General features: G+C 36.5%; 1 protein-coding gene across 1 annotated transcript; it reads left to right on the top strand.

Annotated features, from left to right (window-relative positions):
• Window positions 1-43,938: 43,938 nt before the first annotated feature.
• LOC119798793 (BMP/retinoic acid-inducible neural-specific protein 3-like) lies at window positions 43,939-123,475 on the top strand. The gene is made up of 9 exons (XM_038308407.1): window positions 43,939-44,681; window positions 70,704-71,069; window positions 88,477-88,667; window positions 92,176-92,366; window positions 99,794-99,899; window positions 100,139-100,375; window positions 102,324-102,546; window positions 118,503-118,845; window positions 122,205-123,475. The coding sequence occupies exons 2-9, from the start codon at window positions 70,849-70,851 to the stop codon at window positions 122,973-122,975; spliced, it is 2,283 nt and encodes a 760-aa protein (XP_038164335.1). The 5' UTR covers window positions 43,939-44,681; window positions 70,704-70,848; the 3' UTR covers window positions 122,976-123,475.
• The last annotated feature ends 20,704 nt before the right edge of the window (window positions 123,476-144,179 follow it).

Raw genomic sequence — 144,179 nt, 5'->3', positions numbered from 1 at the left:
GCAGATTATTAATGTGAGCTATTAACCTAGTTTACAAGTTCAGTCGATAGCCAGAGAACGAGTTAGGATCCAGCCAGTGGGCTGCCAACAAGATGTGATGGAGAACATGCAAGAGTCCGAATCCAGTTCAGGCAAACAGATCAGAACAGGGACAGGCAGGCTCAGAGGTCCAGACGGGAAAAGGCTGGTTCAGTGGTTGAGAGGCAGAACAGATCATGATCAGAAAAACAGAAACACCAATCTGGCTAGAGAGAACAATAATAATCTGGTCCTGATGACTGGATGCAAGCAGCTTAAATAGAGGCAGGAGCAGGTGGATTAGATGAGAGGTAATGAGAAACAAGGCAAAATTTGACAGGTGAATGTAATGAGGAAAAAGCCAGTCATCAGTGCCAAGAACATGACACTGTCGCCCCTATTTGCACTATACAATTGCATTCACAAGAAACTGTTCCCAGGCCAGCTACGGTAAGAGACATACAGTGTCTTTGCATTCGCCGGTTGGGTCATCTAAAGGACCCAGCCTACCTAGCTTGGGTTCTTTGAAGGCCATAAAAATAAGGAGGCTGGAATAGTTCGGCTATAGATTCAGACAGGCCCAGCTTTCTCTGCCTGTCACCGCCCCTCACTCAGGGAAAGCTCTCTCATCTAGCAACCATGACAGTTGATGCAAAAAGCAGGCGAAGAATGGATACCAAACTACTTACTACTCTTTTGTGTGCTAATTTTATTTGCGAGGAGCTTCAGCATCAGTACCATCATCGCAGATATCAGATTTGTAGTTCACACACTGCACTGATATTGGATTCTGTACTTATATGTCAGCCAAACCCATTTGCAAAGGGACAGATAAAACCTTTCAATAAAACTAATATTACCCGCCACAAATCTGACTCACTAACTTTTAAAGTAACAATTTTTATAAATTTAAGACAGAACTATTTATATAGTTGTATATATTAAACTGTACTTACAATATTTGCCACTGTTCGTTGACACTTCCTTTTTTTCTCTGAGCACAGAGCAACCGGCTTGCTTGGACTCGCAATAAATCACAGAATATCATTTGCCACAAAGGATGCACCGGACCTGTACTTCGAACTGGACAAAAGAGGACTGCATTTGCTGGCTGAATAAGGTGTCCTTGAATCCAAATGGGCCATGGAGACAAAATCAGCCGACACTTGGATGACCTGGATGACTGGGAATCTTCACCAGCATTCAAACACATTGTACGTCTCACTGGTGTGTCCTGGTCCATCCCCTGGGCCTCCTGGTGAGCTGCGCCTGGAAGAATGAAGAAATAGAAAAAATTAGAGGGGCGTTTTTCGTGAGCGCTTTTCTAGAACACAGTAAAAGTAGGTCTAAAGTAGGATTTCAATAAGACAGTGCAATTGCAACAACAGTGTAAACAAATGAGCTTTGAGTTTGAATTTCAATTGGGGCAATCCTTAAATAGACCTTAAATTAAGCCAAGAAGTACCAGCTGCAAAATGTGCAAGTGTTTGCTCTCAAGGGAAGTCAGCATTTAGGTGATAATATCTATTAGGTTTATAAAAATATCTGTTCTATTCATATAGATATTATATTCTATCTATTCATATATATGAATGTGGCACTGTGAGTTGTGGTGCTAGTATGTCTGGTGATTTAAAAACTAAAAAGCTCAAACCCTAGAGAGGTTTATGTTTCTCTGATTTCAGCAATTCGATATTAAGGTTCCTGTAAATTAAATATATCTCTTGGTTTACATTTGCAAGTGTTTCTTAGAACCCTATAGATGTAATTTGAAGACAAGTTTAGATTACATTTGATTAGATTGGATTATATTTAGATTAGATTAGAATAGATTAGATTAGACAAGGGCTGAGTCCACTACAGAGTCATAGAAATTGTTTTCAAGCCTGCTCACTCCAAAAAACCTCAGCCTCCTCTGTCCCTTCTTGTACAGGGCATCAGTATACTGAATCAACTCCAGTTTATTGTTGACTTGAACAACCAGGTATTTGAAACTCTCCACAGAGTTTTTTTTCCTGCCCCTGGATGTTAACAAGAGAGAGAGGTGGAGGTCTTCTCCTGAAGTCGATCTCTATCTCCTTGGTCCTACTGGTGTTTAAACATAGGTGGTTGTTCTCACACCAGTCCACAAAGTCGATGATTACCAACCAGTACTCCAGCTCGTTCCCCTCAGACACACAGCCTACAACGGCTGAGTTGTCACAGAACTTCTGAAGGTGGCAGCTGTCCGTGTTATAGGTGAAATGCGAGGTGTCGAGAGTGAAGAGAAATGGAGACAGAACAGTTCCCTGGGGAGCCCAGGTGCTGCACAAAAAAAAAAAACTATTACAATAATAGCTTAAAGGTTTTTATAAAAAGATAGAAATTTATCATTTTCTGTGAAAAGAGAATGTTATACCTGTACCTTTTTCTCCTCAGCAAATAAAAACTCCACTGTCCCCTGTGCAGTTTAAATTCTAAAATTGAGAGTTGGAATTGCCTGCTATGGTAGATAAAGGATGGAAACTGGGCTACTGACAGTGAAATTATGTCTCATATTTGATAAACAAACATTGTACAACCAGCAGGAAGAAAAAGATTTCCTTGGCTTCACATGCTGACACAACAGGATGTGAAAGCTCTTAGAAAAACAATGAGAGTCCTTTTTCCCCAGGCCTGAGCATGCTGAGATATTAATAAGTGTCCTTCATCATTTCCCAGTGTGGGCTCTTGTGAACCCGTGTACTATGCTCTAACTATAGCTTGAAAAAGAAGAAATCGTTGAAAAAAATATGTTTTCAAAGAAAAGTGAAGTCAAGGCTTCAAACTCATGACATCTTAATAGATTCTTTTTGCAAAATAATTCCTGATACAAAAACATAATCATTCCAAATGTATAAAAGCACTCCACTGAAATCATGTGTTTTTTATTTATCATCAGATTATTCTGCTTTCATTATAGAACAAGAATATTAAAAGAATAGCTCATCCAATAATCAGTATCCAGGAACACATTACCAAACCTGTTCCCTGATGCCTGTTTTACTGTAACTTGAGCTTCTTAGTAAAACAAGGAATCTAATTGACAAACATAAAAGCAGTTAAAAGGAAAAGAGGAGAGTAATTAAAAATTATTAATGCTTAATTTACTGTAATGCATTTAGCTAGTTTGATTATGGATTCATTAATAACTGTAACAAGATGTTGTACTGAATTAATTATTTCTTTAATCAAGGGTAAAAATATCAGGTAAATGTTGGTCAAAGGATTATAACTAAGAATTTGCTAAATTCCCACGTTATTCCCAGTTATTAATGGTTTACCTTTATGGCTTAACGTTCGGACCCCCTGTTAATATCCATGTTGTCTTCACCATTAGTTAATGTCAATAATTTTGTTTATAATTCAAGCTGAGTTATTGGTTATTAACCACAAAGAAAATATTGGTTCCTGCCTGTTCCAGCAGTTAACTCAAAAGAAGTGATTCAACTCTTAGACACAATTGGTCACCTTCATAAAATAATCACAGAGATTATTTATTAGACCTTATAATCCCTGTCAGAGTAGTATTACGTTTAATAAGCTATGCAAACACTGCAAGCTACTGGACTAAGCACAGAATACATAAAAGAATCAGTACACATATAAGGGTTCAAATGAGTCCTTGAGGTAGATTCTTTGAAGAGGTTCCGTTCATTAGTTAAGCTGTTGTGATGCACTGTGGAAATGATCACCAGATTAGCAGAATAGACAATATATAGCAAACAGGTGTAACAGTAATCTTTGATAACATTCGAATCAATTCAATTCCATTCAGTTTATTTATATAGCACAAATTCACAACACATGTCACCTAAAGGTGTTAGGAATCCAGTTTGCGTGTTGTTTTTTTGTGTGTGTTTTTCTCTCTCCACCACCAGGTGGTGCCCTGTTCCTCGTTGGGCCTCCTTGCACAGCTGCGGCTCGTTGGTTCATTAGTGGAGGAGTATTTGAGCAGTGGGCTGTCACTACCTCGACGCCAGAGTGTTTGCCAGGTTTGGGTACTCTAGCCAAGCTGAGATTAGCAGAGTCTAACCAGAGCTTTGTTTCTCTGAGTCTTATCTTGTTTTTTTCTTTGCTCTTTGCCGGAAGCCTTTCCTGTGTAACTGGATAACCTGGACCTTCTCCCCTGGAAGCATAACTGAGTACACACTGACTAGGAGTTAACCTCCACATGATCCGTTCAAGTCCTCATCGAAAAAACCAAGTGACAGTCCACTCCTTTACTCCTCTGGGTCCAAAGTATGTCTACCTGTCCGCTCTCCAACGAGTTCCCTCTCCTCTTGATTAATTCCCCACAAACTGGATTCAAGGATTAACAAGAGCCCCCTCAAACGTGAGTTTCTTTTCAGCTATATTCAACCCTCAGTCAATTTTCCTATGGTCCCTGAACTGATCACTGTGAACTCTCCTTTAGACTTTCCGGTTCTGGTTCACCAGTCCACTGAGTTCCAACTCATACTTCTGTGTTTCATCAACATTCAATAAACCTGTTAAACTTTTTCCCTTGGTCTCTGAGTGGTTCTCTGTATGTGGGTCAGATCGCTTAAACCCTGGGGTCCCCAACCTTTTTTGCACCACGGACCACTATATGTCAGACAATATTTTCACAGACCGGTCGGGTGGAATGGGGGGTCGGTATATACGATCAAGTAAAATGATACGACTGGCATAAAATCAAATACAAACAGCATAAAAATAAAACGACAAGCCGGTCCCATCTAGGCGTAATTTTTGTGCGGCCCGGTACCAAATGACCCACGAACCGGTACTGGTCCGCGACCCGGTGGTTGGGGACCGCTGGCTTAAACCCATTATGACAAAAGGCACTTTACAGTAAATCACATCATACAGTCAAATTGGTTCAAAATTTTCTATCTAAATAAATATCTAAATCAATGAATTCTCACTTAATCAATAATGAACAATTACTAGTAAGCATAATGCATTTGATGTGACAGCATTTAAATATGTATGGTAAACGATTGGTGTGAGGATGTGCGACTTCTGTTGTCAAGGTAACCATCAACCTAGCAGCTCTGGCTTCTGTTGTCAAGATTAATATTTACTTAGCAGTTAACACAGTTCATCCACAGTTAACAACAGCTAACCAACAGTTCACAAACAGACTACTGTAAGCCAGGCTAATTCTTGTACATTAACAGTTAGGATGGTAACTACAGGACCGGAATAATAAAAATGTCAAACCCTGCCAAAACCGGTTCATAAAAATCTTTTGAGTCATAAACTGAACTGCTCTCCATAAGATGGCCAACCAACAGTTCGAGTGAAGGCTGGACTGGAAAATGCCATGGGATATACACACAGGGACAGACAAGATGGAATAAGAGAGAAACACACTCACAACAACACAGCTTTGCAGAGTACAGCACAGATGATATTGTAGAATCTTAAACTTTAGGATCACTTATTAAGCTTGAACGAGGATGTCTTCATGATGCACTCAGCTCAGCAGGGTTCTGCCACTCACAGGAGGAGACAGCAGTCACAGCAGCTTGGTGGGTTAAGGGGATCAAAGCTTGCTGAATAGTGCAGGGGGCAGCTCAAATGTAAAGTGTCTGGCCAAGGCTGACCCAGGTGCTATTTCAATCAAATGACGGGTGGAGATTTAAAAACTCTTAATCAACTGTACAAAAGTGTAGTACCTGCAATGTGATGCTGAGTCTTCAGCTCAAAATTTCTTCAAAGACGGTTGCAGTCCTTTAAGTCAACAAAACGGACCACATGTACTGTCCAGCTGTCCAGTGTCTCTCCTTGGCAGGTCTCTAGATGGAGATCAAGTAGAAGAGGAAGAAAACTGGGCTTATGGTTCTAAAGGTCCCACTACTTTGAAGGTGTGATGTCTGAGTGACTGGCTAGGTCAAAATATAACTGTAACCTGATCGCTAACAGAGAAGTTGTAATATGATCCGTAACACTGTAAAGGGTTCAGATAATGCATAGTTTATATAGTAAGAGGGACAGACTCGAACATACACAATCAATAAAACATTTTAGTAAATTGTGTATTTACTCATGTTAGGAGAGCAGAGAGCAAATTAAGTAAGACTGTTGTCTTCTTTGAACCTGTAAAGCGAAAACCACAGATCAAGGTCCACCACAGGCTTTTTTATGCTGGGAGAACTTCTGGGTCAATTTATGTCCTGACATCTGTTACATCTGCTCAGCTGAAAAGATGCCAGAAGATGTTTTGACATTCTTGAAAAACAAAAATTCCACCCTATCAATATAAAAAAGTGGAAAAAAAAATTAGAAACACCATATTGTGTAGAAAAAAATTACTTAATAAAATTTTGTTGTAATTAGCAGTAGCTATTCTTCTCTAAAGGATCTCTACAAGAATTTCAATAAATTATCAGTTAGAACATGATAGAATCAGTCAATGTACATTACAGACTCGTTGGTTAAAGCAAAAGAAGGTTTGAAAACCATCTACCAGTAATCTGGCATTCTCTCCTGGTATGTCAAGCATCATCAGGTAGTCAATGGAACAGAGCACCTTAGTACTAAAGGGATATCTTGAGAAAATAAACCTATTTTAGAGATTTAAATAGCATTCTATTATAAAAAACATTATAAAAATACTTTTATTTCACAGAAAAGACAATGAATCAAATATTAATATAGTTTTAATCCATCTCTAAATTTCATTTCTTGCAAATCTTTGCCTTCAAAATCTCAATATTTCAGACAATATTGTAAATCTATGCCTTTAATCATGTGAAGCACTAATAGTGCACTGCACTTTTTATTCTATTTATTGCTATTTTGATTGTTTATTTTTCTACATGCATAAGTAAATTTATGCTAAGACATATCTTAATATAGGAACAGTAATATCAATTAACGTGGAGTGATTATTTTATAATTCCTTAAACTACTGGTGAATTTGCAGGGCTCATATAGAAAAATACAATACTAAATTTTTAAACCAAAAGGAAGTGCCCTTTTGAGGTAAAATCAGATTTACAGTATGTGTCTTCTTGAGACCATGTTGGTTTATTTGTTTTATTAAATGCAGAACTTCAGTTAGTATCAGTTGTTCAAAAAGGCATTATTGACACAAAAATTGTGAAAATTATATTTCACAAGTATATTTCATATTTATAAAATATATTTATAAAAATTATGATTTATATTTTTTTTTTGATGTGCAAGATTTAATCTTTTATGACGAATAAAGTTTTATTTCATTTTTAGTTGGATTGGTGATGTATTTCCACCCTAGGGAACAAAAATGTATGCCCATTGATTCTTCTTAAATTTGTACATACACAGAAGCTCCTCTGCAATACAGAGGCATGGGAAAGCTCTGGGCGCACCAAAGCTATGCCCTAAGGTGACAGAAACTACAACAGTTGCTGTGCAAGTGAATGACAGGCAGGAGTCGCTGGAGGGAAGGAAACTTACCAAGAGAAGTTGAAGGTGAAACCATTTGGACCTGATCAGCCGAAACTCAAAATGAATCAGCATAAAAGAGACAGATTTAGACAGTACACTCTATTTTTTTCTAGGACCTGGTTTAGCTACAAGGCTATGCTAACTGCATGGAATGAGGCTAATACTTTATTCTGCTGCCTCAACTGTCCGCATTCTTTTTCAAGCGTCAGGATCTGCCCCAGCATGGATAAAGGTAATTGGCCTGTAAATATACAGCTCTTTTTCAAGTCAGGAGATTTGACCAAAGTGCTTCACACTACATTCAGTCATTCACCCATTCACACACAAACTCACACACTGATGGTGGCAAATTACAATGTAGCCACAGCTGCCCTGGGGCTCATAGACAGAAGGGAGGCCGCCGTACACTGGAACCAATGAGCCCTTTGACCACCGTCAGTAGGCAATGTGGGTGAGGGCTCAGGTAGGACTGATTTCAAGCACCTTTAAGAAAAGGCAGAGAAGAATGAACAATCTGGGATCCACATGGAAAATAATATAATATAGTGTAACCCAAGGACGCAGGATGTAAAATACAAGCAGGGAAAGCTTTACATGGAGCGCCATAACCAAGTGGCTGGAAGAGTGTACAGGAGCATCTGTGCAGAGTATGGGCTGGAAACTCCAAGGTCAAAGTGGGGAAACACACCCAAAGATAGTAAAGAATGACAAAGCCAAGATCCTGTGGAACTTCCAGATACAGAGAGATAGAGTGGTAATAGCAAACCAACCGGACATTGGGGTGGTGGATAAAAAGCAAAGGAAAGCTGTTGTGGTTGACATAGCAATACCAACTGACTGCAACATCAGGAAAAGGGAACATGAGAAACTAGAGAGATTCCAGTGGCTCAGAAAAGAGCTGGACAAAACCTGGAAGTTCAAGGCATCAGTGGTACCCGTGGTCATTGGGACACTCAGGACAGTGACCCCCAAAATTGAGGAGTGGATACAGCAGATCTATGGAAATACATCAGACCCCTTGGTCCAGAAAAGTGCAGTTTTACAAACAGCACGGGGGTAATCATACAACTACAGCATGTGAGTAATCATACACCTACCGCCAATTAGCTGTGCTGCATTTCTGTCTTTTTAATGCTGACTGCATTAGCACTAACAGTTTTCGGTTTGTGAGTTTTTGCCCAACCTTACCTGTCTTTCTACGTCTTCACTAACAGACTTCATTATTAGCTCCAGAATGGAGTCATCTGTGACAGTATGGTCTGAGATGTAAGGTTTGAGATCTCTTCTGACATAAGTATACTTTTCATTTTGGTAAAATGAATGTAGGAACACCCCCTGCACAAGCTTCTTGTCATAATCCTTAGCTACTGATGGCGTACTTAAGTTCATTAAAGAGCAAGCAGGCGAGACACCCCTTGGTCTTCAAGGATCTTTAGTTGTGGACTTCTGAGATAGTCAACCACAAACTCAAAGAGTTCCACCTCAATCGATTCAACACCTGGTATTTCTTCTGCAGGTTCATCTTCCACGGACTCCACAAGTTTGTAGAGCAGGTTTCTTTCGCAGGCGCTGGTGGGCTGGTGAACCTGTTGCTGGATCTCGCATCGCAGGTCGCATAGAGCAGCCATCTCTGGTTGTCTGAAGATGCTTAGGTCATTTGCTCAAGAAGAGGTGATCAGAATCCCTTGGTTCTTGGATGATTAATGCTGAACTACTCATACAGAGACTAACCTATGCACAAAGTCAATACAATATGTAACATGAGCACATTCTAAATAATAAAAAATAAGCACTTTTCTCAACAATTTAAGAGGGTATTCGGAATACAAAGCCAATCAATCTTTAAACTGTATTGACCCTCAAAACCTAAGGGAAATTAGCCATAATAAATGCATTTAAAGCATACCTGTTCAACAGTACCAAATGTGTACCAAACTGCCGCTTAGCTTTGGTCGTTGCATCTTGATCAATGGGAAATGATCTGTTCCAATTACTGATAAAAAAGAGAGTAGATGGAGTATTGTTTTTTCTGATTGAACACACTGATACACTTATCAAAACTGCTTCACAGAATGGCATTTGATAGCTGATACATTTTTACTCAAAAGGTAGATAAAGATACTTCTGCAAAATCATTTACCTATAAGGATATAAAGAAAAAAAGATGGAGTTAACTCCTACAAGCAAACGGTTGAAGTAGTATTGATTACCCAGTTTCATTCAAGCTAGATAGATAAAACTGATTAAGGCACCGGAACTGAAGTTAATTCTCACGGATTGGCATTCTATAACAGGAGAGTGACATAATCAATGAAAATGATGTCACCACCCCGTGCAAGAAAAATCTAGGACTTCTTATAGTCAGAGCTTTTTGGTTATTGTGTTACCATAGATCTTTTTTATACAGTAGATGTCTTTCTGTTCTGTGAAATGGGCAGTGACATATTTGATTGATTACAATATTGCAGACCTTTCTGTGCCTAAATGAATAAATGTCAGACTTTAAATGGAGTAGCAGGGTGAATCTTTATATAAACAAAAGATTAAAGCAGAGAGCACATTTAACACAATTCAATTATGCTTATAGTCTTAAAGATTAATTAATAAAGCTGACATGACAGTATCCTGAGATACACCGTGAAGTCAGATCTTACGATGTGCCCCATTATAAAAAACTCACGGAATCTTCCCATGTGAAACTGAAAAATCTTTTATTTGTAACACATAACAGTTAGAATTCATGTAGATGCACTTACTAAATAAATAAATTTCCATTAAGTCAAAAAGTAATTTTGTCCAGTGCTCTATAAATATCAGAGCTTAAAAAAAACATACTTAATTTGAAGAGAGCGTTACAAAAAGTATGTTCTGAAACTTTTTCTTTTATATAAATTTCTTTATTACTCTCAACAGCACTTAAGAACCGGTAATTTTTCATAACCATTGCATAATTTTATTGAAAATATAATGGATGGCTGGCTTTTTAACCTAATATGTGAACACCGGTATGTTTCAATAATCATTTAACATGCTCTGGTTCATTTCTCCTGAGGAATTGGTCAGTCGAATCACTACAAATCAGCCAAGTGTTTACAAGTAGAAAGGGAATGCATTGGCTAAAAGGAGGACATGACAGAAAATTGTTTTCTCTGAAAAATAGACAAAGAACCAAGTAATGGGCAAATGAAAGAATTGGAAAAGACTAAAAAGGTCCTTGGCTTCCTGAACTCTAAAGTTAGAAGACATTTTTTGAAACTTGAGCTACTATCATCTTGATGGCCTTAAGATAGTAAAGTCTGGAGAAAAATCCAAAAAAAAGCTACATCTTCCATTATGAGAGTAAAACCCAAAAATATTAACAGAAAAAATATAGAATATATATGTCTATAAATTTTCATACATCTACATGCACAAATGCATAATTGAAGATGATATTTTTATGTTTTTTTCCCCTTGTTACTCCACCATGGCAGCAAGCGCAGACCCAGCCTCAGTACATTAGGGATAATGATGCAGGCCTTAATTAGCGACAGCTGAGACAGGGGTGAATAGAGCTGGTTGCAGGGCAAAAATCAGTTGGTGACTTGGGACTTAAAAAAAATGTGGTGCATTTAAATTGAAAGGCTTTTCACAGGTCATTTTACAATTACAAGTTGTTTAACGGTTTGTCTACAATATCCTTGATAACCGAGTGGACTCAGATATTTTGGCATAATACATTTATCCTAAATGGCATTTATATCAATTATTTGTTAATGAGAAATACATCTTTAAACCAGTGAATTACAAAGCCAAATGATAAAGATAAATGTGTGCTATTGGTAGTTTATTATATATTTGATTGGTTAAGGAATACCTTATCTTCACTGGAATTGTTGTTTTCTGCCTGATCTTGGTGCTGATGATTGCTCATTTCATTCTCCTGCCTAGGCCTGCCCAGTTTCTCATTATCGCTCATCATTTTCCAGCTTCTATTTAAACTGCTTGGTCCCAGTCATCAGTGCCAGAATATTCTTAAGTCTTTGGTTAGAGTTTTCTAGCGTAACGTATTGTGTTCTGATTGCCTGATCCTAACCGTTTTGCTTTTGGATCTCTGAGCCTGCCTGTCCCTGCTCTGCTCTGTTTGCATTACCTGTCTTCGGACACTTGTCAGATTCTCCTTGTGGACTGAACTTGGATTTGCCTTCTGACTTCCACCTGGATTATCCTAGCTCCCTTCATCTGCTTGGATCTGACCTCCTGCCAGTTCTGCAGCCTTCAAGGTTTCAGCATCTGGAACTCTCTGGCAGCTTATGTTGCGTCTTGTTAGCCGACCAGCAGGAATAAACTTGTTCTCTGAACACAGAATGAATTGTAAAAGCAGGTTAGTGACTCACGCATTCATAAACATCCTCCGTCAGATTATCTTGCCCACTAACCTGTGTTTCTCACCTGTAGAGGTTCCTGCCTTAGACACCCTAGCCAATGCTACTGTAGATCAATATAATCCGGTTTTAAATAATCACACTGTCTGTCTTGCCTTGAATACTGGGTCCTCTGTTCTAAGCCGTGACATTTTATGCTTTCCAATTGTATTTATGTTTTCACTTTATATGTGAAAAAGACTTTACAACTCTATCTAATCTCATTTTTAACCGTTTACAGGCTGCAAGTGATAGTTTTTTGCTTTGTTAGGTTTTTAAATATTTCACTCTATTCTTACAAAAAATATCGTATATTGTGGAACAATAAATTGTTCTGTCGAAATAAATCCTTCCTATAAAGTATTTTCCTCCAAATATAAGCAAAGACTTTAAGGAAAACAGTTCACAAGTAGAGTCAATAACAACTTTTGCCCCCTGGTATTTGTATTTCTCCCAGTACATCAGCATGTTAAAATGCTGTTTGTTTGCATTTTGCTTCTGCTTAAAAAGTAGAATATCAGAATGCAATCTATGGGTTTCATAATATCAACTGCTTGCCATAAATGCTAAAAACCAGTTGCAAATTTATTTCTATAGATCACTAAGAGAAGTATGAAAGTCATTTACATGAAATGCCTAAAGTATAAGGTAAAAAAAATAATAATGAAAGGTGCTCATCTCACATTGATTTTGAAGGAGGTAAGATTTAAAGACACAGAATTGCAGTTTCAAAGTTAATTAAAAGTTGTTGGCAATTAAGTTGGAAGCAACCAACCAGTCACTAAAAAAGAGAAAAGATGTTAACTGATTTGATGCAACAAAATTAATCTGGCAATGAGAGGCAACCTGGTTTAGTAGCTTATAAATATTTTACACCTTTTCCTTGTTTTGTTTTTTTAAGGAGGAAGCTTGTAGTTAGCAGTCAACAATGGAAAGTGGATGGGCAGATAAGTGAATGGTACATTTTTGAATCGAAGACTAAACTTTTTATTGTTTTTTTTTTTTTGCAGGAGTGGAGAATGGAATAACAGCATGACTCACATGGAGATAGTTTCCATGGAACAGCAGGACTAACATCATATTTCTAGATCTACACAACTCTGTTGATTAGTCCTGTTACCAAAAAAAAAGTATACAGTGCCATCCTGGTGTGCAGGTCATATAACAGATTTTTGTATTATCACAAAAGAGGCTTAGAACAGAGCCATCTTCTCTATTGAATGCCCATTTTGTTTAATACTTTGCATAGTCGTTGCCTGTTGCCGATTAGTACAAAACAAAAATGTATCAATCTCCCCAATGAAAAATTTTTAAACCCTGCAATATAGTTCTTTGAAAATCTCCTTTCTGCTAGCTTCTGTAGATTGAACATGTCATCAGTACTGAAAGTAAATCAGTGCGAGACACCTCCTATATAGGATGACCTCTTAAACCCACTTCAATCCAAAGGAGCTAGCAATCTGTTATCTTCCTCTTTTTCTAGGTTCATTAATAAGGAGTTTATATAATCATGCATTTGAAAACAAAGAAATGTTTCATATATATTCATATATATAGAAGGTACCAAGGACAAGAAATGAAGAGCTCTGTATTATATTTACACTCAAATTAAAATGTAGATCCTTGCCCTTCCTATCTTAGTGTCTTTCCTTTGGCTTCCTGCTGCTTCTAAGCTGCTCATTAGTTCACATGAGCAACTCTGTGCAGAGGAGTGAGAGAATTACACAAACATACACCAACCTGTGCAGACCTCTGCAAATATGATACAAGTTTAAATGCTTTAGAATATCAAACCTTTTTAGTATCAGACAACAATAGCCTGTATAATCACAATGTGTATTGTTTTAATAATGATCTCATTTAAGTAGGTGGTTTACTGCCCATATCCTAAATTAACCCTGCCCTACATTCTCTTTGTGTCTGTTCAGCACACCTGTTTCAAATGTGCATGAACTCCTCAGCAACTTTCAAGTAAGGTGGAAACCTATTAATAACTAATTTATATAAGACAGATGTATGACAGCAGGGAGACATCTAAAACATACAAGACATGGGCTCCTTCTGAATAGTGCAAATTGGTAAAGACACTTAAGACAAAGGAACTGCATCAGCAGTCATCATGGTAAGTGCTATTTACAACAGTGGTCTTTGATTCTCCAGACCCACTTTCGTGCATGTTTTACATATACTCCAACACACCTAGATCAAATGATGGGCTGCAGTGGCTTGTTAATCACAAATCAGGTGTGTGGTGGCAGGGACTTCCCTAAAACATACAAGACATTGGGTCATGAGGGCTGAGTTTGAAAGCCACTAATTTAGAAAATGCAGGGGTTGTGTTTGTTCATTCAGCTATTGGCACAGCATGAATAGTACATATTATTGTTGCTCATATTGTAATTTTTTCTGCCTATCAGTTTTGGCACCCACCCTGTGGACATTGGTCCCTGTTTGTCCACCATAATTAAAAATGTCTGGCTCCACTACTATTAAGAGTTAATTGTGAGTCACATCTTTTGGACAGAAAAGTTTCATTTCTTGAAATACAGCCAAGCTGGTTACAGCCAGAACTTCAAAGTCAATAAGTCAAACCAAAAGAACCTTTCTGAATAATTTTGCCCAGGGGGTCCTTATTTCCAGCCCTTAGGTTCCTGTGTCTTTCCCGTTTTAGATAAAACGGGCAGGACATAGGACCTCTACTCAATGCAACTGAAACAGATGGCTAAATCACCTCCTCTGTCTGCAGCAAAGTTCTCCAGAGTTCTAATATGTCTTAAACAGCAAGTCATTATTCGCTGAACCAAAGAACTTTAAGAACAGATGACCAACTGCCATTTACATTTGCTGGTCAAAATATTGCCAAATAAATAATTTAATTACGTGTTGAGGATCAAATGTCTACCAAGTAAGTGATCCAAACCCCCTGATGTCATATGTTTCTTTGAATCCACGGTGTAACCACCTTACCGGCCTATTAGCCCTGTTGCCTCTGGGATTATTAGGCAGGACACACCGGCCACCATTTCTCCAGAGAAGTCTGAGTTTAGCTAGTGCAAACAGACAACTTACTGCCTATTATTCAGAGAGAACTGAACATAGTCCTTCATACTAATCCAGCTTAACCTGATGAGAAAAAAGCATCAGTTTCTTTTTTTTTTACCATTGCTTGCTCAGCTATATTTCCTGTGATCAGTGGTTAAAAAGTAGTTTTAATATGTTTTTTAATGAGAAAGTCCACCTAGAAACATAATCTGTGAGGTTAGTTCATCAAGATTATGATCCTGCCTTGAAATATTATTTGGCTCTTACATCGGCGGTGCTCTGTTACTGGGAATCCCATACAAAAGCAGTCTTTGGTCCAGTCGCCTCTTTGCGGTTTACTGCTACTGTTCACGCCAGCTGGAAGGTGTTTTTTATGTACATAATCCAAACAGCAGGTTTTGACATTTTAAGTTAAATTAGGGGATAATTTAGGGGAGCAATCATAGCGACGTGCATCAGCAGCGCTGTGTCTGTCTCCCTGCCATCTCCCAGATGAGCTTCTCCGATGGGTCGATGTGGCGTGTCGAGCAGTGAAAGTTCATTTTTTTCCCATCTCAAGCAGCTGCTGCTTCTTAAGCCCGTCACATGCATCAGATTCTCAGAAGCTTGTGAGGCACTGCTTGGGCAGCTCAAAAGCAGCTTGCGGTCTGAACGTAGCACAAGGGGACATCCTCTAGGAGCTGCTGTAAGAGCTAACACGATTTAAGACCTTACTCTGTTGTTTTACATCAGACTAATTCAAGTCACTCTAAGAGCTGTCTGTTGGACCAATTGGACTGGGTTTCTGAGCCAAGCCAGACTAAACATTGTTCCATTGGAGTCAAAGCAAAGTGCAAGGCCTTTTTCCAATGCTAGGTTCAAGCTTCCTCATCTTCGGTCATATGTATATGTAGGGCCACCTTCTGTGGACAAAATTTATTGTCCTTTTCCCAAGTTGACCTCCACCCCAAAGCCTGGCCTCACCGGTGGTATTTGAGCTAACTCAGTTTGCTCTAGTGCTGCCACCTCAAATGGCTCATCTCAATGTGGAGGAGCAGCGGCTCTACTCTGAGTTCTCTCCGGATGACTGAGCTCCTCACCCTTTATCTAAGGGAGAGCCCAGACACACTATGGAAGAAACTAATTTCAGCCGCCTGTATCCGGGATCTCGTTCTTTTGGTCATGACCCAAAGCTCATGACTGCTCCATCTCCATGAACAAGACCCCAAGATACTTCAACTCCTCTACTAGGGGCAGTACATCCTCCCAAACCCGGAGAAGGCACTCTACCCTTTTGCGGCTCAAGACGATGGTCTCAGATTTGGAGGCAAATTGCACTATTTTACTGATAATTGTTTTCAACCATTTTAATTCCTTTTTATTTGCGTATGCACTTTAGTTTTATTTATATTAGCTATATGTGTAACATATATTTTTCCCTTGAATTTAAACCATTACTTCCATTTTTAATTGAAATTTAAATAGTAAATATAGAGCCCGGTGTTAGAGTTTTCTAGCTGTTTGTGTGTTACCTGATCCAGACTAGTTTCTGTCCCTGGATTTCTGCGCTTTGGTTGCCTCTGTTCTGCTCTGTTGCCTGATCTGTTTTTGGACTGTTACCTGGATTCTGCCTGCTAACGACCTCAGATCTGACTTCTGACCACGGCTTGGATATCCCTTCAGCACCTCTTCGGACTTCTGATCTTATGGCCTGGAAACCTTTATTGACTCTGCTTTCGGATTATTCCTCGGGAATCTTCTGGTTCTCTGTGTGCTCTGGCTTCTGCTCATGGCTTCTCTGCTTCTCTCCTGGAACTCTGGAAGTGGCTTCCGCTGGAAGCTATGGAGAAACAATCCCTCCAGACATCACTCCGTCTTCTGGGCTCAGACTGAGCGTTACCAGGTCAGTGAATCACACTCTTATTAGCATTTCCCATCTGCTTGAATTCTGAGTCCTATATTCTGAGCTTCTGACAGTTAATGGTGCATATTTGTCTAAAACAAGCTTGTTTTCATTAAGTGAAATTATTCATATTGGATGGAGTAACCAGATATTTTACTCAAGTATGGGTAGAGATACTTTATTATATTTTTTTCAAGTATAAGTAGAAAGCCTCCAGAACACTCTAGTAAATGTGACTAGGTTCTACCCACCTCTGCATGTACCCTTAGTTGTGTAACAGTTTTAACCTTCTAACAAAGAGACATAATAAAGAAATAAGAGGGTTTTTCCTGTTTTTATGTAACAGATTTAGTATAAGTTTTTTTCCCCCACAAATGCCATTTCTTTCTTTTTTTCAGGGCCAACATTTTGAATAATGTAAAACCAGCTGCAATAGCACGGGATATATATGTATATATATATATATATATATATATATATATATATATATATATATATATATATATACATACATACATTTGACACATCAATATGTCTGCCCTACAAAGTTTAAAAAAATGACCTGAGTCTGGGTGAGGGTAAACAACATACCCTCTTTAATGAGTGTTGAGAATTACTGAAAGTCATAAGTCTGTTACAAAGCTCTCTACATTTAGAGAGCCTAAGCTTTCATACGAACTTCTTAATCTGCTGCCATAGGGATAATATTCCCCTATTGAATGAAAAATGACCACTTTTAATTTTAAGGGGAAATACAACTAAAACCCCCCTTGTAGCATGAAAACTAAAGATATTGCCACCTCTTATCCATTTTTCCATTTATTTTTTTTTGGGGGGGGGTGGGTTGAAAAGGCAAAACAAATCTATTGGGGTTTCCTGTATTTACTTTATTGCTGTTCAAAAAATGCACAAGTTAGATTTACCTCTTCCAATACAATTTACTAAAAAGCAGGATTGCTACAATCTGTCACATGCCTTAATTAGTTTGTGCGAACAACTTTTCACACTGAACCATACACCAACTGACATTTATCCACCCAGGTGATTTTAGAGCTGATTTTTTATAAATGGTGAGCACTTATTTCAGCAAAAATTATTCTTTGAGTATGATCATATTCCACAATTTTCTGTACAGAGTGGTTCTTTCTCTGTAAACATTTTAGTTAAAAATATGCCTGAATAAGGTTTAACAATTTATAACTATATTTGGTAGATATTTAATTTAAAAGCAAAAGCAAAAGCTTTTTTTGATGTTCAGCATTTATTATAGATGTTTGTTAGACTTCTATTGGTAGATGTTTTAGTCAAGACTGACAAATGTGTTCAAGGAAAAAAAGCAGACAGTGTAGTCAAACACTGAGCTCATGCATTGCTGATGACATAATTATCTTTAGCTACTTGATACAAATTCCACTTTTTGAAATCTCCCTCTGTGACACTCTTAGCGCAGCAATCTCTCTGAACTCCAAGCAGCTCTATCACTTGACAGACATATTAAGTAGTTCTGCTTGAAAGTTGCTTTTTCAACAAAACTTAATAAAAACACTAGCATTATATTAAGATACATAACAGCCTCACCTGGTGAGGTGTTCCAGGCACATCACACCGGAAGGAGGCTCAGGGGACCCAGGACACGCTGGAGGGACTATGTTTCTCGGCTGGCCTGGGAGCGCCTTAGGATTCCCCCGGAGGAGCTAGCCCAAGTGGCTGGGGAGAGGGACATCTGGGCCTCCCTACTAAAGATGCTACCCCCACGACCCGACCCTGGATAAGCGAAGGAAGGAAGGAAGGAAGGAAGGAAGGAAGGAAGGAAGGAAGGAAGGAAGGAAGGAAGGAAGGAAGGAAGGAAGGAAGGAAGGAAGGAAGGAAACGGCATTACATTCTTTGTTTTAACCTTCAAAAAAAGGAACCTACATTTTCCACTTACTATCATTGCTGTGATGTCATGTTTGAATTCATGAAAGTATGAGTTTAGTTCTATACTTAATACATATGTTTTGACATTTGCTTTCTGGCAGTTGGGAAAAGTATACATACTAGTTACTTGTGGATCTTTTGTACACGTAAGTATACTCATTAATATTTAGATGAGCTGTGCGCTGATTAGTTGGTTTACGACAAGCGGAGCTGCTGGGCAAAGACACATCATAGCAACAAGCACTCACTCACGGAAACATTGAAATTGTTGATATTTTAGGGTGACCAGTCGTCCTCTTTTTCCCTGACATTTCCTACTTTTCATCCCAAAAAAAAAATGTCTGAGGGGCATTTCAAAATGGTGCGGGAATTTGGGTGGCTACAGTGCAGCACCTAGTTGAAACACAGCGGGCACTTGAACCGAGCCGTCAGCTCCGGAGCTCATGACTCTCTGCTGAGGTCCAGTCAGCTGCCCAGACTTCACCATCTAGCTCACAGTCTAGCTTTGAATGTCCTGTTGTCACCAATATGTACAGTAGTGGTTGAAGTTCTTTTGTCAATCCACCCGGATTGACGGCAAGCACAGAATTAGTGGACTTCACTTGTTTATTGACACCATCTGTGAGTTGTGGATCATTAGGGACGAAGCTGTGTGAAAAATACCATCCTGTCTCCTGACCTAACTTTCTCTCAACCACTCACTCATATTCTCTTTATCCATCACTCCCATCTAGGTAGCTTTGATGATGATGCCGGCAGGAAAGTTTTCTTTTGTCAAGATCTTCCTCTTTAAAAGAACTATGGGTGGATGTTTCTGGAGAATTAACCTGGCAGGCGAGAACTACGGTAAAGGATGACATCTCATTCCCTGTGATGCGAACATTCACTGTTTGTTCTCCCGTTTTATCCACAGTGTGGTTCACAGGAATATCAAAGGTGAGTGGAACCCCATTCATGTTGATGATGTACTCTGGCCAGATTTTTTTTTTTCATTTATCTTGTTTTTTCAGTATTTACAGAGAGAGACCAGCTTTTCTTGGTAGTATTTTGTCAATTGCTGCAAAACATCTGATGGAGAATCTGAAGTTCATCTGATGGAGAGATTCATAAACTGAAAACACCAAGAAGGACTGCCTCTAAAGTCATTGATGTTGAGTTCATCTTATAGCACTGTTGACTCATTCAAATAGGGACTGTTGAGACACTTGTACCTGCTGGTTTTTATTCAATAACCCACTGTTTCAGTTTGTTCTCTAATGGTATCCATCTTGCGTTGTTCCCTCTGAAACTCTGTTTAGTCTTCTTTACTTAATGTTTAATTCTTGAGCTGTTGCTCTATTCCCATGTTTTACTACATGACTGATAGCATTGTGATAAAACTTTGCATCATAGGTGTGTCTCATGAAAAGAGCTATATTGGGACTTAACACACACAAATGGAAAAGAAAATTCCCAGTATGTACCAGGCGCTACTTCTTCTGAGGGGGGAGATATGGAGGTGGTGGCTGCTCCCAGTGGTTGCGAAACCCGTTGAAGTTTAATCTTAATCCATACATATAAGGCGTACAGTTTTTTGCAAAATTGTAGGCTTTTAGGTGCAAACTATAGTGCGGAAAATACAGTACTAACAAGTACTAACAACATTTCTTTCAAATTCGTAGGGAAACGGATCTGCCCACCTTTAGACGAGTGAATAAAGTGAATGTGATTAGTCGTTTATCAAAGGAGTGGGATAGTTGTGGCGGAAAGTTCGCAAGCAGGTTTGTTTGTGGCCGGTTTCTCGCAAGCATCTTGCTAACTAGTTAGCAACTTAGTGCTAGCAGGTTCCCAATGGGAAATTACATTTTGACCAAGTAGCACTTAGCAACGACACTGTCAAGGAACGCTATGGACAGCGGAAACATGAAGAGGTGGACAGTTTTGTGTCTGAGGTCGTCGATGAGTCTCCTCTGTCACACATTTTTTTATTTAGAGTAGGAAAGCGGCAACAAAGTTGTTGTAGAAGAGAACGCCGTGCGGCAAAAGCTTCATTTGGTGTAAAAGGTTCTCAGCCGTACATGTTTGAGCTCTTGTCTCGCAAAGCTGCCAGTTCTGTTATTTCAACTGTTGTGTATATTAGTTGCAACATATGAATCAAGATGCTATAATCGAAAAATTTGATTGACAGGGGACCGTTGATATATGACTGGCCGAATTTAGGTGTGCAAGCTGACGTAACTAATTGGCCTGCATACAATGACGAAAAAAAAAAAACTGATTTTAAGGCAGGACATTGAAATTTTCTAACTTTTGGGACAATATCTTCAGATAAAGAGTTCATTTATATACATGTTTAAGCCAGATTGATTTGACATTGAATATGACTTCCCTATGACTTTAAATGAGTGGCTACAGCTGTTTGTAGTAAAAATATTGCAAAATACACCATCAATACTTTTACTTGCCTTATCTGCAGAAGTCCCAACTAGGCAAAATTATGGCCTTTCATTTCTGGTTGGGAGATGCACATGTAAAAAAAGTATGATAAGCAAGGCACAATATGAATTCAGTCTAACAATATTTCTCAAGAACAAGGGCAGACAGATTTATGAAACTAAAGGAAACTAGAAAGAAGAAATGCCTAAATGAGACATTTGTAGATATATAACTAATTTAATGATATTTGCAAAATTAGATATACATTACCAGTGTCCTGCACGAACATGGATCACACACACTTTTGTAAATTAATGCATGGCTCTGTCTTGTAAAGAGTTATGTTCTTACTTTTCAAACATTGCATATGGTTATTTACATAACCTGCGTTGGCCAACAGGTGAAAACGAGCAGTAAACGCACTACAAAAAAAATATATATGATATGCAAACTCCAAATAATGCAAGCACAAAAAGCAAATGCAGAAGAAAAATGCTACAAAATAGAAATGAGCTGCAAACATATGTAATGTGCAAGCGAAAAATGCTGCAATCACAAAAAATATAAGTAAGCATTTACAATCAACTTAACAAATGCAAACAAAAATCTTGGAACCACAAACAAAATTATGCAATCACAGAAAGAAAATGATGCAAATTGCATAAGCTGCTGCAAACTTGCTCTATAAAAGCGGGAGTGCTCTCCTAAAGGGGAGTTAAACAAACAAATAACCATATCAGACCAGAGTTTTACTTAAGATACATAGCTACTAACACTGGTTACAGCCTCACTTCTGTCAGTGAGCCCCGGGGCAGCGGTGGCTAAAATGCAACTTGTCACCATCTGTGGGTGAGTGTGGCGAATGACCAAATGTAGTGTATAGCACTTTGGTCAAGACCCCTGACTTGAAAAAGACCTCTGACTTGAAAAAGTGCTATATAAGTACAGGCCATTTACCTTTTTTTTTTTTTTTTTTACCATACCTATGCAGTTATTCCGTAATACTGTAAGATTATCTGACAAAAAAATGAAAGATGACAAACCTATCCTTTTTTCTTCCAATTATCCTCTGTTAAAGCTCTGCTTCCTGTTTGTAATGTTGGTATGTTGTTTTTTGTGCTTGTGTGCATCTTGGAGCTTGTATCACACGGGATTTTGCCCATGTCTCATCATTTACTACACATTTGCACCTGTCGGCCACTGTACATAACTACTGTTAACATATTGAAACTCCTGGGCAATTGGATCAGTTTGAAATTTAATTTAAGAAATTAGGAAGCTACAGTATTATACTATTAAAAAAAGACAACATTAAATGTTAACAACACACACTGCTCACACTGATGAGCATTAAGCCGGTGCACTCCCTCAGGGGCAGACAATTAATATAAGGGTGAAATAATATTGGGAGAATTTAACCCATTTACTTATCAAGAAATTACTGATTCTTACATTGTCCTAGCAGTTAATCAACCAAACCATGGTGTTCATTAGTGTTAATAAATCATGCCAGACCACTTCACCAAGAGGTTATGGAAATTGCTTGCACATTTTAAAATACTGTAAGGAAAAAGTATTTTCATTAGCTGTTAGTTGATATCGGTTTGAGGCTATATTAATGATGCAAATGGGAGAGTGCTTTATCATTTTGATGGCACCATTTTTATTTATTTTTTGTTTGCAGTCTGTGGTGATACGTAAATTGACTTGCATCTTACTGTGAAGAAAAACATAATTAAAAAGACTGTGTGGATATCATATTCTGGTATGGCTTTTCTTACAGTAACAAGACTATAAAACAGAAATTGTACAGAATATAGAAAAAAAATCTGGATATACAATAGAGAACAGAAAATGGAAAATTCAACAGATGTGACAGAAGCTGGAGGTCAGACTGTTCAGAGAATTACTATTGCCTAACCTGAATGACTGCAAACACCTCTAGGAGGAGAAAAGTTCTTTGCACAAGGAAGATAAAAGTTAAATAAATCAAGAAAATTTTGAGCAAAAGGACAGTTTTGAATGTACAATGAGGGTATTTTTGGGTGCTCAAGTATCTGTTGAAGGGAAAAAAATCTTAAGCTGAACTGCATATCAGTGAAATCCTAAGTATGAAGACACCAGTTAAAATACCCAGAAAACCCTCAGATCACTGGGAATCATTAGAAAATGATGGAGAAATAAGTAAGTCACTCAACTCCACTTCAGTTGTATAAGAATTGACATAATCTTTTTTTTACTGAAGTTTTAGGTTATTAATTATTTTTCTTAGACTTCTTTTTATAAAGATCCATAAAATGGATTTATCCTGAATTAATAAGAAAAATATTAGTTTTTATTTTAGCTGACTCAGTTTACCTAAGTATGAATTATTTGGATACATTAGGGTAAGAACCATGTCTGCTGTCACTAAACTTTTGCGAAGTTCAGACACACGCAGCAGGGCAGCCAAACATACATGCTGCTTCATTTTTGATGCTTGTGCAAGTTTAGTTCTGACATGCGGTTGAAGCATCTTTGCTGCTTAGGCTGTGCGGTCGAAAAGTGGATTTGATGTGCATTGGGCGGAGCTACACTATCCTTTCTTTGCCTGTAACAATGGCGGATGAAATCGGGAGAGTGGCTTAGCTTCTTTTAATGAATAATGCTCCGTTCTGATCGCAAGCACTGGAAGCAGCAAAAAAGCTTCCACTGATTCATTTTTTATGCTTGTCCACATTAAGGGCAGACGTCCAGTAAAGTGTGTCCAGAGGCTTCTGTTGCTCCTGTGGTCAATGGCAGAGGGCGGCTTTGCTATATTTGCTGTATAAGTGGGTAAAACATAGTTTTAATATGTTTTAAGTGAGTAAGTCCACCTGAAAACTTCAACTGTGCAGTTATTTTGTCGAGATCACGATCCTGCCTTTAAATATTATTTCGCTGTCGGAGCCACTCATACTCCTATACACCGGCAGTGCTTGGTCACTGGGAATGCCATTCAAAAGGCCCGGTCGCCTGTTGCTGGTTTTCTGTTATTGTTAGAGGCAGCTGCAAGTAGATGTAAGCGTTTTTCACGTATGTCATCCAAACATCAGAATAATAAAATCAAACATATTATGCCATAGATGTCCACATTTTAAGTTAATGTAGGGTTTAACAAACTGTTCAGGAGGATTGATCATTGCGATCCTTATCAGCAGTGCTGTGTCTGTCTCTCTGCCATCTCCCAGATTAGCTTCCCTAATTGATTAATGTGGAGCGTTGAGCAGGAAAAATTTTAATTTTTCCAACTCCAACAGCTCCTGCTTCTGAAGCACGTCATGCGCATCAGATGCTCAGAAGCTCATGAGGTGCTGCACCTGCTGCTCAAAACACGCTGTAGGACCTTTTGCTGCACTTTGATGAACGTCAGCCATTGACGATGTAATACAACTGCTGTTACTAATGTAATGTAACTGATTATTAATATAGTATCCAAAATAACTAATTTAACTGCTGCTCTCCACCTAAGCCTGGCACACCTGGAGGAGAACACCCATGTGCGGATGCTGGACTTTAGTTTAGCTTTCATTACCATCATCCCACAGCATCTGACAGGCAGACTGGAACAGCTGGGCTTCGATACACCCCTCTGCAATTGGCTGCTAGACTTCCTCACCAACAGACCTCGGTCACTCCGGGTTGGACAGAACACCTCTGATGTCATTATCATAAGCACATGCTTCCCTCAGGGTTGTGTCCTGAGCCCCCTTCTGTTTATGCTGATGACACATTGTGAAGTTTGCTGACGACACCACGGTGGTGTCAGAGATGACAACCAACAGAACTACAGAGAGGAGGTGGAGCAGCTGGTGGACTGGTGCAAAGATAACAGCCTGATCCTGAATGTGGAGAAGACGAAAGAGATCATCTTGGACTTCAGGAAGAACTGGCCTAACCACGCTCCCTTGGTCATCAACAGCTAAGCTGTAGAGGTGGTCAGCAGCACCATATTCCTGGGGCTGCACATCACAGAAACCCTAAACTGGAATGTAAACACCACCTACCTGATCAAAAGGGCACGAAAGCGCATGTACTTCTTGCGATGGATGAGGAGAGCCCACCTGCCCCCACCCATCCTCAAGACCTTTTACAGAAGCACAAAAGAGAGTGTTCTGACTAGCTGTTTCACTGCGTGGTGTGGAGGCTGCAGCGCCTCAGACTGGAAGATGAGAAGAGTAGTAAGAAAAGCAGAGAAGATCATCGGGGCTCCTCTTCCCTCCATAAAAGACATTTCATCCTAGCGCTGTGTGTAATATCATAAATGACCCCTCACACCCCCAACATGGACTGTTCTCTCTGCTGCCCTCCGGGGAGAGACTTCGAAGCATCCGATGCAGGTCCAGCAGATTCCAGAACAGTTTCTTCCACACTGCCGTTAGACTTCTGAATGTTATGTAAAATGGGTTATTAAAAAAATAAATAAAAAAACCCTGAATGTTAGAACTGTAACTATAAAGTCACATGTTTACATTACTGTTTTTCATCACAATACTTAACTTATCAAAGCTGCACTTTAAGTAATGAAATAGTCTTGAGAGCTGTACATAACAAAATGTCTTTTTGTTAACACTAGTGTGTACAAAATGACAAAATAAAATCTGTCTAAGTCTAATGCATTACTGCAGAATTAATCTTATATTATTTTTTTATTATGGCTGTGCACCTTTGAAAATTTTAGCAATATTTTACAGCCAGGAACTTTCTTTCTTGGCTTTGTATGTTCTCTCACTGCATGTATTTTTTGCTGGACAATTTAACTTTCCAATTAACCTTTTAGATATATTAAAGGTAGATTAATTGGCTACTTAAAATTGGTGATATTTGTGATTATATATCGGCGCTGGCATATAATGGATGGGCCAGGGTCTATCTATCCTAATTTCAGTGTGCTAGGGCCGGCCCTCCTTATATCATCCCGGCCCCGACTCTTACTCTCTCCATCCGAAGCACCTACCTGTGACAGTAAATAACTAAAGGAGCTCAAATGTAACTCAGTGTTAGCTGCCTTAATGATGCATGCAGTATATATAGCCCTTCCTTCTCATGCACATCCTTGGCATATGGTGTAATTTTCTATTTCTTCAAACTGTAAAATACTATTTCTTCAAACTGTAAAATCCTTGCGACAAACTAAATTATGATAAAAATAAAGTGCTTTCTTTAAACCAAACTACAATGTTCCTCTTATATTTGGTTAATTTATGTTAGAATATTTTGCAAAAATATGTTGCGGTGCATGGTGGGGTTTTGCATCCGTTTAGAGTATTCCATTTCATTGCCCACATGCCACCTAGACTCGCAGTGAATGCTTACACACAGCTGAGCTTTCATGTATTCATTCTTGAAGAACTGCCTGTCTGCCTCAAAATTGTATTGTTTTATGTTGGTGTTTTTACAACGGTTGGGCTTATGTTGTAGACCTAGCATGTTTGAGTGGGTCTGGCTGGCTAAGTGCAGGTGTGGACTTTACGCAGCTGTCCGTGTTAATAATCAAAGCCACTTAAACCGTATTATAGAATTCGTGGTGATGGTTGTGGTGTGATGCTTGAGATCGATTAATCTACAATGTGTATTCTTGTTGTGTTTCACATGCGCGTTTCAATGTGCTTTTTTTTTTTTTTTGGTGGGCTGGTGTAGATGAAAAAATGCAGTGGCCGAAAATCATTCCCAGTCCGACAACTACAGGCAACTATTCATTTAATTTGATCATATCCTTTGAAAGATATTTTTTGTACTTTTTTGGGTGGTTAGAAGGCCTTATACTGGTTTGTTAAATCTACCCTGATTGGGACGTTTTTATGCCAGTCTATCATAGGGTAATGTGTAAAATATATATATGTATATATATATATATATATATATATATATATATATATCAGTTTAAAAATGTATAAAAAATATAACAAATTCACAACTCCTCAGTTTCCAATCATTACTTTAATCAGGCCTTAACAGAAAGCTTCATAAAATCTGCATTTGAAAAATCCCTTACTGGTTTCTAAATCCATCATTAACTGACGTGTGTCAATGAAACACACACAACAAAGCAGATAGATAAAGACATTATAGATTACTGCCTCTTTCTGTCTTGTCCCTCTGCGGCATCAAGCCTAAGCGATGTCTCTCAGTAACCTATTTGACAGTAGTGATATTGGTGTGACTGACAGACCCCAAAGGGAATCAATAGCATGCATGCCTACATATTTCAGAGCCATTAAATGACCACAGTTACCACAATGAAGGCCATATTTCTCAATTTAACCTGCCTTTTCTTATCACTACATTGGCCAGATATGAAAAATTGAGGAGTCACATATTGCAAAAGTGTGCTGCTCTGCACTTTACTGAAATAGCAAAAGCTCAGCAGTAGGGCTAACAGTAAACAGTGTTTGCTGGGAGTGTGCTATTCACTTTAATACAGTTTTTAGGCTCACTATTATGACCTTATTCCCAATATTTCAATTGCTACATATTTCCGATACACATGAAAACCAAAGACAATTATATAATTGAGTAACCTGGTGTACAAACAAGTAGAGGTCCGCTGTAAATAGATGCTCTTCCCATTGTATCTACTTGGCTATTTAAAAGTGGGAGAGCTGCATGTCGAAAGGGAATAAAACTCAAACCTATTTAATTTCTTGGTCCTTCTTCAAATTTGTATGTAAACAATGCATACACTCATTATCATAGGCATTCAAGTCATATTTATACTGGACTTTAAATTACAAATTCAGTTTTTTTTTTCTAGAATTTCTGAAAATCAAACAATACAGTCCATCGCACATGTTAGTGTGCATTAAAATATATTGGCTTTATTACCCATGTTTGCAATTTAAGGGTAATCTCTTAATCTTAATTTGGCCATTCAGTGGGCTTAAAGGGAAACACAATTTTTTTTTTACATTTGGCCCTTGATTTTATGTTATTACATGATGTTCTACTCACCCATATGAGTTTTGTGTCATTTGGAGCTGTTCTGAAGATATTCTGTTAGGTTATACCAAAGTAACGTCTTCCTATGGGCAACGACTTGAAGGCACAAACTAAACTGTTCATAATTTATTCGTTATGGTACTCCAGCATTCATAACATGTAGGCAAATCACTGTCCCCCAGACATCCAGGGTTATATTTTTCATGTTTATATCTTTTAAAAACAAAACAGCGTGTGTATGACGTCATCCACCCGCGCTGGCTACCCTTCATTCATCCTGTCCGTTGAACTGCTGTTAGTTTCTCTCACAAGCCTGGAAGATGTCTAGTGCTACTACCACAGATGATCTTGCTCTCGAAATGGAATTGAATGATTCAGATTAGCTAGCCGAATGAATATAAGGGATGCTCCGTAAAAGTAAAAAAAAAAATCCACTGAACTTGGTTTCCAAGATTTGAAGATGTTTCGATACCTCTCCAGGAAGCTTTCTCAATTCAAATGTCTGGATCTGCAGTGAGTTTGAGTTTTTATATAGAAGAAAATAGGTGGTTGAGAGGGGCATGAAGGAAGCCATCTATGTTAAGAGAGAAAAACCAACTTTAAACAGAGGTGGTGGACTCATAATCCAGCTTCCAAAAACTTACAATTCAGTTATAGAGATGATCCCTACCAGATATCACCACACCCCCCACCCCATCACAGAGGAACAAAGCACCTCCCCGCTCCAGCCGGTGAACAATACCTCCTTAACAACCAACCCTTAACAATCATAGATGGGTTTCAGGTATTACAGGAGACAATCCCCCACTTTAACAACAACCCCCCCCCTTTAACGACCGACCTTCAGAATCATAGACAGGTTTCAGATATTACAGGCTAACAATGGAACCAAACGACCCACTAATCGGTTTTCCATTTGCATGTTTCCAAGCAATATAAGGCCTTGTCTATATAAAGACTCAAACTCACTGCAGATCCAGACATTTGAATTGAGAAAGATTCCTGGAGAGGTAGCGAAACGTCTTCAAATCTTGGAAACCAAGTCCTGTGGATTTTTTTTTTTTTTTACTTTTTTACGGAATGACTACGACCTGGATGACTTAGAAACTTCATCAGCAAATATAAGGGGTAGAGCGTAGCCGCCTGCGGCCTGGGCTACCTGTCACTATGACGTCATCCGGCGCGCGGATGACGTCATACACACGCAGCTTTGTTTTTAAAACATATAAATAGAAAAAATAAAACCACTGATATCTGGGGGACAGTGGTTCGCCTACATGTTATGAATGCTGGCGTACCATAAAGAACAAATTATGAACAGTTTAGTTTGTGCCTTCAAGTCGATTGCCCATAGAAAGACGTTACTTGGATATAACCGAATATAACGGAATACCTTCAGAACAGCTCCAAATGACACAAAACTCATATGGGTGAGTAGAACATGATCTAATAACGTAATCAAGGGCCAAATGTAAAAAAAAAGGTGTTTCCCTTTAATCTATATTTTTGTTATGTGTTTAATTTTGCACCTTGGTGGTTTTTGGTTATTCTTGAAAGTAACGACTCATTTCTTTTCATTTCATCCATTTTTGACAGAAGATGGAGCAAAATGTGTATATTCCTATAAACTAGACAAAACAGGAAGTAAGACACAGGTAGAGTACAGCAGATCTGGTACATTTAAAAATGGGGGGGCCTTTCTGTATCCATGAGCCGATCCTACAGTATACAGTAGCAGCTGGCCAATCGAGGGCGCTAGAGCACTGCCCCACCAGCCCAGTGACCTTGATTAAGAGTCTTAATTTAAGACATAAAAAAGAAAATTATAAAATAAAAACATTTTGAAATATATTGATTTATAATTTTAGATGCGCAAGATAAATATTTAATCTTTAATGTAGAGTCAAGTGTCATATATTTAACAATTTATATATTTGTTAAATACATTTCACAATTTATAGCACTTATACTGTATATTGATATACAGTATATTACATATTGCACTTCTTCATGAAAAATAGCTACTCTGAGGACATAAATTAAACCAATAACAAAGATAGTGCTTATTGTAGTTTAATGGCTTCTCTAAATATACCGGTATATATATATTTTTATTTGCTTAATCTTTTTAAGTTAACAAAAGTGGTGGGGGGGACCTTTAGCATACAATTTTCAGTTTCCTGCCATGGTAGTTGAAGACTAAGATATTCCCAAAAGATTGATGTGAAAAAAATGCTTTTTAAGTAAAAAAATGTTTTTATGTAAACAAAATTTAAGACTAGTTTAATTAACAACTGGAAAACAACTATTTTAAGCCTTACTTGTGTCAATATTCTCCGTATGTTGTTTTGTTTTTGCATCAGATTCAATCTTTAACATGAAGCACATTTCTTTAAAGTGTAAGTGTATACTTTTTTTCTTACATTATGTTTCGCAGTGTCACCCTCAGATGTACTGACAACCTATCCAGGCTCTCTAAAATTGATTGCAGGTAAAAGCTACTCCACTAACTTCCGCGACCATGAGGAGGATTTAGCAGGTATAGAGAATCAATGGATGATCTGCTTTTATGACAAACAGCAATCATAAAACACATTGAATGGCATTGTTAATCTTTCATGTTTTTACATTTGCTGTCAAATGGATAAGTAACTGCATTCAGTATTTTCTAAGTGCATGTGCACAATTAATCTTTAAAACTTCTGCTTAGATTAGACAACATATGAAACGCCAAAAGACATGAAATCAGAATTAATCACATACATTTTTGAAGAGCCAAGGGTCTCTAAGCAAAATTAACAAAGCAGATGAGAGGGCAAATACGAGCATGTCCTGTTGGAAACGAAGCATTATTGTCAAAATAGACAAACACACACAGATATTATCTCCTTGGCAGTGTATGTCTTTCAGAGACCCAAGCAGCTGGAGTTATATTAATTAACTTGGCATTAGAATTGTTGGGCTTTTGTCAACACCAAATGTGCAAGGGTGTTAGAGCTATTACATTAGGGCTGGAGCAGGGGAATGCCATCACCAGATTCAGGAAAAATTACAGCCAGTTAAACCCACAAGGGAAGAGGCCTCCTCTGTTAGCTCTCAGTAATTTAACACGGCTGTCAATCACTGTTTGTAAAGGGCCCCTAAATCCCTTTTCTGGTGTGTGGATAAAACAACAATGGCATGATTGGCCACAGCTCTGTTTTATTTTCCTGTAAATATTTAGCAAAAAAACACATTTAAACCATAAATAATTCTTCATGGATAAAAATGTCCTCCGAGAGAAATCCAGATGGCTATTATGCAAAGCTATAACTTAGTAAATAAAGTGAATAGTTTTATTATGAAACTGCTGCAAAGACATGCCTAATGACTGTTTACAATGTCATAATGTATTTTAAGATATCACCCTCTCATAAACTAAATTCCTCACTAACTTAACTAAATCATTAACTTATTGTCCACTCTCTTTCCTGGTCTTTATTTTAATACTTCTACCAGACAGGATGTTTGATGAAGATCTGATGATTGATTGAATTGAGGATGTATGCTCTATGACAAAAGATAATGTGGCATAACACATTTGTGTTATTCCAATAATTGTTTTAAAGAGTTTTTCTCTTACAGGAAACCTAGTGGGATGTATGAGACAAATGTGCAACTCAGGAAGTTGAGTAAAAAAAAACTGCAGGCCAAAGCCCAGAGTTTCATTGATTGAACTCAAAACTCACTGGTTCGGTTCAGCGCGGTCAGTTTAATAGTATCCCTTCAAGTGAATAGCATGCAACTCTTAAAAAGAGGATTTATAATGCATAAAATGCTGTATTTACAGGCTAATTCTTCTCTTTAAACCTGTTTAAACTAAATGTAAAGTGTTGATCATGAGCCCGACCCAAAGCCTAAAAAGAGGTCTAAGGCCATTTTAAGGACAAAACAAACTGTAAATAAAGATCAAGTAGATAGACAGTTTGCATATTTCAACACATTTTAAGGTGAATACAACAGTATAATAATAACAAATAAATATAATAAAAATAGGACAGAATGCAACTGTAAAAAATAGATATTTTGTGCAAATCCGCTTGGATATGAAAAGTTAAAATAGACGGGTTGCATCAGCCACAGTAATAAAATGTGTCTTTGACAGTCCATTTTTTTTATTTCAAAATTCTGTCTTTTTGTGAGCCGTCCGTCTGCATCCCCCGTCTTCTCAGTGTTTGTACCACTCAGCCTCTTCAATGTTGTGTAAATACCTAAAATGTCAAAATCATGTACAATTGTTAAGTCAGAGACAGAACTATAATTCATTTGAACACAGTGGGCGTGGTACTGTCAAAGATGTACAGTACAGAATCTTTTTGGTGGGAAACAGGAAATGGCCAGGAGCATTCCCAGGAAACAATTTCTCAGAAGCAGGGAGGGGCAATGGTCTTGTTTTTCCATACCTGGCTTTGGGGCTTAATCTTACATTGGCTGAGAGGTGCAAAAAAGGTATGAATACATAAATGGGGCAGCACATAGAAAAAGTACTGCAAAAGCACTTGGTGAAATTCCTCTTAGGTGCCAACTGCGATATCAGTCATTTATATCACTTCACATATAAATGTCATGCTTTAACGTGCACCAGCGTTCCCCTCTTCTAGCTGATTATTTTGACATCTTTAATGACTGTTGGACTCAGCAGTAGACTGGACAGATCCTGCTGCAGCAAGTTCCATCTTTGATAAATTAACTGTGGACAACACAGTGCCAAACTCATCCCATCTTAGACAGCTTAAGTAGTTGCATATGTAATTAATGATTCAGTAGACCCCAAAAAATTGTGTCAATTTGTAATGTCCTCCAAATGTCCAATCACCTCAGCCTGCAGCCACGGAGCTTACATTTGTCTGAAACCAGCTGTAAATTAAACTTTATTGTTGGGGCTCCTTTCGCTGACTCATGTACTTTCCCCCACTTCTCTCTTCTTATCCCAGTGCTGTCACAAAAAGGTCTTTCTCTCTGCTTTTATATTATCTCTGTCAGCAGAGGGCCCATGGATCTATCAAGCCAAGCTGGGAAATACAGATAGTGACAGGGGTAATGTGGACCGGGTCACTTCACATGCCTTAACTTGTCCGTTTCTCCAGCACTCAATCCCCCCGCAATGCACAGTTTGAAAATTTATCTCTATGACTTCCTCTTACCTCTGTTTTGTTTGTTTTGTTTTTTCAGCAAAATCGGCAAAAGGCATAGAAGGGAGGAACTGATATACAAAATTTCCAAAAAAAAAACTAAATCACAGTCTAAGAAAGTTGAATTTTTTATCTATGCAAATGGCCTTCAGTTCTTGCTACAGACAATCAGTTCGAAATAGGTTTGGAATTTAATCATATTAATCCAACAAATGAATTAACTCTCTGTCTGTCTGAATATTTACTGCCTTAGTCTCACAAGAAGGTTAACCGCCACCAGAGTCTTAAATCATAAAACTGTCCGCTGACTGACTGATTTCCTGCCAGGATTCCTCTGTTCTTAGCACTTTCTATATGATGATAGTATGGGCATCATTTAGGCATAGTTAACAGTATCCATCCATTTTTTGACAAAACAATTGATTTAGATATGTTTAGTTATATAAAATATTTGAATAGTTGGCAATATCATATAGTCCTAGTGCTATTATACAATTTTGATTTTAATGCATTATGTTGTGCTGTAAATACGTCATATTTCTTCATACAATCAAAAATATGTCATGTCAGACTTAGCATTTCCTGTTTTAAATGAACCCTTTTTTCATTAATTAATTGTTTATTAAGACTTTTTTTTATCCAGCATGATAATAAAGCAAGTAAGAGTATGATGTATGTGAGCTAATGAAATTAACTGTAATTACTAGCTTTGTTTATATATATATATATATATATATATATATATATATATATATATATATATATATATATATATATATATATATATATATATATATATATCGTTGACTTGAATGTGGGGGACTCAGGTTCAAATCCATGCTGCATCAGGAAGAGCATTTGCTGCAAAACCTTTGCCAAGTCGGTAAGCGACTCATTCTTAATAAAGGAGCAGCTGAAAGGACAGACATTTTAGAGTACACTTAATTTATGCAGATGAAATCTAAAGATTAAAAATATTGATCAATTAAGAAGAAATTATTACTGTTCTTAAATTCTGTTTATATATATTGTATACCAATGATAAGCTGAAAGATCTTAAAAAAAAACAAAAAACATGTATTTAGGCTAGATTGTTAAGAGTTGTAAAAATATTTAGAATATTCAAGCTTTGAAGCGGCTGGCCATGATTTTAAGTCATCATAAGGTGAATGTTTAGTTTATTTAAATAAAAGGTTTTATACTTTTTGATTAACAATTCGCATTTGTAGTTCATAATTGAATAGCTAATCAAAAAATGTGCTGTTCTTCTTTTTTCTAAAATAAATTTAAATCTGCTTATTTATTTATGTATTTATATCTTAAATCTACTTATTTATATCAGTGTGAAATCAAAGCAGGTACAGCTTTCAGAAGTTAGAAGTAGAGAGGCTCCTCAGCTGCAGTATGAGATTGGCCTTTTGACTTCACCCTCAAGCTGTTGTGGAGGGACTCTTCAGCCCATGTGGAGACAAATTGTGTGTTTTTTCTTCTCTGTCAGCACACATACACACCACCCCCAACAAGTAATAGTGTTGATATGAATTCCCTTGTACACAGACAAGGGCTGCCTGTTGTATTGAAACGATGGGGCTCTGTGTACTCTCATGGCCGTGGGGGAGTTTTTGCTTTCATCAACGAGGTCAGCCTCTCAGCAAGAGCTTGTTGCTGCCTAGTCATTTATCTGCAGTACATTACATGTGATAGATGGGTAATGGAGAAGCCATAGCCTTCTTATTCACAGCTGTATACCGTTTAAGATAAATCTTTGAGCTATATGTTTGTTTTTTCTTTAAAGGTACACTATGCAACCGGTGTTGATTTTCCAGTGAGGCTCCCTCCAGAGGGCGAAAGTAAAAGTGCACTGTCGTAAATATGCTCAGCTGTTCTCCTGGTTTCTCCGTCAAGCCAGGCGCGGTTAGCGGCTGCAGCAGCGCGTCGGGTGCGTTTAGCAGGGAGAGAGACACAGCGCTGATGATCACTGCTCTTAAACAGTTTATTGACACCTAAATTAACTTAAAAGGCAGAAATCTGCCGGCAGAATATGCAGTTTGGATTATTTAGATGAAAAACGCTACCAGCTGCCGCGGTGAACCGCTGCTGATGAAGGGATCCATACTGTCGGCGCATCCCTGGTATGTGGGGGTCTGAGCGGCTCCGACAGAAAAAATATTGAAGGCAGGATAATAATCTGGATGAACTGACGGCACTGATTACGTTTTCAGGTGTATTTTCTCACTTAAAAACATATTAAAACTACTTTATTCCCACTGATCACAGCAAATATAGCTGCAAGGCAGAGAAAGGATAGTGAAGCTCCGCCCAAGGCGCCTCAGACACACTTTTGCAGCCAGAGCAGCAAAACTGCTTCAGCCGCGCGTCAGTACTAACTGGTACAAGCAGCAAAAATGAAGCAGCAGATGCGATTTTGCTGCTTTTGCTGCGTGAACGTAGCATAACTGCACAAAGATTGCCACTGTGCTTGCAACGAGAATGCTTTTAACTGGGGGGTGTAGCAGTTCTCGCCGTAAAGCAAGACTGACTCTCACGAGACTTCTGAGCCTGTGGGTGCGGGTCGGTGCTCCTGCAGTTGCAAGTGCAGTATTTCCCCCACAGACCACCAGGGCGGCCGAGAATACCTTTGTTCAACCTGAAATGACTCATTTAGTCATCCATAACGTTATGGAACACATTAATTAACTGAAAAATGTTGCATAGTGTCCCTTTAACTGAGAAGTTTGCACTCTTGTAATGTAGCTTTTCTATAAAGGTGATTTGATGTGTTAGTGTAGTCCCTCCGCAAAAGGAAACACATAATATTTTTCCACAATATTTAACACAAAAAGTATTCTAGATACTAAGCTAAAATAATATATTGTTTTAAATTTTCTATATATATTTAATTAAAGAGCTCTACATATATAAATTCTATATCCTTAATATCAGCATATTAATTTGGGGCTTTTAAACCTCTAGCCCATATTGGTCATTACCATTATTGTTAAATGCCCTATATCACATGCCAATTCAAAACACTTAGATTTAAGATAATGCCTATTTCACTAGCAAGGACCACGCCAAAACGATTATGAGTTAAAGATTTATTGTCTGAATTAAATTAAAAGAGGAAGGGATGGGGGAAAGGGCGGATGAAGGTACGAGGGGAAGAAGGGGTGGGAGACGGAGGAGGGTGGCCAGCATCTAAGAAGAGAATGTTAGGTATGAAGATTTTAGGGTGGGGCTATAATCTTCTAGAAAAAGTTCAGCGCAGGTCAATTTTTTTGTGCCTGCATGGGACCCTTCAGACAGACCTTGTAAAAGAGAGGTAAAAAAAGGAGGTGATTAGATTGATGGAAAGAGAATGAGAATGATGGGATGAAGAAAAGGGAATGAGGATAAGGGATGGTGGGGTTGACGAAACAGACTAAGAAGAAGGGGTAAGAAGAATATTAATAGACTGCTTGGAAATTGGAGGAGTGGTTCTGGGCGTGATCTTTTTCCCATACTTACGTAAGCAACCTTATGAACTGAACTCCAGTCAGTCAGTCAGTCAGTCTGTCCAGACAAAACTTTTTGTACCCCACATTAAATGAGAGAAAAACCTACAATGGTCACAAAAATAACTTGAATCTGACAAAAGTGACAATTGATTCTATTAAAAAATGAACCAGTATAATTCAGACATCACTTAACGACCATGCTTTAACAGAATAATTTTTTTAAGAAAAACATGGAAAAAGCCTAGACAAAAATTATTGTACTCTCGACTTAATATTTTCTTTGGCGAACTTTTGAGGCAATCACTGCAATCAAATGATTTCTGCAGCCCTCAATGAGACTTCTACTCCTCTCAGCAGGTATATTCTCCCACTCATGAGCAAACTGCTCCAATTGTCTCAAGTTTGAGCGGTCCCTTTTCCAGACAGTGTTTCTCAGCTCCTTCGAAGAATGTTCAATAGGATTTAGGTCAGGGCTCATAGAATGTCACTGCAGAAAGGACTAATATTTTCCTCTTAGCCATTCTTGGGTGTTTTTAGCTGTGTGTTTTGGGTCATTACCCTGTTGGGATACCCATGACCTGCAACTGAGACCAAGCTTTCTGACACTGGGCAACAGATTTATCTCTAGAATCCCTTGATAGTATTGAGATTACATTGTACCATGCAGAGATTCAAGAAATCTCCTCCATTTTTCACACAAAGGCCAGTGTTCTTTTTTGATTCTTTTTTTTTTTTTTGTCTGTTAACATAGAGCTCATGTGCTTCTGAAAAAAAAAATAAAATTTGTCTTATCTGTCCATAGAACATTCTTCTAGAATTGTTGTGGCTTGTCAACATGTAGTTTGACAATTCCAGTCTGGCCTTTTTTGATTTGTTTTTAAAAGCGTGTCCATCATTTGTATTTTCCTCCAGCGGCCATGTCAAGGAGGGTTGGCGACAGTCCTATAGATCTCAACCTTTTGAATTATATGCAAAATTATAGTCAACCTGCTTGGAGATGGTCTTGGTCTTGGCCTGTTTCGTGAGTTTATTTTTAAAATAATTCTGCTGAAGCATGGTTGAAAATAAATGTCCCCCAATATAAATGCCTGACTTATTTTTGATCAGGACTGCTACTGTAAGTCAAATCCCATACCAAAAAGTTTTTTTTTTAGAATTTCCTTCTTTCATCTCTGGAAATTGCAAAAATAGAAATATCCTGTCCAGGGGTGATGCTGAGAAACTAGTCCATGCATTTGTTACTTCAAGCTGGACTAATGTAATTCTTTACTATCAGGTAGTCCAAAAACTGTAGTTAAAAGCCTTCAGCTGATCCAAAATGCTGCAGCCAGAGTTCTGCTGAAAATTAAAATGAGAGATCATATCTCTCCTATCCTAGCTTCTCTTTATTGATTTTCTGTTAAATCCAGAATAGAATTTAAAATTCTCCTTCCTACTTAAAAATCTTTTAGTGGCCAAGCTCCATCTTATTTCAGAGATCTGATTGTTCCTTATGTTCTTAACAGAGCACTTTGCTCTCAATCTGCAGGTTTACTAGTGGTTACTAGAACTTCTAAAAGTAGGCCGATCTTTTCAGGCTCCTCTCCTGTGGAACCAACTAGCTGTTTTAGTCTGTGAGGCAGACACCCTGTCGACTTTTAAGGCAAGGCTTAAAACTTTCCTTTTTGATAAAATATATAGTTGAAGCAGCTCAGGTTATCCTGAGCTATCTATTTATAGTATGCTGCTATAGGCTTAGACTGCTGGAGGACATAGGGACCCCTTTCTATCATTCTGCTTCATTCTACTTCTAGACTCCCATTCAACAATATTTGTTAGTCAACCTCTAACGTCATGCTCTCTTTGCTTTATTTCATAGTAACTTCACCTGCTCTCTTCCCGTTTGGCTGTGACTCCATCCCTGAGAGAAATATCAGCTGTGCTGCTGCCATCAGCACCTTTGTTTATAGAAGTTAGAGCTTGGCCTGATTTTCAGTTTAGTCCTGTTTCTCTTACTAATAACTATACGTCCTCTCTTTCGTTCTAAGACATGGGAGCTGGCTCGGAGTTTGTCTGTCTGGCTGTGTGTTTCCTGGATGGGGCCGCCTGAGGAGGTGATTTAAAGTTGCCTTTTGTATCTCTGCTTCTTTCTCTATGTTTGCTTCTGTCTCCTTAAACCCCAGTTGGCCTCAACAGATGGCTGCTCACACTGATCTTGGTTCTGATGGAGGTTTCTTCCTGTTAAAAGGGAGTTTTCCCTCTCCACTGTCGCTACAAATATGCTTGGTGTGAGGGATTGCCTTGGAGTCAGTGAGTCGATGCAATCAACTGGTTTTCCTTAAATAGAAAACTTTGAACCAATCTGACTGGATGATCTGGTTGAATTGTCTCTGTAAAGTTCCTGGAGATTATATATGTTGTGATTTGATGCTCTATAAATAAACTGCATTTAATTGATTTGATAACCTGCCTGCTGATTTAAAATACACTTAAATCATTTGTAGGCTTCCCATATCATTGTTACGCCTTTCTGCAGGCCACCCTTACCACAAGCATTGAAATATTGTACACAATTATTTATAGATGGCAATGTCTATTAGAGACATAGATACAGATACATGTTAAAACGAGTGCACTAACTCTTTATTTTGTGTCAATATTGTATTTATTGGTCAAAACGCCTTAAGGGGTTGGAAGATTGTCATAGTAGTAACATAAAACATTTTAAATGTACTACTTCTGCAAAACGAAATTATCAGGTAACCTGAGGAAGTTCAAAGTCGGTGTGCAGTTTGCTAATTGACATTTTACCAAATATTTCTGGTGTGTTTTGTTCTGATTGTGTGTAGGTTTAAGAAACTTCACAGCAATTTCAAGATGGTCTGAGCAGTATACGTAGTTCATCGATACTAAAAAAACAATCTGATCTGTGTCTGACAAAGGTTAACAAAACCAACTACTTTCTCTATCCCTAGCATAAAAGAAGGTTCTGCTCGATATTCAGCAGACTTTGCAGCTAAAATTCTAAGGTTGGATTCTGGTAGACAAGGGTCAGTTACAGTTATACAGATTGCCAGGTTTGAAAATACATCATTTGGTATCCTTCTAGTACATCAGAGTCATCATTTCACCTTGTGTTTCCCATAACACAAAGTTTTATTTATTGTATAAAGAATATTTTTTTATGGAACTGGTTATGACATCATTTTCAATGAATCAACTCGGTTAGAAGACAGTCTAATATGATGTTTTTTATTGATAATTACATGGAAATACATTAATTTGTTAAATACATTCTTATTCAGTAGTGGAATAGAAAAAAAAAATCTTTTTTTGAGAATGAAAATCTGAATGACTTCTCTGATGAGTTTGAAAACTTCCTCTGTTCATAAACCTCTTGTTCCAGGATTGCAGAGATAAGCCAATACCATGATAAACACGGCTGCACTATTGCTGCATCTGGTTTATATTCTAATACTGAATCTGTGCTGCTGCAATAGAAATAGGGGAGAACTTGAGATAGCTTGAGGTAATCTGTATGAAGTATGGGGTATATTCATCCCAAGCACCAAATAATCCTACCTGTTTTAAATATAGAATAGATAACTGCTGGTGTGATGGTATTCTGGGGAAGATGATAGACGGTGAAATGGAGTCAAAATGAATGGGCCCTTAGTTGAACAGACCTAAATTCATTCCACGGACCCAGTGGAATAGAGTTATCTGAATCAACTGTCCTCCATAGCTGCCTGAGGGATATTGAAGACAGCTAAGGTCAAATTACAGGGGAAGTCAGCTTGTGTGAGTCTGTGGTGAAATTACCTTAAGAGTTTACCGGAGCCTGACAGTCAGCCAGTCTGCTACGTGACAATCTGCAAAGAAATGAGCCAGGTTGTTAAAGAAATAGATGGAAATAATCATATTTTGAGGAAAAGCTAATGTATTTACTAAAATGCTATCAAATATCACAAAAAAAAAAAAAAAAAAAATGTTACAAAAAAGGTTTTGCCAAGTGTGACTCAGCATTGGCATGGCTATGAATTTCTTCCAAATCAATACCCCGACACTAGGAATTAAAAGTAAATACAGCGACTGACAGCTGCTAATTTTCTCTGGGAAATTGTCTCTACTCATCCACATAGTTACAAAGATTAAATGACCATGGATCTCTCCAGACACTCCCAGGTCCTCTAAAGAGACTGAACTTAAGGTGTAAATTAGTTACACATCTTTGCTCATTAAAGAATCAAGAGCAGCAAATCCACTAGGTCGCTCCAGTTCTGCTATACATGATGGAGATCCATTTGGGGAACATCACTCATTATTATGGTAATGTATATCATTAAGGCTTCATGGTGAAATTAAAACAATTACACTCCTTAGTGGGTCATAGCCAAGAAAATCATGTGGGAGAGAGATGGTTTCCAACAATGAGCCAAGGGTGAAATGTTTCCAGGTACTTACTGATTGAACTAGTTTAACCATTTTATTTAAGAAGTACTATCTGTCTGATTTACAAATTGTTGACCACAATGAAAAGGTGTTCATATACTTTTAACTTCTGTACAATTTTCCCCCACCTAAACCATGAACCTCCTTCATTTGGTTTTAGTGAGATAAACCAAGCAAATACATGTCTAGAAAAAAAGATGAGAAATCTAAAAACTGGTTTCTCCATTAGTATTCAGTCACTGTCAGTTAGTACTTTGTAGAAGTACCTTTAACTAAAACTACAACTGTGAGTCTTTTGGTATTCTGTGCATTTACAGACGGCTTTATCGCCCATCCTAATGTGCAAACATACTCATGCCATCTTCCCATGAACTCTGGTGGGGTTTGATTCTTAGATAAACAAAGCTATCTCTGGAAGATATAGGGGAAATAATCTATTCAGAGTTCAATATATTGTTATTTTTATGGCTCGGAGTCGGAAAAAAAGAAACAAAAAAAATTAATTTCAGTCGAATATAAACAAAACCATCTTTCCTGCATGTCGTCTGCGCTCGCACATGGTACTGTGGTTTAATCTAAACAGAGCCTAATGTGTTTTTCTTTAGCAGTGACTTTTTTTTTCTTCTGACTATTCAATGCAGCAAGAGTGTTAACACATGTTGTGTTGACAGATACTCCAAACTGTGCTGTAGAGCTCTACAGCTCATCCAGTGAAGCATAGATCTCTTGGCTACTTCTCTTCCCAATGCTCTCCTGCTGCAGCCTGTCAGTGTAGATGGATGGCCATGCCTTAGTGGGTTTTTAATTTTTCCATACTACTTTTCTTTTTAAGTAATGGATTGAACAGTTTTCTGTAAAATATTAAAAGCCGAGGTCAGTGTTTTATATCTTAAGCCTACTTTCAATTTTTAAGGCATGTTTTATCCAACTATTCAAGTTCCTAACCTTTGATGATTTAAAAAAAAATAATAATAATTTTCATCTAACAAAAAAATTATTCAGGGATAAAGATGTCCTAATCCATTGTTTTTGTTTTGTTTTGTGTTTTTGGCTCATTAAGCAACAACATGGAGTTGGGTAAAATAAGAAATAAACTAACAATGAGAGGGACACCAGTGTCATCTTTGAAGATGGTAGACATACGAAAGAATTCTACTGAGGAAATTGTTAGATTAAAAACATATTGTCAACTTTTTAGGGTGTCACTATTTGCCCTTTTGTCATAGTAAAAATCTACGGAAGAGGATTAGGGCCACTGAAAAAAAAAAAGTTTACTGATTTTTAAATTTTATTTCAGTTTAACATGGAAAAAAAGTCAGATTTCTGACTTTTTTCTCAGAATTTTGACTTTAATCTCAGAATTCTGAGTTTTTTCTCAGAATTCTGACTTTTTCATTGTCAGAAAAGTCAGAATTCCGAGAAAAAACTCAGAATTGTGAGAAAAAGTCCGAATTGTGAGATGAAAGTCAGAATTCTGAGATTAAAGTCAGAATTCTGACTTTTTTCCCATACTAAACTGAAATAACATTAAAAAAACAGTTAACTTTTTTTTCCCCCACTGGCCCTAATCCTCTTCCGTAAAAAATCGCCTCTAGGAAATTGAAAGAGAAATTATTTCACATAAACTGGCGAATAGACCATGTTCAGCACCGTGGACAGCTCCGACCCGCCTGTGAATTCTGAACGGACATTGAAATATATACGCAGTGGGATGATGAGCGCCATATGAGCCTGCTGAGCCCTTAGACGTTTTTGAGTGATTTGATACATTTTCTTTCCGTCAGTTGACAGGTGACCTGAAGTCACCACAGTCATTGTATTCACAATATTTGTTTCCGGTCCTTGATTTCATTAGGTCTTTCATTGCTGCACAAAAAAAAAAAAAAAAAAAAAAAAAAAAAGCATCATCCAAAGCTCTTCATAATCAGCTTAATGGTAATAATTTTGGATGTCCTCCAAGCACACAGCCTGGAATCTACCTTTCATGAAAAAGTCAGTGTAAGCAAGAAACGCTCAGTGTTTCGGATACAATTCCATCACAACACTTTCCTTGGCCCTAACGGCACATTAATTAACATTGTAAAGTAGTTCTTTGCGAACCACTAAAAAGCAACAGCTTCGCCCCCTGACCTGTAAGCCATCCTACATTCTCTGATGCTGATTTTGGTCAACACTATCTAAAATGAAATAATGTGCCTGGTTAAAGCGCTGATCCAAGCCGCTATAATATGTAGTGTCATGCTCATTATGAAAATGCCAACCTCCATTCGTTCTATCAGTGGCAATATCTCTGCAGCATGATGATTTAAACCGAGCTGCCTTTGGAGTGCCACTTAATGACTCACGGTGCATGCATAGGCATGATCGGTGAGGATTGCACGTTATGCCCAACACCGTTTTTGTCCTCAAACTAATGTGACAGCTCAAACACAAAAGGATGTTGAAATGATCTCTGGGGGATGGGTGCTTTTTCGGATGCAAAAAAAAAAAAAAAAAAAAAAAAAAAAAAAAGCTGCTCAGGAAGGGGAAAATCTTTTGTTTTGTTTTATTTATTTATTTTGAATTGCTCAATTTCTTAGAAGCAACTGCAACATTGAAAGTGGCATTTGAAACTTAAAGTCAATGCCATTTTCCTCGCAGGTCAGCGTTTCAGCCAACTTGAAGGATGGAAATGAATGTTCACAAAAGCGATTATTATTCTAGCCACGTCGCCTACCTCTGTCCACCCTCCTTTGGCAGCTATTACAGAGAGCTACTTGTGTTTTAAACATGTGACAAAGTGAGAGAGGGGCGCAGGGGGGGAGAGCCGAGGAGCTCATGCCTGCTCTGCTGACAGTTCCTAAGATCCGGACTGCGCTCCTCCACACGGCGATGCGGAGAAGGAAGGGGGGGTCAAGCAGCAAAATACGCGGCGTTCAGACAGAATCCACAGCGGAATATTTAGCAGTTTGCTTCGGGTTTGCGTCTCTTCCCACGTCCTTACATCCCATTCCCTTTGTCCGACGCTGGACCCTGCTGATGCCTGGCTGGAAAAACAGCACCTAGAGGTCCCTCTCATCTAATCGTCAGTGACTTTCCGCTCCTGGTTGCACCCCTCCCCTCTGCTAGTCGTCTTTTCTCTTGACTTCATTTCGTGCTGGACGATTTCATTTTGTGGTCATTATCCCCAGAAAGGTCAAAGCCTCTGTTTGCTGGAAGCTCGTTTTGGTCTGGGATAAGCCTGAGAGTCTCCCTTCTTTTTTAAAGTTTCAGTGGCCAAGAACCGCTCATGCTGCTCCGTGTTGCATCCTTTTTTGGTGACCTGCACGTGCGCTAGACTTTTTATTTTTCATTTTTTTAAGAGGGTTTTTATAGTTATTATAATCTCCATTCTTCTCTGTGGAGTGGCTGTTCTACCTTATCAAACTGTGAAATGAGTTTCGCCACCTTTCTGCTTGCTGATAGCGCTGAGATTCTGCAAAAGAATGGGGCATATTGAATTCAACTTTAGGTGTTCTTCCAAACCTTGGTAAGTAGCTGAAACTGTGCTTCTTTATATTAAGTGTATGTTATTGTCTTAACTATGTATGTGTCGGTGTTTGCTGCTCAATTTACTGGAGTTTAACCTTATGCACATGGCTGTTACTGTGTTCCTCCTCGCAACGTCTCTATAATGCTCTACATATTTATTCCACTACAGTCTCACACATGTGCGCAAACTTATGTTTTCAAAGGTTTTTAGACATGAACACCCACATAGTTTCCTTTTTTTATACAAGAACATTCTTTTTCTTTCTCTCTTTCTTTTCCACCCCTTCTTTCCCTCATCAACATACCAGCTTTTATCTGTCTTTCCAAGAAACACCTCTAATCTATATTACTTAGGGTGTATTGGCATTTTCCACCTGAAGAGGATAAGATCTCCAGCACTGATGCGTGGACAGAACTGAGTTGGCACAGCATCCACAAGGAAAAGAAACTAGCTTTCTGAAATAAATGTAAAGAAAATATAAATACATTTTCCCACCGATTTGATAAATATACATTTATATCTTAAGCATCCTTCTCAAAATATGAGTCAGAGTAGCCTCATGAGATTATCAGTGGAGACTGTGATAGAGAGCCAAAAAGCCCTCCAAGAAAGCAAATAGGATTTTTAAATGTCATAATAATGACAGCAGTAGTTTGGGTTCAGGATTGTTTTAGTATTTTAACTTGTCTTCATATACAGCGCATATTTTGAGAACACTCTATATTGATGCTGTAGAAAAGTGGTTTGTTTTTGTTTTTGTAAAGCTTCATAACATAAAAAAAAATGCAGCAGCTTTTATTGCCATTTGCTGTGTTTGTACCAGACTGCCAAAGTCTGGTCTTCTGTTCTGAAGTGTCCCTTATCCATCCCTGGAGACCAGTGAACCTGACCGCATCCAGGCCTGAAAGGCAAACTGTCTCCTCCACTGTTGAAACAAATGTCTCTCGTATGTGTCAGTCAACAAGACCATAAAATAAAGATGTAAACTGGTCCGCACATGGCTTGATTATCTATATTCCAACTCTTAAGATGTACGCGTGGGCTGCATATTTTTTCTTTTCTAGAATTTTGTGCCAGTTTTTTTGTTTACCAGGGAGATAAATACAAGACTATCTGTTTTTGAAGTTAACATACTGTACATATAAGAGTAGATAAACTAAACTGCCAAGCTTTTTTTTTTTTTTTTTGCATGAAAACTGTGACTGAGTCAGGAAGCATGTAGAGGCTTTCAGATTAATGCTAAAGGCAGGAATTACATGCCTGAGAGGGCTCCTTGTCCTTACAGCTCAGTGTTGGGAGGCTGATAGAGCTGAATGCAGCATCATTTGTACGCTTGATGGCTGGCAAAAGAAGGAAGAAATGGAATAAAACAAAAAAAGAGCTTTGGCAGCCTTCTCCCACATTGTAAGCAAGCATTTCCAAATAATGCACTGCAAGAGGGTTCTCTTGCAGCTTATTTTGGATAGACAGGTCAATATGTTTTCATCTTCAGCGCTGTGAATAACAGCCCCTACTGAACGCTTTGAATTAAAGTTAATCATGACTGATGTCTAATTGTAGGTGGGAGTTAGAAGCCTGAGGTAAAAACAAAGCTTAAAATAGAATTTAAAGGTGGTGAATGGGAAGGAGTCATAAAAGCTTTGGGGTTGGGGTTGCATTTTAGGGTCAAGGTTTTTTTAAGTTAATGCCCAGCGTCCACAGTCCATTACATCATTAATGAGCAAGCTAAGTATTTAACTTCATTTATTTATTTAACTTTATTCTAAAATTGAAAAGACAAGAAGGAAAGCGAGGTAAGAAGAAAATCTCATAGAAGTTTTTGAGATAGACCAAGCTTTTCAATAGATTATTTCTTATTATGAAGAGCTGGGGTAGAATCTCTCTTTCTAAAGCAACTGGTAATTGATTGTAGAGAAATATTTTGGAGATTGAAAGAAAACAAACAACAGTGTTTTACAGCAGTTTAACATTTGTATTTTCCTTAATATATTTAGGTAATTCTCCACAGTTTGAACATACACCATACCAAAGAATCAAAGATGGGGTTATTTTGTTATTCATATCTGATGGTGTCTGGTGGTCAGTGGACTGTAGCAGAGAATAACACAAGCAAAACAGAGAAGCAAGAAAAGAGCAGAGAAAACTGAATCAGTCACTGTAATTTAAGATGAACCTTTGTCCCTGTTTGCACAAGGCCACTACTAGAAGAGATCAATTTGGGATTCACTGTGATTTATAGAAGTGTCAATGTCTGTATGCTCTCTGCTTCTCAGTGATATGCAGCTATAAAACAAGCCTGCAAGTGAGAAGTTGCACTCGGAGTGACAATTATTAAAAACAACCTTTTTCCTCTGACTATAGCTTTTCAGTACCTTAGCCTTGAGACTTACAACACATTTTCAGAGATAAACAATGAATTTTAACTTGCTAAAATCTAACAAATAGAGAGTTCTCAGTGAGATCACATAGAACAAAGTTGAAATAACTAAGAGATGAAAAAACTCACCAACACTTCTGTCTGTGTAGATATAATTAGTTTGTTTTGCTATATTCAAAAAAATGTTTTGCTTTGAGTGCTTTGCAAACTAGTTTGAGAAGGTAAGAGGTAATTTTCAAGTGTGTTTTTATAGAATGAATAAAAAAAAACTGCTGCACTTCCATGTAAGGTTCGTAGTTTTTCTTCTGATCTCTATTTCATGTGAAAATAGCTTTTATTCTTTCATTTTTTACATTTGAACCATGTTTCTTTGTTGGCCGGAGAGCAGTCTGCTGTCAAGTTTCTAGCTCTTAAAAGGGAATTCTGACATTTTCAAGATCAGATTTGATTTTTTTTTTCAAAAAGGAAGGGTGTTATGCTCCTTAAACACAATGACACACTGTGCCACAGCAGAGTTGCACAGTGGATTTCAGAAAATTACGCTCGCCTTTGGGTTTTCTGCTCTCCGACTCCATGTCTTATGCAGAACCAAGGATAGAAGTAGCAGCCACATAAACGAAGAACGCATGACATTTGCTTTTACTTCACCCTGATCTTGGTGCCACAGTCACACTCAAGATTAAATACTTGAGTGTGCTGTTTCGTTCACTTCCTAATATTTCAACAGGACAAGTTTATCCAATTAGTTTATATACAAATAACCATTTGCATCCTTTTGAAGCATTTGAATTCAGTAATTAAAGCTTTGTTATTGCTTTAAGTGGCACAATTCTAATCTGTTCGTTCTGTATTGTGGCAGCCAGGCTGACTGTTTATTTTTGTCTTAATGTGGCTCATTGTATCCTCTAATCCAGCTCTAGGTGTTCAGTGTTGGGTGGGGGGACTCTAGGACCTCCTCTTTGAGTCTAGTTGTGCCTTTTTTTGGTGAAATCATCAATAGCACTTAAAGGGGTATGACCAGAGTTGTTAACTTTCTAAGATTTGAGCGTTTTTTTCTTGTTTAGTTTTTTCTAAGTTATTTGTGTTTTTATCTGACTTCCAGATATTTTGTTCTATATTTTAACAATATAATGGCAATTTAGTAAAGTGCAGATTTGCAATTATCTGCATTTCTTTTAATGAATACATCTGTTTAATTGTTTAGCAAATATAGCAAATAAGCGGTATAGTACATCCCGGTCCTCCTCATCTATCAGAATGTGGTAAAAGACCATTTAAGCGACTTGTCATAGACTGTGTCTTTAATTTTAAAGAGATGATCCAAAACGCTAAAATAAGCAGGATTTGCCTCGATGAAAATGCCTTGTCAGAGATCAAATGAGAAATGCCGTACTGGATTGTGTTTGCAGAAAGGCAACTCTTATAAAAAAAAAAAAAAAAAAAAGTCTCTTTCGAGCAAGAAGTTGTGGAACACAAGCTCATATGATTTCAAACCTATCTTGGCTGACATTTACACAGGTTTACCAAATATTGATATTAAGATGTCAAAAGAGTGTTGACTTAAGCTTGGACGATACAAATTGGCAGTGATTCAATAAAGCATTCTTGATATATTGTCATAGAAACAAATTTGAAAAGCCTTTGAAGATTAAAACATACTTGTATTGTCCGTCATTTTAATTTTTGATTGAATAAAAAAACAGATTCTGTCCTAATTAAGCTCAAATAAAGATGATAAAACTCAGACTTGATCATTCCATTTGCTTAACCTCAACAGACTTTAACTTATTATTATTATTATTTAGCGAGTTTGTTGTATTTTTCAACCACATTCTTTTTTTTCTTTTTTTTATATTTTTTGGATGAATTTAGTTTTGTGTTTTTCATCAATTCAATAGAAAATAGGATAGGGGATAAGCTTTGTTGTTTCTAATACCTCTGATATATGTTGACCTTGCTTTTTATTTCAATGGTGTTAACGCAGAGGAAAAATAACTCCCCCAAATCCAGTTTCTACATGTTTATACTGTACTATAGCATACACAGTTTGATCATGTAATAAGCCAGCTTTAATCAGGTTTTATGAATTTGTTGCTAAATACAGTAAGGACACATTAGAGGTTTGGCTATTGCATATCATTAGGGCTGCAACTAAATTGTTTGTTTGCTAATTGGTTCATTTGTTGACTATTCAAAATAACAGATTAGAGAAGGAATAGCACAAGTTGTTTTTTATTTCTGCAGAATCTGACCAGGTTAAAATATTCATCTTGATTAATCAATATCTCTTTCTAATATGTTACTGCCTATGTGTACCATTGTTAATCAGTTCTATCTTTTAAGACACTAGTATAACCAATAATGATTTCATCGTTATCTAATGCCGCTCAATGCATTTTATTTTCTTACCTACAGGGAACATGTTGTGGTTGACAAATTGAAATGTGTGGAGTACACCGGTCCCTTCCAAAAAAAAAAAAAAAAAAGTCTATTGTCCATCCTAATGCAAAATGTGTTTCGGACTCTTTGGAATTTTGTAAAATTGCAAGAAAAAAAGATGTTACTAGATTTCAATTCTTATAGTTCATTTTGGACGCACAACCTCAAAAGCAGTAAAAAAATCAATTATTTAATTGTTTAAAGTGATCAACAGATTAATAATTTAAGCTGCTCAGATTCCTATGCATGCTTTGATTTTCTCATACATTTCCAACTGTATAAACCTTTAGTCTGAGTCGCAATTTTCTAAATCCGTTCTCTGGAATTGTGCTTTAAATTTTATGAAAGACATCTTTTTCTTTGTATCACGACTTATCTATAAAATATATAATGTATTTTTGTTTATTTTTTTAGTTTGAATAGTTTAGTGGGTTAGGATCTAGTATCCTTTTTCAAATGCTTTCTAAGATCTCATAATGATTTTGGATTAGCAGCATAGTTGATTGCAGTTATAAAAAACACCCCATCAAAAGACTAGGAAGCCAGCCTTTTTCAATCTAGGGCTGTTACCAGTGGAACAAATAACCATATCAAATGATTTCTAAAATGAAACTGTTTATAACAGAGGTTAGTTCTTCATACCCTATAATAATGCAGCGTAACAATAAATTAGACCGTTATCATCTCCAATATACTTCAACCATTAACAATGCATTAAAGAAATAATACGACGTGATTCTCTACAAAATCTCATTTGTTTTGTTACGATTAGACCCACGCCAGCGTAAAGGATCGGCTTCTTTGTACAGGCAGATGCATGAAAGTGCTTTAAATAAAGAATATCCCACAAAATACATAGTGGCACACAAGGCAGAAAACAGAACACAATACCATCAGAAAGGGCAAATATAGACATACATAGCATCGGCCTTTAAGGGGCTAAAAGATAAATTTCCTCTTTTGTCACAGAGCTGTTTTCTTTACCTGTTCTGTTTGTTATTTAATTAATAAAAAGAAAACAAAAAAAACACACACAAAAAGTTCCAAAAATCAATCAGGAAGGTTAGTCATTCCCACTCAACTTTTTTTTTTTTTTTTTGCATAAGTCCCATCCTCCCATAGCTACTATGGGGATGTTAGACTCCAACATTTCATTTGACCTTCCACTAATCCACATATCACAGATTCATATCTTCTTGCTCTGGGCTTCACTGTGAAATAATTATAAATGCATGTTTGCAGCTTTGTAAATGTATGTTTATCAGCCTGCCTGTGAAAGCTTTTAATGGTGACATTTTTTGCTTTGATGTTTTCCTCCCAGGACACCGTGACAGCTTATGCTTTGTGTTTTTTTTTGTAAGACAGCCGGATGAGTGCAACTGGCAGTCATATTAGAATTTCACAAAGGCTGTGTTTTACCGCTGGTGCTCGTATGAGTGGTATTGTACACAGTTATAGGAGGAAAGATAACTGGGTTAATTAGGGCCAAAAACTTCATTAGTCAGCACGGAAGGGAAGTTATAAAGTTTATCAGTTCCTGTTTCCCTATTTTGAGAATGGTTTAAGGCTTTGCTTGCAGACAAGTTAAACAGCGGATCCCATAAAAAAAAAGAAATAAAATATTGAAATGAAATATTTTAATCAAATCCCCTACTGCAAAGCACTCGCCTCCCAAGCATATCATTTTTCATCAGTGTTTTCCTTTTAATGGGTTCCAAGTATGAGATATCACAGTCCATTTGCACATATTCAGGCAAACAAAGGTGAGCTGTGGTGGGGAATGTTCCAGTCATTGATATGAACACAGAGAAACCACACAGTCAGGTAGATTCACACAGAGACAAAGCTCTGGAAGGTGAACATCGCTGCGCTGGCATCCTTCAGTTAGTGAGCAGATGTTCAGGGGCTGAATGGTCTTTTTTGTTCTGGTCTCCAAAGGAAACGGCTGCTGAAATAAGAAAAAAAATTAAATGAAAAAAAAAGAGAAAAAAGATGGTATGGGAGTTCCCTCATCTCATCAAGCTAAACGTAACCTCTAGTAGACAGTCAGAGTCCAACGCTGCAGTCAGTAGCCAACATTCTTTCTCTGGGGGGAAACATGTAACTTTTATTCTTAAACATAGGGGCTGCAGGTGATTTAGGGTAATAGAAATACTTCTTGAAATTTGAATGACTACAATTAAATTGTTGAATTAAAGTATTGCAGATTTTTTTAAATGCCCAGTAAATGTCGTTTTTAAATATTCATTAAAACAAAGGGAATATTGTTAGCTGAGTTCAAAATTTCTGAATCAGTTGGTTTTAGAATATGCTTCAGGTGTGATAGCAATTGTGATTACAAAAAAATTTAATTGCTTGATTAAAGCTGCTTTAAATTTTTTACCAAAAGATACAGAAATAAACTATTTTGATGTAGGCTTTGGACTCAACCTAGAATATATATTGCTGCAATTGCCTTGATAATTTAGAATGAAAATGTTACATCACAAAGAAATAGATTTATACACAAATGTTTCAGATTGCCGGAGGACATACCAACCTCACTGGGTGCACGTCAAACCGAGGTTTAAGTATCAGAACTGCTTGTAATGAGAAGTGCCCTCGGTTCAACATTTACTTTTCCCTTAAAAGATCTTGCTTAAAGGGATAAAACAGTATCCTTTAAAGAAAATCTTTCATGGAGAATATACATACATACATACATACATACATACATACATACATACATACATACATACATACATACATACATACATACATACATACATGTACATGTAATAGTCACAGAAAACAATTTAATCAGATCAAAAAAGATAAAGAAATTCTATTAAAATTAAAACAAAGTCAGACATTACTTGTCAACCATGCTTTAATAGGATGATGATTTTCAGCAGACTGTTCCAATTGTCTCAGGTTTAAGGGGGGGCAATTATACCTCTTCTGAGTGATGCTAAATAAGATTTAGATCAAGGCTCATAGAACGCCGCTTCAAAAATATTCCAGTGTTTTCCTCTTAGCCTTTCTTTTTTTTTGTTTTTAGTGGTCTCTTTTGTGTAATTATCCTTTTACAAGACCACTAACCTATGACTGAGACCAACTTTTTGACCATCTGTAGTACTTTTATCTCTAGAACTTTTTGATGGTCTTGAGATTTCATTGCAACAGTGCCATTAGATTTTGTCCTGTAACCAAAGGGTTGTCAGTTTAAGCTATGGCTTTAAATGTTGTGTGTCCTTGGTCAAGACACTTCACCCATATTGCCTACTGATGGTGGTCAGACTCCCTAGTGGCGCATGTGTATGGCAGCCTTGCTTTTTTCAGTGAGCCCCAGGGCAACTGTTGCTACAATGTATATTGCCTCCATCAGTGCGTGAGTGTGGGTAAATGAATGAATTTAGCGTAAAGCACTTTAGGTCAGGTCTCCTGACTTGAGAAGCACGGTCTACTACTAAGTCCAGGCCGTTAACTATTATTGGATGTTTTTATCTGCTTGTTTCAAGTAATTATTCTGTTACAACACCCATAACCAATGTGGTCGAAAATTTAAATTTCTCTTATTTCATATATTCATTTATCCTATTTACTCACTATAAAAGTTTTCACTCAGTCTGTTTGACCTGCAAGGGCACACAATCCCCCTGCGTGAGGGTGTTGGTAGATCAGACATAGCTTCTTCCCAAAACAAGCCAGATTCTTTCTCAAGGATTATTCACAACATGTTACTGTCTAAACAAGGTGTCTGTAATCTGTTTAGACTCTGACTACTTTCCATTATTGTAAGTAAGGGGAACACACTCTGTCCACGCAGAATGGGGCTCAATACAGAGAAGTAAGGGCTGCATGATGAACTGTTCGCTCTTTGCAAAGATATGAAAATAAAGTGCCGACTGAGTGAAATCCATTGATCTCCGTTTATTTAACTGGGGTAAATAGTTGAATACTTTCCTCACTACACCTGCAAATGAGACCAATCTCTCTGACACATTTCTCTCTGGAATCTCTTGATAGTTTTGAGATTCCATTGTACCCTGCTGAGATTCAAGACACCCTGCCCAAGATGAGGCAAAGCAGTCCCAGAACATGACAGAGTCTCACAGTCTCCTCTGTGTATCACAGTGGGAACAATAGGCCTCATGCAGGAAGTGTTTGTATGAAAAAATGTTTCCTTAAATCACGTGTGCTAGTGATATAGGAGAAAATGCATTGAACATTTGACTCCCGTTTCTAACCTTCTCTCAGGTACAAAAAAATTATAAACATGCTCCAGACTTGACATTCTTGCACGTCCTGCACAATCAGTCAGCTGTTATCCAAACCTAGTTTTTGACAAAATGACTACATCTGTTGTTAATTAGAAGTAGTTGTCCATGTTATTAGGCTACATCATTACTCAAATTTGCAATTATGAATACAATGTTTATTAGCTGATGACAGAACAGTTGGTCACTACACTCGCAGCTGGCACGTCGATATCCAGGGTCACTGGTTTAATTGGTTGTCATTTTGTCAAAATAAAGTGCAGTCAGTGAACGTTATGCGAGATGAAGAGTGTGATGAAGAGATGACAGATGTTTCTACAGAGATGTAGAATAAACCTCTGATTGTGTATTATAAGGAGATTTTGCAGAATACTGTGTCATTTTGATTGATGGCAAACTCATATTAAGCATTTACATCATATGTTGCACTTCTTGCTTGCACTAGTAGTTTTCATTGACTCACTTAATGAATTACACGTTCTCAAGCGTGAAAAATAGTATCTTTATATGGCATTATTGGGGAAGTATTTATGAAAATATACATTTTTCTGGAGCACGGCCTCACGCACAAGTGCACTGCATCAAATGACGAGGATTATTTACTGAAGTTATTAATCTTTATTGAAACTGATGTGGTTGATTCGGTCGGCCCACAGTAGGAGAAAATGTAAGAGAAATTATGTCAAGAATAGAAGAATGTGGTTGCATCAGACCCAATGTTTCTATCTTGAGTTGCTTTATTTTTCCATCTGAGAACATAGAAATGATGTGCCTTGACAAAAAATTCTATCGGGTCTCATCTGTGCATAGGAGATTCTCTCAGAAGCTTTGTGGCTTGTCAAAATACAATTTGGTAAATTCCAGTCTGGCTTTCATATGTATGATCTTTTTTCAACAATGATGTTCTCCTTGGTATTCTCCCATGAAGTCCTCTTTAGCTCAACATTAAGTCAATTTTATATTGACCAAGAATGCTGCGATCTGACACTGCTGTTCGTTGAGCTTGAAGTTCACCTTTAGAAGTGTTTTAGAAGTTTTTCTGGGCTCTTTTTTACCATCCCAATTATCCATCTCTTTGATTATTCTGCAATTTTTCTACTGTGACAAAGTCCAAGAATCTTGTCTACAATCATGTGGATCTTTAATTTCTGAATAATACAACTGTAGTTACATGAAAAGGAGATGGTCTTATAGCCTTTAATTCTACCAACACACACTGTGTGTTTTTCATATATTGTTTTTAATATATGAAAAATTAACTTTTCATATATTAGCAACATCATATATTTGATTTTATTGAGCTGAGGAATTCAAAGGCAGATTAATGATGTACGTACAGTTATTCCCTAAGCTAATAAATGGATTAATTAATCTGATCAACAGAACTTAAATTAACACTCCTTTAACATAAAGTGCTAGAAAGATATTTGAAGCAGTTTTTGCTCTCATATTTGATCATCTGTAATAAGCTCTTCTGGCTTAACAAAAGGCTATTATTTGACTCAATCTTCAGACTATTTAAGTAGCAGGACATTATTTTTTCAATCTTAATGTGTCTGGAAGAACTGTTTGACCTGTTTAACACTACCTCATAGTTTCATATCAGAACAAGAAAGATTTCCTAATCGATGCATGAACATACTGTTGATGGTTACACATCCTGACTCAATTTAGATAGAGAATTACAAGAGCTAGAGAAAACATCCAAGTCATTTGTGTAGGGTAGACAGAGTATAACCCACCCCTCCACCCAGCAAAAAACAAAACAAAACGCTGAACCCATTCTGATTTTAAAGCATATTCAAGCCACATTTTTATCTCAATATTTCTTGTTAGTCCCTGTGATGGAGATTGTGTTTATGAGATGATTGGTCTGTTATGTCCCACCACTGTCTCTTCCTGGACATTCATACTTTATATCTCACTACCCGTGGCAGTGCCAGTGCTCCATTCTCATTCTCATAGTAAGGTGAACAGCTTTGCAGTCCAATGTAAAGCCATTGGCATCAATAACCATATACCCCTGGCTTTGCTACTCACATTTGAGCATATTTTGGAATGTAATGACTTGACTTGAAAAACAAAAAAGGTAAAGAAAAGCTTGGTAAAAAAAGCTAAGTACAAGGAAGAGTACATGTGAATCAGATAGTGTTAGGACTTACTCAAAAGTGAATTGTAAAAGTATTGTAGATCTGCGAATGTTGCTAATTGACATGTAAGTACCATATATGCTAACCTGTGTTAGTGTTAGAGTGATTGATTTTGTCAGTGTGGCACTATAAAACATAAAGACTGAATCAAAGCAACTTAATCTCTTCTTGATAGTCTTGATTTACACTTTGCAGTAAAAAAAACCCTACTACTTCTGTACGTGCATACATGTATGTATGTGTATATGTATGTATGTGTGTGTGTGTGTATGTACGTATTTATATAATTATATATGGCTCGGTTCCTAGGGTAGCGCACCAGTGGCCTACCCTGTTTGTTATGAAAAATCTTAAAATACCAGAAATTCTAAAAAACTTATTGACAGTACTTGAACCCCAACTATATTAAAAATAAAAAGTAATGTAAAAATATTGTTTTAAATAACAAAAACCTCCCTCGAATTCTTAATTAAGCCAATAGATTTTTAAATTAGCAGCTAATGCTGGTAACTTTTTCAGCTAGAAAAAAGTGCAAACATGGAACCAACAAACTGATTCCTGAAGTTATGCATTTAAAATGGCCCCAAGCTCAATGTGCTTTATTCTAATCACCACTTAAGTGACTGACAAACCTAGAATATAAAACACCTTTAAGATATTTCATTTTAACTGGTGTATAATTACATTATCTATTTTTTGCTTTTGAGTCGGAAGTATTTTTTTACCTGAAGTGTAAATACTAGGGGTGTAAATCACATCCATCATGGCGATTCAATTCAGTATCGATTTCCTGACCCAACGATTCGATTATTTTCGATACTCAAGAATACACCACGATTCGATTCGATTAATCGATTAATCTGTTATTTTTTTATTATTATTTTTATTTTATTTTTTTACACCTTACAGGCTAAACAAAGTTTAAAGTTTAAAAAATCAATCAAAAAATCAATGAAAGCTGCAATATCGTTATGCGTTGTTTTTTTTTTTTATAAACAACAGCAAATAACAGAGGTAGAAAAGTTGTATCAAAAAATACTGCACAAAATCAGTGCAATTCCATACCTCGGCTCCAGACGTCCCGCCCCCTTGAGAGACGCTCCGCTGCACCTCTCCCAAATTGTAGTTGACCGCAAACAGTGCCGCAGAAAGGAGGGCAGCTTGTTTTGTTTTTATGACCAAAATTGCGGAAAACAACTTATGAAGTTTGACCCGCTAGAAGAGCGAGGTGCGCGAGAACGCTGAGACCCTTTTTCCACCTGGATCTCCGCTCTTTTTGGCCCTCATGTCCCTCCGTCGTCGGACTAAACTCGCCCCCACTTCCTCGTCGCCTCAGCCGTATCTAGACCCACAGTGTGTAGCACAGACCACGCTTCAATACTGAGCATAATTTAAAAATGTCTGTGTCAAACTTACTGCAACACACTGCTGCACGGGAGGAGAATTACGCCCAGGAGCAAATGGATAAAAATAGACCGGAGGAAAAAAAAAACATGAATTGATTCTCTTGCGGACGTGTCGATGCATCGGATTTTCGACTGTTGGATCGATGCATCGATACAAAACGATTATTATTTACACCCCTAGTAAATACACGTTGGCTATATGTTGTAGAGGGAGCTCCGATGAAGACTGCGGATCATTAGGTTGCCTGTGCTCAAATGTGCCCCTCAAGTACCACTGCCATGCATGTTTAAATGTCTCCCCATTGCAGCACACCTGATTCAAATTGTTGCATGACATCCTCAGCAAAAATCGAGTCCTGCAGAAGTTTATATTCCTTTTAAATATGACAAGTGTGGCAGCAAGGGTAAAACTAAAACAACCAGGTTAGTGACACATGACGACCATAGTTAGGATCAGCTTCTCTAAACGCAAAAAAACATTTAAAAAAAGAAAACAGAACTATAAAGCAAAGCCTAACTAATGTTGAGTTTGATAGAAAAGTTTAAACCATGATTAAATTAGCACATCTAATAACAAATGTTTCTATTTAGTAAAAAACATGGCTGGCATGTTACAGTAAGTGGTATAGACCCATCTCTTAAATCTATGGTAGTCTAACCCTTCTGGGTTAATTGGGGATTTGGTGTTTAGAATCGTGGGTCACAGAAGCATGAGTGGATGGTGTGCTTGCAGCAATGCTAGCTGGCTTTGTTTCATCTAACCAGAGATGGGAAGTAACGAAGTACAAATACTTCGTTACTGTACTCAAGTAGATTTTTCTGATATTTTTACTTTACTCTACTACTTATTTTTATGGCGACTTTTTACTTCTACTCCTTACATTTTTACACAAATATCTGTACTTTCTACTCCTTACATTTAAAAAAATTGGCTCGTTACTTTAGTTTTGAATCATTTCAATGGAGTTACCGTTATTATTTTTCACGTCATCAATACTGTGAAAACGGAGCAGTTTTCCCCCTCTGTTCCCAAAGTGTAGCCGCCGTCTATCACACACAGTGTCACATCCTTCACTACATTTCCCAGCATGCACCACAGACCGGCCATCATGGCGGCGGCAGTTCCAAACAATTCACCCGGTAATTTACAATAGTTCCGAAATTACAACGTCACCTTTCATTCAACACTTTACTTACTCACCAGCGTAGTAAACTCTGAAGGTACCCACTGCGACAGCTTTAATATACATTCTCTTCCCTTAGTCCGTCAGCATACTGGTCCGTGTGGAAACACGTACCGCATCGGAGCCAGTCTCTTATCCATTGTCCCAGGGCATTGGAAAAGACTATTAGGGGGCAGGGGTGTTAAGTGGGATTTCAATGTATGTAATAATTGTTTGCATGGTAATAAGTAGGTGAAATGGTAATGTTAGTATGGTTAAATTATTTCATAAATATGTATGTTTTTGTATGAATGATGCTATTGTCTGTATTTATTTTTCTAAAATGTTAACTGTGCTTTATTGGGGATTTGCCTTCCTGTTTAGTTGGGCTGTCCCAATTGGCTGATTATTGGTGGGTCTATTTAACGGGCACACTCCCAATGGCTTAGGGTGGCTTTTGAACTGGAATTTTGTTGTCCGCTGGTTCTTACCACCTTTTTGCAAGTAATGTGCTTACTTCTCCTCTGACGGGAGCTGGCGAGCCGTTTTCTCACAAATACCAAATTCAGTCTAATTGGATGGGAATCTACATTGCATTTGACGCACCACTACAAGATGAATCGACAGATTCGGCGGTATTCATTCGGCGCAAATCATTGCAGCTTGGTGGCGGTGGCGCTAGCATAGTAGTATGGACGACGAGATGATTGAAAATGATGATCTAGTCCTATTGGCAGACATCCATTTAAAATGTAGGCAACGGCATGAAAAAAGTGGTTTCTACTTTTACTTTCATACTTTAAGTAAATTTACAAGCCTGTACTTTGTTACTTTTACTTGAGTAAAGAAGTTTAATCAGTACTTCCACTTTTACCAGAGTATTTTTTAACACAAGTATCTGTACTTTTACTCAAGTACAGAAAATGAGTACTTTTGCCATCTCTGCATCTAACCGCAGCCTGTCTAACATTATGAGCTCTTCTTATTCACCGTGCACTTGGGTTGGTCACCAGGTAAACAAGTAAGCTCCACGTCTCCTCCAGTGCACTTTCGACTTCGTAAAAAGAAAGTGTTCGACTCTTTCTTAGTGACATGTTGCCCAATTCAAAGAAGTAAGCATAAACAGTTAGAAATCAGACAGAAGGTCTCAGGGTTCAGTTCAATAAAAAAAAAAAAAAACACTTGTCCGACAACTTGCTATGTGTTCTTGAAATGACCAAAATACATCACCATTGCACTTTTAACCATGGCACTCGGTGTCAGTATGGATTTCCGACAGTTTTTTTGTTGTTTTTTTTTTACCTGCTGACAATTGTCATGCTTTTTTGTCTATAGCTAGAATATGTGGTGTAAATAAAAAATAATACATTTTACAATACAGTTTTTATAATACAGTTTCTCATAATTAATCTCTTAATTAATTTGGTCAACCTTTTAAAAAAGCAGCCATGTTTGTGGAAAAATTTGATCAGGTTTTTGCAATTGCCTAACTGATAATGAAAGAAGTGCAACCCCTTTAATGAATTAGAAAACAAAAAGCTGCTGCTTATACTTCAGCATGTCACATTTTGCATTTAACTGAAAACAGTCCTGCATGGCATCCGCATACTTAGGGGATGCAAATATTCATTATATATCGACCTGGGAAACCTCTTCAACATTTGCACTATTGTCACAACTCCATTGAGAGGGTGTTGCACCATCAAAACTGGCTTTCATTTTTATGCAGCATTTCCAGACAGCCTTGGGCTATTGCTGGCACACGTTGTACAAAATCGTATTTGAGCCCCACTGCTTGCTCTGTGCTTTAAATGAATTTTCCCCCTGCTTTATCCCCAAACCTTTGATATGTTGTTTCTAGATTAAGGGTTTTTTTTGCCTCAAGGAAGATAGATGGAAAGCAGTGTTTGCATAAGATTAAACATTTTTTTCCATAGTCCAAACAGCATGTCTGATATCAAACAATTTACTTAAATAGCCCTACTAGATAATTGTATTTGAATTATACTGTATTACTTTATCTACCTACATCCATCTGAATCTTCAATGGGAAAGCTGTCACAGTAAGCATGTAAATGTGGTGAATGTGAATCAAAATTGGGTTTCAGAGGTATTTGAGATTGCAAAGGATTAATCTTGGCTGTCTGAGGAAAGGAGAAATAACCAGAAAAAAAGTAAAAATGTGAAAAGTTGGAAGAAGGTGTTGATGAGAACAGACGTGGCAGAGTTCTCCTGCATCAGCTTTTGGATAGCTGCCTGCGGGCTGATAGGATTAGAGTGTTTTAATGTGACCTTTGTGCTCTGTTTTTATATCAGCATGCTACAATTTTCTCTTTGTGCAAGGTCACTCTTTGTACATAAAATGCATGATGTAAACCAAAGCAGGTCCCACCTGTTAAACATAAAATGAGTGTATATCTTGCACTGATTCATTATCATACAGTTTGATAGAGCAACACTGTATCTTGTAAAGCTAACATCGTAAGACAGTTGCTTGTGACCTTGTTGTCAGATTGTGATGATAAACACAACGGGTGGCCCTTTCCAACTGCAGAAACAGACATGTTTAAAAAAGCTAGATGCTTGAGCTCAAACAGAGAGTATGGAAGAGGACAAAATAAATGGTGGAAAGACAGATCTCTCTCTGTTTCAGATAAACTATTCAGTACTGTCAGAATGAGAACAAAAGCTGTTGAAGTAGTCAGTCTTTTACTGCTCCCAGAAAACCAAGTTATGGAGACAATGCATCTTTAACTATAAAATAAATTGCTCTTTTTTTTGTGAAAACTATTCTAGCCTAAATCACTTTCCATATTATTGTCAAAAAGTAGTTACAATTTTCTATTGTTTTAAAAAATTAAAAAAGAGAACGCAGACACTGTTTTGAATCAGAAAAAAATTTGCTCTACTTAAGAATCTTCTTTTATATTGAAAGATATTTTAAATGTGATTTTACATAATGTATTCTAGATAAGTCTGATTAATAAGTAAAATTGGATTACAGTGAGTCATCTAATTCAGTTCAGTATATTTAGTGCCAATTCATAACACATGTCACTCCGATTTTACAGAGACAATTCCAACAGATTATTCAGTCAGATTGCTAAAACATTTTCTATCTAAGGAAAACAAGCCAACTGTCATTGGCTTTGCAGGACACTCTCCTCTTGGATGAGCATGTGGCAACAATAGCTGTTCGCTTGTGTTGGGTTGTTGACACTGCAGCAATCCCTTTCACCATGCATGCAGCAACAGTGGAGAGGGGAAACTATTGGGAAGATACCTCCAGCAGAACCAGTTTCAGTGAGTGGCCTTCTGCCAAGTCGTAGGGCTCAGGGAGACAAAAGAGGATCAAAGAAGCAAGATCTGTAATTTTTTTTGTATTTTGGAAAGGTAATGGTAAACTAGCTCCATAGGTGGTTCTGTTTAGGAAAAAACTGTTAAGCAGACAAGCCTTAAACCAGCTTTCATGTTGGAAGGGAGGAACGAGAGCACATAAAGTTGGAAACAGTAAAAGCTTAGCCCATAACTATGTCTAGAAGAGAAACAAGACTAAACACTGAAAAACAGGCCAGACTCTATGATCCAACATCAAAATTGATGATAGCAATGATGTTGCCAGGATGGTGTCACCGATAAACAGAACCAGACCAGATTAATATGGGAAAAAGAAGATGGAACATAACGTTAGTGGTTGAAATAAAAAATACTACAAAATTGGATAATTGAAATAGAAAGAAACAGAATGATTTAAAGTGCTCCCTATATTCTTCATGAGCCTAAGCCCATAGCAGCATAACCATAGAGATAGTTATGTACATAACTTGCTTTTATGGACAGACTTTGTATGAACAGCCAAGGGCCAGAGGGGTCTATTTAGGGGACCAACTGATTTAATATCGGCTTTCGGTGGATGGCATGGTTCTGCTGGCCTCCAGCAGAAAAATATGAAAATTTCCGTTTGTCCTCTTCATAATACTGATGCACAAAACCAGACGGGTAACATTTTCTTACCCCTGAGAAGCACCAGTCTGTCTTTTAGTAAGAGTGAGTTTCCTTCAGTTTTTACCTTATTTTAAAGCACTGATAATGTTGCCATTTTATTTTTAGAGAATTTTGAAAACTTGTTAAAAATTCAAAAGACACAAAGCCAGTTTCTCTTATGATTAAACATATGCCTGTGCTATTTATACTGGCATATATTTTTCCAACAGATTTATGTAGCATTTACAGAATTCTGAAAATTATTCTGCTGTATGAACCAGATTTATGAAAGTTCAAATGTCTCTTCCAAATCTTTGCTGTTTTCTTATTTATTTCTGTGTGTCACCTGTGCCGATTTAAAAAGCATATTTAGTTCCTCTTATTTAAGTCAGATGTTAGCAAATGAAATTATAAGAAGCTTGCAAAGCTATCAAATAATTCCTGTGTCAGAAGGCCCAGAACATAGAATTCAAACAAGACAGACAGTGCTTTAATAAAAACAAACAAAAAAAGAGTGTGCCGCTGTTCTTCTGCTTTGGCAGGCTCACTGGAAACTGTGCATGAGTAGAGGCTCAGGTCAGTGACTAACTCAAACGATGGATGATAATGCTTATGAAAGCCACCAACCTGACAAAGTTCAGTCTGTGCCCAGAAGAAGGAGTGTTGTCCAGAGCAGAACTCCTTTGCTTTTTGCTAAGCCTACGTCAGAGATCCCGGAGAGAAGACAAGCACTGTCTTCCAGCAGACAGAGCACGCATGGGAACTGAAAGATCCAGAAGAGTAATCCAAGCCGTAGTCAAAAACAGGTCCAGGGTCAGCTTCAGGGTGGGAATCCAGGTAACAGTCCAGAACAAACAGAACAGGCAAACAGAGCAAACAGGGGCGGTCAAAAACCCAGAGGTCCAAGGGCAGAAAACAAATCAGGACCTGACAGAATCAACCAAAAGGGAACGCTAGAGTTAGACTTGCTAGAACGCTTGAATAATCTGGAGCCAAAGGCTCAGGTCCAGAGGCTTAAATAGCAGCAGATGCAGGTGGATAAGATGAGAGCTAATAAGCAGAAGGCAGAGCAAAGCAGAGGAGAGCAACAAGGAAAAAATACCAGCCTAAAGGTGCTAAGATCATTACATCCTTTGTCTTCCTAAATCTTTTGAAAATAGAGAATTCTTGCTATATGCTGATTTTCACAGAGTATAGCAAGGTGTGATGTCCTGGCTTCAATACAGTAATCTGAACTTAATGAATAATATGTTTAATACTGGCCAAAATGTTATTCTTTTACTTTTTTAACTGACTAAAAAGTCTTAGTAGAACCCATATTGTAGTTATTAGATATGTTTGCATAATAGCTGCAGCATAAGGAACAGTCAAGTCTTTTGCCAAATAGAATCACTGTGAATTGAACTCTCCTTTGGATTAAGGTTTTGAGTAAAGATGAAGGGTGCTAACCAACAGGCAACAACAAGGCTCGCTGTGGTGGTTGCTTAGGGGCCAAAGCTGTAATTTAAATGCTTGTACTGTGCCTTTCAGGGAGCCAAAGAAAAAACTCTGATTGTATTTATGGGAGAGAAGGTGTAAGCAGTAGCTCATAGCTCACTTCCTAACTAAACAGAATGCAGGAAATAATCTAAATTCAAGGGTGGGATAAATTACTTAGCATGTAAATAGTCTCCCTTTATAAACTATTCAATGTTTTTGCTGTTATGTTTGGTTTTTGGTGATGTGTCCTTACATCCCTTGAACAGTTGAGCATATGGTCCAAATAACAAAACAAGTCTCTGAGGGGTTTGACAGTCTTTAAGTGTTATGGGTTGTTAAGCTAGTTCAGCCATGAAATATGTGTTTGCTTACTGCCGTACCCACGATATAGATTACAATGTAAATGTATGTTTTTTTTAAATAATCCAGCATTGCCCTGAATAGAGACAGACTTGTTTTCAGGGTCTGCAGGATACCCGAGTCTATGTCCAATCGCCTTATAGTATTTATAAGTTAAACATGTCATATTTTGAATTTTATGTACATATATAGACTTGCAGAGTTCTGCACAAATTATACAGGTTTGAATGTTTGTTTGTTGTGATCAAATTGTTGCTCAGAGTGGTTAAATAGTGGGTTACCGAAGAGAAATTATTGATATTTTGCTGGGCATGTCGTTTTTTAGACAGAGGAGCGAACGCCCATTCAGATTTCCAGGGCACCGGCTAGAATCCAGGTGAAACTTACAAAATCCTGGCACAGTGGATGCATTTCGATTTTCACACGGGGCATACCAAAACCTACTTTTTTGGCTAAATAAGGTGTAATGTGCAAAGGCTAAAATGTATTTAGCTACATTAGAAGATTTATAAGATGCTGTTAGATTTAAAGTAAAGCTATCAAGAGATCTGATTCATTTTTCTTTTCTCATTTCTCTGGTTTGTTCAGGGGCAAGGCTCTTGATGATGAAGCATTTATGCAGGAAATGTGAAAATAAACATTGCTTGTGCATTGTTACCATCTCTTTATGAACATTATAGTCACAAATTATTATGCCTTGTCTTTTTTTAAGCATAGGCTAAAGGTTTTCTTTATGGAAATGATTGGTACCAGCCTGTCTGCTGCAATTGCCTATGGTTTCCTCATCTTATTCTGACAGATAAGCTGAAATCATTCATTATTTCTATTTATATTTGATACTGTACTTGCAGATGGGGTCAGGTTGTAAAAATAGATGCTTTGGGGCGGGTAGGGTAAGATACTGTCATATTAACTTTCTACATGGGCTGGGGGAAAAGCCCATGGAGCCCAGTATTTTTCATTGCAGCCCAGAACGGGTTTGGAAAGAATTTGAAGCTTCCATGGGCATGTAAATGACAGGAGCCTGGCTGTTTAAGGCAGCCAGAACAAAAACAAAAATCATTATGAAAGTAAACGGCAGAATTGTCAGCAGCATTTGGCAGGCCTTTTGCAGGACATTAACATACTGTAAGAGTATTAAAAACATTTGTATATTGTTATCATTGTTGGATCAGCTATATTCAGCTTCAATATAAACCAAGTAACTTTAATTTCTATATCATACATGTGAATCATATAAGGAATTTCAATGTTGTTACTTTCAGGCTATCGGTATGATCAACATCTTTGTGAGTCTGGAGATCATAAAGTAAATAATACATTGTCAGTGACTTTACAAAATTGGTATTTTTTCGTAAAGCATTTGAGCCTTAGAATTAAAATGTGTCATAATATTTTGCCAAAAATAATGGTTGGACAATTAAGCACATTCTATGAAATACATCAACAGCTAAAACTAAGCTTACAAATTAATTATAGATTCTGTGTGGGGATGCAATATACCTACAGACAATAAGTGAAAATGATTGAAGGCCTCCATGACTAAATGGATTTAGCATTTTTTTTTTTTTTAAGATTAGTTGTGTTATTTTTCAGTGTGCATATTGGACAAATATTTAATGTTTAACTGTATGCATACAAATTCTGATCTCCCTGACGCTGCATTTAAGGAATAACGTCAGACTAAAATTAATTTTCAAATTGCTAGGTGATCTAATCTAATTAAAACCACTACATCAACATTCTCCTACACAGTTATGTTCCAATAATTAATCCCTGCGCCTGCCTCTGTCAGTGCATACCAGATAATGAACAGTGATGTAACATTTTTAACCTGTAGTTGCTCTTGCGATCCACCAGCTGTTATGCATTCCTCTCATGCTGTCAACTGTGTTGTCTGAGTATGGTGATTTTTCAAGTGTGCTATCCCCACAAGCGGTCACATGGCTGAGTTAACTTGACAGATTGTCATCAGAATACTGTAATGGGACTCAAAACCATTGGAACGCCACACTCCTTAGTTGACTGGCAGCAATAGAGAGCAATGGAGATGAGGACTAGCATGAGCTCTGGACCACAGTCTGAACTGATCTACTGAAATTCAGTTTAAGACATGGGCTGTTAATAATTCATATCACTGATCATTTCCCTGTTTTAGTGATCCATGATTGTAGAATGAATAAAGGAACCATATAGTTATATGCAACAGGAAACTAGAACAAGACTCAATGAAGGGGATCAAAGCTATACAAGGATTTGTAAAGAGAAATGATGGAAAATTATGAAGATATGGTTTTTAAATATTCTTGGATTATAATATTTTTTAAAGTAGGAAACACTGCCAAATAATATTGCAAGAATAGTAACAGAAAACATAGGTCATGGATCACAAAGTGATTACAAAACTCTTGTAAAACACAAATCTTTGCAATGAATAAAATGTAGAACTTGTAAAGCAGTAGAGAGATGTAAAAATATAAAATACACTAAATGAACACTTTTATTAAGATCTGCTGTATATAATATATTTTTTACTTACCAGTTTAAGAAAAAAAAATACATTAGACACAGGGAAATATATTGGACATTGTAGAGAGTTCACTTGAGATTATTTCGATGTCTTTTTGATCATTATTTTAAGACAGGAATTACTTCTAAAGCACCCTGGACTTAACAGGTCAAGAACCAAACTACCTTATAAAATAACTAGGAAGTCGGACAATATTGTTGGTACCCCGTGTATAGCAAAAAAACCCCCCAAAAAACTAAAAAGTCACAAAAATAATTTGAATTTAACAAAAGTGATAGTTAATACAACATCTTGGATAATGAACTTCTTCTGAAACATGCTACAACAGACTTTAACTCAAAAAAATAGGCCTGAGCCAAAATGACAATACCCCTAAATTTAGTCTTTTGTTGGACAGCCTTTGAGGGAATTGCAGTGACCATATTATTCCTGTAACTGTCAATGACACTTCTGCTCCTCTCGCCAGGTATTTTGGCCCACTCTTTATGAGAAAACTGATCTATTTATCTCAGATTTGAAGGGTGCCTTATCCAGACAACATGTTTCAGCTCCCTCGAAAGATGTTCAATAGTATTTAGGTCCGGGTTCATAGAAACTCCCTTCAAACTAGTCCAGTGTTTACCTCTTCGTATTTTATGAGAGTTTTTAGCTGTGTATTTTGAGTCATTATCCTGTTGCAAGACCTGTGACGACACAGTACATTTCTCCAGAACCTTCTTTCACCTGCTAACTTAGAGCTGATATGCCTTGGCAAAAGGTTTATTTTTGTCTCGTCTGTCCATAGGAAAAGATACTAGAAGTGTTGTGACATGTCAACATTTGGCAAAAATTCCAGTATGGCTATTTTAAGATTTTTTGTTTTCAACAATGGTTTCCTACCATTAAGTCCATTTGGATAAAACTACAATGGATGATGTAATTTGACGCTGATGTTCCTTAAGCTTGAAGATTTAAAGGTTGAAGCTTTAATCTTCCTAGAGGTTTTTCTGGGCTCATTTATTTCTATTTTATCCATCTATTTGATTTGTTATGAACTTTCCTCTTGGGTCTGCTCTAGGTAGTGCCCTAAAATGCCCACTGACTGATTACTAGATTGTAGACACCTGTGATGCTAATTAATGAACACACCTTGCTTTAACATTTCCCCTTTGGTCTTTTCTATGGGTACCATTATTACTGTATTGTCCTAATTCATTAGTTCATTTTATGTTCTATCTTTCTGTGCTTCACAAGAAATGTCTTGCTTTAATTTATTCATTTTGATTTCTTTTCTTTTTTTCCTTTTTTTTTTTTTTTTTTTACTTTTGCCAGATTAAAGTTATTTTGGTGACCATTGTGGATTTTTCTTTCATTAAAGCAGGAGTTAAACATTTTTTGGTCCATGTTGAGTATGGTACAAAATTAAATTATAATTAATTGTGTATACATCATTACTTTCACCACATCTGAATTATTGTGTGAAAATATACAGACACTCTGTTTTTTTTTAAGTCACAAACAATGTGGGGATTGAGTTACTTTTAAAGCACCAACCATGAAGCATGAACCAAATCACTTCCAGTTTACATAAAAATGTTTTCTGGCTTTGATGGGGTTATAATCTGGGAGGAGAGCTTACATTTCAAAAGTGTTTGTTCGCAGTGATGGCTACTGCTGTCTGAAACAGGGGAGGCTCAATAGTGCTAATTAAATCCAAAAATCATGTATTGCATTAAAAAATGTTGAAACACATATAACACAATACCTCAATGAGTGAAAATAGCTGTTTCGAAGCTGCTCTGAAAAAATTAACACCAGAAACCACAGACAGAGTTCAACATTAGATCTGTTCTGACTGATTGATCATTTTTCCTTCTCAACTCATGAGGAAAACCTCCTTGCATGTTTGCTAATCAGCATCAAACAGCCAGCCTCACGCCCCTGCTCCATACCATTTTTGCTAGTATGCTTCTGCCCGTCAGTCTGGAATTTATAGGGAAGCACAGCAGTTTCCAGCCAAAGCGCAAAGGGGAGCCTATTTGAGAACTCACAAGAACTTTGGCAGATGGTCACGAGAACTTCAGCGGTGCTGGCAGGAGTGTTTATGTTCCAAAACAACAATGGCGTGTCTGCAAGATATCACGGTCACAGGGATGGATCTAGAGTTGCTAGACATCGAAGAGGAAAAGATTCTGTTAATGGATTTGGTAAAAAGACAAAGAAAGGCGCGTAGGTTTCCATGGTAGTTGTTCCTCACCGGAAAGGCATACCACGGACCAATCACAGGTGCTTTTTTTCTGTGCACTACCTGCTCGAGGTCTGGGCGGGTTTTTGTCCCTCGGACACGTAGTCAGGATTTTTTGAGGTGTCATTATCGAATGGTAGATGTGCTCTAGTTTCTTGTTTGAAGTAGCTTTACATGTTGCACAGCCAGAAAGGCTGTGCAACATGTGCAACTTTAGAAATAAGGAATATCAGTGCCCTGGTGAGTAAAGAGGGATATTTTCAAAGACAGGGAAAGGACTTCAAAGTTTAATTACAAATACCCTACTTTTTCCATCTCAGTGTGAAATATTACAATTATGTTATTTTATAATAATGATAGAAAATAATAAAAACAAATGTATGATATAGTTTTTTCTTTCACTACAAGGTTCTGCTTGCCTCAAGTGCTCCCTGGCAACCTTCAATTCCCCTTTCAAAAAACACTGCATTTGTTCATATATGGGCTAAATTGCTTTGTATGAGTTTTGTTGTTTCAGGATCTGTTGCTCTATTTGTTTTTTTTTTGTTTTTGTGGAACTGCACTTAAAAAATCATGAACAAAAGGGTTAGGTGTGCTCCTTTAATTTTCACCCGGTGACTTTCCAAAAAGCAAAGTGTCAAAAACAACAGAGACGTGTGGGAGTGTCAGGTATAGGAAGGTCACTCAGTCTTAGTTCCGGAAAAAACAAAAACAAAAAAAACCCAACTCCTCTCATTCCAGATCTTTCCATGATCCAGGGTTGGGTTATGCAGCTTATCAAATATTGTCATTAAATGGGTCTAGGTCTTGTGTGTACACTTGTTAGTAAATATAGGTGAAACACTATAAAAATAAAGAGAAAATGGCATGGCAGTCTGCAAATGAGTTAATAGAAAGGAAACCTGTAATCAAGGTTTAAAGGAGAGCAGGGCATGTCATATATATAATAGTACAAGAGAATATATCCTGTTCATAACTAGAGGTGAGTATTGGCATGAGTGTTGCGATTCGATACATGTTGCGATACTTGGGTCACGATACGATATTATCACGATATTGCAGTATCACTATATATTGCCATATTTTCCCCAGCTATCAAAATCAAATGATGCGATAAAACAGCAAGTGCTGTATATTTTCATCAGAAAATATTGATTAGGTATTATTATCCATGTTGTTTGGGGTTTTCTTCCACTGTGACTGCCTCAAATACAGATTTGGTGCTGCACACACAGTTAAAGGGCTCCACAGAACTTTCTGCCAGAGTGGTGGTGCAGAGGTAGCCCATTTTCCCATCAATGTTTTATGTAACCATTTTTTTTTGGAAAATCGATACTAAGAAGTGAAAGATCGATATTATATTGGGCAGCCGAATATCACGATATATCGCCAAAACGATTATTTCCCACACCCCTATTCATAACCAAAATTAAATTCTGTAAATGCACTCCATCGGCTTTATGACCTGTGCAGTTTGGGCATTGAGGGGCTCCTGTAGCACTTACTTTAAAGTCAGTGTATTGCTAAATCTCTGTATGCAATAATATGCTTTTTAAAAATATAGTTCTTCTGTTTTATCAGTTTTATGGTGTTTTTTGGGGCTGCTGTGTTGCTTCTCTCCGTAACTATGTGTTTATATCTTTTTTAGACGTTTGGGGGGCATTGAGGTGATGCAGGTCCCTCGGATATCCCAGTGGAGGACCAAGCTAATGACGGGTGTATTTGTCTGCTGAACGTCCCCCATCACCACCGGCCTCCATCCTTCCTTCCCTCCCTTACGCCCTCCATCGCTGATGGCTCTATGGGGCATCATCAGCCTCAGCCTTCATTGCTGGGTGTGTTTACGATCCTGTGCGACAGCAACAGCTGCTCCAGCCAGCCTCCCTAATGACAAACCCGGGGGACCTCTCGACTGGCTGCTTTCAGATAAGGGGCCCTTCCACCACTCCCCAGAGTACATCGACTTTGTGGAAAAGAACCGCCAGGGCTTCTCCACTAGATACAAAATTTACAGGTGAGTTATGCCAAAGTGATGAAGAGGCACTTTAAGTGTATCTTTAAATAACACCTTTATTAGATATTTTACAGGCCTCCTTTTAGTTCCCCTCAATGTTTATAAAGTCGAATTTAAAAATGTTCGCTGCCTTTCAGAGTTTTTAAACTGCAGTAAATATTGTAATTTATACAACTTGACATTTTTTTCTTAATCACAGGCTTTGCACCAAAAGATGAACCCAGAGCTACTTTTTTACATTTGAAACCCTCTAGCTTTTTATTTGATTAATAAAAAGGAGAAAAAGATAGATGGGAGACATCCTTTTAAAACATTTATGCTTTGGAATAAATGCAGTCATTCCTAGTGAAAATTTACTGGCACTGCAGACAAAATGTGAGCTATGGGACTCTAGATGAATACATTTCTAAAGGTGTAGAAACATAATGTTATAATGTAGAATAGGGGTTATCTTGCACCTTCCCAAGAAGGCTGAGCTGTAGTGCCCTTTATTAAAATCTAATACCAGCAATAGTTCTCAAAGGTCACTTAAATAATGTACATTTTTTCAAGTTGTGCGTTACTAAATAATTTAGATGTACCCATTTTTTGTAGGCTTCAATTTTTTTTTCCACTACTCCAAAGGTTTCAAGACATGGCTCAAAGTGATGGCTTATCGAAGAGGGTCATGATAAGTCTGGGTTGGCTCTAGTTAAAATGGACCAATCTATTAACATAACATTAGTTTTGTGATCCACTAGTAAAAAAAAAAAACAGCTGTGGAAAGAAACAACAAGTCCTATTTGATCAAATTATAAATGCAATCAAGCAAAGATATGGCTGAAACTGCTATGGTTAACTGGGGCCAAATTTTAACTTTTATGCGTTGATATGAAAAATATGTTTGGCAGAAAACTCATGTCATACTTATCTGGTTATCCAAATAGTGTACTACAGTGGTAGGGACATCATGTTTTCTCAAACCTGGACAGGGAAGCTGGTCTGGGTTGACAGTAAATTAGAAACACATCAGAATCCCAGCTGAAAATTTATGAGAGACTGTAAAAGACTTGGAAGTAAAGTGAAAGTGTCCCCGAGCATTGAACACTTACAAAAAAACAATAATTACAACCTTGTTTAATGTATTCTGCAAATGGGTAGGTATTTAATTAAGTGGTAGAAATGAAACCAAAATTTAGCTATTTTTATTCTTTTTTTCAGTCTCACTAAATTAGCTGCAAATTGACCAAATATAAGCCTAGGGACAATTATTGAATTAGAGGTAAGTACATGCTGTTTTGTATTGACGTCATAATATGTATGAGGCATTGTGAAATATAATGATGACCCGTACGTGTACTTTAAGGGACGTTCCTTGGTTTTATCAAAGTTTAACAGAGAAAAGAAAGGGCAGCTAAATAGCTGTTATTAGTTTTTGGTCCAAGTGCTTTATGAAAACCCTCTTACTGTTGGGTTGGTGGCATGCTCCATTATTAAAGATTCCTCACAGCAAAGGTTCACACAATCTGGTTGACACGGGCAGAATAATGACATGTTACATGCATGGATGAAGGTATCAGATGACTGTATATCACATTCTGCTGGCTTCCAGAGCCTGAGAGATTCACCTGATCATGTGGCCAAATGAGTTATGTTGATTAGTGCTTTAAAAGAAAAAAAGATTTGTCAGGAAAACGGCACAGTCTGAGGTGTTGGAACACATGCGTATTAGTGGAGATTGTATCATGAATCATATCCATCATCACTAAGGAGGATGTTTTTCTGGGCTCCTGGAAATGGATGGACAGGGTTCTTGACATCTATGGATCGCTGTAAGGATGTTTTATAGCTTATGTGATCAGTTGCCATGTTAAAGCTTTTTAATATTTCCTTCTCCGGCAAATGGCAGTGGTCCATTGGAGCTGAGCTGCATGGGCGGCAAGATTAATAGTCTTATCATGTGGCCAAGTGATTAGTGAGCTCTTAGTACTTATTACTCTGCATTATCACAGAATCCCCTGAGAGGTTTCTGTCAGCTGCGAGGTTCTGTTTGAAGCCCACTAGATTACCACAATGTGGCACTGATTAATAGTGTTGATATTAAAAGGAAAATATAACCTAAAAAGTAAATAGTCTGTAAATCTCCCCAAATTGAATTTACTTGGATTTAGTCCCATTCAATCTTTTAAACCAAACTAGACAGCTGTGGAATTGTTTTGGTTTTGGCAAATAATAGCTTTATTCTAGTGCCAGTGTGAGTGAACTGCGGTGATTTTGCAAGCTGGACTTTGCTTCAACAAAAATCTGTAAGATTGTTTGATTTAAAAAAACAGCTCACTAAAAATTACTTTCTCATAGGGGAGTACTGTTCTAAGCCTGTCATATATAACCAATGTGTTTGACTTTAGTAAAAGAGTTTATTGGGAGTTATACCAAGTGCTATATTGTAGTATATAATAATTTATTAACCTGTTAATAAAATGTGCAACATGTGTATAAACTGAACATCTAAAGTAATTGAATTGTTTCAAAGTATCATAAATCCATCAATAATATGAAACATCTTATTTTCTGAATTGCTATGTAACAGCCTCCTTAAATGTCTGTGTCTGATAACTGAGTTGCCATATTTCATGGCTAGATTTACTCAACAACTGTTTTAGCTGGGCTTTAATTCTTCTCAGGAGTGCGAGCATGGCTCCTTTTTGAAGAGGGGAATTTGCTATGGAAGCTTATGTTGCAGCAAGGTCTTTTGAGATATGTAACACCTGGTGTTCTCTACCACCAGAGCCAATAAAATCACTACCTGTAGTGATTAATTTCTCTTTCTGAGAATGCTGACAGCGCATTTTTGTAATTCTTAGCTGACCAATCATGCTTGTTGTATTTATTGAAGTTTAAGACAGATGACTATTGTAAATATAAAATGTTTTTTTTCCCAGTACACAGATTATTTATAAGTTTAACAGTTTGCTTATCATCAGATATTCCTTTTTGATTAGTCTGAGCTTTCCAAGTAGTTTTATTATACCAAGATGTCTGATTTCAGAGTGCTTGCAACTTGCTTATTCAAGGCTTCTCCATCATGCCACCAACTGTTTTTGTCACACACACAGTATTGCCACCATAATGTTAGCGAGTTAATACAATAACAATGTAGTTCAAAATTTGTTTTGCCTAAAAGTCACAAATTCTATATACACAGTGACCTTATAAGTTCTTATATGTTATATGTAATTTTGCCTAGGGGGGATATCCATGTATGCATTGCTGTGCATCTTAAAATTGACTAGTTCATCACTAAAAATTGTATTTTATCATAGTACTACATTACAACCTTGAATTTAAAATGTGTTGGCCCACTGAGTGAATGACCAGATTTTACTGATAAACCTACATAGAGTGAGTATTTATATAAAAGAGGTTACTTTTAAGTCCTAGCTTTGTTAAAAAAAAAAAAAAACAACACACTGAAATAAAAATAGAGAAATAGCTTGCTTGACATGTTGCTTAAGCATACATTTTTTCAGTCATGATGTTGTGGTAGCAAATAATTTTGTGGATGGAAAGGAGAAAACTGAGGGAATAATTGCAATATTTACATACTTGTATAGTACAGATGGATTGTAATTACACACATTTCCATTTAAACTGTGCTTAAAAATTGAAGCAGCACTCCTGTTCTCTGACAACAAAGCACTTTCTGGTAATTACCACTCAGGGATTTGAGTTTGTTTTCATAGAAACCCTGTAAACAAAAACCAAAAAAGAAATAGAAAACTAACAGCTGTTCATGATGCATCTTGATTTTTCCCAACTAGTACATGTCTCAGCAACTCTGAACCTTAATCTATCTATCTATCTATCTATCTATCTATCTATCTATCTATCTATCTATCTATCTATCTATCTATCTATCTATCTATCTATCTATCTATCTATCTATCTATCTATCTATCTATCTATCTATCTATCTATCTATCTATCTATCTATCTATCTATCTGTCTATCTATCTGTCTATCTATATATATATATATATATATACATATATATAGGGGGAGAGAGAGATTTAGAATTACATTTCTACAAGAAATATAAAATCTCTGGTCTTCAGATTGAAGTTACAGTAGTTATTATAGTAACAAAGGTTTTTTGGTTACTAATAACAAAAGGACTCTCTTACCAGTCAGTCAGGAAGTTTTATTAAGAAGACGTACTTTGAAGCAAGCAAACTTCTTCAGGCATTCATCAGTAGTAATGACTTTTTCAAAGACATATTTAATTTTGGCTTCCAGAACATGAACTTTGTTGTACCTCCCCAGGGTTAACACGTTGTTGTGCCTTTTTTAGCTGCATTACCTGCACATCAATAAATAATGTGCTAAAACAGCAGGATTCCAATAATTCACCAGAGACCATTTATTTAACAAACTAGAGCACATATGGTACACCCTCCCTCTGAGGTTGATGAGATCAAATGGAAGGCAACTTTCTGTTTGATATAAGAGAGTCTTGAAGAACAGTGAACAGCAGCAGGTTTTCTAAACCACAGGGGGATTTGCAGATGCTCTGAACAGAGTTGATGTGAGAGTTTTAAAGCAGACTCTCCCTGCGGTGCTCCTTAAGACCCCAGTGTAACATTTTGCTTATGTTTGTTGCTTCATCTCTTTTCCTTAAGTCCCCTCTGAGGGTTTAGCAGTAGCAGTTGTCACTTTGGGTAACATTCTTTCCCAAGGGTTTTTCAAATACATATTTGACCTTAACCTTAAGACCAATTTCCATTAATATTTTATAAAGTTGGATAATCTTTATCAATTCTGTAAAAAAAAAATCCCAGCTATAGTTTATTGCTTTAGGCAATGATAGATATATACATCTGTTGAAGATTACCATACACTTGAACATGACATTTTCACTCTGTTACTGTACTATTTTTGGGGGTTTTCTCTCGTAGATATATCAGACCGACTCATGATAATGAAATAGACTGAATTTAGTCAGACATTTTTTTCCCCTCTGCAAATAAAACCTAGTGCTTACTTTGGTGGTTCATTACGTTTCCCCTTAGACCTACCGAGAACTTGGCATTTTGAATGAAATCCTCCCACACTTTGAGATTACACCATCTTAAAATCCACAGCAATGTCTTCTAGGTGAATTTTCATTTATGAAATACCTTTTTTAAAGCTACCACTCATCTTTAGACACGCAAATACCACCAGTTCAATATGTTGTTTTTATTTTCTGCAAATTACATAGTAATATAGAAAAAAAATATGTGTTCCTTTGTATTGCAAATTAGCATTTTGTTTAATGTTGTTTATCATTTACTATTTTATAAGCTATTATTGCAATGACAAATTTGAAATATCTCTTTGGAGATACTTGCTTTTATTATTATATGCAAAGTCCTCCAAAAGTGCACATCTTAACCATGCAGCAATCCTTTTTTAACAACTTTATAGTGATGTTATAATCAATTTTCACTGGCTACTAGAATGCACTGTTATATGTAGTATCCACTTTTTTGTCTCTTTTGTTCCAATGCCCCATCATACTATATGTCTTGCATTCCAGTGGCACGGGAGATGAATGGCTTGAGGTTAATACTGGGCAAGGATCAAATTCAACCTGATTTTTATACCTGAGGGGCCTCCGTCCCCTTCTCCAACACAGCAGATATTAAATGATCGAATTACCTCTTGCCATTCATTTGATTCTGTTGTGTTAGAACAGGGATGTATCTGAAGTGGTAGCTCTAAAGAACTAGAAAAGGGTACTTCTTCTTTATGCAATTTGGTCTTCAGCTTACCACACTGACACATTTGCACAAACCTTTTGACGCGTTACACAATTTCACAGAAATTTTCCAACCTCATATTTTTGTTATGAATTAATGAAGGTGCTCTTTTTAACTGTGTTTATGACCTGTGATGATAAACATAATAAACAATAAATCAATAAATCATACAATTAAATGAATTGCATAATACATTCAAATAAGGTAAATTATATGTGTTTCAAAGCTTGTTAGTTTCTGTTGGGTCTTCCTTTCTTTCTAATAAAAAGTCTCTATGACAAAATGTTTCACTCTAGTCTACAGGTCCCCTATCCTTATAATCTTTTTAGCGCTGCAAATTTAGCTTTGGAGTCTCAAACCTGAGAAGTGTGCAAGTCAGAGCAAGATTTGGAAAAACTGAGAAGGAATTGCAACAGCTGCAGTGTGGGAGCACTTTGGATTCAAACCTATTGAAAATATTGGTGTTTATTGCAATAATTTCTGGTAAAATTTAGCGTCCAGCAGATCCAGTTATCATGAAAGCCCTAGCTTGGTTGTGAAGATTCTGTCAGTGCATTGCTAAATTTTCTTTGATGTTGGCATAATTAATGGTTGGAGTTAAACCAGAGGGAGAACAACTTCTAGAATTATTCTGAATGGGGTTTGCATGTTCTTCCTGTGCATGTTCTTTCTAATTGGCCTTCCAAGATTTATATTTGATAAACAAGATATAGATTTATTTCAATATAAGACATAGACTTAAATAGAAATGTAATATGTAGATATGCATTTAATAGTGATATATTAAAATAGGATGTAAAAATAGATTCAGCATAAATAGATTTAGATAAAGATTTATTTAAATTTTGCGTTTTTCACTAAATGTGAAAGAGCATCACGTGTGCAAAAATTGAGCTTAGTAACATAAAAGTGATAGGAACATTTCCTTTCCAAAATTTTGACATTTGGTGCCCCATAGAAAATACACTTTTCTCTTGGTTGTTGTATTTGTAAGGTAAACAATTTAGATTTTCTGTCGGATAAAACTTCTTTTTGACTTACTCTGCATTCTCTGCCAAGCTGACATGCTCTTTATTATCAGCCGTAGTCATTTTTGTTCTAAATTCTCTATGTGCTGACAGTCCACATATGCCATCATTAACATGTCTAATTAAATGGCTTTGAAATTTGCACTTGGATGCATCTGTCCTGCTGTTGCCATGGTGAATCACATTATCTATTTTCAATTGATGAGGGCCTCTTGTATGCTCAAGCTTAACTCAGAGTTGATTAAATACTGGGTTTATTTACCTGATAGATATCACCTGTTTCAAACTAAAACTCTAAGTAAGGAATAGTTTGGTAGAACTACTCAGAGTATCTGATTTCTACTCAGGGTAGTATGGCTGTTTGTGAAATGGGGCCCTCAGAAAATAGTTCTCTATTCATTAAATATAGCAGGTTTCATATATGGAGCTATAGTGTCAATATTCACAAACTCACATGAGTTTGTGCATGTGTGGATCTTATTCTGTGTATGGATCTTGTCCTGTGCATGTGTAGATGGCTTATGTGAATATTGAGACTGTTCTAGCTCCATCTGCAAAATCTTGAAACAGGTGGCCTAATTTTTCAGAGGTTCTTATTTTGTCTATTAACAAACTATTGCAGTGTCAGTAAAAGTGATTACAATCCTTTAACATTTAAACCAATGCAAAACCAATGTTGCAGGATAGCTCAAGTTGTGCTTTTAGCAGTTGATATTTTTTGATGCAGCATTTTAATTTGAAAAACAATTTCTTTTGCACAGAGTTAAGAACAGTGGTGAATTAGAAGTGACAATTTTATTTTCTGTTCTGGTTCTCCTCATGCACAGTTCAAATCTCTGCTAAATCCTAATAAATGTCCAATGACAGGAGAAGATGAATTACCAGAATCAGTTCTTCGAGCTACCACAGCAGTGATAGAGTAATAAATTCACACCACGTTATGCAAGCTACTCAATTTCCTGCATTTCCTACTGATTGAATTTGAAAGAAGTTCAACGAGTGCGTTAAGGTAAATGAAGGAAGGTTTGTGCCTTTGAATATGTACAAGCATATTTAGGTTTGTGTGCCTTGTGGATTCACTGGAAAGCATCCCCATGGTCTTGAATACAAACACAATGTGGGCCTTCCGCCTCGGCCACCTGTTCACAGCAAATGTTGCCAAGGGAAAGCTGCCATATTGACCAGGGTGAAGGCAGGAGGGATGGTTCGTCCTTTTTTTCCAAAGCAGATTATATTGGGACAGTCTTTGTGTTTATTTCATTGGTATATCAATTTAAATATATACTATATTTCTGGCTCAAGTTAATTGCATGAGTAGCTGTTAGATTGATACAAAAATAGAAAATATGATATGATACATTTAAAGAAGCACTTACTGTATATTACCAGTTTAACCTTTTGGGGTTCTCCCAGAAAAAAAAAAAACACAGACCTTGGAATCTATAAGCCTTAAATATGTCCCGGCAAAAATTTCAATATAAACAAATATATTTTCTGTTTGGAAAGTTGACTGCTTTTATTACCTCAATCTAAATTAAACATAGTCTCTTTATTCATTTCCAAATGTATTTCTGTTCAAAAAGAACACTTTTATAAATGCAAAATGTAACTTTTAGAGTTCAGAGTGTAGGTTTTGGGATCTTTGAACTGTGTGGATGATTAACTTTCTATTTTTATGCACTTTAATAGGTGACAAGCCATGACAAAGAATAAACAAGTCTGCCCAGGACAATTTTGAGTTATTTATAGATCCTGTAAGACTTGACACCTATGGAGAGCTGTTTCATTTAAAAAAAATTAAGATAAACAAATACATGAATAAATAAATAGATGCTTCTATTTATAAATTATTTATAGATATTATATATAATAAACAAATTTCACCTTGAAATAAAACTAAAATATGAGACATGTTTATCTAATTGTATATTATTTTATAATTTATTGAAAGCTATTTTCATATTTCAGTGATTTTTTTTTAATCCCGTTTTTCAAAGCTTTTTATTTAATATTTTTATATTCAAATGAGGCAGTTGGGTTTTGTCTGTTGGCTTGTCTTGCAGGCTGCCAAGTGCATTTGTGTCCCCCTCTAGCTTTGACGGACCCATCAGTGGTATCCTTCATGTCCCACTATTTTCCATGATTCAGTATGGGTCGAAACGGATTGGTATCTAGGACCAAAATAAAATTTTAAGATTCCTTGAGGCAAGAATGTGGGTTGGTTAAAAAGAAATATCTACTCTGTTCATTAAAAAGGCATTTCCTGTTTCTTAGCACCAGCTCGCCTCAGTAGCGGTGAGTCAACTGGGCAGTATTCCCTTCCTCACTCAGGGAAGGCACCGGATTCTTGGCTCACTGCATTGAACCTACTGCTGGGTCAAACCGCTGGTTGGAATATAAAGACATAACTCATTGAGATAATAGTCAAATGCTCATATTTTGCTTATTTAAGACTTTTATTTTTTCTGTGGATCTAAGCTGAAACTAAAGTTTATCTTCTGAAAGAGATAATGAAAAATAGGGTTAAAAAATAAAAGTCATTGAAATATGTAAAGCAGCTCCACAAATTGAAACTAAAAAAATCTATTATGAAAAAAAATTAATGAATGAATAAATGTGGAGGTAAATAATCTTCAAATAATTTAAAGCAAAATGAAAATGGCTTAAAATATTTATCTAGTTTCACTTAATGGTATCATTTATTTATTTCATGAAATATGTAATAATATTATGTCAATAGTGTTGTGATACTTTTAAGATGTTTATTTTGCTACCAGGTTGGGGTGTTAAATATCTTATTTAATGAGATGTTATTCTGACTATCATATATTGTCTCTGAACACGCCCTAATGGCTGTGTGTTGGGACAATAAATGAAAGATCATAGTCAAACAGATCATTCTGCACATACATGAAATAAATTCACCATTATTTTTAAAATATGAGAGTTTATTAACAAAAATTATTAGCTCCAAGTCAAACATATTTCAATAAAAAAAAAACAAAAAAAAAAACTCTTGACTGGAAACTAGTGAAACTAAACTCAACTACCACGGTATGTACAAAAAGGAATGAAAAACCCTTTCACATTTTGTGTTTAAAAAAAACCAAAGTTATTGTTGAAGAATTTGGGATGTGATCAAATTAGCTTTTCACTCATTTAGAAAGATTGGAATTTTGTTCAGACCAATTCATAAAGCAAATCCATGAGGTGAATAAAACATTATTTTAACAAATAATGTTTTATTAAATTATTTGCTTAATCAGGAACCAGCAACATTTAGTTGAATGATTCTTTACATTCTTTGAAATACCTACTAGGGAATAGACATGAGGATTCCATTTAATGACTGTTGGTCATAATCTTAATCAACTATCGATGTAAATCAGCTGTGCTCGAGCAAGGAAACCTTTAAAAACCTCTGTAGCATAGCGTACCATGCGATTCATCCTGTTAGCTTTGTGTTTACTCATCAATAAACACAAAATATTCAAGACATATTGTTTAATTAAAATCTTTCCCTAATTGTGAAAGATCATATACCTCTGTTCCCATCCAGCAGCTTAGCACAGCAGTTCCCCCAGCAAAGGTGGAACTATATATATATATATATATATATATATATATATATATATATATATATATATATATATATATATATATATATATATATATATACATAATATATATTTTATAATAAGATGAAAAAAGGTAAAGATTAAAACTTTGAAGATATCATAGGCTAGTAACATTATCATGAGTATTGATAGTCTTTACTAAAAATGCAAAGGTGGCTAAAACCTGTCAAATATGTCCCAGGATCCCCTTAATGCTAATCCACCCTACTTAAAAGATTTTAACTAAAGCCTTTGCCACATCTACTCAATGATAATTGCGAAAAACGTAATTTTAACTGTATTTAAACTTGTATCTTTTTCAACAGAAATGTACTAAATTTCAAATATAAAAATTATAGCTTGAAGCATTTTTTTTTTCACTTCTACATGCAAACATCTCTCAGGAGACAGCAGGAAATGTTTAGCAATTTTATTAAAAAAGCAAGCAGTGGTGAAGGTAAAATTCTTACAGGAATCGGGAATCAGGGGACATTGAAACATTGATTGGGAGAGCTGAGAGATTCATGATGAGTCTTGATGCTTACATAAAAAGGAATGAATCCTATGGGTTTTAATTGAACAACTGATGAGTGAGTGAGCATAGTCCTGTCTCAATGGTTGTTGAACAGAAGCTCCAGGGAGTATGGGAAAAAAAAATATGGAGGGAACCACTTACCCCTGATATACACAGACTAGATTATCAGTTTTTCTCTTTCATAAAATAGAAGCAATATTAACTGATGGTTTATTTCCCAGCAGAAATTACAGATAATGGTGAAGAGCACAGTGACTTTTAAAAAACACATGAGCAAGAAAGGAGGAGTAAAGTGCATTATGTACATTTAAAATTAAGGGTAATAGCTGTTTTGATGTATGAATGGATCGTATGTGCATATAGGTTTGATTGCTGCACATTTTGTCCCCAACGGACATGGAATATTATCTGTGTGAAGCTAGATTTAAGCTGTGTAGAGTATCTTGTACTTCTAATTTCTTATTTTTCCATCATTGGTTATGGCTGTCCTCTGCTGTTCTCTCATCAGTGAGGACAATATTATAATAATTGAACCTTAGTTGGTCACTGTTATTTTTCATTACCATGGGAAGGGATTCTCACTTTGAACAACAGGTCCGCAATTCTTCCGTGCACAGACTTTTCTGTACACTATACTTGCTTCATGGTGATGGCATTCCATATATGAGCATTCTCATTTTAAAACCTGCATGAAACTATTTAAGAAAAGCTCCAGCTCAAATAGATTGAAATGAATTCAGCGTTTATACTCCATTATATTTGTCTGTTCATTTTTTGATAAAAGTGGAAACTATCTTTTCTTGAAAATAAAAATCCTCAAATTTTAGAAAGTCTTCTGCGCTTAGAGAATTAAACTTGTGAAACTGATGTCGCGCTGCAAACAGGAGCAATGAAATTGATAATAATAATGACTTAGGAGGTTGTAAGGGGATTGCAGAACCTAACATCAACTCTGTGGTGAAATCCATTTCATTTCATCCTCTGGCTGCAGGATGAACCATTTGGCCTATCGGGGTTTTAAGATAAGACAGGGCCAGCTTATCACAGTCAGCGATAAGTGAAGAAACGAACGACGGCAGGGATTTGCGAATACTCTTTCTTTACCTGCATTCCACGAACTTCCCTCCTCCTATTCCTGTCTTCCTCTTTTTTTTTCCTGCACAAAGCATGCTGCACCTTTACACTTCAGTTTCCAAACTACAAATTAGAACTCAGGAGATAATATGTCCCACATGAAGAGGTCATTTATTTGTATAGAATAAAATGAGCATGAGATTTATAGCTATACTAGTTATGTCTGAGCAGGAAATTACTCTGAGGTTTTGTCTGAATACTGTATTGTCAGCAAAAAGGTCAACGAGCACCAAATATCAATTTAACATCATGATATTTACTTCCAACACTGCTTATAGCTTTCATTTAATACAGCGAGCGTCCGTCTCCTGCATTCCTAATAAGTGATAATCAATTAAACAGAATTGAAGCACATTTGTGGTATCTGCTCTTTAGGTTTTCTATCCTGTAGTTTGAAATCCAAGTGATTTACACCTTGTATCATTTAAACATCTGTGTGTTCGAGCTTTCCTCATTACTCCTTGTTTAATGTGATATATACCCTTTCAAAAGGCCACACTCCTGCCATTTATCATCTGCAGCCAAGGTTGCCCAACCCTTTCTGATTACAGCAGTCAAGCTTTTATGGTGACGAGTGAAGTACAACATTTGACTGATTGGACAATGCACTTGATATAAATTTTACTAAAGGTTTATTTCCGGCCACACATTGGAGTATGACTGAAAACAATCAATCACTTAAGACAGGATTTGATTTTCAGATTGCATCCAGATATAAACCTTCGAACACACATTTTCTAATGACAATTTTTTTTTTTTTTTATATGGCTAATAGATTGAGATACATATTCCCTTTCATCTCTCATCAGCATGATTATTGGGAAATGTAGCTGCTTCTTAACAGGCTGACAGAAAAACTAATTCCACACTTTGGACCTGGGTTAGAAAAATCTCAGCTTTTTTAAAGTACATCTTTATTCCCTGACAGTGATTTCATCCTAGAATTTCAAAACTTAGAAATCCATTGTAAATCCAATTTGTAATGAGTAGACATACATTCATAATAAGATGGAAGTCTGTGATTTTATATCAAACATCAGATGTCGGAATTATAAAAACAAAATATTTCTGTGCTTGTAATTTTCAGTTTTCCATAAACATTGTCCAACATAATATGCATACTGATGTTTTTAATAACATGTATGATGTCAGTATCATGTTATACATCCCCCGGTTATTAATGAGAAGGACGGTTTTAGAGGCAAGCACAGGCATGTAAGTTATTATCAGCCAATGACCTTTGAGACAGGACTACTCCAACACTCGAGTCTGAGGCTTGAACCTCAAGAATGAACTGGAAATGGGGGTCAGGATGAACAAGAGCCTGTAAGGATTTTCTTTTAAGTTCACTGAATGCAATCGGCTTCGGGGGTCCTTGAGACAGAAATCTGAGTGAAAGTCAGAGAAGTGAGGAGGGTTTCGGTTTGACTGTAGCTGTGGATAAATCACGGTATAAATGTGCAAATCCAATGAACTTTAGTAAGAGTTTTCTGTTAATCGGCTATGATCCATTCCTGTGGTGCCTTTATCTTTCCACGGTCTCTATGTACCTGCTCACTCTCAAAAAATGCACTTGGGCAAAGAAACTGATGACCTGTAGAACTCTAATTTCTCTGCCTTAAAGATAAGCTGTTCTTGAGGAGGTGTTGAAGGACTAGGTGGACATTCAATATTATTTGTTTGAGTCTTCTGTAATCAATATATGGCGCTGGGGGGAACCGTCCTTCTTGGAAACCAAGCAGAAGAGAGCTCCCGGAGGTAAAGATGAGTGTCTTATCAGTCTTGCAGAAAGTGAGCATTCATGTATTTTTTTATTAACTCATGTTTCAAAATTATAGAGATGACTTGAAGGCAAGGGGAAACCAGAGAGCAAATCAGAGACACAATCATTAGTTCAATGAAGTGGAAGAGAAGAGCTTAGTGGTCAGCTTCAGCTGAAAGGTGTGCATCGGAAGATCTCAAAAAAGATTATAACAACCAGACTTTGTTTCAGGTTAATCGAATTTACAAACAAAAAGCAGCTCTGATCTCAAGAGGACTGACAGCTGATAATGATTCCAAACCAGTTAATCAAATACATAAAGAGCCTGATCCACAAAGATTTCAAATAAGCATTATTGGATAATCCCCTCACCAAAGGGGACCTCTTGCAGCTGATCAAAACAAAGGTAGAGAACATCACTTTAATAGGAAAGTGGCTGGTATGACTTTTGTAAAGAATAAGAGCAGCAGATGACTGTAGCATCACAGCTTATCTAACTCAGAATAAAAAAACATCTCTGCCAGGTGATAGAATAGCTCCTGGACTACACTGCCCTGTTTCTAACACAACAGCCAAATATACTTCACAGTTATATTGAATTACTGTCCAGCAGAAAACATGCAACCTCTGCATCTGTTTTGAAGCCCAGCTCCCTCATAAATTGTCTCCACCTGGCAAAAGCTGCACCAACAGGATTCCCGTTTTCTCCCGGTTCTTAGTTCTTTTTCTTTTTTTGTTTGTGAACAAAGAGTGCAGATTGTCCTCCATTTCACCACAGCGTAAAGTAGAATAATCTGTTTTTGTTTGTTCTAATTTCCTCTGCAAGGACAACACTGTGTTTTGATACAGGTAAAACAGTAAAGGCTGACAAGTTCGTCCCCTTTCAGCTTCTACGAACAAACATGATGGCGCAACTTGGCATCTTCTTTTGGGTCCATGTATTTATAAACTACTAATTTCAAACCATGAGAATGTTATTAGACTTTCATAATATCTCGTCTCCGTCCCTCCCTCACTCCCCAAACTACCGCCATTCTTGTTCACAGTCTCATCACTTCACGCATCGATTACTGTAACTCACTTCTTTTTGGCCTTCCAAACAAGTCCCTCCAGAAACTACAGCTCCTCCAAAACTCTGCAGCACGCCTGATCACTCGGACCCCCATTTCTCATCATATCACTCCCATCCTGCAACAACTCCACTGGCTCCCCATCAAACAAAGAATCATCTTCAAACTCCTCCTAACTACATTCAAGGCCCTCCACAGCTTGGCTCCATCTTACATCTCAGATCTCCTTCACGTTAAAACCCCCATCCGCTCCCTAAGATCCTCCCACTCCTTCCAGCTCTCCGTTCCCTCGGCCCGTCTGGTCACAATGGGGAACCAGGCATTTAGTCGCTCTGCTCCCCACCTCTGGAACTCCCTCCCTCCGGATCTCCGTACTCTGGACTCCTTCCCTCTTTTCAAATCCAGACTCAAAACTTTCCTGTTCAGACAGTCTTATCCCATCTAGTTCTTACGCATCACTTCAATATTGTTCTCTTCCTTTTCTTCCTTTGGTTTTATTTTACTTCCTGCTGTTTTGTTTTCTGTGGCATCTTTATGCTTGTACTTTTTAGCTTCCTGTTTTTAATGTTTTTATCTGCCTGTACAGTGTCCTTGGGTGTTGTGATAAGGCGCTTTCAAATAAAATGTATTATTATTATTATTAGTATCTATTAAAACAATGCTTGATTTTTACAATTAATGTGAATTTGTTACACATTGTCCCTCTATAAAAAGTAACTACTTTTCTTTTCTAGTTTGTTCTCCGAAAAAGTAACTCAGCTAGTAACTCTGTTACTGCTTAATCAAGGTAACTAGCTACTAGTCAAAGTAACAATGTAGTTACCTTTTATAATCTAAAAAAAAAAAAAGGATTTTGATGTCTTTTCGGTTATCAGAAATTTAAATAAACAACAGGGAGTTTAATTATAAAATATAACATCTTTATTATAAATTCATAAGTTAAATAATTAATTCAAAACATTGTTAATCTGCTCTCACATTGTGTGTAGTAGAACAAGTAAGTTGCAAACTATTTATGTAGACGTGATTTTTTTTAATTTATAAAAAGGACTAATAAAGCAAATTAGATATTTTAGAATTTTTTTTGTTTTTGCACATTGACAGACTTGTTCTGGCTTTTAAACAAGTATGAAGATGAAAAATAATGCTTTTCAAGCAATTGAGCGATTGAACAAAAACTAAAATATACCAATATAATTAAACAGGAATAACAATATTCCAAAAAAACAAACGTCAGGACTGTATTATCCCCGTATTTTGTGTAAATAAACTATGTACAGTGCAAGTGGGCAGCCAGCTGTCCTGTCATTTCTCAGATGATATGAAGGGTTTTGTTTTTATATTAGAGATGCTTTTATCTGACATATACTAAGTATTTTTTTTCCTGCAAGTAATGAGGAAATCACAGTTACATTTAGCCTTTGACTTCAGTGAGTGTTATTTGTTTCCTATGAATGATTCAGTGTGCTATCATCTCTCAGTCTTTTATCAAGCATGATGAACACCCACCCACATTACAGTTTCTCAGCCAATCGGCATCATATATGCCTATTTTAGCTCCCTGCTCATCCCTGCTGTAAAAATCTCTCCCCACAGCCAACTGAACTTATGAACCGTAGCTTGTTTGATTGAGTTGAAGTAATGTGATGAGTTAAATTGCTAGCAACATAACGGCATGACCAACAAATAAAAAGTAATTAGATAGATTACTTTTTCAATCAAAATTAACACAGTTTATAATAATTATTATTCTATAATGCCATCACTCCCAAAGCTGTGGACAACAGAAACATAAACATTTTGGTCTGCCGTATTTAACTGAGAAAATTGCATGTTCTACTGACAGCTGTTGACAACAAAAAACAAAAAACATCTATATTGAATAGGCTTGAAAATGCCTTGCTTACTGTAGTTCACTGCAATCTATAGCACAATACTACTACTAGTAATGGATTAAAGAAACAGTACCCTTATCCCGATTTTATGCAAGATTAAAGGAAGACAAATGTGTAAAAATCCATATTTCAGAGTCTCTATGTGTCTTTTGATGCAAAAATCCAAAAGGAACAATTTTATTGATAACATTCTGGAAAGATGAAAAAACTGAAAACTTTAGTTATACCTTGATTAATATAGAAGTTTTCATTATTTCATATGACCTTTCAATAAAATGCATAAATATTATTTAAAATAGTGAAAACACTTTTTGAAGAAGATAAAAACAAAGAACTTCTGGAAAGCCCAAATATTCTCTTGAATATCCCATTTGACCCTAAGCCCTGATTGGCTGGGAGGGCTGTAGAAAAACAGCTGATGTAGTAATACATTTCTGGACTCCCTGGAGAGTATTTCAAGTCAATGCTATGTTTTTTACTTGTTGTAAGCTGTTAATTTAAAACACATAATGATTTAAACGACTCTTATAATCTTATAATATTATTTTACCTTTAATCTTTATCGTTGTGTGACTTTTCTCAACAGGGAGTTTGGACGATGGAAGGTGAACAACCTAGCAGTGGAGAGAAGAGATTTCCTGGAGTCTCAGTTACCTTTAACCCCGGAATTCATCAGAAACATCCGACTTCTGGGCCGTAGGCCCACCACCCAGATGATCACTGATAATCTGATAAAGAAGTATGGAACCCACTTCTTATTAACTGCAACACTTGGAGGTAATTAAACTATTATTGCTTTTTTTTTTTGGAAAAAGGGATTTGATTTATGTATATCAAGGCTGAGTTATATAAGAATGCATTTGTGTTACTTTATCTAAATATTACCTTTCTATCAGACTTACTAAACCTATATTTAACTTGTTATTATTTTAAACCTTTATTAAGTCACCTCTTAGTATCTTGGGCATTATTAATAGTGTCAGGTGTGGACATTTATTGAAGTAAATTAGCCTCCATCATGCTGAATTTGTTATGGATATGTAAAGTGTGAACATTAAATAAAGAATGGCTAATAAATATTCTATTCTAAACAGTCTTTTGCTCAATTAGTATTCTACACTATCCTGGCTAGCAAGACTGACTGACACTCTGTATGAGTCAGTCTGATTAGGCTCATTACTGTCCAATCTGTAACAGACCAGACCAATCACAGCGCTGGAGGTGGGCTTATAATGCAGCAGTGCTTTTCTATATTTGTTAAAGTCAGGATTGCAACTGCAAAGGACCAATGTTTTAAAGGTACCCTTTATTATATGAAGAAAATGTTTGGATCATTAAGATCTAAATAACTGGGTGCAATCAGTGGTTGTCTTAAAAAAAGAGCATTTTTTCTATCTTATCTGTAGTTATCTAATGGGTTTCAAAACTGTTTCAACTGACTCTGTTAGTCTTGCCTTTTAACTCAGACTTTGTTCATGATTTAAATTCTTCTGGATGGCCAGGCTAATGTCCATTATGATACTGCAAATAATCAGCTGTAGTTTTTGCATTTTAAATGGATTCCATAATTGAATCCATATGACTTGCTTTAAAAGTAACTACTTTCACAGAGAAGCCTTGAAATCAGTTGTGAATTTGTTTTCTCTTAAAAACCTATAGAATTGCTGTAGGCATTATTTTGTTGGGAATAGCGCAGAACTTTTTTATATAAAAAAGAAAAGACTATATAGCAACTTTACAGTCATAATTGTGACCGTTATGAGTGTAGGTCAATAAAAAAGGAAAACCCTCAATTTGATAGACAGTCAAGGAAAAAGAATTTTTTTTAGAAAGAAAAAAATTACCAAGCATTATTTATTTGTCGTATCAATCCATTTCATAAGCTTTGCAAGTTGAAAATAAATGGATGCTGGAAGACATGATCAGCTGTGACTGTGGTGATGATAAGCTTATCTTGTGAGATTTTTGACGGCATAGTGTTGAAGACAAAATATTAGAAAACATTTTTTTCTGTAATTTCATTCTTTACAGTGGAATGATTAAGCCTATACATTATTTTCCAGCTGGACCATACACCCAGGTGTGAAATTAAACAAAACCAATTATTTTTCTCCATAATAACCAGGACTTTACCCATCTAGAGAATTTTAGAGAATAACATATTTTTTTTCTTTGATTTGCTTTCACAGTTTTCTGCATGGGAAGCGGAAAATTATTTCACTTTACTGGAGTTTTCTTAGTGTCCATTGAACACATCACAATAGAATTCAAAACCCGAACAGCACACACAGTTATGTGTAGTTGCACAGACTTGTGAAATGTCATATTTAAGAAAATCTTGTTTTTTCACAGACATTTGAATGGTCATACACTAATGGTTCCCTGGCTTTTCTGAAAAAAGAAAGAAGAAAGGAAAACTTTTTAAGATGCCAGAGAGGTCAAGGCTTTTCTCTAAGTGATTTCCTTTTACAAAGCAACACTTGTCAATTACTTCAGACCTAACTCAAAGCTTTGAAAAGGTTGCTGTTGTGAGTGGCTCCAAATAATGCAACCATCCCTGGCATCCTGAGCTGATGTTACCCTACGCTCTGGCTCTTAGCCAGTTTGTTAGTGCTTTGGACAGAGCAGAATGAGGAGTTTGCTTTGGATCTTTGCCCGAGAAATGTCTCTGTGGTTCTGTATGAATTGCCTCTGTGTTCAGAAACATATGGACTTAATGAAATTAATTAATAGAATGTGATATTAGGAGTGTGCCCTTCAGCAGTTGAGTAAGAAAGGCAGTTGGCAGAAAAATGACTTGGAAACATTAACACTGCATTATAATGAGAAAGATGATGTGCAGTGTCTGAGGAACTCTAAAAGCATAGACCATCTGCTGCACCCCAGCCCTTAAACTTATAAAGAAGTGATTGCTATGATCAGTGGGTTCAGATGTAAAGTGGCATGGCCTATCCTAACTGTGACCAATAGTCTTGTGTCGAGTGTCGGCTGTTCTGGAGTTTCTTGGTACCATATTACCTTGGAAATTTCTGGAATATAACAGTTTTGGATTTATTTCTGATTTATTTCTAAACTGTAGATAGTATTTTTAATTAAACATTAAACTCCTTGTGGGGGACATTTTTCAAATTTGCAGTTTTTCAAGGTTACATTAAAAAGAATCTTGGAAGGCAAGATTGTGAGTTGCGCTGACTTTAGACACGTCGGGACAAAAGACTTAGACCTAACCTCGGTCTAAGTAACAACAACAAACAGCTTAGACTTGACTTAGATATAGGCATTATAGATTAAAGACCATGTTTTTACATGGGATCAACAGACTTGTGTCTGATGAACAATCTTTATCTTATACAGTTTAGCCTGAGAGTATGCCAATAATTATACATCCTTGGAGAAAATGATTAATGTTGTCTTGATAATGTTATGCACATCAGTAATTGAGTCTCTCTGATGGTTGTGCTGTGTGTAAGTCAACAGTTATTGATGTGGGAACTATTAAACAGCCAAATGTTGTAAAGCTGTTTTTTGTAATCAATCTCAATTGTGTGTTTTAGGCAGCAAACCCTTCATTTATGTTTTTTATTATTTATTTTTTTTTCTATAAGACACCACACCTGGGCTTTTCAAAACATTCTTTCATCAGAAAAAAAATCAGATTTTTAGAAGTAAATAATGTTTGATACACCAACAACAGGAAGAATGTAGCTCTTGTCATTAATTCAATATATTTTTCCAAATTCAGTTCAGTACATACATGTACAGTACAGTAACTGTCAAGACTAAAATGAGATGTTTTAATTTCAAATAGAATTTTTACTTTAAATTATACACAGCATTTGAGCAATATACAGTTCAGCCAGAGAAAGTTGCACAATATAATGTCAGACTATCTACGTCTATGTAAAACACTACTTGGGAATCAGTTTTGTCTTTGATTCTGATAACAGCTGAGCCTTTCTGGGGGTCATTTAGTGTTTGAAACTGTTGTTTGTTCACAATATCTTATCAACATATCCAAACAGAAAATGCAATATTGTAATCATTTTCATAGAAAACCTAGTTAAGGGTTATATTAGACATATTTATCACATTTAGATAAATATTTTTTCAACAAGTTTTGAGCAATAAAGCCAGAGGAAAAGTATTAAATTAAATAAACAGCAGTAACCTTTTTTAGTCACTTATACGCAGTTTAGATTACGGATCAACTTCTGTTAAAAGGCTTTAATGCACCACTGATTCACTTAAAAAGGACAATGTGAAAACATGTTCCTTTTTGATACAGGGGAAGAGGCCTTAACAATATTTGTGGACAAAAGGAAGCTGAGTAAAAAAGCAGAGGTGAGCGATTTCTCCGGTAACTCCTCTACTGTGACTCTGGAGGCTCTGCACCAGCTCGCTGCTTCTTACTTCATTGACAGGGAAAGCACTCTGCGCAAACTGCACCACATCCAGATTGCCTCATCCGCCATAAAGGTAAGGCCTTTTTAATACATGTCTTTGTTATTTCATTTGTATAACATGCTCTATATAAACATGTAACACCTTCCATTTAAATGGATTTTCATCTATTTCATACATTAAAAACACTTCACCACTGCCATTATAAAATAACCTGCAAAGGTAACTTGTGATATAAAATATCCTGGAAAGGTAACTTATTTTAAATTAAGAGAGTCATTGCTTTTTTTCCCCCAATATATGTGCAGAAATTATAAATGTATATAATTTTCTTGCATACTATATGGGGCCAAAAAAGCAGCACAAAAAAGTGTGGCTGTAGAAATGTAAAGCAAATATTGAATTACTTATTAAGGCGTATTATTTATTGATTGACTTTATTGATCTCACAGTGGAGAAATGTACCCGTTACATCAGCTCAATAGTCAAAAAAGAATAAGCTGCCATAAGGAAGAAAAGGTGCATGGGGTATATACAGTATAAACAGTGCTTCCATACAGTATAAGATAAGATAATCCTTTATTTGTCCCACAGTGGGGAAATTGCATCTATATATATATATATATATATATATTTATATATATATATATATATATATATATATATATATATATATATATACATATACACTCATTGGCCACTTTATTAGGTACACCTGTCCAACTGCTCGTTAACACTTAATCTCTAAGCAGCCAATCACATGGCGGCAACTCAGTGCATTTAAGCATGTAGACATGGTCAAGACAATCTCCTGCAGTTCAAAGCGAGCATCAGTATGGGGAAGAAAGGTGATTTGAGTGACTTTGAACGTGTCATGATTGTTGGTGCCAGAAGGGCTGGTCTGAGTATTTCAGAAACTGCTGATCTACTGGGATTTTCACGCACAACCATCTCTAGGGTTTACAGAGAATGGTCTGAAAAAGAAAAAACATCCAGTGAGAGGCAGTTCTGTGGGCGGAAATGCCTTGTTGATGCCAGAGGTCAGAGGAGAATGGCCAGACTGGTTCGAGCTGATAGAAGGGCAACAGTGACTCAAATAACCACCCGTTACAACCAAGGTGGGCAGAAGAGCATCTCTGAACGCACAGTACGTGGAACTTTGAGGCAGATGGGCTACAGCAGCAGAAGACCACACCGGGTGCCACTCCTTTCAGCTAAGAACAGGAAACTGAGGCTACAATTTGCACAAGCTCATGGAAATTGGACAATAGAAGATTGGAAAAACGTTGCCTGGTCTGATGAGTCTCGATTTCTGCTGCGACATTCGGATGGTAGGGTCAGAATTTGGCGTCTACAACATGAAAGCATGGATCCATCCTGCCTTGTATCAACGGTTCAGGCTGGTGGTGGTGGTGTCATGGTGTGGGGAATATTTTCTTGGCTCTCTTTGGGTCCCTTGGTACCAATTGAGCATCGTTGCAACGCCACAGCCTACCTGAGTATTGTTGCTGACCATGTCCATCCCTTTATGACCACAATGTACCCAACTTCTGATGGCTACTCTCAGCAGGATAATGCGCCATGTCATAAAGCTGGAATCATCTCAGACTGGTTTCTTGAACATGACAATGAGTTCACTGTACTCAAATGGCCTCCACAGTCACCAGATCTCAATCCAATAGAGCATCTTTGGGATGTGGTGGAACGGGAGATTCGCATCATGGATGTGCAGCCGACAAATCTGCGGCAACTGTGTGATGCCATCATGTCAATATGGACCAAACTCCCTGAGGAATGCTTCCAGCACCTTATTGAATCTATGCCACGAAGAATTGAGGCAGTTCTGAAGGCAAAAGGGCAAAAGGGGGTCCAACCCGTTACTAGCATGGGGTACCTAATAAAGTGGCCGGTGAGTGTATATATATATATATATATATATATATATATATATATATATATATATATATATATGACAGATGAAGTCTCTTATGTAACAGGACTTTTATAAAGGGTTATTGTAAAGGGTATTTACATGGGTATTTATATAGATGGGTATTTACAGTATATGTATCTATTGCAATGGGTATCAAATATAAAAGAAAAAATATTATTTGCTCTAACAGTACAAAACAAACAAACAAACAAAAAAAAACTAATGTTCGCTGTTGTTTTGTGACAATATCTAAATCATTGAAAAATAATTTCACAAAATGAATCCGTTTTTTTTGCTTAAAACTTCCAGGGAGCAAACATTTTAGTTTTTAATCTAGATAACCCTAGTTTAGTGAAAGTGCTTATGATAAATTCAAAGTTCCTAGCAGGCTTAGGTCATTCAATTTGACAATCAAAGTCATCAGTCACAGCTGCTGTTGTTGGCTAAAAAGTTTGCATGTATTTTTTAATTATATATTTTTGTTTAGTTGTTATGCTCTCTAAGCCAAGCTTATAGATAAAGCTAATTTTATATATTCCATGCTTAGAAAATTGATTAAAATTTATTTGTTGACGTTTAGCTGTTTAGCAGTAATTTTTACCTAGAAATATTTATTTGAATTTATTCTAATGAAATGTTTGTAAATTATTGTACCAATTGTATTTAAAGTAGTTTAACAAAAAATATTTAAACACCTTCATCAAACAAGCTCATATATTTGAATTTAAGATCCATAATATGTTTAAAAATGACAGTTTAAAAATGAATAGTTAATACCCTCGGTAAATTACAGATTTAATTAAATCTTACTAGAGAAGGGTTTGTTTTTTGTCTGCGTTTGATGAAATATCAGCATCATCTGCTTTTAGCCTGTTGAGGCTGCAGGAAGAACTCTGATGAGCACATATGGTGAGGGGAGGATAAATGACTCGTATGAAACACGGCTGGTGACAAGTCACCAGTTCCAGGTTTCACCTTCAGGTTGCATGGGTTAATGGGGTGACAGAGGAGAGGGCGGCTCCTTTCTCTGCTGATTTCTCCGGACACAGTGGGAGCTAGCTGTGTGGTTTGTGTTGCTCCCTAAAAATATGAGTCATATCTTATTTTTATATCAAAGCTCAGTGGTTCTTGCTAGAATGATGGGGTTTTGCAGTTAAGGTTAGCACTGCACAGGAGTAGCATCAAATGCTTTTGTCTTTTTTATTTCTTGGGAATCAAAACTCTGTCTGTAGCTACAGAGGGGAAGATAAGATGTGAGGATGTGTTTTTATGGTCCAAAAGCAGTCATCTGGTGTGACTGACAGGTGGGAAGTGGAAAAAGCACAGATTCACCTATATAATCAGTGTAAAGTGAGTCAAAAGGGTGAGAGATTTTCCACATGTGCATTCTGTCCAAAAGGCATTGACCCACAAGATAGCAAAACAGATTGCAGCTCTCGGCATAAATTTAAGATCTAGAAAGCTGAGAAATAAATTATAGCAAGACGATGAGGTCTGCCTTCATGCTGCCTCTATTCAAATTGTAAATTGAAGTTCACTTTGGAGGTGTATAAATTTTAGTATTATAATGCCTTGGAAATATGGGTTTTCTATAGGGTTTGTTGGTGGAACATTCAGTCTGTGATTGAATCTACTTGTTTTCACAAAGAGTAATGACTTTAGAGTTGTCCAAGAGGAAAGAGGTGCATTTTTGTCACACCCTGCAATTCTTGTGAGCTAAATCCTTTGATAAATCTCTGCCTTATTCAAATGTTATTTTCCAGTCACTCTACAGATAGTGATAAACAAGGCTTCAGTCTTGACCAAGGGAACAACAGGGCTTTAAACTTATCATGAGTTATGATAGATTGCTTCTGGATTTATTGCCCTGTTGGAATGAGAAAAACATTTCTGTGTACCTTGCCTTTCACTATCGATTGATGTCTTCTCTATGATCAAATGGATTGATAATTTTGAGAAAATACAAACGTAAAGGACTCTAATTAAAACAATTTCCACATGTGAAAAGCAGTCTGTTCTTAACAGGTTTTGAAATTCAAACTATTAATGATGGTGACAGAACTGCCTATAAAAAAAAAAGACTTGACATAAATGATTATTTGCAAACAATTTATTTAGATGTATTTTTAGTATGTTTAGAAAGGATTTAGAGCAAGCCGTTCAGCCTCTAAAACCTTATTTATATGTAATACACTAACAGGATTTGTAAAAAAACGACAATCCAAGTCTTTAAATCCTTTAAAATACCCCCAACTGCAAACCAGCTCTATAGGTCTGTTTTAAAATAAATAGAGCAATTCAACTGTGTTTTAAAAGTGGTAAAATAAGCAAGTAGCTGGCAAAAATCAATTTTTTTTTCTCAAGATGAAGTTTTGTCTTACTGTGTCGTCCTAATAAGACAGACAAAGCTTGTCGGCTCTCTCATATGTGTACGTAATTACAGTATTTCTACTGTACAGTAAAGAGGATTAAATCATAACCACAAAAGATAGCTAAAAGACTTTTATGGAATTTGTGCAGTCATGTTGTAGTTATAAATTTAGTTTGCGTAAGACAAGATGCATGTATTTAAAAAATATAAATAAAAAAAAAGTTTGATTTTTACTTATTTAGTCTTGGATTTAGATCAACTTGAATTAAAGTCCTTATATAATTCAAAATTATTTTTTTCTGAGATTTAAAGTATGTATAATGCTACTCCTTCATCAAAATCATGCCCATGAATAACTCTACATACAGTAGAGCAGTGATTACCCGACCCCCCAGAGAGCACCTATTTAACTTTGCTGCCCCTGCTTAATACACATGTTCACTTTCTCCAATCAGCAAGTGGTGATGTAAAGCAAAGCGCAATCATTATTGCTCTACGTTGAGACAATGCAGCTCGTTTAACACTGAATCTGCATAGTGGCAGGTACTGTTGTTTTTTTAGCTGTAGTTGGCAGAGGTGCTGTGATATCATGCTGTAGCACAGATGCACCTATTAGGATGTAACAATTTTTTTCAACCCAAGCATGAATACAAGTGGTGAAATTTCATTATATGCACATGCTGAGTATTGATCAGGATATTAAATACAATTTCATCATAATTAAGATTTTGATTATATTCTCTGCCATGCTATGCAAAAAGAAGAAAAAAAAAACCACTTAGGTTGAGTCCGGTACATTTGAGGTATTTTTTTTTCGTCTTTGAAAATTTTAACAAACATAACTTGGGATCTTTATTCATTGAGAAAAGCTTACTTTTAAGAATTTAAACCAGCAAAGCTTTGGTTGCAGACCAGTTTTGATGATAGACTGATGAAGGTTTTCCTCTTTAACAAAGCAGGGGCTGCTTCTTCCCTCATCTTTATTAACTTGAAAATACCATGTTGTTTTGACATAGCTCCTTCTAAGCAGTGTGGGTTTTTAAAGACATGCTGTGGTTTGTTGTTGTATTTTTTTTTTGTTTGCTGTTAGTTTGTTTGTTTATATTTGATACCTATTTGTAAATCAAACTCTCTTTATATGAGTTTTCAATTAGAAAAAAGTAGGATATGTCTGAAGAAAATAGTAATCAAATATAATCCATTGGAACTTTCAAAACCCTTTTAGAGAAAATGTCAATTCTTTAACAAATGTTAGCTGTGTGAAGTAAATAAAACCCTGTCCTTTATTTCAGTTTGCTGATGGTTATTGGATTTTGTAACCTGTCGGCTGCCATATGCAGGCCTAAGGAGCCATTTTCTGAGGGTCTTGCAATTTTACCCAGAGTGGCAGTCTGTGGTGTTTGAACTGGGTATTTACAGCCTTCTTCAGAAAGCAAGCACTCTGCTCTGACCACTCTCTCTAGTCAGAATTCTAGGAAAAATTCAGCACTTTTTTTGCCACAGTGGCCCTCATACTTTTATGTATTTACGTATATATGTCTTTGCTATGTTTAAATTAATTTAGCAACTAAAAACCCTGTGTCAAGGGTTTTAAACAAATCACTTTTTAAAAGGTGATTGGCTTACAACAGCTAATATGTGTGAAGTAATACAGAGCAATAAAAAAGATTTAATCACATTTATAATGTATATTTTAAATATTTGTTGCATACTGTTTTTACTTAAAGATGGTCCTTTCCAAAATTGAATAGCAGCCTACATCTTAATCAAATTACAAATTAATACAAATATATGAATACATATAAGATGTATCAGCCCACTTAATTAGTTTACATACCATATACATAGTTAATTTTGAACTTCATAGTTAGACATAGTGATGGTATTTGCTGTCATTGAGAATCCTGGTGGCATTGTTAGCAGTTAGTTTTCTCTATTTTTAGTTTTTCCTTTCCTGTTCCTTAATATTCCTGTTAGTTCTGAATATTCCAAATAAAATATTCTGATAAAAATATTATCTCAATCAAGAAAATATAAATTTTATTTTGAAATATGAAAGATTATGAAGATTTCCTTCATATTTCCGCTGCTATGCATGGGTGCCAGTACAATGCAAAAAGTAGAAAACTTCCACATCATGAGGCAAACTTTAAAACACAGAGACTAGTCTAGAATAATCTTCTACATCCCACTCTACTTCCACATTTTATCATATGTCTACAGACAGGTGGCTAATAATGTCCTATTAAGCTTTTTCTAATATACCAAAATGTATCAGCAGTGAAAGGCAGCTGCTAAGTAAAGCGGAAATTGAATGTTCTGCTCATCATTCAATGTTTTTTTTTTTCCATATTGGATATCATATGGCTTATCAAATAATTCCTTTTATGAATTCAATATTCATGTTTAGAAGCCAGCAAAATGTGTCTCATTTCCTCACATACATATAAGCATTAAAATTCCTCATAATTCAGGAAAGCATTAATAATGTGATTTTAATATAATATTTGAAGACATGCTGAGAAGAAAATGTATTTTCTTCTGCCTTGGGAGAGTGAATGTTCTTCTCCCCCTTTAATTTTTGTTGCTGTTTGCGAGGATTTCCAATGAATGCAGCTTATTGAGATTTATCAAGCTAATAAGGCTTCTGAGCTCTTCAACCCTTTACTATGGTCTGGCTGATCAACTAACCCTTACTGTCTTGCCTATCTTCTGACAAGCTTGAATGGGACAAAATGCTGAGCAAAATGTTAAGTCCAAGCTAACAAAAGGAACGAATAAAGAGATCTATTTAGGTTTTGTCACTATAGGAAAATGGGAAAGTGTAGAATAGGCTCAGTTCTTGCCGTTGAGGTGAAGAAAGGGGCTTTGTAGTTACAGTCATTTGGAATGCCTTTAATTAGGCACTTAGACAATAAATAAATGAACTTTCTGAAATCATTGTTGCCTTAAACTAAGAACAGGGAAATGCTCCTAGGGCTATCCAGCAGAATCAAAACGAGTTTACTTTTTTTAAATTCAAATGGTAATTTTAAAAGGACTTTATTTCAAAAGAACAGGGATAGTCACTTACATTAACAAAGAAAAATTTTTTTCTCATCTAGCAACATCTCAAGTACTACTTGTTATTGATGCACTTTGCTAAAATGCATAAAGTGAAGTAGTTGTAAATTACATTTTCTTATTGTTGTTTCCTAGGTGACAGAGACGCGAACAGGCCCTCTTGGGTGTAGTAACTATGACAACCTTGACTCCGTCAGTTCAGTCCTTGTTCAGAGTCCTGAAAATAAAGTCCAGCTGCAAGGTTTGTAAAATGTTCCTTTGTTTTTTGTTTTTTTATTCAAAGATCCACCATTCCTTTGCCAACTTTCATTAAATAAAGAAAAAAACAAGAAATATATGTTTGTCGTACAAATTTACTGATTTATAGATTTTATTACTTAAGTTATCAGCTCAGCCGGCACTTTATGGCCCCCACACTTTTACTGTCATTCCCTACGTGCACATTTTCATTGCTGTATTAAACCTGGCTTGATTTTACAGGCTTACAAGTGATCCTACCCGACTACCTAAGAGAACGTTTTGTGAGAGCTGCTCTCAGCTACATAGCCTGCAATGGAGAGGGTGAGTTTGTCTGCAAGCACAGCGATTGCTGGTGCAGCTGTAATCCCAAGTTTCCAGAGTGCAACTGCCCATATATGGACATCCAAGCCATGGAGGAGAGCCTGGAGAGAATTACAGAGACATGGGAGTTGCTTTATAAAGAATTTGAAGAATCAGGTGAGGAAGTTATTATTTATTCCCCTGAACTTCTATGCCCTGTTATAACTACAGGAAATAAGACTTTTAAATATTATTCCTTTATATGAGAGGAGATGGGAATTAATTCAGTTCTTTTCTCTGCACTATTAAACCTGATTGAAAATCCTACTCTTAGATTGCGTCCTACACTTTGATTTACAGTTAAACAATAATATCTGAGTAAGAGTATTGGATTCCGGTATGCTATCTGCATATAGAAAATTAGAAATATGACATAGATCGAATAGAATAGTATAAAAGCAGAAAAAAAAGAAACAACTTTCAGCTCCAGCAGTTTACAGTAAGTCTAGAGAAGATTAATCAGCTATAAAACCATTTTATTGCTGGCCCAGCTTTTCCAATCACCGGAGAAACAGAGGTTGAATAGAAGCTCTTAGGACAATGTTTAGTTATTATTGCTGTGCTCAGTCACCCTGCCTTGGCCATTATTACTCAGGTGAAATCAAAATTGATGTCTTTTTATCCACATTTGCATTATTCTGAAATATCACTCACAGCAATTACCTTCAGACTTTATGTTTTAATTGCTGGCTGTAAAGTGAGGGCACAAAATGTGTCCAGAACGTAGACAAGTAAAAGTGTCGTAAATGCGTCCTTCAGCAAAAGGTCTAACACTGCAGTGCTTTATCGACAAAAAATGCAAATAAGTCCATCCACTAATAAAAGATAATGGTTAAGGCGAAGGAATATATCGAGTGTCCAAAATATAACATTAATATAAGAAAATCGGTAGCTGTCCAAAATGTACCAGTTTCACCACCCATATGGGTATGTGTTGCATGTTGTTCTTTGTCTCCAAGTTTTTTCCTGAGCTAAAAATTAAGGATTTGTATATTTTTATTAAAAAAGACAAATGTATAACATAAAACAACTTTAACATAAAAGAATAACCGTTTTTGTACTATAAAGGTACAACATGGTATCGCTTTAGTGTTTACAATTATAACACACATTTTGTTGAAAAGATGTGTTGTTGCCTGAGTTTACTGCATTTCCGTTCCAAAATATTTATTTAACCATATTTTGCAAGATCTATTAAACTGGGTTCAAAATCCTTATCTGCCTTATTTTGACTGACATTCTGGGGATTTCTCCAAATATGGGTATTATGGAAAACAAATAATTGGATTTAAGGACTAAAATAACATTTTATATTGTTTCTCAAAATAGAGAGAAATCAGAGCCTGAATAAAAAACACGCCTTTGCTTATAAAACAAAGACAGCGCAGCCAGGATTTTTTCTTAGCATACTGAATGCATGCAGTCTATTGTGTCAGAAGTAATTCTTGAAATTTATGAAAGAGTGTGCTACATGGACAAAACTGGTGCTAAAACTAAGTGATGTAAACAAGCTGTAAGCATGAGTGCTCCCAAGCTTTACAGGCTCTATTCCTGTGGGAGAGATATATAAGTAAGAAGTGTTTCAAACAAAGATGAAAATAATTTCCACTCTGTTAATATAAACACTATCTTATGACTTTAGTCTGTTGACAATTTTTCTGTGTTCTTCTGTAATTATTTTCACAAACTTTCAGAATTTAATTTGTATACACCATACTTCCCTTTTTATATATCTGGGGAATTTGGAAATTCCAATTAATAGGTTCATGAGTATTTCCCATAATATAGGTCCTCATTATGTGATGTCAAATGCTGAAAGAACATAGTAAATTACACTCTTTAATAAGCTTTTGGTCATCTAAAATATTCTCATTAAAATAATAAACCCTTCTGTTTTCAAAATGTACTTCCTAAATTTACCTCTGCTGTTTCTGCTTTTCATTCTATATATTTCAATACTATTTTTCCCTTTACATCTGAGTCAAACCCTTTTTTGTTGTGCTGGAAACTGTTTTTATGGGCATAAACATTAAAATGATGCTGACCCTGATGGTTGTTGTTGCAGATGAATTTAAAGCCTTCTACACTAGGCTTCCCCAGAGCTACTTCCTGAATGTATCAGCTATTCAACACTTGTGGTCCTTGGACAGCCTGTTTCAGTGGCGATATGAGCAGCTTGAGAACAGCATGCGGGTCCTCTCCAGAAGAGCCAAGAGAGTGATTTTCAAGCTCTTCAGTCTTAGCAAAAGATGTCACAGACAACCTCGAGTTCGGATACCTAGGGAGCGGTGAGAACACATTCCTATTCTTCCCTTATACCTGAAGAAATTTTACTAATACTCCATCATTAATCATAATATCATAACTATGATACTTCCAATGCTTTGACTATGTTAGTCTTATCTAATTTAGACTGTATATAGAAAGATTTACTTTGGCTTTTTATATGACTGTCTATTTTTTTCCCTCTAGCTTTCTATTTTGACACAAAGGTTTTAAGCTTTTTTTTCATTCCCTACAGAACAAAAAGTCAATGCTTACTGATCTGTTTTTAAGAGCTAGTTTATTTCTTTAGAAGTAAGCTGGCTGCTGTTAGTGAGGTGCAGTTTACACATTTTGTTCGTACTCTGCAAAGTAAGTGTAAACATATCAAATTACAGTTGGTTGTGTGTTTTTTTCCTAAGGATTTTCTAGTAGAGCTTGTCAAAATTTCTGGTCTTATTCTAAAATTTTATTTTCTAAATGGCTAAAAATTAAAAATTTGAAAGTTTTTAGATTACCATGAATGGTTTTTCTGGGGGAGCAAGTTGACAACAGTTAGCCTGGCCAGACGTATACAAGGTGTATAAGTCTGGTAAAAAGTTGGCAGAGCTTGACTTTAAAGATGGGATTAACTGGGTCATTAGGTGAGAATAGATCAGATAACAATGGATATGAGGCAAACATTCCAAGCAACACACTATGTTCTTGTAGTTTTGTATCAAATGTATCTTTTTTTAAAAGACAAGATACTAAAGCTGTCTGTTGTTGAGCTTTTAAAGTTAGATCAATCTCCCTTAGGACATCAGAAAGGGTACCAATTAAAGCCCACCTACCGGGCTTTAATTGGTGCAGCAAGATCTGGCCGTAGTCAACAGCAATTGACTAGACTGAATTAGGCTCTATGTAATCATTCTGGCAGGCCAGGCTAGAAAGCAAGAGTCAAAAAAAAGGGGGTTTTAATTGAACCCCAAAATTGAAATTAGAAAATGCTGAGCTCATAAAAGGTGATCATAGAAAAAAAAATGATCTCAAGAAGAACTTATGACACGTTCTAAATATCTCAATTATAATTTAGAAGTTTAGGAAAATGTGATGATTTCAAACAGATTGATGTAGATAATTTGAATTTTAGGCTTTAGGGTTGGTTTTGTATATTCTGTTATATTGTGATTCAGTACATCGAAGGTTCTGTTCATTTAGGTTAGTTAAATCTTCTAAACCTAACCATTACCAGGTAATACATCTTAAACCAAAACTATTCCCTTACTCACCAATCAGGCATGAAAATTGACTTTTTGGTAAAAAATAATTTGTTTGTTATTTGTAGATATTTTACAAGGGAATTTTATGTCTATCAAATTGCATGACACAGGAGCTTGATCGTCTCCATATTTCTATTTTTTTGCTTAAAACATCACATGTAGCAATACATTGTGGGAAATGCACTTCACCGAAGTTTGCTTAGATGTGTCCTAAGCACACCTCTATAAAATAAGTAACTGACGCCAGGATGGCATTACCCTCGCCTTTATATGGCAGATGTTAAACTGTAGTGACAAAATACAGTATGCATGAGTGGGAATGCACAAAAAATTACAGCGAACCATGTTTTTAGATGCTAATGCTAACCAAATGCAGTGGAATGAATCACAGAAATTAACCTGAAAGCTAGCTTACAGTATAAATAGCTTATTTTTTAGAATATAATTGAAAATCTGGAGAAATTGTGGTGTTTACAGAACAAAGGTTATAGTAGAAATTGTCACACAATGTTTATCTTAGAAAAATGTATAGAAATAACAGATAGGAAAATAAAGAATATAATACTCTGTATCTGGAGAATAAAAAAAATCTATAGCTCTAGAATTTTTTTTTACAGAAATGGATATGAGAAATAGCAACACCAGAGATGTGCAACAAAAAATGCAATGACAGCAACATGTTATTTAACTAAGACAGAAACTGTGCAACTGTTTTGTAACCTCATGAAATTGCTTTTAAACATATCTAATTTATGTTATTCGTTAACTTATATTATTAATTAATCGAATGATCACAGGAAATGCCACACCCTAATTAAGAAATGTTTCTGCTTGCTGCTGAACATGACCAATAGGGGTGATGTCACATCATGTTTTAACACAAGATCCTAACCTCTAAAATAAAAGCATATGACACATATCCAAACACTCAGCAAAGATATAAAATTGAAGTGTTCAAGGGCAGAAGTGAAGATATTGGAACTGGGCCCCAGGTGTGCGGAGCCCTGGCCAACATCTTTTGTTAGGCAACAACAATGGATCACAGCAGGTAAGTATTGGTAAAAGAAACAAGAATTAATCATGAGCACAAATGATGTATCTATCACCATAGTAAAATTTTTCCTAGAGCTAAATTGGTCTGGAGCAGGTTTTCCTCAATAAACTCAGTATCCCCTGTCTCAACCCTCCTTAAAGCCAATCACACCCTTTAATTTCCGAATTTAAAGCCACAACCAAAGATTCCTTGGCAATTTTCCAATAGCACCTCTTTTTTTGTCTGTGACTGTAGGTAATTGTTTACTAATTGCTCAAAGAAAATAAAGGGAACACTCAAATACCACATCCTAGTGGAATGTGCTGACAAAAAAAAACACAAAAATTCATCAATGGAAACCAAATGTGATGTAAATTACTTAAAATAGATCAAAATGATTCCTCCACGAGGACACACAAAGGAGCTTGTAAAATGGACATGCTCCTGATAAGTTGGTGGATGGTCTAAAGTAATTGTATCAATAAAATTCTTCTAATTGTCTTTTTCTTTCCGTATGAGTTTTTCCGATTGAAGTATGAAGTAACTCTGTAAAACTAAATGAGATTAATAATAATACTAGATTTATTTTTTAATACAGCCTCCAAACTGACAGAGACATACTGTAGTGCTATTTCAGGTGTCCATCCCCCCAGCTCTTAGCATTTATGACTTTATGGGATTCTTTAAAAATAGGATTGATTTGTAATGACCCGAAAACCCGAAGACCCAGATACAACAAGAGACGTTTAAACAGTTTATTAGAATATGAAACTGCCATAGGTTGGAAGGGACTAACCAAAGTCAGCGTACAGAACTTCTGGAAAGATATAGGACAGTTGAGTGACCAGACAGAAACAAAGGGAAATGTTTCTAATGTTGAATTCTTGATCACTCACCTTCTCGTTTCTTGAAGATGCCGGTTGGCGTGTGACGTCACTGGTGAACCTGATTTGAAAGAATTCTTCTTTGACAGTTAATTGTTGGTCCAGGGGAATTCACTGGGTCAGATCTGTGAGAGCAGAGACAGGCAGAATGATCAAGGGGACAAACCAGAGTTTGGAATTCTAAAGCTGGTCCAGAGTCAAAGCCAGGTTATTCAAGATCCAGAGACATCCAGGGGAGAATCTGGGAGCAAGGTCAGGGCACATAAAACAGGTCAGAGATCCAAAAACACACTATTACAGGGTTAAGGCAGGCTCAGAGAATCAGGAGGCAGAATCAAGTCAGAAACTGGCCGGTAGGCAGACAGGTATACAGGAGTCATGGAAAAAAAAAAAAAAAAATTCACCAATGACTAGTGATGATCTGGCACAAGTGATTGGTCTGAAAGCTGATCATGTTGCCAGGTGAGCAGGTGAATCTGACCAAGGCTGACTGAGAAAAGAGCCAAGCTGATAGGTGTGTGGAATCCTGAATCAGACCACCATTAGTGCCAGGAATCATGACATGATTCTGTAAAGATAAACAAATATAATAATGGCTACTTAATATGATTAATCCATCCCTAGAAAGTGAAGCAGCATTGTAGGTAACTGTAGAATCTAAACTTGTCATGATTTTTCTAAGGCTCGGACCCATATGCAGTGAAGCCAAACAGAGAGACACAGAGTAAAAGTTCAACGGGTTTTATTGAAGAGTATTTTGAGTTTGGTGCAGAGTTCCTCCAAACTCTGCTCGGCCGGAAACTGGAAGACGAGGGGAAGACAGAGTGTTAGATTCAGGCTCAGTGGGAAATTGGAGTTGTTAATCTTGAAGGAGAGGATTTGTCGCCACTCACGTTTCCAGAGAAGAAGAGACACTTAGATTCCAGTCTGTGTGTTGGTCTTCCAGAGTTTTTTTGATTCGGTGGAGGACGTAACAGGGTTTACCCAGAACTCGAATGGAGTGGAATGATGCAGCCGCTGGTTGCAACTCAGTTTTCCTGTAGTACTTGAACGGGTCATGGTGAAGATGATTTCCTTACTCAGAGAGTGATCTCAGCGTGCTCAAAGGTGGCTGGATCCAAATCTCCTGTTTGGAATCCGTCGCTCAGTGTAAGACTCAGTTGATCCCACTTGGGTGAAGGCGGTCCGAAAAGGTCCAGTTTGCAGGAAGGCTTCCTGCCGAAAGGCAAAGAAAAAACAGAGTTGAGTCTCAGGAAGAAAAAAGCGCTCAGTATAACTCAATGTGATCTCAGCTTGGCTAGGGGACAAAAACTCAAAAAAAGCAAAACTCAGATTAGTCTCAGTATAAACAAGGCTTGGCTAGAGTACCCCAAACTGGCAAACACTCTGGCATCGAAGTAGAGGCAACCAGCAGCTTAAGAGCAGTCCCGTGATGAGGCAACAGCTTGCAGGTGTGTGAGGAGGCGAACCGGAGCCAGGCGCCTCCTGGTGGTGGAAGGGAGAAACACAAAAGACAAGACAAACAGACAAACACAAAAACTGGGATCCTGACAAAACTGTTTTTGGCCTGTTTTAATCTAGTTGATCTTTTGGAGTTAGCAAAATTATCATCTTCACCCAAGCCTTAAACTTGTATGTTGGATACAGTTCCAACCATGTTAATTAAGGATGTGTTCCATCCAACTTCTACTTCCAATTTAGATATAATCAATCTAATCCTATTACAATAATATGTTTCTAAGGCTGGTAAGGTAGCATTATTTAAACCTTTACTTAAGAAATCTTCTGTCGATCTGTTGTTTGATCAATTGTAGCCATGTATTCAATCTTAGTTTATCAAGTGTGTGACTACTGTAATGATGTTTTTGAATAGTTTCAGACAGATTTTAAAGCTAATCAACACACGTAAACAATGTTGAGTGTCTCTAATGATATTCTCATGGCCTCCGACAATGGGCTGGTATCCCCACTTGTCCGGTTATATGTCCCGGCTGCATTTGTTACAATGGATCACAATATTCTTGTAGAAAGACTTAAATAATCAGCAGGAATAAAGGGAACAGCACAGCACAGTTTAAATCATATTTGTCTGACAGACATCTTTAAGTGAGGAAATTCATCTCTTGCTGTGGGATAACATTATGTTATGTCTCCAAGTTACCCATTGTTGGCAGTACCATACTCGCTTGCTTTTGGTCACATGCAGCGCCATTTGACCTCCAAACATGATGTGTATAATGGCATCCAAAGAGTTAAATTTTGGTCTCATCTGACTAGACTATTCTCCCATGATTTCACAGGGTTGTCTAAATGTTGTGCAGCCCACTTAAAATTAGCTTCAACATGCTTTTCCTTCAACAATGGAGTCTTGCGTGGTTAGTGTGCATATAGACCATGGCAATTGAGTAAATTACTTATTGTTTTATTTGAAACAATTGTACCTGCTAATTCCAGGTCTCTCTGAAGTCCTCAACAAGTGGTCTTTTGCTCTTGGGCGACTCTTGTGGTAATTATTTTCAGTCCTCTGTCAGAAATCTTGTGAGGAGCTGCCAGAATGGCCCAGTCTGTAACCTGCCTTGAATCCATTAGAAAATAAAGATCAGAGTTCATAGAAGGGGCCCACGAAACCATCAAGATTTGAAGACTGTTGGTGTGGAAGAGTGGACCAAACTCACACATGAGCATGAATGCAACTAATTTCTCCATGAATGAGGTATTTTGAAGCTGCCATTGCAAACAAAGTCTTTTGTACCAAGTATTAAAAACATTATATGTGTTCAGTATTTTTTCCTATGTCATTTCACTTTAATACACATAACATAATTCCTCAAACCATGGAAGTTAAAAAGGTCCAGAACTTTTAAAGCTAGTACTGAGTTGTGAAGATTAAGTGATCCAACAGGGAAACCTGACATTTACACAAGGAAGAGCAGAGTATGCTCTTGAGGTGTCTAAGAAAGTACAATTAAAAATCTCAGGAGACAAAATGGGCTTGACTGTTCAACATATGTTGACAATCAGGCAGAGAGAGGTTCTCTTCCTGCTCTTTAAATACACAGCAAGCCAGAAAACTTGATACAGGTGTGTCTTACTACAGCTCAGACTGAGGCCCGAACCATGAATCAAACTCAAACCTAGCAGGATTACTCCCATCCTATCCAGTCTCTCATAAGTAATTCAAAGGACCTTCACAATCACAATTTGTGCTCGGAATTTTTTTTATATATTAATTATACAACAAACAAGTGAATGCCAGGGTATAAGGACATTATACAGAAGAAGAAAAAAATACATACTAGTAAAAGGTTGTTATGTCAAAAAGGAGGAGAAAATAATAAACAAATAAATGTAAAAAATATTTCATATGTTAAGGAAACATTTTGATCTCTGCTTTTTGGTTTTCAAGTTTTTTTTATTGTGACGTCGTTTTGTTTAAGTTATTTTTCCCTCTGAATAAGATTGTGTCTTTAATGTAGGGGCACCTCATTGGTTCCCGAACAGCTTTCTACAACAATAGCCTTGCTAAGAATGAATCCAGCTTCATGGTACCGGAAAGTAAGGATTAAACCTGAAGTTGTCTCACTTAGGCCTGGCATATACTGTACGATACGTTTCAATCATTGTACTCAGCTACAGCTTAAACTGTACGATAAAACCACAGTGTTTAAAAGTTCACAGCTCATGATATATGTTCTTACACTGTATGGCCCGATGATCTGATGAGATCTTACCTGCTCAGACTGTACACCCAAAAACCATAGTCGGACTCAACACCAGCGCTGGTGGAACTCATCATTCTTAAAAAAGAAGAACAAGAACTCCCTTGTTTGCACATGCACAGTTTGCAAGGTTCTGGTAAATTGATGCTCAAAGGTCTCCTTCAACAGCAGGATTTGCCCACAAACATCTTTTGAAGGCCAACTGAATTTCAAACATGTTTGATTTTCTCCTGACCTTATGATTCCTGATCAAGAAGTAGTCTTGAGAGACTAATGGCCTGTCGTTGCGCCTTGTATACTACACAGAACACACAATGAGGCTGAAACTCAGCCCGCTCCAAAAAATTCTCACATGCCTGGAGAATCAGCCCTAAAAGGGCAAAAACTCATACAGTGTCTGGCTTAAACCAGTAATTCTGCCTTGTGGTACAGGTCTCTGGCCTCCAGCAAAATTCACCACTAAAAAGAGCACACACAACCACATGAACAACTGGGGTTGTCATTATTGAAACACTGTTTATGAGCCATGCTAAAGTGTGCACACCAAATTTCAAAAGTGGAGTACTTGAAAATGAATCCTAATTTTTAAAATCGTGTGCATGCACAATACCAAGAAATGTATTTGATATTTTCCCTTTCTTTACAGCTGTGCCACAAAGTTTGCGACCAAGGCTTCACCTCATTTGTATTTCAATAAGCTGCTGATCACTGTTATTTAATGATTACCAATGGCAACCTATGCCAAGAAAGTGGGGAAAAAAGTGTTCTTTAACCAAGAAAAGAACTATACATAGTATCATTTCACAGTATCATTTTGTTCCTAAAAGCGGCTTCAGGCAGAGAGTAATTTAATTGCTAATTATGTTTAACACATGTGGAGGAATTTGCGCTTGCAAGAGCTGCCAGGAGCCACAGAGATAACAAAAAAAAAAGATTATTTGGGAAACCAGCACACCTATCTTTCTATCTATAAGATTTGTTAGATTTTAGCTGCATCATCTTAATATAATTAGGTGTTTCCAAATCTTTGTAGATAATTTTTAATATAAATATAATTTACCTCTGATTTCTTAGATCTATTGTACCCAAAGTCTTTTTTTTTTCTTTGATAAAGTAACCTGGCAGAATCACATGGTCTTTGACGACATTGATCGATGATATTGTCAAAAATGATGTTCATTAAATCATTCATAGACGATTTGCTCAAAATTACTTAGGCAATGACCTACCTGTTTCTACCATATATGAAATGCTTGAGATATTTTTGAGTTCACGTTACCACATTACCAGAACTTAGAAAACAATCAATGACTTTTCAGATGTCTCTGTCTGATGTGAGTACAACTTATAAAACTTTTTGTATACCCTTATATGTGCATTTATAATAAATAATTAAAGCTATTGAAGTAAGCCCCAAAAAGGAACAAACCTTGACATCAGTATTAATTAAAGCAGGCAAAAATAAAAAAAAGAAAGCATAAAAATTGTTAAGAATAGGACACCTTATTGTAAGGCCAAATACAAAGCATTATAAAAAAAAAGTTAACAATTTTGAGCGATGCAAAAGATATTATTATAATAGGAAAATTAAAAATAATAAAGGCACATACGAAAGCAACATGGAGAATATAAATTTTCCACTGATGAGAGCAATTTCAAAAAGCCAAAAGCTATTATTTTGTAGACAAGGAAAATGTTGTAAATAATGACATAGGTATAGAAAATTTATTTAAATAGTTTTTTATATTAAAGAAAAAAAAACACACCAAAATCTATGGCAACATCTAAACAAAACGGAAATGTCAGTTGTATGGAAGTTAGATTAATATACGTCATCCATGCTTCTGGGTAATTAAATCTATTGTTAGAAAAAGAAAATAAAACATTTACAGATAGTGAAGGACTTCACATGACCTTTGCCAAAAGGGCCATTGGCTGTATCATTGAACCACTGACTTATGCTAGTAATTAATCCATACAATTTAATGTTTACCTGAGATGAAAGTTTCCAAAGTTTTACCGATTTTTAAAAACAGAAATGTACATCACTTGAACTACGAGTGTCATTGGTGTCTGTTTTCTCAAACTTTACTTATTTTTCAACAAGTGGTTTGTTGAAAAATAAGAAATATTTTTTATAAAAACATTTATTAGTAAACATAAAGTATTATACCAAAAAGGCCATGAGCTCTAGCATTTGTTAAAGTAATAGAAAAAAAAGGTATGCAACTCAGAATGGACACAGTTGGCTTCTTTATGGATTTAAAAAATGCATTGGACACTGTAAAATATTCTGTTATTGTCAAAATCATACACATATTGCTTCGGGACCAGCTTATCCATGGTTTAAAGTTATATCAATAGTTAATTGCAGTTTGTTCAAATTAATGGTCAACAGTCAAATAAAAAGAACATATGTAGAGTTCACTAAGGGTCAGTTTCTGGCCCTTTCTTTTTTAATAGTGACCTCTGTAAGGTATCCCTTTTATTACAGTTTTAGTTGTTTGATGATAATACTTGATTGTGATTATATTTTTTTCTGTAAATAATTAGTAAATAATTAAAATGTTCTTTCATTAATGGAAGATAAACCAATCTAAAAATGTACCACATGCAAACTTTCTTCCAAATTGGAAACTAAACTGCAGTAGTAGTTTTTGTGTCTTTTTTAGTAATTCTGAAATTAAGGTGTAGTTTAACATGCACAATATCTGGTCATTGTTCATGAAGGAGACAGTGGTACGATGCCAGAAAATGGAGAATTGTCCTTGTGCATGTAAACATATTTGGACTGACAAACATAACAGCAGTAGCATAATAATAATGATAATCCACAAGAAAAAATGTCCACACAGGCCGGCACAAATTAAAGCAACCGAATGGCAGACAATCTTTATAAAATTAAATCAAATATAAAATAAATAAATGAAGGTAAATACTGTGGGATGTTTATAAAAATTGAAAGTCAAAAGAGCCTGAAAGAGACCTTGCAGTGATATCTTTGCAACAGGGTTTTTTTTTTTCTCCCTCAATTTAATACAGAATAACCATGCATAAAGCATAATTATGTTTCTTTTCTTTTTAACTGTACCAGTTTGAGATATGCTCTGAGTTGGGCTGTAAATATTTAGTATTATCTTTAACTTTTGTTTTTAATGATTGCTACCTCCAACTATATGTCATATTACTTAATTTTTTAAGACCACTCCCCGTAGAGCATGCAATCTTCTTATATTAATGGGCAGAATTAAATTTTTGTCGTGTCTTAAAATTTGCACAGCAATCTTTGTATATCTACTGCATCAACCATCCCCACTTATTGCACAAACTAATTAACACATGTGCAATTAAACATCTCTTATTTGGAATCTTAGAAGATCAGGCCCTCTATATACCAAGAATTTAATTGCATGTGCTTAGTACTATCCTTTTTATTTTTATTTTTTTATTTTTTTTTTTACATCCGGGTTATATGCAATGACCTTTACCTGTGATGAGCAGGGATGGCATTAGTCCAGCAAAGTTTCTCCAACCCCACTCAAAACATATAGATCCAAGAGCAAAGCTCTATGGAGTCTGATCATCTGATAAGCCAGTCATCATCCTGGGTCAAAAAACATTGTTAATCCCTGAAAATACATTCTCCCGTTAAAAAGTCTTCAACATAGTCACAGAATCTGTTGCACACTATTGTGCACGGGTGGTTTCAGGGGTATTTAAAATGTTAACAGCTATCCATGGGAATTCCTCACACCTTGGTTCATTCATATATGGGTCCTTATTACTCACCCCAAATTCCATTCAAAATATTAGCATTTAGTAACAAATCCATCAACCCCAAGTCAAACATATTTTATTTAAAAACTCTTGACTTCACTAGTGAAACTTGAATAAACCAAGCTACATGTACAACAAGAAGAAGAAAAAGAAATGTTTGAAAACCAAAAATTGGCATGACTTTTACATGTGAGAACCAAGAGTTGTCTTAAAGAATTTGGAATGTGGTCATATTAGCTTTTAACAAATTTTGAACAATTAGAATGTGTTCAAACCAATTCACAATGCAAATCTAAGAGGTGAATAAAACATTTTTTTGGTAAAATAATATTTTATTGAATGATTTGCTTAATCAAAAAGTAATAACCTTTAGTTTAATTGTTTCTTAACCTGCTATGATTGAGCCAGTAGCTTGCAGACATGAAGGGATTCATCTTTAAATTACTCTCTGGTCATATTTTGTTAATCAAATTAGATGAGCATACAAAGAAACACATGAACCCTTATTTTTTTTAGCTTTTTAAACAACAGCTCATGTCCCTGTGGGAATGTCTTGGAGAGAGGAAGAATTTGCAGCAATTGGAGAGGAGGCCAACAGCAGAGCAAAATGCCTCATTATGTCAGTATCCATAACCTAAATTGAAATCTAGAAATGTACTTGTTTGATGCCATGTGATGCTGCACATAGCACTTCTCACTTTCCAGGCTGGTGCACAGAGGCAGAGAAACAGACACATCTGCTCAGAAATGTGGCTCAAAGTCTGCGTCTTCGCACCTTAATCCCGGAACCAATTTACCTTTCAACAATCTTTTATTTTCTTCCCAGGGCTATGTGGACAGAGTCAATACTTCTGGTGTTCTATACTTTTTAAATTTATTTTATGATGATCATTATTCCAACTAGAACCACTTTGCTTTAAGCACCAAATGATAGTAAAATGTCTACAGCTGAGTCTACATTAACATTAATGATCAGCAGTAAAATTACCAGCATTGTTAGTAAATATACTAACAATATGCAAATTTAAATAGTTATGAGGATAGAGATAAGGGAATTTCAAACATGATGTTGCATGACAATTTTGCTGAATTTATTCTGTCCTGAGGCACATTTTTAATTCATGTCTAAATTCTATTGGCGGTTAAAGACACCAATTCACTAAGATAAAGATTTCTGTTGCCTCTTTGCGTTAAGTTGCTCTCAGCAACTATCTTAATCCCTCTTAACTAGGTAGGAATTTTAAGACTATGATTGGAGCTCTCTGAGAGAACCCTGCCTATTACCATCAAGATTTGATAAATGAATCAATTATCCCACAGACCTGTAGATAACTAATTCTTTGTAAGCATGGGCATTTTGTTAAGTTATGTGGTCAGATGGTTTTACAACCTTTAAAATCCATGTCTCAGTTTCTTTCTGCTTCATAATTTTGTGTTTTCAAGTTTATTTCTGTCATATAAAATTTGATGCAGTTTTGTTTATTTATATGTCACCAGTTCACAACACCTTCTGTCAGGTGATATAGTCCTTTAGATGAAAAACGTTCTATCTAAGGAAAACTAGTTGAGTGCATCAAGTTATGACTTGTAGAACATACTTCTCCAGTATGAGTATCTGGCAACAGTAGATATTCACTTGTATTTTGTTGTTCACTCTACAGTAATCCCTCACACGACCATGGATGAAGTGACAGTGGAAGGGAAATAATCTCTTTAAAGCAAAGTAACCTCAAGCAAACTGAGGCTCGGTGAGAGCGGTCTTCTGTCAAGGCCAACTTGGGTTCATGGAGAGAGAAGCAGACTTACAGAAGGATCATAGAAACACTGACCCATACTTTCTATGTTAGAATATAATGGTAAACTAGCTTAATCTGTGGCTCTGTCGAGGGATAAAGAAGTTTTCATGTCAAAAGGATGAAAAGAGTAAACACTGTTACTTACAGTTAAACCTGAGCCCATAGCTAAGCCTAGGAAAGAAACAGAACTTGCTATAGGGGAAAACGAAATTTAAACCTGAAAAACTCACACAAAGAGAAAACACAATTAGGAGAAATGAATTGATACAATTACTTTGTCTTTGGCGCTCAGACCTCGGCAGGAAACATAGCCCTTAATTTTGATAGATATGCACGAACAGGAGCAAAGAACAGGGCTGTTTCCCCCCCAGGCCTTAAAGTGGTGGTGGAGTGGAGATAGATGAAGTTGGTCAGTCTGTAGACTGCTGGTTAGCGAGACGGTATGCTGAGCTTTATGAGGAGATCCAGTGGATTGCGTGAGCTGATACTAGAGCTTCACTTAGGGACCTGGAAGATGGAAGTCCAGTTGGATAACACAGGTTGAGAGAACCTGTCCATGATCAGCAAGGATGAAGCAACAGCGGAGAGGAAAAATTCCCTGTTGGGAAGAAACCTCTGGCAGAACCAGGCTCAAAATGGCGGTCTTCTGCCGGACCGGTTAAGATGAGACAGAGAACACAGTAAGAGACAGAGGGGAATGACACTCTGATGAAGCTTTAGCTACGATGGTGGAGGAGGGGCTGGAGGTGGGTTGAAACGGTGTCAATGCACATCCGCCGCCTGCACACAGGAGCAGACAGGTGTGTATCGGAGGCCTTTTAAGGTGAACTTTGGATGCCGATTGGCTTTCGTGTTCAAAGCTGATTGGCTGTGTCGCAGGCGGATGAAGGAAAGCAATGAGCTTCTTCTGTTGAACTTCCACCTAGGCTCCATATCATATACTCTGTTTAAATTTCTGAGTGGATATTTGACGCCCTCTATAATTTGAAGTTTAGTAGTCTCTTGTTGGAATATTCATTCATAGTTTAAACAAGGCTGATTGAAAATGAAATTCATCTGTTGATTTCAAGTCTACTTGATTTGGTGATGTCTCAACTACTCAAGTAAGATCAAGGTTTTTACTTAGAAACACATAATTAGTTTTAAAACATTATTTTAGTAATAGATTTATATTTCCAATTTAACAGATGTTTAGAATTATTTTTACTTTGTCTTTTATGGAGTAAAAGGGACATTTAAAATCATTTCAAGAAGGAATTTCTGTCAATTACTTTCTCTTCACCTGAACATTTAACATTTAAAAGCTGTGTGCTGAGATAAAAAAAAGTAAAGGTACGTATGAAAGAGTGAAAGCTGAAAAGTGAAAATTGTAAAAAAAAAAAAAAATCCTAAACTGAGGCAGAATCCCGAATCTGGAACCATCATCATTAAACAAAGCAGTGGCAAGAAGACTGAAAAGGAGGACACAAGCAAAATTGACAAAAACACTGTTGTGTACAGCAAGAAGAAACTGACAAGCTGTCAACTACAAGAGGAAAAGACATAATTGCAGGGATAAATAATTGGAAAAAAATATGCAGGTAACAGGAAACACAGTAAATCCCTTTCTGAAAATGAAACGTATCGGTAGAGCAGAGTCTAAAAACCAGCAGACGTGGGCAGAGACAGGGATGCAGTAAAATTGTGAAGTTTCCAGAATCTTAAATTTCTATAGAAAGTAATAAAATTGAGAAACTATTCATAAAGTTTCCAGACAAATAATAGATTAGTACATTTAAAGGGAAAGGTAGGATATTTTAAAGGGATGGGATGAGATGTAATGATCAATAATAATTGCCTTTACATGCCGTACAAAGATGGCATTTCTCCTTCAATTTAAAAAAAAATAAAAGAAATCCTGAGAGAGATGGAGGGAAACCTGCATTGACCCCCCAGCCCAGCTGCTTTGCCATTTTAACATTTCAGCATTTCTCAGTGTTAGAAGATTCACACACGGTACAAAATAGTAATAGTGATCCACACTTTCAAAGGGACTATAGGTTTTACCGCTTTTATTTTTATTTTCTTGGCTAGACCATGTTTATGTTTTTTTTATTTGGTTGACTATTAGTTTATGAAGAGCAGAATAAACCTTAGGATTTTGCAGCAGACTGTCACTTGTACAACAGCAGCAAATATAGTATTTCCATGTGCTCTTCCAGGTCTTCTTGGTATTAAAAAAAAAAAAAAAACAGGTGAATTTAGGTTAATGAATCAGTTGATCGATGTGTGTTTTATGAATTGACATCAAAGTTGAGTAAACAGAGTAAGAAGAGGTATTGTATAATTAAATCCTAGTCCCAACACTTTTCCAATGCATATACTGTGAATTTTAGTCTAGTATGTAAATGGTACAGTAAATGGCCTGTACTTATATAGCTTTTTGTCAAGTCAGGAGACTTGACCAAAGGTTTACATAACTTAGTCATTAACGCACCCACTTACACATGGAGGATGGCAAGCTACATTGCAGCCGCACTTGCCCTGTCTCACTGATAGAAGCAAGGCTGCCTTACACAGGCACCACCAGGACCTATTTATGTTTTTATCATACATTAGTTAAAGCTTTTGCCTTACCCACAGGTCCACCATTGAGAAAAAAAGTGATTTTGGTTAATTTCACTGTAAATATGTATGTTAACATTTTACTCAAAACTGAGACTTTCTAAACATTGACTATATTTTCATGAAATATCATATTACATTATATATATATATATATATATATATATATATATATATATATATATATATATATATATATATATATATATATAATATATTTTTTTTTTTTTTTTCATCATTTTAATGTTATCTAACAAATATGAATTTTGTGAAAAGTTTCGCTCAACGCAACTTATAAGCATTGCATTTCTCCTGTAAAACAATGTAGCTTTTTTCTTGTATATTCTGAGAAAAAAGCTAAAAGGAATAAAGAGATTATAGTGGAAAAATTGCAGTAGAAGGGAATCAAACTCAAACTCACTAAAGGGAATTGTGTGCATATCTAAAACTAAGCCACCCCTCGCCTACAGCACACTTTTAATATTTATGTCACAAATTGATCAAAGACAACTTTCTCCTGTCTCTGTCGTTGCATTTTATAAGACTTTTGTGCTCATATTCTAGCCATGTATAATAGAGTAAAGTAGGACTCCAAATTCATAAACATTCATTAGAATCTCATACATAGAGAAAAAAGGCAGGCTTCGAATTTTCCTGGTAAACAACACATCATGACTAATGAGTGTTAAATGTATGACTCATTTTTAGTGCCTATTGCCACTTTTGATCTGCATATGACCTTAACTAGGATTAGTGAAATGATTTCTGGCTTGCATATTTAAAATTTATAACCCAGCGCTCTCCAACTCCAGACAGGTGTTTTTTAAAGCTTCACTCTTTTTAAAAAAACTTGCTGAAAGAATATTCTCATCTCATTATGCTGCTTTTTTCCCCTCTTTTTTTGCAGGCCTCATTCCTACTGGCTTGTATATCTTCAGTCTCTCCTGTATTGTTCAGAGAACAATCAACTTGGAACATTCTCTGAGGAACTCCATAGTTGCACCTGCAAATATGAACACAACCTCTGTCAGTTGCCTCCACCCTGCTCTGTTGGAGAAGGCTCGGCCTGTGCAACATGCGCATCAGACAACCACACCCGATGTGGGAGCTGTAACCCGGGATTTGCCTTGCTGCAGGGGGCCTGTAGACCCATGGTGGCAGACTCCACAGAGAACTACCTTGGTTTTGAGACGGACCTCCAGGATTTGGAGTTAGGGTACCTACTGCAGAGAGCAGATCGTAGGCTTGAGGTATTTCTTTCTGCAGTTTTCTTTAGTAATGTCAGGCTCACTATTAGTTGAGCTGTCTGAAAGCTGTGCCTTTGAAAAACACCCATGGACTCCTGGGATTGCATTGCATAGGGGCTTCTAGGAAATTAGAAACTTTACAGTTTCTCCTGGTTTCTGTTTCACAGTGTGTCACGCTATGTTTTAATGGACACCATTTATATTTTTTTCAATCAGTTTAACATTAGTGTTCCCAAGCTAGTTCAACCTTGGCAGTTTTCTAAGGTATAAAATAGTTAGCACAGTCTATGTGGATTTTCTGTGTGGATGCCACAGCATTTTGAAATATTGACAGCATGTAGATGCATGACATTTTTTAATGTATTAAAATTTGTAAAACGAAAACTCAGTCATAAAGCTAATATACTATTTTACAGATCTTTCAATCATGGGTATGTGGATTAATTACCATACAAAACAAGGCATTGTCTTTCAAAAGAACCTAAGATACTGAAAAGTAACTCATTCCTGTAATCAATTAAATTTGATTAACGTATCTTCAGGATAGGTTCCAACAAATTTATAGGATTTGACAGTTTATTGGTTGGCAGCATGTAACTCTGTGTAATAAAAAAGACTGTAGCAAACATTTATTTATTTATTTTATTTATTTCGAACAGACAGTAAAAACAATCAAGAAAGAAAAAAAATTGAATGAAACAAACTTAAGAATGAAAATATAAAACAAATTATTTTGCCCATGTGACATGTAAATTTTATATTTTCTGTTCGAAAAGGAGCAGGTAGAAGATACATCTTATAATGTCCTGCCCCTTTCCTACTTGTCAATTTATCCTCAATTAAATGTCAAAACATCAAAAAAACACCTGTTTCCATTCCACATGATGTTTAGCCATGTACAATTATTTTAAGTTCTATTTATGTCATCAATTACATTATAGACTATTAAACAGTCATATAGCGTATTTTGAAATGAGCTCGATTTTAATCAGTTTATTAAATTGGTTTGCATTTTGAATTTTTTTAAACTCATCATTCAATCCATCCCAGACATTTACTCCACACACAGATAAACAAAAACTCTTTCTGGTTGTTTTAAAGTGTTGTTTTTTAAAGTATCCTTCACCTCTTAGATCATAACCCCCTTCTCTGTCACCACACATTTCCTGTATATTGTGTGGAAGTTTTTGATTTCGAACCTTAAACATGAATTGAGAAGTTCTAAATATTACCAGGTCCCAGAATTTCAGTATATTTGATTTGATAAATAACTGGTTTGTGTGTTCCCAGTATCCCACTTTATGTAGTATTCGGATTGATTTCTTTTGTAAAACGTATAATGGCTGTAAATTTGTTTTGTATGTATTCCCCCAAACTTCCACACAATATGTTAAATGTGGTACAATGAGTGTGTTGTACAGAACAAACAAAGATTTGTAATCCAGGACGAAACTAATTTTTCTTATAACAGCAACACTTTTGGCTATTTTAGATTTTACTAGGCATCAGAGAGCACCAATTATTGGTGCTTAATTATTCATTCAAGACCTTTTACAAGTGGATAAAAATCAAGCCAGCTACCAATATTGCCAGGAGTGAATGTTTCCTGCAACTTTACTCCAAAGACCATGCAAAAAACAAAGACTCTGAGCTTTTCTTCAAACTCTTGTAGCCAGTTAATATGTTTTCAGTTAGACTTCATCACTTGGAAAAATGTGTGATAGCTGTGACTTCAACAGGCACTGGAGGGGTCATAACGGTTAATAGCCAAGGGTGAAGTGCCTTGGATATATGGAAAAACTTTCAACCAAAAAAAAAAGATTACTTAAATGAATGATGATTACAACTATCTTTGGGAAAATGGGGTGAAATGCCCAATTTGGAGGTATTAAACATTATTTAATTGTTCCCAGAAGGCAAATTACGTAAATAAAAAAAACTATAATAATAAACTGAATTTATCTTTCAGATTTTACTATTAGTCTTTACACTGAAGCCCTTTTACACACTGATATGTTTGAAAAAAATTTGTTAAATTCCTTGCCCAGAGCAAACTCAAAGCTTTAGAGTTGTAAGACAACTTCTCAAGCTTCTGAGCCAAAGCAATAGTCAACAAAACTTTCAAAACCTTGCAGATCCCTAAAAAGTTTTCTTAGCAAGGTGTTTTGCTTTGTTTGTGGCTAATTCTCATTGGGATATGTCTAAAGTTTTATTAATTTCTTATTAATTAATCTTTAATTAAGGCATGTTACAGACTTCCTCTTATTTTGAAAATAAACAATTTCAGTTTTACATTGTTTGTGCTGTAATCTGATAATAATTTTATTTCTGAATTACAATCAAAGCCATTTCACCTCTTCCCTCACCTGATGTCTCCCCAAAACTATAGAACAAGATATTTTACCAACACAGACTGGTTGGTAAAAATCAGTCTGAGAGTGAGCTATACCCAATGCATAGTTCACAGTAAATGAGAGGGAATCATTAGTTACATTTTTATGCTCAAACCTTTTATTTTTCGTGACTGTAGCCTTACATGTAGTAGCTGAGTGAGAGCTCTATTGACTCTGCTGTTGTAGAAGTCATTTACCAAGTGTGTGGCTCTGTTTGTAGCATCCAGAGTGGAAAGGAAGGTTCCAGAAGAATACTTTCCTGTTCAAAATAGCTCTCTGTCTCACAGTCAAAATATATCCTACATCTGGCTTTAGAATCCTTTTGAATCCCCAGTAAGAACTAAACAAGTCTGTCTTGCTTAGAATAGATACCTTGAAAAAGCAGCTTCTAGCTAAATAAAATGACAATATAACTTTTGTTTGCAGTGCTGCAGTTTGTGAAATATTCTGATCTACTACTGTCGAACAACTTCTTGAAATTATGATCAATTCTACATTCTCAAAACAAGAAGTCTCATTGCTCTTGCAGATTATCACACTTATCTTGAGCAGAATCTTATCAAAAGAAGGTGCATAATTTAACAGAATGTAATCTTATTTAGTATTTCAATTTCAAAACAAGATCAAAAAGACTTTCTGCCTAGATGTAAGTTTGTAAGACATGGTTACATCAACACTTTTGAATCCCATCAGTTCTTGCTTTACAATTTATATTTGACTAAAAATTCCAAAAAGTTATCAGGAAATCATCTCATATTTATTAAATCTAACATCTTGCAGTATTATAAAGGCTACCATCCAGATTAAGAAAACACAGAGCTTGCTCAGCATGTTTGCTAAAATGTGTTGCCTTAATATTTTTTCTTTTGCTAAGTGTTGCTGGGATATGTTAAATGTAGCACCCATTCAATATACTATATGCATTTTTTTAAACCTAACTAATGTTTTTTTTTTTTTTCTGTCACACAGGTCCATGCCATTTTTATCAGCAATGATATGCGACTCAACAGCTGGTTTGACCCATCATGGAGGAAGAGGATGCTGTTGACGTTAAAAAGCAACAAATACAAGACCAACATGGTTCATATGCTGCTTGGAATATCCCTTCAGGTCTGCCTTACAAAGAACAGCACCCTGGAGCCTGCTCTCACTCTCTACATCAACCCTTTTGGAGGGAGCCACTCAGAGAGCTGGTATATTCCGGTTAATGAAAATGGTTTTCCTGATTGGAAGGCTACCAAGCTGGACCTGCCCTTTGAGTGTTACAACTGGACTTTGACACTGGGTAACAAGTGGAAGACGTTTTTTGAAACTATCCACATCTACCTTCGCAGTAGGATAAAGACTCAAGATGGAGCAAATGACAGTGTTTATTATGAACCTGCTGAAATGACAGATCCTGCTCAGAGTCTGGGTTACATGAAGATCAACAGTATCCAGGTCTTTGGCTACAGTATGCACTTTGACCCAGAGGCAATCCGTGATTTGATCCTCCAACTGGACTATCCTTATACCCAGGGCTCCCAGGACACAGCAATCCTTCAGCTCTTGGAAATACGAGATCGTGTTAATCGGCTTTCCCCTCCTGGTCAACAGAAAATGGACCTGTTCGCCTGTCTTCTCCGCCACAGGCTTAAACTAACTCCAAGTGAGGTGGTTCGCATTTTTGCCTCCTTGCAGGCCTTCAGTGCACGTTTGCCTAATTCGATCATTTATGAGACAACTAAGCTGTGTAGTTAACAGCTAGTTGAAAAGAGAACTCAATGTAAATTGTGAACAAAACTTTTCAGATCCTTGATGCAGATGCATACACATGTGCTTTGTCTCTATGGATTACCAAACTCTTAAGTTAACCATGAGGCATCCAGCTGTGGACAGCTGAAGAATGTACTTATCTGACTGTTTTGAATTTATCGTTGCCCATTTAAGTACTACATAAAAATGGGCTGGAACTTTGAGGAAATGCACAATTGTTTCTCAAAACAATATTTCTGCTGTAGACATTCAGAATCCACTGCAAAAAGTTAAACCATCCTGTTCCCAAGGTTCTGCTAATTTATACTGCAAGTACCAATGCTAAACGATTAGACATTTTATGGTTAAAATGGTATTCTCTGTTTGTTTGTATTTTTTATATGTTTATTTGCTTTAGTGACTGTGCACCATCCATGACTTAAAATTGCAGTGGTGTAAAACAAGATTTTGTAGATAAATTGATATTAAAAACATGTTATAACAGATTTAACCCTTCAAAATTTGTTATGTGGCACTCAGAAGAGTCAGCTGAAATGATTCAAAGTCAAGAAGATTTATCATTTTATTATGACAGATTCTCAAGAGACTAATACTGATTTTCTTTAGAGCAGTGGTTCCCTAAGTGGGGCGAAAGACCTGGGGGGGCATAGTGTACGTATATATTAGGGCTGAAACAATTAATCGGATGAATCATGATTAATCGATTATTGAAATAATCCACTTAATTAGTACTCAGTTAATCCTTAACTGCAGTGTAGAGACTCTAAACATGTCTTTAGCTGACAAAGTAACCCACTTAAGGAGTAATTATACCAAGATTTAAGAAAATAAAGAAACATTTTGGATTTAACAATTTTTCTGTCAATATGCACTATCCAGAACTCCGCAAGTGAAAAAAATATTCAACTGTTTTAATTTGATAAAAAAAAATGTTAAGGATCCATTGGCTATACAATCATTAATCGATTAATAAAAGAAATAATTTTTATATTAATCGATTTGTAAAATAATTGTTAATTACAACCCTAGTGTATACACAGTAACATAAACGTCTGAACTTAAAATAAATGCATTCCTTTAAATCACAAAACTATCACTGTTTTAGGATTTAAGAGATAACAATTTATTTTATTGCAATATTTAATTTAGTTTACTTGACTTTTCTTTCTTCACTAAAGTTGTCAGTAAATGCATCCAGAGCAAAATCCCTTAAAATGGCAGATAAATACATTTTCTAACATCTTTATCAGATACATTGTGGTATTAAAAGGACATAATTTCTTTTTTTACCTCCAGACCAGCTTTAACTATCCAGGACGTTGATTAAAAAAAAAATAATAATAACTGTCAAAACATTTGTTAATCGTTAGTCCATTATCACATAACAATATTGCACAGGACCAAAAGAAGAAAATGCATGTTTGACATCCACATATTGAGGATAGCAATCCTTCCTTCCACCGTTTCCCAGAAATGCCCAATTGGGCCGTGATTTGGTGACTTCTTAGGCAGCTAAATTATAGTAAGTTGACAAAAAAAAATGTTTGAGATCTCTATGCTGAGCCTTTTGACATGGTTGTTTGTGGCCAAAAGAAGACAGGTACTGTACATAATGGTCATGAAGGAACAGTATGACCTCGGTCAGCACCAGTACCGAGCTCAGTTGTGATGTTTAAGCCTTTATTCTCCCGACCACTTGTAACATGTTTTCAGTGTATTGATACTTGGCTGCTCTCTCCTTTAAACAATGTTCAGTTGGAATGAATGGTCCTAAAGTGTGCCTATTAAATACCCCTAAAACATTTATCTTAAAATCTGACAATATTGAATGAGGCATTTTAATCCATAAATAGATGCTCACTGCAGATTTTGCCTCTCTGGACTATAACCTACCAACCTGAGAAATTGTGTATGAAATTAAAAGTATGAATCTATGCGTTTAAAACTGAATTTATTTGCTTTAAAATGTATTTAGGTGCATTTAAAATTCCATTTGGCTTGTTTTACTTTCAGTTCTATAATAACTGTGGCAGCTAAAATGTATGTGTAGTTTCCCCGTTGATATGTTGGAGATGATGCTTGACATGGTTATGAGAACTACCACATTCATGTGGACTCCAGTGCTTAAACTCAGAATATGATCAAAATAAGTTTAACCTGATATGACATATGAATGCATGAGGAGCTTGATCAACCAGGTGAGGCTTGGATTAGAACCGCTTATTCTCCACATTGAGAGGAGCCATTTTGGGTACCTCAGACATCTTTGTTGGATCTCCCCTTAACACCTCCCTCAGGAGGTGTTCTAGGCACATCCCACATGGAGAAGGCCCAGGGGACAAGCCAGGCCATGCTGGAGGGACTATGTCTCTTGGCTGGCATGGGAGCCCCCTGGGCTTCCCCCAGCAGGGCTGGAGGAGGTGTCTGAGGGAGGGAAGTATGGGAGACTCTGCTGAGACTACTGACCCCGTGACCCAGTACTGGATAAAGCGAAAGACTATGAGTACGAGAACATTCTCCTCTTTTTAGGGTTATCAAATATAATGCTGCAGATATCCTATGTTTTCGAATCTACCACTTTGCAGCAAAAAAAAAAAAAATATATATATATATATATATATATATATATATATATATATTTTGACTGACACAGTGTTTTTTTTTACACAAAATGGTTTTCAGTACAACCCCAGTGGGTAACGATGTACAGGTTTGAAAAAACATAATTGCATAACAGCTTTGCAGTCAAGCACAAATTGATAGTTGGATGATGTGATGAATTGGATTCAGTTTATATTGTTTTTATTTTTTGTGTTATTATAGATCTACACAGGATTTTCAACAGTGCTGTGATTATTTTCTGCTTTGCATGTGTTGCACCAACATGATGCCTCTTTGGTTATTTTTAAGTCTCTTTTGCAAACACATGGGGTTGTGCAGTGGGCTTGAAAGTCTCATGCATTCATGAGTGCACAACACTGGGCTGTGGTTAATGTGATCAAGTACAGACACTAACAGAGGACAGGAGCTGCTTCTATTGTGCTGCTAACATGCAGCTTCGGCCGTGTGTTCACTTTTGCAGCAAATACAAATTAGCCCAGATACGATGCTGCATTTTCTGTTCCACTCAATGCATAACCAGCCTTTTAGCAAACCACGGCTGCAAAAACTGTCTTTGTGATAAGCTGCGTCAGCTCATCAAAGCACTCAGAGAAGAAGGAAACAAAAGTGCTTTATATATAATCAGTTATTCTCTTGCACTCAGTGTTTATGTGGTTGAATTATAAAACATAATCATGGCTGCAGGATATCAATCCTGAACTTTTTTCATAAAAGTATATATTGAATAAAACCGACACTGTGAACAATGTAACTGCAAGGTAAACCCATGTATTACATAATCAACTTTGCAGCCTAACTTGTTAAACTTCAAGGTGTTTGGTGCAAGTCTTTAGAACCTTGCCACAATCAAAATGTGAGAGACACTGATAGTTTGGTTCCATGGACTCGTGAAGTTTGTAGGCACGTATATCTGTTTCTTTTTCTTTTCTGGAATTTTATTTTATTATAGGGAGTGTTGGGCTGTGATGGACTGGTGGACTGTCCAATACGTACCTTAATTCTTGCCCAGACACCACTGGAGTTATACTGTACACACCCGCCCCTGCATCTAGGGATGGAAGATATTTATCGGGCGGATAAAATATCAGCAGATTTGGCTGATTTTTAACCGCCCGATACAGTAGGTACATTTTTCCGAGCAGATAAATCAATTAAACTTGGTTTAATTTTATTCAGGCAGAGCAGACCTAAAGCGGGGTTTTGCGTGCCTTACTAACAGGACCCTTCATTAGCTGACTGTTAACGAGTAAACATGTCTTCACTAGTGTGTTTATTTTTAAAACCTGTTCAGCAAGAATACAGAGAGGCTGACATGTGTGTTGGCACATCTAATTCCATGTTTAATCATTTCATTTAACTTGTTCCACAAATACGTCTGCAGATTTTGGACATTTTTTTCAAGAGATGCCCGTTTTTCTTCGACTTTTCCTGTGGATATTTTTGTGGATGCACTATTTTTGATGACATTTTCTGTTACTTAGTAACTGTTAATGCATATAATCTTATATTAAAAAAATACTGGATTTCACAAACACCTCTGTAGTACAACCATAGATTGGTTCAATAATTGTTTTTCTAGAGATGCTCTTTGTGTTTGAATCAAAACCTCTTGGTAAGCTAGAACTGCTAAATAATTGTTTTTTTCAGAGCTGTATCCCCAAAAACCCCAGATTATGCAAAGATTATACTGAATATGAATTTATCGGTATCGGTCCTGAAAAGCAAAAAAATATTGGTTATCGGTATCAGTTCAAATGCTTAATATCGTGCATTACTACCTGCAACCATACGCAGATAAGGTATTAGAAATGGATGGATTGGTGTTAGATTATCTTTATTCTTTCAAAAAAGTAACAGTGTTGAAATGGCTGGATTAATATCCACACCACAAGCACTTTAAAACAAACCGATGAGGCTTTGAAACTGCCACGCAAAATCAATGCCCGCAATTTGGTTAAACCTCCCAATGAAGGATTTATAATTTTCATAGACCCCTAATTGTCACCACACTAATGATGAAGTGCTGGTTAATCTCCCGCTGCGGTATGGGATTTAGGTTGTTATTAAGTGAACTTCCTTTAGAATGTACTGATATAGTACTACAATCCAAGTTAATCCAAAAGTAAGTAGAATAAATACACGTTTACATTATATCCCTCCAGATTTTCTTATTAACAGAGGTTACAATGTCTTAGCATCAAATGTAAATCCATGGTTCTGCTTAAAACTAAGGTAACAACAAAAATTGGAGTCAGGAGCTTTTGTTGTGATAACTGAAGATTTCTTCTCATGACTCTGAGGTGATCGTAAGATTCAAAGCTTCAAAACCTACTGTTAAAATGTTTTACGGATGAATCACAATTTTCAGCCTTGTCAGAGGAGTACAAACTGTACTGGGAAGAGGTAGGTGTTAAGGTCCTGTGTACATGTAAATAATGATTTGTGAGCAGATGCCATTATAAATGGCTTAAAGACCTGGCATAACAAGACACTGCTCAGAGGTGGATGTAATAAAAATGTAAAGTAGTTCAAGGTTAAAAAGATACACACAGCATGGTGCATTGCAATATCTAGTCTTCCAACTTATTTAAATCTAAGCCTGCAGTCTGTGCCTTCACTTCCCCCTCATATAGTCCTTCAAAATAGTGATGTAGAGAGTAGTTTTTTTGAGTAAACTGAATCATTAAAATGGTTCTTTAAAGACATAAATTTTCTGAATCACTCAATTCATGCTATTGCTATGTTGGCTCTACTTTTAAATAGGCTGCTTCCTTTCCATAGTGTGCTTTTTACAGAGGATTGACCTAATTTTCTGCACCTTTATATTTACAATAGGAAATTTGCATGGCATTATTGATATCTAGATCTTCTGAAAAGTATGCATTTTAGGATTACATCAGACAAAAAAAAAAAATCCTTAATTAAATTGATGTATTACCTATTACATATCATGTCATTCCTATCTCGGTTCATTGGTATATAATAGGTGAAACAGCACCACGGTCAGTTTCATATATTGACATCTTGGCTGGAATCGCGGCTCAGTCAAAGCACAAGCTACATCCCCCCCTAATTTGAACAGTAAGTGACCAAAACATCAACACATACAAATCACCACTGATTTGAACTGTACCAGTAAGGTTGAACCAGCATCATTTCTGATGAGTACTACTTAGCAAATCACCTTCGACAGCGTTTGTCTGTGTTCAGCAGGTTAGCTTTGCAACGCTAACTTCAGTCTTTGGCTTTAGCCAGTTTTAGCCATTGGCTTGGAGCAACAAATGCTGTCCAGTGATTCATGGAACATGGAAGTTCCCCCCCAACTGGATTCTGCCTATTCAAACTAAACCAAAAAGGTAACGTATTATTTAATGTTAGTGATTCGGTTGATTTCATTCACACTAATATTTTTTTTTTATTTGAACGACCTAAATGACCCAACTTTGATAAAAAAAAAGCCTTACGGAGTACCCTGTAATACATGTCTGCATCTTTCTGCACTGAACGTAGATCAATTAAGCAAATTAATTAGTACTTAGGTAAAGGCATGAGTCCTGAGAGGATTGTGGGGCATTCTAGCTAAGAAATATTTAAACCACTTTGTAACTGTGTTGTGCGAAGGCAGTTTCCAACAACTGTACAACACAAAACCAAAAGGAGGAAGAGTGGCGGCTCTGACTGTTTATGGAATGCTGTTTTCCACTTATCCTAAATTCTGACCAGGCAATATGCCCTTGAGCCTCAGAGCTCTCTTTTTGGCTTCTTCCTTCTCTCTGCCCAATGGCCAACTCTCAGAATATCACAGAATAACTCTCAGAGTGTCCCTGCATAGTCTTATTGCTTGTTGCAAAAGGTCCCAATCCAATTCAACAAGTATGTGATTTAATTTAGATAATTTTTAACAACAGGTAACAGCTCAGAAAAACAGCTTCAGCTAATGGCTGGAATTCTCTTAAAGAAAATTCTGGAAGTATAATAATCTGAATATAAGGTCAGCAATTTCTTTTTCTTTTTTTTTAACTAGTCGACAGTGTTTGATATATAATACAAAAGTGAAATTAGCATTCAGTCATTTTAATTTTCAGTCAAACTATTAACCAATGATGATTTCAAATCAGATCGTTCCAACCTGTAAGAAGAAAAGTTAATTTAGACATACAATAATTTAATTATAAAAATTTGGAGAATGCCTAAATCAACCTTTTTCCCATGTGTGGGAAGGGCCCAAAAACAGTTTTTAGCAAGTGTTTCACAAGCGGACCCAATCTTTTGTTCACTTGTTAAAGACTGGAAATTGTGAACAACCCCTTAATTAAAATAATATTGTTCTAAAGACAGTAAACCCATCTTGGAGTCAACCTTTCCATATAAATCGAATAAAATATAGTTTTATATATGTTTATATATATTATCACTGTTAAGGCATTGTTTGTAGGCATTTTCCCTGTGTTAAGTGTGAAAGATGCAATATTAAATGAGTAGATCAGTGATGCTAGCTAGGCATCAAAGCTGCATTATATTATGTTCTGCTGCAATATATCCCTCCTTGTAGTATAGATTTTTTTTAAGCACTCAATGATACACATCTGTTCTCTTAGGTTTTGGGTTTGTTGGATTATTTGCTGGTTTTATTGCACAATAGGTCATAGTTTAAATCTGTTTACAATTCATTGCAGGGTGCATACCCTAAGTATGTACCTGCTTGACTGAAAGTTTTATACTTTAATCTATATATATGACAGACAATAGATTTCAGAGACTTAAATTTATTGGAGAACAAATCTCTTTTTATGAGTTTGCTTTTTATACCTTATGAATCATCACAGCACATTTCATTTCATTACAGGTGCAAAGCCATCTTTAAACGATTTGTATTTATTTTGTTTTTCTCTGACATTTAGTTTTAAGGAGAATATTTGAAGCACAGCATTGCTGTTCTTTTGCTTAAAAATTGCTTGTCTGTTGAAAATGAACCCCTGGGTTTTACTAAATGATTCCAACTTTATTTGAAGGGTAAATATAGTTTGAAATTTTATAACACCTTGCTTAGTAAATTTTAAACGTTGGAAAGTCTAAAGTTCAAAATTAAATTTTACTTCCTCATGTTTGATAATGTGGGTTTGCCTTTGATCAAACAAATCTGAGTTTTCTCTTCAAGGGCAAATAATTCAATTGTCTTTTAACTTAAAAATTACAATTAAGTGAAAGAGATACACAAACTAAATGATTTTTTTTGTATCCCTGGTCAAATGCTTTGCTTCTTGTGCAGGTCAAATGTTCTATAACCATTATTAATGTCATGTGCAACTCTAATCTGAGAGCTTCAATGAGCATCAGTGATACCACAGACCAAAGGGAAGTCAAGCATCTGTGAAGGTTAATAGTCGTCACCTCAATATGTCTACTCCTCCCATCAACTCTAGCTCATGTCAAAAGTTACATTGGACAAGAGCTGTTTATGGATAAGTAGTGTTTGATGAAATGTAAGTGGTGGAATGCATTACGAAATGTCAGCATGTCTTTCCTATGGAAGAAGCAGTGTCAATTACATTAAGGAAATGAGTTTTGCACAGGAGCATAAGCCATGTAATATTTAGAGACAGGCTCTGGTTGTGTTTGTGAATTTCTTGTGACTTTCTGTCAACCCTGAGACCACTTAGTGTCCAAAAATGTAGCTTTGTTGCAAAGAAAAAAAATTTAGAAAAATTATGTGAACAAAAAGCACTTTTGAATATTTTCCCACATCTTCATAAAAAGGTTTTAAAAATCAGCAAAAGTCTGAGCAATTAGGGTGTTCGAAGGTCTTTTCTAAAGAGATAAAGGGTATGGGGGAATTAGATATATCTGTATATTTATTCATTGTGCATGTTCATCTCTAAGCAAAGTTAAAATCCCTAGGTAGTGTTCTCATAATTACCATGTTTAATAGCACTCTGCTCATAGCACAATTACCAGACTGGTCCCTAAAATCCCTTTCTGTCGTGGCAGCTCACTTAAATTTATTGCTGCTTGTAAATAGCTCATTCCCCAGCAGTTACTCCTGTCTTCCTTGTGACAGTATTAGTCAAAAGAAAAAAAAATTAAAAGCTCTGACTCGCTGTTGTATGTCAGTTTAAGATAGACAAAAAAAATTGAGCTCTTGTTATTCTCCTTAATTAAATTCTCAATTTGAGATATAAGGCTTTTCCATCCCTATATTTTCTGCTTGACCAAACCTGGGAGGAATCTGAACCTTAAATATTAAATTTAGCAAGTTAACTGGACTTTTACAATTGTTCTAACTTCAGACTGAAAACAAGACAGTCAGTTAAACTTAAAATTTAATACGGCTGACCAAAAAAATTTTAAATCAAAAGGATATTGAGTCTGTTCTATTGTAGCGTAACTATAAAGATAGCTCAGAATAACATGAGGCCCTCTAACCATAAGCTTTTATTGAAAAGAAAAGCCTGAGCAGACAGGGTGTCTGCTCCTCTCGAGTCACCTTGATTTCACTCGAGAGGAACCCCATAACTAAAACATCCCATTTTATCTTAAGAAATTATAGGAACCACTAGTGTTGTGCACATTGAGAATCAGGGCCCTGCTAGGGATGTAGGGAACAATCACATCTCCCAAATAGGACATGCCTGTATTCTCATTAATGAATTACTTTAGTTTTATCAAAATTTCCACACAAATAAAGCGGAATATTATTGAACAGTGGAAATTAATACCACCCCGACTGGCAATTTAACCACCTGGCAGCTTAATATATACATAATAAAGAAATTTGACCCTAGCAGTGATCCCTGTGCTTGAGAAGGATTTATAGTAACATGAACAAACTAAAATATTTTAGACGAATACGATTTTAACCAGCCTATTGCTGTTACCTTAATTACTGAATGTCAAAGTCTTCCTAAAATAATATTGTGATTAGTGCAGCACTGAGATCTAACAGGACATGTTACAACAAAAGTCTGTTATCTAAGGTCATGAAAATATTATTAGTGACTTTCACCAATACTGTTTCAGTGCTGCGATTAGCTTTAAAACATGACCAACGCACTTCAAAAGGGTCATTACAGTTTAAATGCTCACACACTCAAAGCAACTATTTTCTCTCAAATTTTCTCAAATTGCTGTCTTTTAGCCCACCATCTATCCTACTGAGTGATCAGCTGCTGAAAACAAAAAGAAGAATTGAAAGGAGCAGGGATAACAATTTAACAACGTTTCGGACTAAGTTGGAATAAGGATGCCACTTCCAGAAACAAAAAAAAAGATAAAAAAAAAAAAAATCAGATATCTACCAGTTTTGCAAATGTGAAGTTTTTAAGTTTTTCATTATTGTTGTGTGTGTATGTTAGTGAATTAGGTGTTGTAATTTTTTTTTGACATCCGGAAAAAAAAACACAAAAAAAAAACATGTCCTGTGTAATGCACAGGTGCAACACAAGTACTGTAATGAAATGCTTTAAATTAGCTTCCCTTCAGAAAAAAAATTAGCTTTTTGTTGACATGAAGATTCTGTTGACAAGCACTACTGGGGGCGGTTTTGCAGGCAAGTAGGCACAATTTTTCAAATTAACAGCTTTTGTTACCATCCAGCTGGCTCCAGGCTGAACCAAAACATAGTTTAAAGGGTTATCTTAAAATTCTGTGGAAAGTGACAACATTTAAATGGTTATATCTTCTTTAAAGCTACAGTGTGTAATAATTACAGGCATATAAAGTCAGAAATTTAATATATTATACATAACTATGTTATTTATCATCACGTATGAGCTCAGCCTTTTAACCATAATATTTGCGTTGCCTTAGAATTCGTTATTTATAATTACATACTGTAGGAGCGGGTCTCGCAGCAATGGAGGCTGACATCTTTGCGCTACGGCAAGCGCAGAGGCAACAAACTAGCGATTGCGAGATCTCCCATGACGCTCAAAAATAACTACGGCAAGTTGAGAGAGATTAACTGAGACGGTACTGAACAGTAGATGGCAGTATTATGCCTGAGAAGCGTTTAGTCTGCCTGAAACCAAAGAAGAAGAAGAAGCAGGTATACTGCGCCTCAGTAAGAAGAAAGGTGAACAAGGCGGCAGGCGTGAGTGACTTTGCAAACTGTTTGGCACTGTTTGGCCAAACATCAGAGGAATGGAGGATCATGCCTACTCTGTATCACAACGAAAAGCGGCGGACACCGAACCCCCGTCATCTAAGAAGCGGAAACACGACGAGAATAAACGCAAGCGTGACAAGAAACGATAAAAAACACGGATCAACATTGGCACGGCATTTACACGATGGAAGTCACTGATGGAGGAAAAAGGTTTTCAAAGTGACGCTCAAGTTGCCAGTTTTCTCTTGGACAGGTAATTAATCCTACACACACAATTGTCTAATATCACTGCAGTTTTTGGAGTACAGGATGCTCAGACCTGTCTAAAACAATAACATGCCGCGTGATAATGCTGTTACTCTCCAGTATACTTATTCAGCAACGTCCCTGACGTTTCATAGGTAATGATTCAGTAATTTTCTGTAAAATAATTTTCTGGATATATACCTCGGTTACTTCTCTCCGGCTCCTTTGGAGATCTTCAAGCCTTTCCTCCTCTGCTCTCACCCTGCTGGCTCCCCTCTCTCGCCTGGCCCTAGCTGCACGGCCTCCCTGCCTTCGCCCTCGTCCTCTCCCTCTTCCTCGCGTTGTAACCCCCGTGCTACCAAAATGACTTGGACTCTGTAAACGGGGAATATATATTCTTCCAGCGAACACAATCTCGCTGTTAAACTAATGACTACAATTACTTCGTCTGTTTATATCACCATGCAAAGCAGCTCACCAAGACGTCACAACGCTGTAGAAAAAATAACGGGTATATTTATTATCTTAAGTCTACATGAAATCTATACCCTACTCAGACTAATGAAATACTATCTGTAAAATTATCTATGTAAACAAACCTCATCACTTGAGAGGGTAGGTGATGTGGACGTCGTGGAAGAAATTTTGTCCCGTAACGCTCGCCGTACTGTTGGGGGGGAGAAGCGGTGGGGGGGAGATGTTCATGTTGCTGCGGTCTGTAGTCTGACCGCTAGATGTCGCTGAAAATTACACACTGTAGCTTTAATTATTTTTCAATTTCCACAGGTTTGACATAATTGAAAAGGATTGACCCCACTTCTTCAAGATCTGTAAATAACTAAAAAAAAGGCCCCAGGTAGATTTGTTCATTGTTTTGCCATGGCCTCTTACATTTATCTTTATATAAAATAGCTGTTGTCGCTATACATATAAAATACAACTGAAATTCCATTAAGGTGTGGAATGAAAAAATGCAGTAGTAGTATCACCTTATCAACTTTGGCAACAAAAAATTTGAAACTCAGATGAAAATTTACTCTAGGCTGCAAGAATAGGAAAGACACAAAATAGCAATTAACACATACTTGCTAAGATAAAGATTTTCTGTAACAATTTCTGCATGTGGTCTTAGCTTAAAACACCAGAAGAAGACAAAGACATATGCCTCATACCCACTCCTGATTAAAGTACAGTACATAACAATAGACCTGTTTCTCTATGAAATGCCTAACAGATATTTGTTTTACATCATTGACTTTTCCAGCACTTTGTAAAAAGAAAGTCCCGGTGCTCCCATCGAAAACAGAAAAAAGGAGTAATTTGTTTTTTTCAAAACATAGATATTATCCACAACATATGGCTAAATCAACAAAGAAATGGTTTACTCACAAAAATCACATTCTGATCTGCTGATCTTAGTCCAGAAACCTACACCTTTAAAAAAAAAATTCTATACTGTAACTAAAATAAAAGTCCACGAAAGAAGACCTAGAATGCTGCAGTAAAAGACAAGTTGTCTAATATGCCAAATCTTTATTACTGTATTTTGTATTTTCCAACCTTTCTAAATGTTTAGGAAACTATTGCCATAGTAGCAAAAGTGGGTTGTATAAAGTGTTTTTTTTACATCCCTTTTACTCCCTACTATATTAGATATACTGATATTAGAATTTGGCAATTTTTTGTTGTTGTTTGTTTTCCTTTTTTATTTCTAGTATAGATATAAACTACTGTAATAAACATCTTTAATTATGTTTTAAGGGGGTTGCACGTTTACCAGTGAATGTCAAGAAATGTTTCAGTACCAAGGTTTTTAAAAAGGCCTCATTATTGCTACCATATCTGTTTGTACTTAAACCTACCCCATTTGTTTCCTTTAATGACTCCTAACAATTACAAAACCAGATACTACGAAAGACTAAGGCAGGTCATTTAACAAAGCATGGAGGCTAATAAGAAACCAGTTCACAATTTGAGATACAGATAAAGGTAATCAGTACATTTGCGAATATTGACTGAATAAGCTGCTTTGACACGCACACAATTCACAGATATATGCTTGTTCTGATCAATACCTTGTGCAGTACTTTTGCAGTGTCTAAATTTCAATGTCAGAATGGATGTACTTTTACTCAAAGTATAGTGCTTCGTCTTTTGTACAGACCAAACTTTTCCTCCCTGGAGACCTGACAGAGGAATGAAACACAGAACAGGAGAAGAAGGCAAAAGGTAACTGTCCCCCGCCAATAAATCAATACACTGCTTTATTACTTCAGAGAACAAAAGGCTCTGCACCAAGATCGATTCCTAAGCTGAGGAGCCTCCAATATGAAAAAAATAAATAAAATAAAACTCTGCTGGCTGGCATTTAGCTGCTCCTTCCCCACGACCAGATCAGCATCAATTTATTACTGATGTGATGGTTTCCGCCTGATGTGTTTTTGTATAAGCACGAATCAATTGTGAGTTTATTAGCCACTATGATGCATTGTAAAATGACATTACTTGTGGTGCTAGATGAATGTCATTCATTAGCAGGGCAGACTGGATCGACCGATGTGTTGAGAATAGAAGAAGGAAAGCAATAGAGGTATTACAAGTGAAGCATCAGGGTATGTTTGGTGAACACAATAACTACATATTCTGCATAAACTTAAAGATGATATATTTCATACAATATATCTATTGATAACATACAACAACACAGGATAAACAATCACCCCCTTAAGTAAATTAGGCAAAATCAGCTGCGTAAATAAAATCATTATCTGTCTTGTTTTTTTTTTTTTTTTTTTTTTTTTTTTTTTTGATATAACTTTTAAAATCCTATATAGTTAATTATATTAAGCTCACTAAATACCCAGTTAAAAAAAAAAAAACAGTTTGTAATACTAAAGTCAATTCTATAGTTCAAAAGAAAATGAGCTAAAAGGAAAGATACATTTTGGGAACTGAGTTTCTTTTGATTTTTGTGACAATATCTTACACAAGTTTAAGTGCCACAACTGCTAAACTCATATAGATAGATATATGAAAGGAATGCTTTGCACATAAAAAAACAAACATATTTGTTATGTTTTCATGGCTATCGGTAATGTACAAGTCAGTTTTCAATTTAGGACATAAATCATGTTCTTAAGGCTTCCTTCAGTGTCTGAGTGAAGACAATCAGCCAGGAACAGAAGAAACCTCTTGTGCCAATCACTGCCCCTTGAGTAGTTGCTGTGGTTACTTTTCAGTGCACATATGACAGCTGTTCCCTGCAAGGAGGACCTTTGAAAGTGGACACAAAACTGTGTTTTTTTTATGTGTTATTTGGTAAAAGAATGCATTACTGTACAATCTCACATGCCACATAATGCAAAGTATTATTTATTTTACAACCACATAGCAGGCAGAGCTATACTTAGCAGGATTTTTGTTGATCAATATACCATTATTGGTAATTTATGTTGATCATTAAAACAACACATTAAAAAAATATATTATTATTATTCATGAGGCTTATTTTATTTTTAAACTAAGCTACATGTGGGCTTTGGAAAATGTCAAAATACAGTATCCTTGTAAATCATCTCACATACAGAGGAGGAAAGAGCATGATCCAATCAGCATAGAGGATGACAGAGTTAATCAGACACTGGATCTACTTTCATATTGGAAACATTCTTTTAAAAGTTGTTACACAATGTGGTGCTAATAAGACTGCTCAGAAATTCCAGCAGAAAACAAGCATTCCATGCTTCAATGGAAATGCAGCTCATAAATCACTAAAAGCCCACTGTGAGCTCGCTCTAGAGTGATACTCCACTCACAGTTGAGGACTGCTGATTTTTATATGCGGTACAAGTTGCTAAATATACAATGCCTTACTAAAATGATGCTGGCACCTTAAATACCCCAGCTAAAAAAAGTAATAGACTTCTAATGAATGTTTTCTACAGCCAGTTTTTGTTATAAAAAATTGGGCTAAAGGCTGATTTCGAAACTAGGTCGTCTGCATAGGTGTCGCAGTCAGTGTTTGGCACGTTACTTTGAAAAAGTAATTAGTTATAGTTACTTATCCCAAAAAGTAACTGAGTTACTAACTGAGTTACTCCACAATAAAAGTAACTAGTTACTAGTAAAAGTAACTATTGCGTTACTTTTGTATTTCTCGCCCCTCACCACCCAGCCCCCACCTTCTCGCCGTGTGTTTCAAAAGCCAGCTGAATAGAGTGGGCGACAAAGACTGCAGAGAGTTTTGCATTTATTGCAACTCAACGTAAATTACATCAGGGGGGAACTCTATCAGACGGGCCTATAAACCCCGTCAGATAGCGTTCCCCCTGCTTAACATGTGGGGAACAGTATCTGATGGGCTTCTAAACCCCGTCAGATAGTGTTTCCCTCTTCTTCACATGTGGGGAACAGTATCTGATGGGCTTCTAAACCCCGTCAGATAGTGTTTCCCTCTGCTTAACATGGGGGGAACGGTATCAGATGCAGTGTATCATCAGGCTGCATTACGTCTACTCATGGGTGTGAAGTTTTTTAACAGGGTGTTTGGATGTAGTGAGTGTATGAAATTAATAACTTGGGATGTTTAAATCCTGTGTGTTTGGGTTGTTATAGAAACTGCAACATCTAGCTATCCATCCATCCATCCATCCTGTTTCTTGTTAATGCCATTACTCCCAGCACTGGTCACAGTGAACGCAAAGACTTCCCTGCCCTTTCCGCAGACACTCTGCTGCACATCTCCTAAATTGTAGGTGACCGCAGACAGTGCCGCAGACAGGAGGCATCTGATTGGTCAAATCTACACCCGTTTACTGGCTTGTTTTGTTTGTATGACCGCAACTGCGGAAAACGACTCGTGAAGTTGAACCAGCTAGAAGAGCGAGGTGTGCGAGAACGCTGGGACCCTTTTTCCTCCTGGATCTCCGCTCTTTTTCGCCCTTATGTCCCTCCGTTGTTGGACAAACTTTCCCCCATTTCCCCAACGCCTCCGTATCTAGACCCACAGCTAGTTCATGATTGTACCTCTTGTGTGGTGGTGTGGAATACAACATAGCGCAGAACACGCTTCAAAATTTAACATAAATCAAAAGTGCCTGCTTCAAGCTCACTGCGACACACTGCTGCAGGGAGTATAACCAGCCCTTAACTGACTAACTGCTTGTTTAGTGCCAGCTTTTTTGTTTTAACTTGCCCATTTAGTAGAGTAAAACTCCCGAGAATTGCACATTTGCAAAATTACCGCCCTAATAATGGCAAATAAGAGGAATTCACATGCTTATTTATTCATAGAAATGGCTTTGAAGATAAAAGAGAGACTTTACCACTTAAGAAATTGAGGTTCTGCTGTCTGAGAACTGACCAGCAAAATTAAAGGATCAGTTAAGGGACAAGCAGTAAAAATTAATAACACAAGCTTTATATGCCATGGTTACACTGTTACAGAAGTAAAAATTAAATAAAAATAATAAAAATATTTGAGCCAAAAAAGTCAATAAAAACAACTGATGGAGGAAAGAGGTGCAACATTTAATGCAAATGCTTAATAGTTCGATATCAATCATCTCTGAGCAAGACCCTTAACCCAACACTGCTCCCCGGGCGCAACACAATGTCAGCCCACTGCTCTCCAAAAGGATGGGTAAAATGCAGAGAGTGAATTTTGTAGCTTTGTACCTGTGACAATTTAATGACAACTAGAAAAAGCTGTTCCGGAGAAACAGCAAGTGGGAATGCTTTTGCTGAATGAAAAAAGCTGAAATTACCTGCAGAACATATGAAAATGTGAAACAGTAGGAAGTCATCAGAAACTTCAAACTGCAGAAAACAATTGAATCATCTGAAGATTTTGTAGGGTAGAATCATTTGGCAGTAAAATGGCAGAAACAAACTCATCTTAAAAGCTGCACAGCCAAACCATACATGATATAAAAAAAGGTCGTGAATGTGGGTGCTAGAAGGGTCTTAATATAATGTCTCCCAAGCTTCTAGAAAAATGTGTAAAGAAATTTTGAAGGGGGGCCACCTACTGCCCAGAAACATGTCAGGCATGTTATGAATTAGCAGCAAACAGAAAAGCTTAATTCCTGTCCAGAAAGAGAGCAGAATGAAGCCAAAGTTCACAGCATAGGCTGAAAAGTATTAAATTAGCTGAATCAGAAAAGAAATTACAAACAAAAACTTGAATCTTATCTGGTTGAAGAAAAAAATAGTAGCTTAAGGATGGGAAGTAAAATGTTGAGGAAGATGGTATTGAATAAGTATTACAATTTTGAAATCATATGTGGAAATGTCAAGACTTGGCAAAACAATTTGAAATGATTTAGGCCCCGTCCACACGAAGTCAAACCCTGGCCTAAACGCACAAATTTTTCACCAAACCAGCCTCTCATTCGTACAAAGCTAGCATTTTGGGGTCTGTAAACGATCTTTTTTTTATTAAGCCTTCAGAGTGGGAAGATTTTGAAACGGCGTTTTCGCGTTTCCATCTTTAAGCTCTAACCGCATTTTTTTTCTTACACGCATGCGTCATAGCGTCGTCTCTAAACACGCATGCGCGACACAGTATCACAACAACAATGGCGCCGAACTGTGTTGAATGGTTGCTGCTCATGCTACTCACCCTGCTGTCGGGCTTACAACAGAATCTTCTTCTTCTGGAATATCTGGGCCAAACTGTCGGAAAACTGTAAATGCCACACAAATTAGGGTTACATTTTCTGAATCATGAGAAAAATCCCTACATTTTGATGTATAATTTATTTCAATTGAGTGAAAAATGTGAGAGTGAGAAGAATTTGTTCGGAAAAACCAGAACAGCTTCAAAGCTAGAGCACGCACTCTAGCAGTTGAAGAATTCCGTCCATAGACTTCTATTATAAATCTGAAAATTTTAAAATGTTCTGTTAAAGTTTGAAGCTTCACTGAAGCAAAACTGTAAAAGTTAGCAAAAAGCTGAGTTAAACAGTAATAGCAGAAAGACACAGAAACATTTTAAAAGTTGAATGGTGTTTCTAGCTGAAAGTATGCTGAAGTAGTTAAAGGTCAAAGTTTTAGCTGAATTTTGCTGAAATCTAAGAATTCTACATGCATTTCAATGGGACAAAAAAAAATCGCAGAAAAAGTTGAATATCGTGAAAACTACAAAAAATATCTTTACCAAAAGACAGCATAATTCTCCTGAACAAGCTGAACGTTTTGATACCAAAATTGTTGAAATCGGTGGAAAACTGCGGGACTAGTTAGAGTCAGAAAAATTAAAAGTGAACAACAATAAGTGGGAATGCATAAGCATTCCCACTTGATAAAGTTGAAACTTATTCCATTCTTTTCCCATGGAGTGAACTGAATGTAAATCTTACCTTATAAAGAGTTCCAGGCATACTCTGAACTTTCTAGCTATTTTCCGTTCCAGATGTTATTTTCAACAGTAGCTTGATCTCAAATAGAGCTCACTTACTTTTGTTTCTATGTACCTGCAGCCAGAAGCTGTGCGCGCGGACCGGTACCCTGCCTCGACCGCCACCCAGTCCTCTCAGCACCTGACCCCTACCGATCCCTTATATAGAAACACTGGCTATAGCACAATTTCACATTAAGCCCCAGAATCCATCCTGTGGAAAAGCTGTGTTCCAAACAATACACTAATAATTACCTTTGAAAAAGGTATAAAATATGTTCTTTTGTAATTTCTGTATTTCACCTATTTCCAAGAGCAATTTAGAAAGTCCATTAGAGCTAACAGTCATAGTTTTTCGAATGTGGGGGGAACTTGGATATTCATACATTTTTAAAGACATTTAATTTTTTAACATATTCTCCCAGGATATCATTTGGCATTTAATTGTGAAGATTAAATAACAGTGCCCCCCCCCCCCCGCTGTTCATCTTTATTACAAGTGACAGTCAATTCTTCATCTTCAAAATACCCTTTAGGTCTGCAACCACGCATTAACAGATAAATTGGAATACAAAATAGCCTTAATAGGATAATTTAATGTGAAACTGTCTAGTCACCTGGTGAGTGACTGTAGAAGCCAAGGGGAACACTGAAAAGCAAAAAAACAAGCAAAAAAAAAACATACTAATCAGCTGTCCCTATCGAGAGCCATTTTATGCTGCAACATCAATTACTGAAGAATTGCTTTAGGGAGACTGTGGCCAGGCTTTCCATTGCTTCCCTTATTAGTCTCTCCTTTGCTGTGACATGTACTCATCTGAGGATTCAGGCTCAGCCACGAGACAAGGTCATTTAAAAATTATTGGGATTGTGTCAGATTTTGTACCGTACATATAAAGCTTCACAGCCAATGACTGGATCTGTTTATGTGTGTACAATAGTGTGGATTGTAAAAATCAGCATTATTTATTCTTTGGGCATAAGAGGCCTGTGGGAATGAAGCTTGAATATAATAATTCTGATAGAACAGTTGTAATTCCAAAAGGATTCCAATAGGATTTTCTTAAAAACTTTTACAAGCGCAACATGTTTATACAGTTGTTGGTCTAAAACCTTGTTCACTATTTGTCATTAAATATCTCCCTAATACACATGATTTTTCAGGGATGGGAACTTTCACACCCTATTTTATAACCATTATCTCATGATTACATGCATATTTGTGCTTGTTAGAGTTATGTCTTTGTGTGTAGCCTATGCTTGTCAGGTTGAGGTTTGAAGAGGACCCAAATGCAGAGACTGAAGCTGAAGGTGCTTTCTTGAATATTTAATAACAAAAAGGTGGCAACTGAAGCAAAAATCCAAAAATAACAAAATAAGGAAATACCAAAATACAGAGGGACATCAGGAAAAAAAAAAAAAAAACAAAGTAGCCAAGAAATGATGAAGAACCACCAAACAGTGACTGAACAGGAGGTGTATAAATGGGAGAACCAAGACCAGGCTAATCAGCAAATTGGGAGCAGGTGTGGGCAGAGGAATCAAGAAGAGAGCTAGGATAGGGAGACTGAGACAAGAGTGTAACATTGTGTAAACAAGAAATACATAAGAAGTAAAAAAATATAACCAAAAACTAGAATAACACAAATTGTAAACTAAACCAATACACTTGAAAACATAGAAATAAATGAATCAAAGTATAACTGAAAACTCAAAAAGAAAACTTAAACAGAACCAAAAATAGGCCACAAACAAACTTTGATTCCATAATTCAACAATAGGACATCCCATCATAAAAATGAGCTAAAGCTTCAAGTTTATATTTGCATTTGCAAAATCATCTAATTAATAATCTCTAGAATAAAATGTATTTTCACAAAGCAGTGATGGACTTCAGTGTTCTGCAGAAAGATCATATTTGTTATATACCAAATTCAGAGTTGTGTGTTCAAAGTATTAATAATTGTTCTAAACAATTAGGAAAATCTAAAAAGATAACAGCTATTTATCATATAATGTGATTTAAAAGGTTTTGCTGCTGGGGATCAGTATTTTGTAACTGCATAAAGGTGTGAGATATGTAAATGGTGATTACATTTTTTTTTTTATATATAATTGGAGACTACTGCAATACCAATATGACGTTTTAAGGGCTATTGTTTTTTTTTTTTTTCAATTAATATAAATAACAATGCATATGATAATTAACAATAATGAAATCAAGTCACAATCAAATAGGATTGTTCAAACTGGCTGTGGTTTTTGGGGTTTGATTAACAACTACTGTAGGAAATGTCTATAATTTTCTCTGGTGCCATCCCTGATTTGATCAGTGAGGACTGTTCAGCTTCATGTCGTCATACATGTTTGTCTAGGTGGTTTCCTGAAAATGATGTGGGATACATTAATAATTTGCAATCTTTTGGGGCAAACATGGTCTGATTCAGAGAGATGGCATCCATCCCACTTTGGAGGATGCAGCTCTTCTTTCTAAGAATCCAGACAAATTTAATAGTCCTCCCAAAACCTGAGAGCTCAAGGTGCAGATCAGGAAGCAGAGTTGTAGTTGAATATCTCAAATACAGCCGTTAAAGCTATTTTAGATGCAATTGGGGTTGTTGGAAATGTGAATAGTCCCACATATTCTCCTCTTCATAGGATGTGAAGAAATAACAGTATTTCCTTACAACCCTGTCCTCTCTAAACACTTTTTAGAAACCATCACAATTACTTTGAGTTCTCCTCCCCCAAAAGAAGGTTTGACATTAGCAGATCATTGTCAGATAATGCAGTAATACATTTTAGATAATCTGTTTCA

Source organism: Cyprinodon tularosa, unplaced genomic scaffold (assembly GCF_016077235.1).
Source record: "Cyprinodon tularosa strain WSP-4 unplaced genomic scaffold, ASM1607723v1 ctg636, whole genome shotgun sequence".
Taxonomy (NCBI): domain Eukaryota; kingdom Metazoa; phylum Chordata; class Actinopteri; order Cyprinodontiformes; family Cyprinodontidae; genus Cyprinodon; species Cyprinodon tularosa.
Note: the sequence above shows the minus strand (reverse complement) of the source record. Positions and strands in the feature narration are given on the sequence as shown.

Bases quoted from the DNA above. Each gene is read 5' to 3' on its own strand.
- LOC119798793 (XM_038308407.1), top strand. From the start codon at position 70,849: ATGGCTCTATGGGGCATCATCAGCCTCAGCCTTCATTGCTGGGTGTGT. The intron at 100,376-102,323 runs GTGAGGAAGTTA...TTGTTGTTGCAG, and splicing joins TAAAGAATTTGAAGAATCAG to ATGAATTTAAAGCCTTCTAC. The intron at 102,547-118,502 runs GTGAGAACACAT...CTTTTTTTGCAG, and splicing joins GTTCGGATACCTAGGGAGCG to GCCTCATTCCTACTGGCTTG.